Source organism: Astyanax mexicanus, chromosome 13 (assembly GCF_023375975.1).
Source record: "Astyanax mexicanus isolate ESR-SI-001 chromosome 13, AstMex3_surface, whole genome shotgun sequence".
Lineage (NCBI taxonomy): Eukaryota > Metazoa > Chordata > Actinopteri > Characiformes > Acestrorhamphidae > Astyanax > Astyanax mexicanus.
In genome coordinates this window covers 37394913-37514580 of record NC_064420.1, presented here as the reverse complement: position 1 = coordinate 37514580, position 119668 = coordinate 37394913, and the positions used below count along the sequence as shown (strand labels likewise).

At 39.8% G+C, this 119668-nt stretch overlaps 1 protein-coding gene across 3 annotated transcripts; it reads right to left on the bottom strand.

The window, feature by feature from the left end:
* Positions 1 to 5230: 5230 nt before the first annotated feature.
* Positions 5231 to 100111, bottom strand: samd11 (sterile alpha motif domain containing 11). 3 transcript variants are annotated; one of them, XM_007246279.4, is made up of 13 exons: positions 98768 to 100111; positions 96160 to 96251; positions 72460 to 72635; positions 60200 to 60309; positions 42238 to 42330; positions 35111 to 35266; positions 24914 to 25058; positions 14889 to 15004; positions 14153 to 14231; positions 12557 to 13284; positions 10646 to 10776; positions 8931 to 9041; positions 5231 to 7204 (listed from the first exon to the last, which is right to left on the bottom strand). In XM_007246279.4, the coding sequence occupies exons 1-13, from the start codon at positions 99462 to 99464 to the stop codon at positions 6965 to 6967; spliced, it is 2874 nt and encodes a 957-aa protein (XP_007246341.3). In that variant the 5' UTR covers positions 99465 to 100111; the 3' UTR covers positions 5231 to 6964. The 3 variants fall into 3 exon arrangements, with proteins under 3 accessions (XP_007246341.3, XP_007246340.3, XP_015460569.3); XM_007246278.4 differs by having other exon boundaries at positions 60200 to 60312; positions 98768 to 100110; XM_015605083.3 differs by having other exon boundaries at positions 10694 to 10776; positions 60200 to 60312; positions 98768 to 100110.
* Between the last annotated feature and the right edge of the window lie 19557 nt (positions 100112 to 119668).

Here is a 119668-nt window from a genome sequence, read left to right as displayed (position 1 = left end):
CGTGTCTGTGTGCTGTGGAGCTCCTGTGTGTTCCTAATATATCACTTGGTGGATGAGCAGCAGAGGCGCCTTGACTGAACTGCTCGACTCTGTATAAACACACTTTTTTAGAATTATACAGATGTTATTATACTTGGCTGCTGGATCCGACTTCCTCTCATACAGGACTATATAAATCCGGCTAGCAGATGACTGTATTCATCTTTAGGTATTATTTTTTTTCTCGATTCGTTTTCAGTGTTTTGTCTTCGTTTGACAAACTCAGTTCATGGTTATTCAAGCTGTCCCATTCATCACGAGCTCGAGCAGTTCCTGCAAAAACTGCGGGAACTTCACCTTAATGTTGTAAATATTTCAGATAGATGCTTAAAAAGAAAGCAATGTACACAAAGATATCTTGATAGGATTTGCATTTAAATGAAGATGATACAATACTAAAGAATACTACAGTGTTGATTCTAATTTAATATACAACTGTGGGAAAAAAATAAGAGAGCACTTCAGTTTCTGAATCAGTTTCTCTGATTTTGCTATCTATAGATATATGTTGCAGTAAAATGGACATTGTTGTTTTATTTAATTATTCTATAAACTACAGACAACATTTCTCCCAAATTCCAAATAAAAATATTGTAATTTAGAGCATTTATTTGCAGAAAATGAGAAATGGCTAAAATAACAAAAAAGACGCAGAGCTTTCAGACCTCAAATAATGCAAGTTTATATTCATAAAGTTGTAAGAGTTCAGAAATCAATATTTGTTGCAATAACCCTGGTTTTTAATCACAGTTTTCATGCATCTTGGTATGTTGTCCTCCACCAGTCTTACACACTGCTATATGCCACTCCTGATGCAAAATTTACAAGCAGTTCAATTTGGTTTGATGGTTTGTGATCATTCATCTTTCTTTTGATTATATTCCAGAGGTTTTCAAATTTGAAAAAAAATCAAAGAAACTCATCATTTTTAAGTTGTCCCTTATTTTGTTCCAGAGCTGTATAATCTAATGTATAATAAACTATAATATAAAAATGGAGAATAAACTCACTGACTGAAAACAATGCAGCCTGGATTGCTGTGGAGTTTACGTGCAGTTATGTCTCAGGCGATCTGATTAGAAACACTAGGTCTAATCTGGACCACAAGAAAACTTAAAAGCCTCTTTTTGCCTCTGTTGGCCTATGGGATGTGTATCTCTTGGTGAGTTGGAATTTGGGAGGAATGTCATCAGTAGTTTATAGAATAAAACTAAAAAGTGTTCATTTTACTCAAACATAAAACTATGAATAGTTAAATCAAAGAAACTGATCTTTTTGAAGTGGTCTCTTACTTTATTTTCCAGAGCTGTATATCAACATTATATTCACACATATACAGTACAGGCCAAAAGTTTGGACACATTTTTCAATGCGTTTTCTTTATTTTCATGACTATTTACATTGTAGATTCTCACTAAAGGCATCAAAACTATAAATGAACACGTGTGGAGTTATGTACTATGAATAACTAAATAACTAAAAAATACGGTATATTCTAGTTTCTTCAAAATAGTCATCCTTTGCTCTGATTACTGCTTTGCACACTCTTGGCATTATTCTCTCAATGAGCTTCAAGAAGTGGTCTTGAAGGAGTTCCCAGAGGTGTTTAGCACTTGTTGTCCTTCTGCCCCTTTGTCTGCATGACCCTTCTCCTGATTTTGAGAAGGGTGTAGTAATGAGTATATTAGCAAAGTTGTAAGACAATCTAACCAATCAGACTTATGATTTTCACTACGGGGGCGGGGCAATGGCTGTCTAACCCCTTCTCAGCGCTGTGCTGAAGGGGCTACCAGTTGCTTAGTCGTAAAACGGCACACATGCTGGATTAGTTCAATAGATAGCTAGCTATCATTGTGTCGCATCATATTAAAAAGCCTTTTTAAAGGCCTCTATACCTTCACTCTGTGGTCCAGCTCATCCCAAACCACCTGGATTGGGTTCAGGTCCGGTGACTGTGGAGGCCAGGTCATTTTTTATTAAGTACATAAAACTCCACATGTGTTCATTCGTAGTTTTGATGCCTTCAGTGAGAATCTAGAATGTAAATAGTCATGAAAATAAAGAAAACACATTGAAAAGGAGAAGGTGTGTCTAAACTTTTGGCTTGTACTGTAGTTTTATAAAAAAATCATGCTATCTTTAACTTTTTGGTGATTCAGTACTCTAAACCGATCTGCTCATATATTATAAAGAGATCTGGCGTGATTTGATGGGTGCCGGTGGTGAGGTCTGGGTCCTGAGGGAGGAGGAGGTGGTTCTGGGCTCAGGGCTCAGTGCTGGCTAGGTGCTCCAGTCTGCCAGGTTCTTCTCTGATCCGCTGCCAACCTGCAGCACACAGGTGGGAGAGAGCAGGGGGAGATACACAGACCCGGCTGTTCTCTCGCCAAAATGTCTCCCCTCGTCATTACTTTCACAACTCCTCTTACTCCTGGGCTTTTTTCGTATGGCCTTCGTCCTGTTATAGAACGACTGCAGCCAAAACCTTTACTCCTATAGTCTAGATATGATTTTTAAAAATCCATATTAATGTTTTATTCTGTTTTTACCACTCTTACAGTCAAAAGTACCAGTCAAAAAGAAAACCACAGGATAAGTTCATCAGAGTTACCAGCCACAGAAACCCCAAGCTAACAGCTTTGGTTTGTTTAACACTTTTAAGTTACTACATGATTTCGGTAACACTTTATTTTAAGGAACACAAATTAGGTGCTTATTTATGTCTTATTATTTGCTTAATTAAGCCTTAATTAGTCATTTGTAAATGATTCACTCACCACTTAATAAGCTTTATTCTGTGTTATTAAGTGTTATTGGTGCTTAATTAGGGGTCTGTGATTGATTAAATATTTATTCATTCTTTTTAGTGTCTAATTAGTGATGAACAGAACCTCACGTTAGAAGATGGTGCACATCTTGGTCTATTAGAGACTTATCAACCCCTTATAAACTCAATAAACTCCAGCCACAACCATAACTGTGCCAAACTCACATAGATCAAACTGCGGCCAATTACACACTAATAACATGCAGAATTAGCTAATAGTTAATGCTTAATAATGTGCTTAACAGGGTGCTGACATAACTGTTTATTGTGCACTATAATTAAGAACTAATACAGCCATTATTAATCATTCCCACATAATAGACCCCTAAATAAAAACCAATAACACTTACACAGAATAAAGCCTAATAAGTAGTGAATAAATAATTTACAAAAAATTCTCATTAAGGCTTTATTAAGCACATAATAAGACACGAATAAGCGCCTAATTTGTGTTCCTTAAAAAAAAGTTTTACCATGATTTCATATGTGTTTCTTCACATTCTGGATGTCTTCATTATTCATTTACAATTTTTGTTTTATGTAGCCTCCTAGAACCTGATGTCCACATATGTGGACATTTTTTTTGCTCTACAAGGGCCTGGTGTCCTTTTATCAGGCCATTATATATCGTCACCTATTGGTGGCCGAAGAGTTTAACACGTTACAGTTTCGATTTTTTTCAGAAATTTAATTGATCCGTAAATACAGTAAATGTTTATTTTTTTATAATTTGTTATGTCTATGTTTTAAGAAAAAACTTTAAATGAGCCTTATTGCTCAATAGGGCAGAACTGTTGTTTCTAATTAATTTTTTTTTTGCACTCAGGCAAAAAATGCTGCTTTATTCAGGCACAAATAAATGTTTTGCACATCACTACTAATTGCGACTTCAGTGTGTTTTATCCAAATATAAAATTGAAGTCCTCATATGTGGACATCATTTTTCTAAGAAACTACATCATGTAAAAAGATAATTCTTTGTTTTTTAACTAATTAGGTGCCAAATAGCCCAAATAGCAAAGAGAAATAAAAAATGCACGCCATGCAAGAGTTCGGGTCGTAGGAGAGAAGTGTTATATACTTTATAAGATTTTTTTTTTTTTACCTTTAGCTGTAAAGCAATTCAGATACTAGTGACCTATAGAAACAATACCTGACTATACAAAGAAAATGGTTAATTGAAGACAAAGCTCTTTTTAAAGTAAAGCTATTGAGAGAAAAAAAGAGTGAAAATGATTAATTGAGCCCATCCAACAAAACAAAAATACTATTTCTAATTTCTGTACTAAATCATTTTTCTCTTTTATTTCCTTTACTATCGTATTGTACTCTTTTCTTTACTGTTTTAGTTTAAGTGCCTTTATCAATAAGTCCGTTCAAGTCTAAATATAGCACTTTGTAGGGTTACCAATTTTTCTTTCTTTTTTTTACAAATTAAAAAAAGGGAAAAATATAGACATAGTATTTCTTTGCTAGGGCTCTATTATTATTCATTTGAATTTTAATTCTTAATAACAAAAAGGACCCAGAGGCAACATTATTATTATTGAATTGTATTACTGTTTCCCAATACTGATGCTCAACCCTTTAACGCTAAACACTCATCTAAACTTATCATGATCATATAAAAACATTTGTCTTATAGCTGAAAAGAGCTATCCATCAGTCTTATATGAACATTAATTTAGATATATGTACAAACAGTTGATCACGTGATCTGATTGGCTTCTCTGTACATTATGCTGCAATGCTTAACAAATTAAATGTATTACTTTATTAATCTGCTCCCTCTGCTATCCAATCTGGCATTTTACTTTTCTAGTCCTGCATTCCCTGTACTGATTTTAGGCATCCGCCACCTCAGGACACGAGCATTATGTACTTTATATATCGTTCTATAACTATTATATGGCTGCTGCTTTGACTTCCATATTGTCTGTAGTTAGTTTAAAGGGATACAGTAACGTGAGCTGCTCATAAGTACAGACATGAGTTAAAGGACATCAAAACTGATCCTCAGCTTTTTTGTATAGACTGTATATACACATACATATACATATATTACATTAGTGTATATATATATATATATATATATATATATATAAGGCTGGACACTGGGCACTCCTGAAGGTCAGAGGAGCTAGGTGGGATACAAGGGTCCCAGAGGCCTAGGCCTAGAACTGACCTACATGCTATGACAGCAGTCGTTGACCTGATATAACCCTCCCACCACCCCCACCCTACCACCACCGCTCAATTTCTCCCCAATCAGGGAATTTTCCATCAGGCCGAGCGGGACCACCACACCCTCCACTGACCGTATAGGAGGAGGAGGAGTCTGGAAATAAACACATTACTCAGGAGGAATAGAGGGAAAATCATTTGGAAGATTTCCATAGGATTTATTTCACCCAGCGGTGAATAGAAAAATAGGATAAAGACAAAACATTGACTGAAAATCTAGAGACCGTTTTTGTTTTTTAATTCAACGCTTATGTTTAAAAAAACAAAACAGAAAAAGAAAAACAATTTCAAACATTTGCATAAAGAGCTTTGTGCCTTTAATTTTCCCTGCAACAAAGACAAAGAAAAAAAGTATTATTCTTTGGGATCCATTTAGAGGACGATTTATTTTATACATGGTATTTCGTCAATCCAGCTACGACAAAAAAAAAAAAAATCCTATAAATATTTTATTTCCCCTCGTATTTATATGCTTAAGTAGCATCTGAAAATGGGACTCTTCAATAATTTGACTGAGATACATAGCAAACAAACCAACCAAAAAAAAAATATTAATAATAATAATATTAAAATATGTGAACAAAAGTGCCACCAAGTCAGCCAGTCACATTTTTGTTCGGTATTTAAAAAATGCGTGCAACACTTAACAAAAAGTACCACTTATGTAACCTTCACTATATTCTCCTCTAAAGCGTGTTTTTCTTTTGTACAATTCAGCGTAACGCTCTCTCCCAAAGTAATAAATGTGAACTTTGAATGACCTTGATTCCATTTAGAGATCAGATACCCTCAACATCTGAACCTTTGCAGAGCAAAAGATCTGAGGAAACCTCAAAAGTTTATTTTTTCTTATATCTTTTTTACTTCTTATTTATCTTCTGGCTGTTGCTTTGGATGATGGCTTTTGGCTGCGAGAGTGTTAAGTGCTCTACATCTCTTCTCTACGGCTGAGGCCACGTCTCGCCTGCTCCTTTACCCCGCCTGCACCTTGCCTATTCGCCACAGGTAAGGTGAGCTGAGGGGAACGGTGCGAGAACCAATGCTAGGTATCGGCTGATATTCCACACGTCCATTCATCTTTGGTATTGGACCGTGGAATGCATAGTTGCGCTGATGAAGAGAGCAAATGAGTTCCTTTCTGCATTTGTATTCACTCCTTTCTCTCGGAGAGTCAGTTTCTCCGAACCAAAACCGGCTCCAGAGGATTCCAGTTTGGAAATGGCTGGAAGCTGAGGAGAGGAAGAGAGGAGAGAAAACAGGAAAATAAATGGTCTCTTGGAGTTCTGTGTTCTGAAAGGGGTCGGGTACCATGGAGAGTTCATCCCGCCGCTGTCTGTCTCCTTCTGCCACAAAAGAATTCTTTCTTTCTGGCGAAAGGGGTCCGAGCACCACTGTCTGCTTATGATCCTGCTTCCTCCCTTCCTCTCTCCCTCCCTTCTTTCCTCTCTCACACTCATCCTCAGTCCCCTGTTGGATCATCTTTGGATTGGGCTTGTTTCGCGGCCGCTGCGCTGTGTAGAGCTGGGTGGAGCTGGGTGGAGCTGGGTGTTCAAGCTTGCATTGTTTCTTATTGTCAGTCTATGCAGTCTTTTCCACGTTTTACTTTTCCCCTAAACTGATAAGTGCCTCAGTATGAAGGTCCTCCTCAAGTTTGCTTTTAACTTTTTTAAATTTGGTGAGGGGACGGAGGAGGGGAGGCGGGCTGGGAGGTTGAGAGGAAGAAAACAAACAACAGTTCAAAGAGACCCCCTCCTCCAATCCTCCCCGTCTTCCTCCATAGTGCTCCTTCCCGTAGTGCTGCTCCACGCCCCCAGCCCATACGGGGGAAGCAAGCAGTCAGTGCTTTAATGGCCGCCTCTACGAGAGAGCTTTAGTGGAGTCGTAAGACCCCGCCGGGGGTGGATTTCCGTTCTCCTGCTTGGGGGAGGCGCGGCAGGCCGGAGGCGCGCTGAAGGGGGAGGAGGTGCTGCCGGCGGAGGGCGGCCGGGTCTCTGCGGGCAGGGGGTCCCTGTCCGGGGGGCGCAGAGCAGATGGCGGCAGCGGGAGGGCCAGCGGGAAGCTGGTCATGTAGAATATTCTGCCAATGCGCCGGGCCACCTGAGGAAAGCAAGCACATGCCAGTGTTACAGCTTGCAGAAGACACAGGACACAGGACAAAAAAAAGACATGAAAACGTAGTCTAATATAGTGTTATGTAGTGTTATATACTTTATAAGAGAAGCACTGAAATTAGGGACGTCCTAGTGCAAGAAATACCAAACGAGAAGTGTGGAAATCAATGGTATTAGCTAGGAACAACTTTTGCCGGGCAAACAGGCTCTTTATGATTATTTAAAATACATTGCTGACAAAGAATGTCAGGTTATATATCCACTTATATTTAACAAAAACTTTACTGTACATCCTGCACATTTGCACTTCTAGGCACTATGGACTCTTTACGGTACATCCTGTACATTCACACTCCACACCTGCCATCTCTTATACTTATTTCTTTCTGTATTACTGCACTACCGCATATCTATGGCTGGTTACTTTCACACTTTGTATAGTTTTTGTATAATCACCTATTATATTCATGCATATATTCTTCTTTTAGCATTTTATTTTATTTTATTTATACCTTATAAGGTATAGTTAATATTTCAAATCTCAGTTTAGAATCTTCTATAATCGTCTTATATTTTTTACTGCGCTCTCTTTCTGTACCACCCCTTATCAATTTGATTTGTTTCTACTGTTGTGTAACTGCTATCTATCTATTGTTTCTTTTCTGAACTGTGGTTGAGCTTATGATCAGTGTACTTAAAGAACAATAATGGTAGACAGAAAAAAAAAGCTGGTAGACAGAGGTCTAACATGTACCTCCACCAAGGCACATGAAGAGCCATTATATCTTTTCAAACTGCTACTCATTCAACATTACTGGACAGCTCAAAACATTTAAAGAGAACACTAATTCAGTCACACCAGCTGTTACAATAGATGCCTCAATCTATTAACGGGGATAAAATCCCACATGGGCATGGGTACCCATGTACAGTGTACAATGCTGATGGGGCCCATAATTTTCCCCTCCTAGACCCATCCCTGACATCCCCATATAGGGCTAATATGGAACTTAAAGACAAAAACTTGAAGCTGGTCTGAACCTGGGTTACCCATACAGTTCCCACACAGGAGAACATGTTATCTACCGTATATTAATTACACTACTTTCTGTATTCAAGATGAGCTACTCATGCCCAAGAAGCTACAAAATAAAGGTAATAGTGTGCTTCTTCTTCCTTTTGCTATAACTCTTAGAACTTTTGATATTAATAATTTGAATATATTCAATCTTGATTGCTGTTTTATGTTAAACTCTGTCATAATTATCTAAATATTATCTGTCATTATGCCTATTTTTCAGGTCCCACTGTGAGCTAAAACTAGCCCAGTGTTTAGGAAGAACTTTTATTTATTATATGAATTATTAGCTCACAGTACTTAGAAATGATCTTATTGAGCTTTAGAAAACAGTATTTTAAGACAATTTTCATAACTGGGCTTTAACAGTGTTTGTCAACCTGTCCAACCATGTAAACTTCTGCAATTCTGCAAATTTTCAAGCCTTTTTTTTTGCATTATTGTTACTTTTTTGAAAGTAATATCAATTCTGCCCAAGATTTGGCTCTCTGCTTGTTCTTTCCAAGGATGTTCAATTAAATTATGCCTAGATCTTTCATTCAATTGTTTTTTTTTAACCACTTTGTAAAAACTGGCAAAAAAGAACAACACCAAAAGAAACAATAAAGCCCAGAAGCTTTAGGGGCTTCAGTACCTGAGAGCGGATCTTGAGTGCAGGGCCCAGTTTCAGCCCCATGTTGTTGAGCAGGTGCTCTTCAGTCAGGAGCGGCAGTGTCTCGCCGTCGATAGCCTGCTCTCGAAACACCTTTGACAAGAGACGTCCCTTCAGTCAAGTGTTACACACTCTCCCCACAGACAAACGTTTACAATATTCTTTATTCAGCATGCATGTGAGTATATGGAGTGTATGGAGATGGGAGGATGATGTGTTAAATGGATAGTTCTGTAAAAAATCAGATTTATACAAATAATCGCTTCAGTAAATCACAAATTTACTAAACTTCTTTGTAGTGGACCTTTGAGTTTGGCAATGGGGTCTTAAAAGAAAGGGTTCTTTTAAGAACTTTTTAGCTTCTTTAGTTTTAAGTTTGTTTAGTGATGCTAATATTGCTATCAAACCTTAACCCTAAAACATTAAAGGGCAGTTTTTCAGACAGTGATTAAGCCTGTTATGGACTTTCAGTAGAAAGTCTTCATTTAAAATGCTGTGTAGTCCAAGACTAGGCTTAATGCCCTAAAATCTGTACTCAGCAAAATTGGTTTCTAACCCTGTGAGGTCAAAAAATACAAAATAGTTGTTTCTCAATGTTTTTGTTACTATCTTTGTGACAATACTGCACAGTTGAGCAACTTGTCTTCAGCCTCTTGCCATGTCTAACTGGTGGATCTGTGTGTCCATCATCTCCATCTTAGCTGTAATAGGTGGATTCATGCATCCATTTAGGTTTTGTGAGAAACTAACAAATGGAAATAGATAAAAATAGTCCTTAATTAAATTCTATTTGTCTATTGGTCAGTTTTACAAAAAAAAAACATAACCAGACAAAGTCAATCTACCGATTGCAAATCAGAAGCCATTAATAGACACACAAATTCACTATTTAGAATGTTTTGTTACGATAAATCTTTAAGAAACATCTAATAATTTATAGGCAACAGAGTGTTTGTTAACCCATAGGGTCATACATGCTCATACACTCAAACCACACAGAGGTTGTGCAAGCTTGTCACTGTGGTTTACAGCTGAGACCAGCATATGTTTGTGTGTTTAAGATGCTGGTATATAGGTGTGACCAAGCTGGGTGACCAGCTGATCCAGCTTAGACCATGGTCTGGGCTGTGCGTTTTTTTGTCAGGTTGTACAGTAAAGATGTAAACAAGACTGTTTACGATTACTTAACTCACTAGGATAATCTCACCAGGGTTTAAGGCAAGTGTTGGAATGATTTGGCATCATATGTTGAATTACAGAATTACGGTTTTAGCTACATTAATGGGAATTTTGGGCAACAATAAGAATGATAAGAAGGAAAAACGTATAAATCTGATGTTTTGCCAGACTATCCTGTTGAAGCATGCGACAGGGCAGGCCTGTGGGATGTGGGTGGGATGTAATACGTGTGATGGACAGAGCTGTGAGCGAGACAAAGATAAGAGCAGTGCGGAGCGGCCTATGGCCAGCGCTGGAACAGCAGACTTCAAAGCGCGCTAGTCACCACTAATAGCTAACTATGCCACTGTGAGAGCTACTGCAAATTGAATTTGTAGGCCAGGTCTCTCTCCAAGCCCCTCCCCCTCCCCCCTCTCCTCCACCCCCATCCTAAACGCTCTCCGTCTCTCGTGCGGCCCCTGTTGAAGGGGGCCGGGGAGAGGAGGTGTGTGGCGCTCTGCTCCTGCTCTTGTCCTCACCTGGGTGTACTCTCCACAGCCTGCCAGGCTGCTGATGAAGCTGCACACCTCCTCCACACTCCACTTGCTGATGTCCTCTGCCGCTACCGCCGCCGCCTCGTCGCCGTCCACAAACAGACCTCCCATGGCGCCTGGCAGCCCGCCGAGCCGAAAGGAAGCATAAATCATTAGAGAGAAGCCCCGCGTAACAGCCCCTCCCCTCACACACCGTACACTCCCCTCAAACACACACACACAGGCGGCTCTATTAATGACCCCGTCTATTCCAGGGTTCAGTAAGGGTCAGGAACAGGGCCTCTTCCTACGGGAGGTCCCGGCACTGCAGGCTGAATGCGCAGGTAATGTATTTCAGATGGCCGTGACAGCGCCGGGGGGAGAGGGGGGGAGGAACACCAGCTCCAGCAGCTCTTAACCTTTAGCCGCGTTTATTATGGAAACTGAGTAATTTACTATACCATCGCCTTCATAAGAGAAGCCTCCAAAACACTCGCTTGACAGGAGCAGCTGCTGTTTTCCAACAGTGTCCAAAAAATTAAAACCAGGAAAAATGTATTCCTCATTAGAAACAGGTCTCTGTCTCTCTCTCTCTCTCTCTCTCTCTCTTCTTCTACTGTCTCTCTCTCCCTATCTCTTTCATTCTTTCTGTCGTTCTCTGTCCTTATCTCCATCTCTGTTTTTACTGTCACCATCCCCTTCTTTGTCTCAGTCCCTTTCTCTATCTCTTCATCTCTCCCTATTTTCCACTTTTTCTCTTGTTTCCTCTTTTTCTCTCTTTCTGTCTCTCTCTGTCACTTTGTCTATGACTTCTTCTTTTACTCTTTTACGTCTACTTTCTGTCTCTTTCCCTTTCTCTCTCTGTATCCATCTGTGTCTCTCTGTCTATTTGTTCCTGTCTGTTTCTCAGTCTCTATCTCTATTTCTCTAACAGTTTCTCTCAACATTCCCTCTTTTCCTTAAACTACCCTATTGCTCTTCTCTTCATCCCTCTCTTCATTGGTCCCTCTCTCTCTCTCAGCTTTTTTCTCCCGTCCCTTTATCTCTCTTTCCTTCTCTGTCTCTGCCATTCTCCCTCTTTATCTTATTCTGTCTCTCTCTGTCTTTAATTCTCTCTTCCCATACTTTTATCTCCTTCTTTCAATTTCTATTCCTCTGTCTCTCTTCTCTCCACCTTTCTCTTTCATTCCCTCACAATTTCTTCCATTTCTCTGTTAGACTCTCTCTCTCTCTCTCTCCCTCAGTCTCTCTCTCTCTCTCTCTCTCTCAGGATGGATCCTGTTTGGGTTTGGATCTCTTTACAGGTCATAAAAACAGGGGAGCTAGCACATGATCTCAGAGACGCCAGTCTCGCTGTGTGTGTGTGTGTGTGTGTGTTGAGGAGAGACTTGCTGGCATGCGCAGATAGACGGAGAAGTGAAGGCTGGGGCAGTCTGCCCGGGAGAAAATGTGTGATCTCTGATTTCTTATCTTAGTCTGGATGAGAACTTCACCACTCTAACCTCCAAATTACCTCTCAGTAGGTCTAGACTGTTTCTCAATATTTATAATTTAGAACTTCAGCAGTCTGTCCTCTTTCACACCCAAACACACACTTCTTTCCTCAGTGTTAGCCTTCTTCTCAAACAAAACACATACTGACTCACGCAGTCACACACACATTTTTATGTTAAGGCTGGAATTATTAGCAATTATTAGAAAGTATTAGTTTATTAGTGTCTGATGTCAACTTTGGTCATTTCTGATTGTGATTTAGTTGACAATTAGATTTGTTTATAATGTGCACACAGTGCACAGTGCACAAGCCAATTCTGATAAACTGCAATACATGACAGGAAGCATAGGGGGCAATAGAGGGCAACCCATTCAACTCATTCAATTCAATGTTGAATATTTAAAATGCTTAAAATAGCTCACCTGTGTGAAAGTAGGGGTTGGTGTAGGGGAAGCCGAAGGGCAGGGCCTGGCCCGGCAGCGTGGGTAAAGGCGGCAGCGCCCCTGGTGGAAGATACTTGGCTTCGCTCTTGCTCAGTCCTGGTGTGAAGAGATGGTGGCTGGGTGAATCTGGTCCAGCGGAGCTGCAGGGGACGCTGAGTCTGCCCGACCCCTCCCCGAGTTCCTTCAGCCCCTCTCCGTGCTTGCCCCCGTCCTTGCCTTGGCACGCCTCCGAGTTGAGCCCGTGTCCGTCAGCTTTAGACGTCCCCTCCGGCCGGTCGTCCCCAGCCTCCGTGTCACTGTCCGAGTCTTTCATGTCTTCGTCCTGTCCCTCCACCTCCCCGTCCCGCGTCCTCATTTCCCCCTGTGACTCCTTGACCTCGGACGGCCCGCCCCCCTGGTCTCCCTGTAGTGGACCCCCTTTCCTCGAGCTCTTGCGGCTGCTGGACTCCTTAAAGGAGGTGCTTGCTGCCGCCCCCTGGTGGTTAAGCGACAGCAGCGGCGTGTTGTTGTGACGCAAGACTAACATGGCGTTGCGGCGGTTGATCTCCTCCCGCAGCGGGTGGCCCTCGGGGATGTCCTGCAGGCTGCGCAGGGCCGGGTGCTCAGCGGGAAGGCCTGGGTGGAGCCCCAGCGGGTCGGTTAGCAGGCGCTGCCGGTGCAGATTTTCTAGTTCTTTCTGTCTCAGCAGCTCTGCGGACATCTCCAACCTGGGGGAGATACATTGGTTTAGTGCTGGTAAATACAAAACCTTGTATTTCTAATGTGACAACTAGTATGTAACATCTGTAAATGTAAGTATTTATTGTGTATTAATTGTTAAAAAGGCCTCTCTGTAACTTTGGTCTGTAGTACGTGGTTTACAGGCAAATTATATCATGCAAAATACTCAAATTTCAAAATAAAATGGTCACTTTATAGTAGAAGGAAAAAAAACTTTAAATCTTATTGGAAGTTAATGTAGAAAGAAAATTTACCAATGTATTTTTAATAGCCTTTTTAGTAGTATCTTCATGTCATGTTCATAAACAATAAATAATGTATTTATAAAGCAATACGTTTAATATGTTTAATGGAATAGCTTATTCCTGTAATTATCTGTGTTTGTGCGATACTATACTATTCATAAATATTCACACATAGAGCTTTATGAATACATGATTCAGTGCTAAGCATGTGTTATGAAGCCCCTATGTAGTTATCCTTCAAATAAAGTGAAACCTAAGCTTTTATTCCAAGTCATTGTGGAGCATGTCTATTGGACCACTCATCATGAAAAATGGACACAATATAATGGTAAAATGAACAGAAAGTCTGAATGTATTTTAATATTTGTATTTTAAATAACTGTGGCCGCTGTTTTCAAGCTCTTCCTATGACAGCATCCAAACAACTCCCAGTAACAGCACAGAAGCACAGATGTCTACATTTACTTGTATGCTCTACTCTAATCTCAGTGTTGCTGAAATGTGGGAAATGCTACGAATACCCAAAATAGCGCGTACAGTAAAGCACGTTCTTGACACAGTGCGGTGAACAGTGCTGAATGATTCACGTAGTCCACTAATAATGCAATACCTGGCGAGGTTCTGTTTGCGAAGCATCTCCTGCTGACGCGCGAACATCTCAGCCTGGGCTGGCTGCAGGAAACCATATGCTGTGAAGAATAAACAGACAGACCAGCGTCTTTATCCCATGGAACACACAGAGACAACTTCACAGCCAAAATTGCTGATATTTCCGGACTTCATAAAACATATCCGCAGATTTTGTACTTCGGTTTGAGCCTGGTCCAAAAATGATGAAACTATTCAACAAACTATCAATGAAAATTGAAGTAATGGTATAAATCACTGAAGTTCTTAACTTCTTTTAATTATAATTGTTATAAATATATATATATATAACCCCCCCCATATATCATGTATTGTACAGTTACCTCTCCAAAGCCAATTGTTCATACCTTGCAAAAGTATCTCTTGTATGTATTTACAGTATTGCAGGACTTCACCTTCACTCTATTACAGTTAATCTTAAAAAAAAAATTAAACAGATTTCTGCAGTAATCTGTGTTAACACATTACTCTGAACTTAAAGAAAATAAAGATTTAGTACAATATCAGTAAGAATATGATGCACTTTCAGATTACAACAAAAAACAAAAAAATCAATGCACACCTTTATGGCACACTAAACTCCTCCCCTTTATACAGCTTGTCCAATTGTAGCCTATCAACTCTAACTACTCCAAGGTATCTTTAGCAATGAAATACAAGGATTTTCTGCATACTTTGTCCAACTGAGTAAATCTCACCTGGTGTCTGGCAGAGTGCAGAGGGCATTCCCAGGAAGGGGGGTCGTAGATGAGGTCCCAGGGCGATATGAGGAGCGTTCTGAGGGGACAACAATGGCGGAGGGTGGGACATCTCCCTGTGTGAATACAAAAAAACATCCATTCTGATTAATAAAAAAAAATAAAATAAAAAACAGTAACAGTTTCTTCTGTACTTTAGCACAGGAGCTAAGGTAGATGGGGGGAGCACCCAGCATGCTTGGTGGCCACCCTTTTCTGTTTGTTGGAGTTATCAGGGGGAATTATCAGTTGTTTTTTATATATATATATATATGTAGTTGTTGCGATTCAGTTGGTGGGGCGTTATTGATGTTGAGTTGAATGGTGGATAAGGGTCTGAAATTTTATGTGATCATTTCTGCTTATTGGCAGTCATTTACATCCTTTCCTGTTCTAAATAACATTTGCTCAACAGGACTATGGTCTGGCCTCGTCACTCTGCTCACAGTGGTTCTACAATATTATGACTCTGCCGATGGTAACAAAAATTATTGTGAATCGACCAATAGAAATGCTCCAAAATGACTTGGAACCAAATCTTTTTCTATTTTCCATTGATCGTTTTTGTGCTTTTCCAGTGAAGTTGACTTGATTTTGGGTGAATTACACTAACATGTGTAAAATGTGTACAATCATAAAATGTATGTGAACTGAATTTTTGGTAACACTTTACTTCCATTTGATGATGCTCAACTGACATTCAACTAACATTCAACTACATGTCTATTATTCTATTATTATGTAAATTATTCTCTATTGAATGTAACCCTACATCCAACTCTAACCCAAACTCTAATCCTAACATTTTAGCATTGGGTTTAGAGTTAGATTTAAAGTTTAGGTTAGGTTTAAGGTTAGGGTTAAGTGTAGGGTTAGATTTTAGGTTTGATTAAGGGTTACGATTAGGGTTAGGTGTAGGGTTATGTTCTATTTTGAATCATTTATAATCAACATATTGCTAAGTTGCAGTTAACAGACATTCAGTTGAATGTTGGTTGAATGTCATTTGAGCGTCAACGAGGCCATCAAATGGACCATCCAAGTAAAGTGTTACCGAATTTTTGATTTTGCCATCTTAAGTCTTCTGTATATAATGTACTTTTGCTCCATTTTCTGCAGTCATTCAACCTGATTTTGGTTAGTCTGCAACATTTTTGGGGAAAAAAAAAAAACTTTGTAAAAACTTTTTCCAAGTTTGACTTGATTTTGCTGAAGTTTTGCTTCAGAGAACAACGGGAGTAGAGTTAGGACACTCTGGGAGGAATGTTCAAAACTTTAAACGATCCGAGTACACATAATAAAATCACCCATTTCTGCAGTCTGGGGCCTGGTGTGTGTGTGTGTGCAAGCACGCGTGCGTGTGTGTGTGTGTTTCAGTATTATGCTAATGCTGCTGTATACTCGCGCGTTGCCTATTTTTATCACTCCCCCCAGTGCATGCGCGCAGCAATAGCCCCTCATCAGTCCTGTCACGCTGCGGCCAGCGGCACTGTTTGTACCCTGGGCCTTTCCCCCCTCTCTTCCTCCTCCTCCTCCTCCCGCCGTTCCTCCCTCGTCCGCTCCATCCCTCTCTCCCTCCCTCCCTCCCTTCCTCCCTCTCTCTCTCTCTCTCTCTCTCTCTCTCCCTCCCTCGCTCACCCTGCTCGGCGGCCCTGCCACTCTGGTAATGAGGGCTGAATACACAATAAGAGCATGTCATAGTCTGACAGCTGGGGCGGCCCCTATGCCTCGCCTGGGCTACAGGCTGAAGCACCTCCTAATTAACACAGACCTTCCTCTTCTACCCTCTCTCTCTCTCTTTCTCTCTCTCTCTCACACACACACACAAACACACACACACACCAGCCTCCTCTCGCTGCCTCTCCGCCTCATTCAGCCAATAAAAGGCAAAGCAGCCCCCCCCTCCCTCCACTCTCCAAAAGGCCCTCAATTATGTTTTTCTCCTTTTGTGCGGCCAGAGAATACGGGCTGCTCTTATTCAATACTGCATACACCTTTATCGAGCGCTGGCGATGGAAGTGGGGGAGAAAAGGAGGAAGGAAGGGAAGGGAGGGAGAAAAACAGAGAGCGAGAGATAGAAAAAAGGAGAGAGAAATATATTCGAAAGGAGCGAGAAAATATATAAAGATGTACTCTCCAGGCCGTCGTGTAAGGTTGAGGGGACAAACGCTGAAGAGGGGCTGAAGTCACAGTTCTGCCCTAATGCCAATATACTGTTCACTCACTCACACACTCTCTTTCTCTACAGCCAAAACTGCTGCTTTTTAACCACAAGGTATGAGGAAGTTTCATTCATTTAAACCAAAAAGGGTATCAATACCAAAGGGTTTGGTACTATATAGATATAGAACCCATTAAACATTTTACATCAATACAAATAGCCTCCCATTAATCAGGTAAAGAACCATTTAAGTGGTTATTTAATTTAAATTGGCATATTTGGTTGACTTTACTATTTAGGCCTTTTTACACAATCTCAAATTTTGACACATGAAGCATTAGAGGCGACAGAACAGCACATCCTGTTACTAGCAAAAAAAAATACTATCATTTAGATATTTTGAGCGTAAAGAAGGTTCTAACCCTGTCTACAGAAAATAGAAAGCTAGTGTTTCATGTATCGCGATGTGCGTTGTCGGGATTTAGACCACTAGTCTGCTACAGGAAATGTGGTTTTGCTATGTGACATCAACCAAATAATCAATGTCAACTTCCTCTGAGAGATTTAAAGTCAGTCACCACCACTTTTCTACCTGCTTCCAGTGCAGCTTCTTTTCTATGGAGGAAAGCACCAGATCCCCAGCTCTGAAAGACCAGCCAACAGATGCCTGTGCTTATCAACACTACAATGCAATTGATGAGGGAAGAGAGCTCCATTTACCCATCCAGAGAGAGCAAGGCCGTTTGTGCTCTCTCTCAGGGTCCAGCTGCTGATGGGAAAATAGAATTTACTGGGATTCAAACTCTCGATCCTTGGGCCATAGTTTCATCCACGGTTAGTGCTTATTTACTTTTTTAAATTAACATACTGAGGAAAATACAGCATGATCTGTCCATAATTTTGGTTTATGACAAACTAAAATTAACAATTGGCCAAACTTGAATACAGTTAGATAAGAATACAGTACATTCATTGTGCAGCACTAGTACATACATAGTCTTGTGCAAATAAAGGTACCATATATTGTATACACACAGTGCGTGCATGTGAAGTTTGCCTGCATACACACTCACACACACGTACGTATATATGCCTTATGAAGTCTACACACACAGGCGAGAGAGCTGTTGTTGCTTTGTTGTGAGCAGCCCTTGCTCCGGGGGGGAAGAGGAGCGGAGCAGCACGGCTGAAAACAAACACAACAACATCCAAACACAAGGAGGGGAGAAAAACACCATGAAATGAAGAAAGAAGAAGAGGAAGAGGGAAAAAAACTTTTGTTTTGCTCGACACGCGCTCCCATCATGCCTAAACTAAATAGCCCTTGCATGTCATTATCCCTGAAAACAACAAAAAAAAATAAAAGGAGAAAAACCTCGAGAAGATAAACAGGGGGGCGGAAAGGAAGGAGTGAGGGAACTAGGGAGAGGGGGAAGCAAACAGTGGGGGAGGAAATCGAGAGAAAGAAAGAGGGGGGGAGAGGAAAAAAAAAATCATTGATCGATCGGGGGCCAGTGTTGAAATGTTAATGCTAATCGTATAACCGCTTTTCCGCCGGTGCCTTGCGCTTCGGTGGCAGCTCCAATTAATCTCGGGGAAGGCGGCGCGTGACCTTGGGGCGCGGAGCCGGGCGGCCGGCCCAGCCGCGCTTATGTAATTACACTGTGAAGTGTGTAATCACCTGGTCTAATCCCTCAGGCCGCACAATTAGCCCGGGCGGCGCTGGCCGGGGCCTGCCAAGCTCCGCGCCCGCCCCGCGCGGCCCCGCAGATGAATAACGGTCAATTAAAGCTGCATGACTGGGGCCGCGAGGCGTCCGCTCGATCGTAATTAGCTGTAATCATGAGGAGACGTGCCCGGCAGACGTGCTTCTCCTTTTATAGGAAGCAATTTGGGAAAAAGAGGAGGAGGAGGAGGAGGAGGAGGAGGCAGAGCTTTAACCGTTTCACTCTGGGCCTCTAAGCCTGGGGGAAAAGGGGAGGGGTGGGGTGATAAGAGAGAGGGTGGGGCTGTGAGGGGAGGTGTTTTTGTTGCTGAGACTTTACTCCCTTGCACCTACACACACACATATACACACACAAATTTACACACACATGCACACACAAATTTAGAGAGTCTGGCTGCAATTTTGTTTGTGTGCTCGCTCGCAGTTTCCCAGAATGTTCGCAATGTTCGCTGGGAACGCACTCGAGATTTCCTCATTTAACTTTTTTAGGGTGTTTCTCTTACCACAAGTCACATGCTTAAACCCTACAATTCGAAAACTCAAAATTAGACCCTCAGACTTCCCTTCTCACTCATATAAGAACATGTCATATTAAAATGTCTGCTTATATACACATTTATAGAGCTTTTATAATGTGTGAACATCAACGATCTCGATAAAGAAATGGATCAAAATGACATTAAAAAAAATGCTTATGGTTACTCTATAACTCATTTGATCACCAGATTAAAATAAAAGTTGGATTAATTTGCAATTTAAGAGATAAACAGAAAATCCACAGGTCTTTATAAAGGTCTGTTCAGTAGTTTGAACATTCCTCACAAGGGGGAGCTGTTAGCACTCTACTTGCTTTTGTGGTCAACATTAAAAGGGTGGAAACCCATACTAGCACAATTTCATGTAAACTTTATGTTTCATGTAAAAAGTATAAGAATTAAATGTTTGATGTCAGACTCTGTGTATATGAAGAAAAAAGTCTGTCTGTTTAGCTAGGTCTAGATTGAACAGCTTAACGGGCTGAAACCGCATTTTCATCATAGTTAGTGATGAATCCAGCTTCTGTATTGGGATCCAGTAGCTGTTGAGTAGCTGTTGAGTTTGTCGAGTTTGGAGGTCTTGTGGTGAACCTTTCAATCCTGCCTTTGCTTTGAAGTGACATACTGCCCCGTTTTCTGGTGTGAGGATCTTGAAAGCCATTGCATACAATATTCAGTCACTCCTAGTAGTGATACGAGGGACAGCTCAGCGAGAAAATGTTGTCATTTAGAGCATTTATTTGCAGAAAAGAAGAAATAACTAAAAAATGATGCAGAGCTTTCAGACTTCATATAATGCAAAGAAAACAAATTCATATTCATTAACTTTTAAGAGTTCAGAAATGTTCAATATTTGGTGGAATAACCCTGGTTTTTAATCACAGTTTTCATGCATCTTGGCATGTTCTCCTCCACCAGTCTTACATGCTACTTTTGGATAACGTTATGCCTCTGCTGGTGCATTGACGTTTTATTGATTCCAATGACTCCTTCTTGGTGCATTATCTTGTTTATCAATGGTGTCCTAACACGATTCTGTGACTATATTTAGTATATAGCAGAGAATAATGTTTCATTGCCCTACTTTAGCTATTGTTTTTGAGGCGTTGTCACTATGGCGACACTAAAGTCAGATGTAGCAATATGCAAACTAGTCATTGATTAATAACCCTTAATGAGTGGTAATAGGCCTGTAGTTGAAGGGGTTAATAAACTATGCCTAGCGGTGCTGCACTGTCCTACAAAGTAAGCCAAAGCATTTTAGTAGGGCAAGTTTTAGGGCAGCATATCCTGGGCAGTGTGTCCAGTTTCCCTGTTATTTCATTCTACTTCAGAGAGGCTCTCCTTCAGTCTCTCTTTTTCTCTCTCTCTCTCTCTCTCTCTCTCTCTCTCTCTCTCTCTCACTCTAAACCTCAGGCTGTTCCCTCATGTGTGACGACCTGTCAGAGTGGCGGCGCCGTCGCTCCCTGCCTGAGAGCAGCAGCAGTGAGGGAAGTGTGTGTGTGTGTGTGTGCCTGAGCCAAACTGGCCAGGCCGGAGCGAGATGAGAGAGGAGTGGAGCGGAGCTGACAGGACGGCCCTTAATGAGGGGAGCGCAGGGGATTAGCCGCTCTCCGCGCCGCGCCTGCCTCGCCTCGCCTTGCCTCCGCAGGAACACATTTGCACAGGAAGCTCATTAAAATGCATGAGGCTCTCACTCGCTCGCTCGTTCCGCCTACCCCCCCAACACACACACACACACACATACACACATATACGCACACACACACACATATACACACACTAGCACAGCACCCCCCCTTCACCACCACCACCACCACCACCACCCCCAGACCACTGTCTGTTCCTACTGCTGCCCCACATGCCAAACACATTAGGATTTGCCTTGCAGATTCTCTAAATGCGATCAGACAAATGGTTGGCCGGGGCTGTGGAGTATTGATCGCAGTAATGATTTGTTTTTAACAATAGCCACTAATGGGCGTCAGATAATCAATTATGTAGAGTCAATGGAAAGGTGAGCTGGAGGAACGGCTTTCGGCTCACCCTTTCAGCCTGGCTGGCTCCCAGTCGATGCTTTATGGGGGGCCGGGGCGGGCTGGCCCCGTCCTTTTTACAATGTCACTGGCAGTCGATGGCAAAAGCATGTGGCCAACCAGGCCTCTGCCCTCCAGGAAAGGCCCTGATTGGAGGCAGTCTAAAGGAGGGCACAGCATCTATACTTATGCTCATACAGGTCTAGATTACAGCTAAATCACTGGTCAACCCTTAAACCCTTAACTTTAGACTTACTAGAGGTATTAAGCAGTAAATCCCAGGGCTAGAGTGTATTGGCCAGAACCTGATGATACCATACAATACGATACGATACATATCATGATACAGGGGTTACAATGCAATAAACTATCACAAAATACTGCAATACTGAAAGCAAGGTGGGGGAAACTATGATAAGCCATAGAGATTTTCGATTTTAATAGATTTTTTTTCCTACTAAAAATCAAACTACAGATGATAAAGATATGTTTTTATTTATTTAGTTTTCACTTAAATTTCCCCGTTGTGGTTAAAGTGCAACCAGAAACAAGAAAAAAAAGTGGTGGAAAATATAACTCAGAGAAAAACTATTTTCATAAAAACACATCATCCATCATTCAAATGTAAATTTGAATTAATCGATAAAATCAATTAATCGCCCAGCTCTAGTAAGCCATTATATAAAAGCACACAACATAATATGCATAACATCTAAAAAAAAGTTGGAATTGAAAACCAAAGCACTGCCCTCTAGTGGTTGGGGTTTAAACACAACAAAATGAACCACTGTCTCACTTACACCAATCTTTACACGTAAACGATTAATTAAAAATCGATACTGTGTTTGCGTATCAATAAAATATTGAAATCTAAAACAGTTTCATTTTTTTTCTAATAAACACCACAAACTACTATGTAAATCAAGTCAAAATTTTAAGTCAAACACATATCTCCCTGTTAGCACAAATGTGATCATTCAAACAAACACGTTTGGTGTCCAATGTTTGATGTATTGGTTTTGCCCTAGGGTTATGAGACTTCTGTAGCATACACGTCCATGAACATAGAGTTATTATGCAGTGAATACTATTTTTCTATTTATCTACTATCTATTCAGTAACCTCAGCAACACTACTGTATAATAGTGAAAAATGGAAGTCCGGACTGAGCTTTAGGGTGCAGTGATAGTGTTAAGATAGTGTTACTGACCCTGCCTGTTCTTTACATTATGTCAGTGACATCACAGTATATTTCAATATGTTTGAAATATAACCTCTTTATCGCAATACATATCATGTACAATGTTTTTTTCTATGACCTTATGAACACAGTAATTAAAAAAATGGTGGTTTCGGGTTTTTTGCAGCATAGCTTCTATAGATGCACTGTGAGCGGTACCTTTTGAATATTTAACAGTGTTTACATCTCACTTCAAACTGTTATTCTGAAATTTGTTTTTCATGATATAAGCGCTTTAACGACTCGGCGCAGTTCGAGGCGAGTGTGTGATGATTTAGGCACGCAGTTTGCACAGTGCTGATTTACGGTACATTAGGCTTATAGCTCCAGCGCAAAACTAAAGAAGCAAACTTCATACAGTAAACATGTCTTGGCTAATCGACCACATTTAGCCTTGGAGAAAATTGTGAAAATTTGATTTTTTTTTTTTTTTTTTTGCTTTTTTGTTTTTTTTTTGCTCAAGTTTTGCTTGAGAGCCAACGCAAAAGAGAGCAAGAGGAAAAAAAACACAAAAAAAACAAAAACAAAACACAAACCAACCCCCCCTTCTTTTCCACACACACACCCCTCCCATCCTCTTGCCCCCGAACAGGGAAGCATGCAGGCCTAGTTAACATCAGTGGTCCTGTGTGGCTAATTATGGTGGGTAAGCGGAGCTAAGGGCGGCCAGCCGGCCCGAGCTGCACGCTGAGCTGTCGACAGGGCTCAGCGCAGGGCCAGGCGCCGAACAGAACACAAACGCCCACGCTGCTCAACCCCCCACACCCCCCCATCACCACCAAACACCCCCCCCAACACACACCCGTCCCGCTTCCTCCATCCCTCCCCCCCTCCCTCCCTCTTTCCCTCCCGCCTCGCCTCGCTTCGCCAGCCCATTATCGATCCTCCGGCTTCCCGCGCCACATAAATAATCGACAAGCAATTACCCGCCCACTCCCGCTGCCTGGGCTTTGTTTGGAGGCGGAGGGGAGCGCCAGGAGCGCCGGGGTCTCGCTGAGAGGGGGAGCGAGGGGGGGAGGGATGGAGGGTGGTGGTGGGGGGGGGAGCGTGCGGCGCCCGGACGACCAGCTAAGCCCAGAGCCCCATAAATACCTCCTGACAAGATCAAATCGAACAGGGGATGCAAAGGAGTAAAGCCCACTGGCAATCAGATCCCATTAAGGAGATTTTTTTCCCCCTCTATTTTTTCGTTTCGGCTGCCTCGGCCCCAACACATCCACTCTTCGCTCTCTCCTCCTTTTCCCTCCTTCCCTTTCCTTCAGTGCATAATTCAGATTTCTTCCCTTTTTTTCTCCCCGTTCTTCAGCGCATGGTCACCCACTCAAAACGGCCATGCAGTATTCATTAGAGCCGGATGTTGGGTTCATTATTAATGTGAAATATTCATGTTATTTTAAAGCGTAGACCTTCTTTTTTTGCCTCCCCGTTTCCGTGGTCTTAAAGTGTGCCTGGGAGGTTTTCCCTCCATGGAGGGGCATTTTACCCACACACTCACACACACACACACACACACACACACACACACACACACACACACACACTTTCACCCTGCTCCTATCTCCTCTATCCCACAATCTGGAGTTGTGAAAGCACATCCATATGTGTGGTTTGATTCCCCCTGGTGAGAGCCAGATCATGAAAAGGCTCTGGGAAGTTCACCGACCCCTACCTTTTACCTTTTATCTTTTACCTTTTAGCTTTTATCATCAGTAAAACTGATAAAAATCACTTGCATGCTGGACATTAACTGCTGTACATCCTATAAGAATCCAGTAGCAGCGCTTGTTTGCTTTATACTTCTGTATACGTCTGCTTGTGTTGGTATTAATAGAAGCGTGCAATATGCAACTATATGTGTGAGACTGTGGTAGGAAAAAAAACTGATTCTGTCATTGCATGAGGCCAGTAGTGTAATGCTTGGTGCTGAAAAATGTGGATATGTATGTTTGTGTGTAAGTCCAAAATGATTAATATACTAGTAGGCTTAATTAAAGCAGCATTATGTAAGAATTTGCATTTTCTGCTCTTGGACTCCCCCTACTGTTGAGGAGTGAATTTTACTTTTACTCCACTGCAGTAAATGAAGCTATAGATGTGCATTTGCTGATAAGCTAAGAGGTACAAAACTGGCAACCAAAGAGAAAAAAGCACATAGACTCAAACCAAGGCAATACATCCCCGTATTATTTTAAAGTTTTAAAGTTGTTGCCTGTTTTTAGTCTCAAATCCACATGAAAAACACAATTTTTGGTTGTTGTTTTTTTGTGTGTGTGAGTATTTTTTGTACCTCTCTGTGAAGTGAGCGTCTCTGTGTTGGGGCAGGCCTTGTTTCCGCCGCTGGCTGGATGAGCTGCCTGCTGACGGCAGGTGGGCCTCCATGGCTGCTGGGTTCCTCACAGCATTCAAGGCCTCCTGACGCACACGCAGCAACTCTGTGGACAAACACACACACAAACACACAGAATACAGTTTAGAACCAGTATAGAAGCATTCTGCCACAATCTCTCACAGTCTCTCTTATCAATGTATGCAATGGTGTATAAACCTCTCAGAATTGTACACAGCATGTACAATGCATAAAAGAACTATAATATGATAGTTAAAAGATATTTTTACATCTTTGAATGACAATTTTGGCAGAAGATATAAAAAAGGGTCTAGAAGGTTCTATTTAAGAGCCTCCACACTGTTCAGAGTTGAGGATGATCCAGAAATAATCTTTAGAGCACCATCTATTGTATTCAAGGTGCCATTACTGATCATTACCACACAGTCGGAGGCACAGAGGAGAGTTCTCAGAAGGTAAATTAAACAGCTGAGTTAGAGTATGCAGTTTGGAACTATTTTACAATAAAACATAATATCAGAAACTTTATAAATCACCCAAACTTAATTTTTTACTGGCGTCCTTCTTCGTTTTTAAACCAATCCCTGAACAGTTTGTTCCAAACAAAAGTTGAGACTAATGCAGAAGCTAATGAAAATATGTTTATCAAACCCATATCATAGCAAATTCACCTTACTATAAAACAGTTATTTCATACCAGCAATCAAGTTCAGGGGGTTGACCACCATGCAGACAGCTTACAGACAAAAAGTGACTTGACTGCAGTGTTGTAAAGGCACTGGAAGGTGAAAGGTCATGGAGGATTGTAAGATATTAAACACTGCAAAACAGTATAAGTCACTACTAAACTAAATAATCAGTTCAGAATAACACATCATATAAACATCTACCAAAAAGAATTGATTTTATTTTAAATCAGATCAGACTGATATCGGCTGATACTAATCAGAATATCCCTATAGCCCTATCCGGATGGGATTAGTATCTCAGGGGGACTTATTTCACACTTCTACTCAGTAATAAAACTCCTGCATCCGGATTGCAATTGAAAAAACAGGAGGACCAGTGAGTTTTTTTGCTTTATCGGTCATGTGACATCACGTTCAGTAGCTCCTCCATTTCCACTCGCTGTTGTGTTTACGTGGATCTCCGTGAACCCAAAGTCTAATTAAGGTGCATGAAAGTGGACAAACAGCTATTTTATTAAACGTGAGGTGATGAAACTCAGAGATGTGAGTCCGGACAGAACTAAAATTACTGAAGGACCACAGAAGTTCAGTGAAAAATAGTAGGTAATCCTGCCTATAATTTTATCAGTGGACGTCTGAGAAAAACACATAGTATATGGTTGTTCTGGATGGGAATAAAATCACAGAGGGCCCCCATAAAAGGAAAAATTATCCCAAGACCCCCTGAGAACTAATTATACATTCACACTAAGTTAAGTGTGAAATTTAACTCGCTGCTAATAAGTTAATACTAAGATGATGTATTATACTTGTTACACACTGTCTGCATTCAGAGGAAGGGGAGGAGCCAACAGAGGGTGCCACAAGGTCCTAACAGGGATTACAATGACACCATACACACACAGTTATAGAATATGACTAGTTTTATGGGTAACTACTTAGTCTGCACTCTGTAACTGTGCCGCTCTAACCCTTATCATGTCCTCTTACGTCTTTCTCTCTCCCTCTCTCTCTTCCTCTCTCTCTCTCTCTGTCTTTCTCCCTGTCTCCTATAGCAGACTGGCCAAGCCCATCTCCCATCATTACCAAACTAACAGGGTCACAACAGGAAGCACACAATCTAATGAAAGGGTGTTAAATAGAAAATCCATCCTGTGTGCCTCCCTCTCTCCCTCCCTCCTTCTCTCTCTCTCCTCCGGCCCTTTTTTAATTAGACAGTTCCCGTGGGAGCTGGCGGCCATTTCCGAGGCCCGCGTGTGGGGCTGAGCGATCGGGCCGGGGGTGGCGCGACAGATATTAATGTGCACAGGCCCGCTGTATTGATCTGTTTATTGCACTTCCCCGCGGGGGACCGGACCGACGGCAGACAAGCCCTCTAACAGCCAGAGAGACGGCGCGAGAGAGCGAGAGAAAGAGAGGGAGGGATAGAGAGAGAGAGAGAGAGAGAGAAAGTGAGAGTCCAAAATGAGTCCAAGTTTCGGTGTGGAGATAGAGATAGAAAAATATTAGATTGGAACAGCAAACTTGAGAAAAGTTGAGGCCAGCGTTTCTTCACAGCTCTCTTTCTGCTAAAGGAACCGTTTGGTGAAAGATCTAATTTACACTTTCACTCTTGCTTTGAACGGAGGGGTGAGAAGGGCTACAACCTTTTTGGTATTTGCTAAATAATTATAAAAGTATTTGAGAAAGTTTAGAGAATAATTTTGCATGCAAGCAATCAACACATCCATGCTACAAAAAAATATTGTTTTATTTATTGGCTAAGGTTGTTAACATGGGTTTATAGCAAATTGTTCATGAACAAAAATATGACTAAGAAAATTTAGTATGCTTCAAATTTAATCTGTAAATAAAAAACTAAACAATGTTCTGAATCTTCATAAAATATCACAGCATCGCCTGCAGTTGTGAAGCATAGGTCACTGGCAAAACAAGACCACCGAAAGTATGCAAGCTCATAAGCTTATGAAGACACTTTTGGCTTTGGTCAACACTCATGAACTTTGTTCACAGTAGAGGTAAAATCAAAGAGAGAAGCTCAACTGTTGCTGTTGCTTGTGCTGGTCATCTCTTAGTCCTTCATAACTACACACAGGCCACTGTGGCTGGATATTTCAAGTTAGTGGACAATTCTCAGTCCTGCAGTCTAATACATACATGTTTTTGACTAAACCAAACGTCATATGTTGAAAGAGCCAATGGATATGTAGTTACCAACCTAATTTAGCTACCCAGGGTAGCACTGTGCAAACATCAGGCCTAAATTAGCACACACTGGCTTCAAGATGTTGAGTAATCTCAAATATAAGTGCCAATGTGATGAATTAGCAAGGTTACCTGTAACTCTGGTAACAAATCTATTTTGTACTGATAAAAACTTTATTAGCTCTTAGCATTAGCATCTCTGTCACAACTGTGTACATTAGAAATACAGAAACTTTGGATCATGAGGTTCCTAACACTGTAGAACCTCCATGATCACTCTAGACCATCCCCAGTTCACAGCATATCAAGTAAAAAAGTAGCTATTAGCATTAGCATCTTTTTGTTAGTAGTGTGAAAATAGGAACCTTGTGAGCTAAACTTTCTGTTGCTAACACTGTAGAACCTCCATGATAGCTAGTTTATTCCTAATTGTTTAACACGTATATAACACATAAAAATGCTAAAAAAGCTAAATGCTACTGGTTGTTAGCTATTAGCATTTTTCTGTCAATGGTGTAAATTAGAAACAGAAACCTTAGCTCATGAGGTTTCTAATACTGTAGAAACGTCACAATGGCTAGAATATTACAAGTTTCATAACACAGCAAAGTATATTTGGTACAACTAAATGCTACTTGTTATTAGCTATTCGCATCATATTGTCAATGGTGTTAATTAGAAACAGAAACTTTGGATCATGATGCTATTAGCATTAGCATCTTTTTGCCAGTGGTGTAAATTAGAAACTTTATGAACTAAACTTTCCGTTTTGAACACTGTAAAACCTCCTCGATGGCTAGTGTGACATATCATGTAAAAAGGTGTAGTTTGTATAGCTAAATGCTATTGGCTATTAGCATTAGTATCTTTTTTGACAGTTATGTAATCAGTAAATTTATGAGGTAAACATTCTATTTCTAACACTGTAGAACCTCCACGACAAGTGTATTCCCTGTTTTTTTAACATACCATGTAAAAAGGTGTAGTTTGTACAGCTAAATGCTATTGGCTATTAGCATCTTTTTTGACACTTATGTAATAAGTAAACTTATGAGCTAAACATTCCATTTCTAACACTGTATATAGCTGTGTATAGCTAAATGCTATTGGCTATTAGCATCTTTTTGTCAATGGTGTAAATTAGGAAACTTATGAACTAAAGATTCTGCTCCTAACACTGCAGAACCTCCACAATGGTTAGCTAGTAGCATCTATTTGTCAATGGTGTTAATTAGAAATAGAAATAGAAACTCATAAGGTTTCTAATACTGTAGAAACTTCCAAAGGCCAGAATAATCCCAGTTTCATAACGTAGCATGTAAATAAAGTATATTTTGTATAACTAAATGCCACTGGCTGTTAGCTATTAGCCTTTTTTGTCAAATGTTTAAATTAGGGAAACTAGGCTAAATGTTCTGTCCCTAACACTGCAGAACCTCACAGATTGCTAGAATATTCACAGTTTCATAACATACCATGTAAAAAAGTGTATTTTGTAAAGCTAAATGCTACTGGCTATTAGCATTAGCACCTTTTTTGTCAGTTATGTAATAAGTAAACTTATGAGCTAAACTTTCTGTTTCTAACACTGTGTAATCTTTACAATGGTTAAAGTATTCCCAGTTTCATAACATAGCATGTAAAAAAGCTATTAGCTTCTTTTTTTCAATGGTGTAAATTAGAAACAGAAACTTTACCTTATGAGGTTTCTAATACTGTAGAAACTTTACGATGCCTAGAATATTTCAAGTTTCATAACATAGCATGTAAAAAAGTGCATTTAGTATAGCTAAATGCTATTGGATATTAGCTATTAACATTTTTTTTTGTCAATGGTGTAAATTAGGAAACTTATTAGATGTTTCTAACACTGCAGAACCTCCATAATGGCTAGAGTATTCCCAGTGTCATAACACTGCATACAAAAAGTACATTTTGTATAGCTAAATGATACTGGTTGTTAGCATTAGCATCTTTTTGTCAATGATATAAATTAGGAAACTTATGAGCTAAAGTTTTTGTTCTTAGCAATTTATAACCTTCACAATGGCTAGAGTATTCCCAGTTTCATAACATAGCATGTAACAAGTGCATTTAGTATAGCTAAATGCTATTGGTTTTTAGCATTAGCATCTTTTTGTCAATTATATATATTAGGAAACTTATGAGCTAAAGTTTCTGTATCTAACACTGCAGAACCTCAGCGATGGCTGGAGTATTCCCAGTTTCATGGCACGGCCTCTTATAAAACAGTGTGAGTTAAGGGAAAAAAAAGAAAAGCCATGAAATTCAAAGAGGCTCTGACCCGCCTCCCCTCTCCCCTCTCCTCTGCTCTCCCATGGCAGGCCCTGTCCTGCCTGATGCACACATTTACATTATTCTCTTTCATCTGCAGGAGAGCTCTCCGGCGCGGGATCACCTGGGGCTGCGCCCACGAGCAGAGCAGCCGTCCCAACAGCGCACGCCCCATCCCTGCCAAAACCTCCGGCAGCCAGGGTTCGAAAAAAGAGAGAGGGGGAAGGCGAGGGGTAAAAAAGAAAGGCGATACGCTCACCTTTCTTCTTCTTCTTTATTCAACCCCGTAATGTCCACCTCCCATCTGAGGGGATCGGGCTGCGGCATCCTGAAACGCACCCCCCACAAAGCGCCCACCCCCCACCACCATACGCACTCACTCGCACACACACACACACTTCGCCTTTCCTTTGTCGCACCTGCCTGCTTTGTGGTGGTGCCTCGCTCTTTGTTAGCATTGCTGTGGAATTCTAACTCCTAGCCTCGGGTTTCCTCTGGAGCAGGTACACACAGAGCTCCCGCGACAGGATGAGGGATTTGAAAAGTTGTTTTTTTTTTTTTTTGTACACGGCCACGTGTGTTCTTTAAGGCCTGGAGCCGGGGGGGACGCGAGATGTGGGGAGCGCGGGCTTCTGCTTTGACTTGGAGGAATCGCAGAATTCTTGAATTCTTCTTCTCTTCCCTCGTTCCTCCCTTCCTGCTCTTCACATCAAGGCTGGCGCTGAGGCCTCCTGGTGACCTTGCAGCCACAGAGAGGGGACCACAGCAACTTACAAACCCCCCCACCCTTCCCCAACAACCAGCCCACAAACATAAATCTCACACACACATATACTCATACACACACACACACACGCCAATTCGCGTCGGCTTCCCTCGCAGCCTTTCATTTCAGGGCCTACTCTTCAAACAGATGAAAGGACGCTCTGCAGGGACTCTGCAGGCTAAAGGGAGCGAGGGAGAGGGTGGGGAGGGAGGGAGAGGGAAAGATAGAGAGAATGTAAAGGCAAGCGAGTGCTGGGGAAGAGTGGGAGAGGTTTTAGGGAGGCAGCTCGCAGGGGGTCAGCAGGGTACGACCCGTTCCTGTTCCCTGGCACTGTCAAGGGACGCTTAGCAGGCTATTCAAGTTCGCTACAGTATAGAAGCTGCTAGCACTCACCCAGCAACATGCTGCCCCTAAAATGGTACGGGAATAAGGCAGGAAATGCTATATTGCTTGGGCACCCGGCTGCGTGAATTCACAATTCACTAAAGGTCAGCTGTCCTTTCATGCCAGTTTTAGTGCAAAACAGAAGGACACTACTAGTAAAGAAAATATCTTTACTAGATAGTGAAGCTTACAGAGTATAAGCGAGGTAAAGTAGTGCCTGGAAAGTTCCTGGATTGAGACCCAAAACAGGAGAGAAAGAGAGTGTGAGAGGGAGAGAGTAAGAAATTGAGACAAGGAAAGACGTTAAGCTGCTGTAACTTTGGGATTCTCTGTTCCTAAGAAGTTTCCCCTCGAAAAAAAAATCAACAAAAAACCGCCACCACTGCATGAGCTATGGAGCAGCAGAGAAAGCAAACAAAATCATAAATTAAACGTCGCTAGCGTAGCAGACCGAGCAACACAGAGCGAGAGGGAAAAAAAAAATCTGCAGAAGACAGACTAGAGATTAAACTTGCGTCACCGAAAGTGAAAATCTTCAAAGCCTGGAAATGTGAGAATTTTAGGCCTTAAAGTGCATGACCATGGATTTTTTTTTTTTTGAGCTGAAGGTATGTGCAGAAATACTCACAGGCAGTAATGCGAGAGCAGAAAGTCAGAGAGGAAAAGGAGGTAAAGAAAAGGAAAAAGTTAAAAAAAAAGTTCTCTAGGTACGGTGGAGCGCTGGATGTAAAAAAGTGAGGTAGAGTATCTCTCCCATCAAAGAGTTGGCAGGCAGAGGTGTTGGCAGCGGCTGACTGGCACGGCCTTATCGCGGGGCTTATGAGCTCAGCGTGCACGGGCAAGCCATCGCGCTCGCATTCCTCCGGGGGGGACGGCTGCTTGGCCCGGAAAGCCTGTTTTCAATGGCGCGGCTTATGAAACCGTACACCTGACTTTACCGGCCAAACTGTCCGGGGAGGAACCGGCGGCGACGCTGCAAATCGCTTGAGTGCTGCCAGTGGCCGACTCTATCTCGTTCCCCGCGTCTGCCTGTCTTTTACAGCAGCATTTACTGCATTTACTATAGGATTCCTGCAGAAGTGAGGCTGTAGAAATTTGGCAAAATTAAATAAAAATGTTTAAAGCTAAGTTATGTAACAAATTGTCTTTGAAATATCGGCTTTAAAATCATATTAATGCTCTAACGACTGTAAAAGAGAGAACGGCATCTGAACAGTCACTGTCATTTCAGGTCGAAAACGCTGCTACTGCTCTATGGAACTTCTATGGGTCTTTTTGACTTCTCTCTTAACTGTATAGTGCAGAAAAAAACCCTTTTGTCATATTTATATAGAATCCTATAGAATATTATTCTACCACCTCAGGCCACATGCTTCTTTCACTTCAGATGCTGCCTCTGTTTCTCTCAGCTTGTCCAGAAATGCATGTGTGCGGTTGTTCATTTGAAGGAGTTTAAAGTCTAATTTGTATTTACAGCTGCAGTAAATGTTGTACATAAACATTTATGCTGCTCAAAACTTCATCCACAATCGCCCATGCTCACTTTTAAAAGTCTTGAATTTGCTGAGTTTGCAAGAACTAAACAAAAATATCAGCAGAAAAGTACACAAGGAGAGGAAAGAGAGGGGCTTTTGCTTTATGTACTTATAAAATCTAATCGATAGGCATTTGTTAGCTTATTTCATTAGACTATATATTGGGAATTTATATGTTGTTGCTGTGCAGAAAAGCTTTGTCTCTCTGTATTACATCATTTAAATCTAGCAGTTGTTCTTTAGGGCCTAAATACAGAAATGATTTAATTGAATAAAAATACACTTTACAACAGTTCACGACATAAAAAATACTACAATTTGTCTAATAACTTTACCTCAAAATTAAAAATCACATCAAAACTGGGAACAAATGTACCATTACACCTCTCTGAGAGCATTTCAGGCTCAGAGAGCGAGAAACTGAGGAGGTGGTGGGTGGTACGAGTAGAAAAGGAGATTTAACAGAATTGGGAACGGAATCAACTGCCTGTGTGTATGTGTGTGTGTGTGTATGTGTGTGAGTCTGCAATGCGCCATGGTGCACCAACACAAACCTGCAAACTTCTGGGGGCAAAAAAAGTATGCCTGTGCAACGCTGTTATAAAACACACACTTACACACACACACACACACACACACACTTAGACTAATACACACACACACATATACAGAAACACAGACACACACACACACACACTCAGACAGGGGCACTAATTCTTTACAGATGCAGGAGGAGAGCAATTAAAACATTTATACAGCGCGGCTCTCGGATCGGCAGCCTGCAATTAAAAAGCATTCCTGATCAAATAAAAATGACAGTAATACGCTCCCATTCCGCACGGAGGCCGGCCTGATTAAATTTGCGCCGCTGCGAATAGCCGTAAAAGCCGGCGCCAATTACAGACACATTCTTTACAGACAAAAGTCAACAAGGTTAATGATGAATACCCCGAGTTTAAAAGCATAATTAAGATGTAACCCGCTAATAAAAAACAAGTCGGGGCAGGATTTGTGTTTATGCTTTTGTTTAACATCCTCCAACCTCCAGCAGCTCCTGTGCGACCCTGGGCCTGTAAATCCGAGGGGCTCGGAAAGGAAAGGAAAAGGAGCGGGGAAAAAAAAAACGGACCCACTTGTCGTTTCCATGGTATTGGTAATTTAGAGGGTTGGCTTGCAGCCAATCAAAGAGAACAAATCAATATACAGCAAACCTCAGGGCCCAATGGCAGCGTTATTTACTACAGTGAGCAGCGGCGGCCGCAGATCACTCACTCTGACATTCTGACATTGGGTGGGCTGGGGGGCTGGAAATAGAATTGTCAGCAATCTCCACCATGGAGCTCAGCTGGGTGAGCGAAGGTCTGTCAGTGTCCGAGCCAAGGTTAGCCAGGGTATGGTCAGCCTTTAGCTTTATAGATATTAGTGCTGTTTAATATGGACGAGAAATGCGATGTGCGATAATGCTGATGGATATCTTGATATCTGTGTTGAACAAGGTCAACAGTTTCATCAATTTCTACATTTCTGAAAGGTTTTTGATGCTTGGCTGGAGTCATTTTTTTCATGCAAAGAAGTAGTCTGGTGTTTGTTTTTACTGTGAACCTCTACCTCACTCTACCAAGCTCTACCTCGCTCTACCTCCAGCCTAGTTATGTCACATGAGTGACACAGTCTGCAGTGTGAAGGGTACCCTCTGTTGAGTAATGCAATTTGAGTTTTTTGTTATTCAAAATATTTATTGCACAGCCCTAATAGATATAATATTGCAGTGTTTTATATGATATTGAGGCTGTTTATGTATGGGTCTTGCAGTTGAGGACACACGAACAGACACAAATGAATACTCAAGGTAATACTAAGATATACCTAACTCAATAAACCAATTATTTAGTATATATATATTTTAACTCATTTCCATTACTCACAAATCTACATATAATCACTTATGATAGACTATACACCAAAAAAGTATCAAAAAAGTAATGGGACATGAACTATCATTGTTTATAGTATATATAGTTTACAATGGGAAAGACTAGGCTGATGTTCCTAGCAAACTCTAGGATTAGACCGTCACCAATCTTTAGCAAGGTTAGCCTAGCATTTACCCATATACGCTAAACAAGTTCACATTAGATCCAAATCACCTCTTAGCAACTCTACTGCATCTGGGGTCAAATTTAACCCATGTCAATTTGAAAGTATTCCTTTTAAAAGTTATACGAGTGAGGAAGTGGTGTCAGAGTGGTGGGCACACACTCACCGTGGGTTGGGACGCCCATGTTGCTGGCGAGCTGGTAGAGGCGCTGCTGCTGCTCTTCGTAAGAGCCGTGTTCGTTCAGCGCTGACATCATGCGCCTGTAGTGTTCTTCGGGGGTCATGTGAATGCCTGGCTCCAGTGTAGGAGTGTGAGAGTTTTCTGCAGAGGGGAGGACGAGAGAAGACACAAATACTAGGTCAAAATACATCATTATTTGAAGATTATTCCCAAGATATTAAGTCAAAAAGTTGAAAAAAAGAAATGATTATATAAAGATCTGAGAAATCTGAGAAACTCTGACCTTACAAAATCCTTAATTTACAGTCATACATTTTAGTATATCAAGATATTAATCAAATAAACCTAGTTAGTCAATTCTAAATCCCCAGAAAGGTCAAGAATCTGAGTAGTTATTTTAATTATTTTAATATTCTAAATAAAAATGTCATTATGTCATTACATTCAGATATGAGAAAATAGGTAAAAGTCAAAATAAGACCTAAAGTGATTATTTCAAGATATTATTTCAAGTTGAAAAAAAAGTTGATGATAATAATAATTGACCCGATCACTTATTTTAGGTCATAAATTTCAAAATATGTGCCTTCAGTCATTATTACTTTCATTAAACCAAGATATTAATTATCACAGAGATTTAAGTCATAATTTCAAAATATTTAACCAGACATGTAAGAAAAGGCCTATTTTGACATACTAAGACAAAACTGCTGCTAGAAACAGAAAAGCACAAAAAACAGGGGAAAAAGGTCATTTTAACTTTATTAATGTTAAATGTTATATAATTTGATATTGTAATACCATGATATGTTTTAAAAATATATATTTTTTAATTATATTGCACAAATATACAAATATATGTTTTATATGATGTTGAGGCAGTATATGTATTAATCATGCAGTTGAGGGCACACACAAACGAATACACACAATCTGATTTAGGAGAATCCTAAACTTTAGCATTATTAAATAGTAATTTATCTTAAAGGAATACTCCTCAGTTTATAAACTAAACTCCATTAATTACAAATCTGCACATGTTTAAAATAAAATAAAAAATATATATATATATAAAATTAACATTCTCCATACTGCCTGGCACTAGCATTACCAATCCTAAGCCAAAAGCTGGACATGGCTGGTAAAGAGGCTGTCAGAAAAGCAGGTGAGTGTCATGCAGAGATAGAGATGATGTAGACAGACGTGAACTTGTGTCCTACTGAAGATAGAGGGAAGAAGAGGAGTTTTAGGACAGGAGGATGGCTGGAAGCGCGTGAGCGGATGACAGAGAGCCGGCGCTATCTGCTCTGTGAAGGGGTGAACGGAGGGATGGGTGAGTGAATTATTAGGTGTGGGTCTGGCGGCAGTCTGCTTCAGAGATGGTAACCCGAGACTGAGACGGGGACGGGTGGAGGAGGGAGGGAGTGAGGGAGAGGGAGGAAGAGGAAAAGAAGAGGAGAGGAAAAGAGAGAGAGAGAGAGAGAGAGAGAGGGGTGAGAAGTAGGAAAAAGGAGGGGGATATTTTTACCCTCGCTCATTGAAAGCTGAGTCTGGCCCCAGGCTGGCGAGAGGGAGAGGGGGGACTGGGCCAAACACCGGATAATCCAGCCAAAGGCCTTCAGGTGTGTGTGTGTGTGTGTGTGTGTGTGTGTGAGTGTGTGTGTGAGAGAGAGAGAGAGAGAGAGAGAGAGCGAGAGAGAGGCGGAGATTGAAACCCATATCTATTACTCAAATATAAGCATCTATATTTAAAAAGAAAGGTTTCTATTATTTCATCCTTATAAAAAAAACAGGAACTAGAATACTGTGCCATGACTTTTGCCAAGAACGCTGCACTGACCTACTGCACATGCATGTGACCTGCAGCCTCCTGCATGGCTAGCCAGTGCTCAGACTCACTCACAAGATAACACCTTATCACAACTTTTCACTACAGGTGTGGGTGATCCCAAAGTGTCCCCTGGAGTAACGATCAAGATTTCACAATCAAATTATGTTTTCTCCTTTCCCATGACTTTTGGCATGTGAGTGTAAGTTATAAAGAGGTTGCTTAGACCTGGTACTTTTCACACTTTTTTTTCACAGTTTTTTTTTTTACTTTTGATATTTACTGCTGTTGAGAAGGCAGAAATGGCTATATACCAGCATTTACCATGGTGTCCCACAGGGTTCTACTGTAGGGTCTATGAAACTGATGTTAATAGGTGACGAAATGAAGTGTAGGCCTGTATACGTTCTTTTAGGTTTAGGCTTTTGAGGGATTTAAATATTGTCTCTCCAAAAAATTATCTCATCTATCAAGGATAGTATAACTATACAGAAGAAGGTAAAAAAAAACTTTTAATGAAAGTCAAGATAAAAATAATTATTTCCGTTATTTTGCAGCACTTCTATTAATTCATTCATCGTAAAATTTGGACACAAGGTGAAGGACATCTGCTGTGTTCAAACGATGTACTAAACTAAAAATGTACAAAAATGTAGATACGTGTTTTTCTTTGGACGGCGACAATATGGTACTTTTTTCTATAACATCGTCCCAAAAACTTTTTTGGCACCTTTATTTTTAAAAGTGTAAACACACGCTTTTTGACATTCTGAGAAAGTATGAGTGTGAATAATAGCAGTAAGTGGTTTAGATGTTTGTGTGTGTATCATATACATTTGCATTCATTTGTCTAAGGAGCACAAACTGAGGCTGTGGAGCGAGGAGATGTTTTTTTTTTTAAGCGTCTCGTTTTAGCAATGCGTACGCTAAGAGTGTCTGTTATGTCTGCGGCGATGAGCGTGTGAAATGCATTCGCAGTTGCCTTTTGTGTGTGGGCCTAGTGTGGGTTTCTGAGTCTTCCGGCTCCACAGGGGGTCTCGCCGAAGCCACGGGATGACTGGAGTCTGGATCCGCAGTTAAAAATCTGTTTGTATCGCTGCATCTCTCTGCGCTAAGCCTGCTGTAAGCCTGGCTCATTACAGCTTTTCTGTCTGCTTTACTCATTAAAGGTAATGCCTGATGAGCCAAGGCCTGCTAGCCTACCAGGTGTGAGGAGTGCGTTTGCGGCTGTATGTGTGGTTGGTTAGTGTAGGGCGGGGCCTAAGACTGGGGCAGCTGCTGGGTCCCTCATATATATACACACCCACCCACTCAAAATTTAAGTTGTTTGGGTGGAGCAGCAGATCACAGACACAAGACGTTAGATCAGCAGTGTCCTAAAGCCATCCTAATCCACCAGCGGGTGACCACTGCGGGCCCACTGTAATTCACTATAGCACCAGCGTGCCAGTAACGACCGTGCCTGCCCCCGTCGCCTCGCTGCAGTAAACACCCACAGAGCGATGAGTTTGCAGGTAAAGGCCTAAAAATAACGCTGTGAGTAACGACAGTGAGGTCTAAAAGCAGACCTGACAACATCCTAATTCTCGGGTGTGGACGTGGCGTCTTAAATACAGTTATTCTGTTCCAGGGCCCGCAATCCAAACAGCAGGACCTCTCAGCGTAGGAGTATAATGTTTAATGTTAAAATAAATGAGGCGCTGCATATAATAGAATTATAACATTTGAGTCCACACAGCTCAGTCAGAAGCTGGACTAAGAATCAGAGACGCATTTTACCACCATTGCACAGGAGTACTACAGTATTTAATCCTCACATTTGAACCCATACGTCACATTTAACCCTGGAGTAGAGTACCACAGCTGTGAACCTTTTTTCTGCCAGTCAAGGGAATTGAACTGGCAATTCTCTAGGCCCAAGCCGACTTCCAAAAAAAAAAGTATTGCTTAGTATTGTCGGAAATATGCAGATCTGTATCTCTGTATCGCCCACAATTTATAGATTAATGCCAAATACTGCACACACTATGCATGATACTTTTTAGTCCTGCCCAAAAAAGCATTACTCAAAAATATTTCTATAAATATTTCTTAAAATTACAGTCTATTGCTCAGCACCTCCAGCAATATACAGAATGCAAAACTTTTGCCCAGACTATACATATGAATGTTTAATATTGACAAATAATATACATATTATTGCTCAGTGCTGCCCAACATATGCAAATTGCTGCTTTAAATATACAGCCTTCTGCTCAGTATTGCCCAAAATATGCAAGAATGCTTAGTGCTGCAGTAAAAAATATTGGCACTGTAATGCCAAAACCTCATTTTTCCATTCAATTTTAACATTCAATGAAAGTCAATGTATTTCTTTTTTTTATTTTATAAGTCGTTATAGTCCATTTATTAAAGAATTTTGACACAAGGTATAGAACAGATCTGAACTATGACTAAAGCGATGAACCAGACAATTGCTCAGTACTGCGAAATACTTAATAATAGTTTAGTACTTCCAAAAAGTATCAATATCCAAAAATAATCAATAACAGTAATATATTGTGTATATTGTGTATTATTGAATACGCTTAAAAATGAATTTGAATTGTAGTGGAATCAGAACTGAATCTGTAGTGAATCACTGTTAACCAGATACAAACTACAGAAGAACACTGGTAATCAAGTACAGGAAGTCATGCATGTGGAGTATGGTCCCACCCCTCCCCACCTCCCACACACACACACACACACACACACACACCGCTCTATGTTCACAGCCTGAAGAGCAGCTGACCTAATCTGGGTGGCGGGCGGTAAATCTAGCATGGGCTGCTGGGGCATCGCCCTCCCTCTCACCTACCAGTTGTGCCGTCTTGGCTGTCGGCATGGGCACACATGCATGTGATTTGTGCCACCCAAGAGAGATAAAGAGCGAGAGAGAGGGAAAGAGCAAGAGACTGAGAGAGAAAAAGAGAGAGAGAAAGAGGGAGAGAGAGACTAGACACTAGAGATCAGGCTCTCCCCTGAATCCTACCTCATCTCTGCAGGGAGAGGCTGGGGACACAGTAAATAACAAGTAGGAGGTGAAAGGAGCCGTTCTAAATCTGAACCTAAATACTGCTCAGGGATGTGGGAGTGTGTCAGGTCTAACACACCAAACAAGTCAGATCTAATCAAGCAATAAAAAAACCCAACGCTCCGGCACCTCACGCTCCAATCACAGCGGACTCAAACCCAGCCCAGGTGCGGCAGTGACCTCACCAGCTCCTGACCGGGGCAATGACCATGACAAGCCAAATGGCAAAACCTGAAAAGCTACAGATGTCGGACCTCAAAGAGCCAAGGAAGGAGTGGTCCTTTCAAATAAATCTTGAGGTCCCAGAAGTCCATGTGCTTCCAGCAGCCCCGACCACAGGCCTTTCTCTGGCCTCAGCTCTACTTCCCGTTAATGACTTCCTCCTATCACAACAGCCCTCCTGCCTAACCCCGCCCTCCCTGCCTGCTCCCTAAACCAAGGGGTCAGTACTCCAAAAAGTATACACATGCATACATTTCTACAGCAACTGTATAAGGATCCTGCTTCAAATTCTACTACAACAACTTAAAAAATTAACAAGAAATTAAATGAATCCATTGAATTGTAGGAATTTGAATCAATGAAATCTGAGATAAACTGATTCCCTTCCAAAATAATCATTACAGAATTGCACAAAGTCAAATCAAATCTAAAATGCACTGAATCACTTCCCAAAGAGCTGTAAACTAAAACAATTGTAATAGAATAGAATTGAACTGCTTTCTAACATACTGTAAAATAATTCAAGCATTGAACAGCTGAATGAATTACTTTCTAGTGAATCATTATAGAACTGGATCACAGTGAAATAAGAAATGCACTTAAATCATTTACTTAAGAACTGTAATAGAACTGAATCACTGTGAAATCTGAAATCCACTGAATTACTTCCCAAATAATCTTTACAGAATTCAATCATGGTGAAATTTTAGATCTAACTGTAGCGAATTCAAAATCATTAAGAAACTGAATCAAACTGAAATTTGAAATCTACTGAATTGCTTCCGTACATTAGACATGAATTAACTTATGATAAGTTTTGAGATACACTGAATCAATCCTAAAGTACTGCAACTAGGGCTGGGTATCAAATTTAATACCAAAAACATACTGACCAAAATGTCTCAGTACTACCAAGTACCGAAAAGTCTAAAAACAATTTGATGCCATTTTCGATACTTTGCATGAAACGCGCATAAACAAATTGTTTTTGTTCCAACAGGATCCAAAAGTATGGTAGCCTCTCATAGTGACTGCATGAAAATACTCAATTATTGAGGTTACTCAATAATTATCACTTTTTGTATTTGTTGGTAAGAATTTAGAAAAAGATACTGGAAACATGTATCGTTTTGGTATCTGTACCGAATTCAAAGCATCGAACCTGTACTGGTATAGAAAAATTTGAAACGGTACCCAGTCCTAATCGCAACAGAATTTATCATGGTGAGATTTGAGACATCCTTAATCGTTGTAATAGAACTAAATCATGATGGATTTAATACCAAACTTTACTCAAGAGAATCATTATAGAATGGAATTACAGTAAAATCTGTGATGCACTGAATTGCTTCCCAAAGAATCCAAACAGAAATAAATCCCAATGAAATCTGAAACCTACTGAATCATTTTCTATTAAACTGCACTGTAATTCTATTCACTTTTAAAGCATTATAATAGAATTGACTCACTGAATTGCTTTCAAAAATGTCTTAATAGAATTGAATCTCTTTGTTTTAACACAGTATTGTAACAGAACAGATCTAAAAAAGATGAACAGTGCACAAAATCATTTAGTAAAGAATGGAAACTGAATCTTTGCGAGGTCAGAAGTTTACACCCGTAGTATTCTCTGAAGCACACAGTCAGTGTTTACATACAAGCATGGTGCAGTCCGTGTGTGTGTGTGTGTAAGTGTGTGTGTGTGTGTGTGTGAAAGTGGGTTATGTACATGAGGGTGGAGACGTCTCTCTGAGAGTGGCTCTTCTACCCCTCCTCTCCTCACCCGTCCTCCTCCCATCCCGACTGTCATTCTATCCCACCCTTTCCCCCACCCACTCCATCTTCCAATCTAAGGTTAAACGGCTCTGATTGCATCGCGTTTGTCCTTCTCACTCTCTCTCTCTCTCTCACACATACACACATACACACACACACACACACACACAGAGAGAGACACACACGTGCGCGCCTGGTCCTCTTTCTTACCTTTGGGGGAGGCGCTGCGGGGCTTCTTGCTGTCGGAGGGGCACTCGCTGCTGCTGTTGGGGGAGTATGCTCTCTTCTTGCCTAGAATGTCATCTGGAAAAAAAAAGACAAGGAGAGAGAAGAGTTGAGAGGAGGTGAGCGGAGGTGGACCGAGGTAGAGGGTACTCCTCCGAGCCTGTGGGAGGCGTGAGCAAGCGCTTCCTGAGCTCACTGTAGCTACCTGAGTACATGCTGGAGGCTGTGGAGAAGTGCGGATGAGGAGAGCTGATCTGGTGGAGTGGAGAGGGCCCTGAGCTGCCTCTGACCAAAATGCGCAGAGATTGAATGTCTCTCTCCCTCTCTCTCCCTCTCTCTCTCACTTTCTCTCTCTCTCTCTCTCTCTCACTTTCTCTCTCTCTCTCTCTCTCTCTCTCTCTCACACAACACTCACTTTCCCTCTCTCTCAATTCTCAAGACCTTCCTTCTTGCTGGCTCATTCCCTCCCTCTTTCTCTTGATCGCCCTCTCTTACTGTCTCCCACACAAAACACAATTTCTCTCTCTCTCTCTGTCTATGGTTCTTTTCTATGTATATCCAATAAGCACAATATTCCTCTCTCTCTCTCTTTCTCTCTCTCTCTCTCTCACCACTACTTTCCTTATGTCTCTCTCTTTCTCTCTCTCTCTCTCTCTCTCTCTCTCTCTCTCTCTCTCTCTCACTGACTCTATATCTCTCCTGATCTCCCTCTCTTACTATTTGTCTCCCACACAACACACTACCTCTCTCTCTGTCTCTCACTCTTTTCTAGGTATAGCCAATAAGCACAATAATAAACACACTACTTTCCTTAAGTCTCTCTCTCTCTCTCTCACTGACTATCTCTCCTGATCTCCCTCTCTTACTATTTGTCTCCCACACAACACACTACCTCTCTCTCTCTCTGTTTCTCAACCTTTTCTAGTTATATCCAATAAGCACAATAATAAACACACTACTTTCCTTAAGTCTCTCTCTCTCTCTCTCTCTCTCTCTCTCTCTCTCTCACTGACTATATTTCTCGCTCTTCCTCTCTTACAATTTGTCTCCCACACAATACACAATCTCTCTCTTTCTCTCTCTCTCTCTCTTTCTCAAGCTCTCTCACCCACAAGACACAATATCCCGCTCTCTCCCCTCACTTCTTTCCTTAGGTCTCTCTCTCTCTTTCTCTCTATCTCTTTCTGTCCTGCTCTCTCTGGTTATCCCATATAACACACACTCTGACTCTCTCTCTCTTTCTATTCCATCTCTTCTCTGTTTACACAGCCCCCTTGTTCTTTAGCCCGGCCTAATGCTCCAAAAAGCCCCTAAAACGGCAGCTCAGAGCAGAGCAAACAGGATCGAGCTCTCTCTCACTACACAACTTCTTTATTCTCTCTCTATCTCTCTCGCCCTTTCCTTAGACTGAGCTTCCCTCACTCTGTTTACATATTAAAGCCCACACCTTTAGCTATCTTAATCTTCCTTCTTCTATCGCGCCTTCTCACTCTCTATTCCTCTCTCTATCTCTATCTATCTCTATCTCTCTCTAACCCTCTATCTATCTATCATCTATCTCTCTGTCTCTCTTTCTCTCTCTCGCCCTTCGTGCTGGAGTCCTCAGGCTGTCTGCTGGAGCCCAGCGCAAACGCTAGGAACTAGTGTCTAGTGTACGATTACAGCACCCTCCTCCCCACAAACACACACACACACACACACATACACACGCGCCCGCACACACACTTACACACTCACACACACACACATCTCAAATCAATATCCTGCTAATCACGCTGGCAGGGCTGCTGAGAGCACGGTGCTGCATGCACGCAGGAAGGAAGAGACAGTTTGTCATTGCACTCTTTCTCTCTCTCTCTCTCTCCTTCTCACTCTCTCTCCATATCTCTCTATCTTTTTCTACTCTCTCTGCTCGTTTGCCGCAGCTGAAGCCGCAGATACCTCTTCCTCTCTTTCTCTTTGTTCTTTGATCGTCTTGTGTCTCACCAGAGCGCACAATAGGAGCAATAATAAATAAGAATAAGAATATACGTAAAGTGATTAATGCACATTGTTTGCTAAGTAGCTAAACTAAGAAAAAATACTATAACTCCATAACATCCTAGTTTTAACTGCAGAATCACAGTATCATGATGTCATCGTGGGCAATGTTGAAATGCCCTTCGACTACCACCCCTAGTTCTGATTGGCTGCCCCATGCAGCAAAAAGCAGTCAGATGATGCTACTAGGCATTTGTTTTTCGTATATACAGCTCTGGAACAAAAATAAGAGATCACTTAAAAATGACAAGTTTCTTTAATATTATTTAATTGAAAACCTCTGGAATATAATCAAGAGGAAGATGGAAGATCACAAGACATCAAACAAAGCTGAAGTGCTTGAATTTTTGCTTCAGAAGTGGCATAAAGTTATCCAAAAGCAGTGTGTAAGACTGGTGGAGGAGATCATGCCAAGGTGCATGAAAACTGATTAAAAAACAGGGGTATTCCACCAAATATTGATTTCTGAACTCTTAAAACCTTAAGAATATGAACTTGTTTTTTTGCATTATTTGAGGTCTGAAAGCTTTGCATCTTTTTTGTCATTTCAGCCATTTTTCATTTTCTGCAAACAAATGCTTTAAATGACAATATTTTCATTTGGAATTTAGGAGAAATGTTGTATGTAGTTTATAGAATGAAACAACAATGTTCATTTTACTCAAACATATACCTATAAAAAGCAAAATTAGAGAAACTGATTCAGAAACTGAAGTGGTGCTAGGTGGCTGCTAAGGTGCCTCAGATCATTGCTATGGTGTTGCTAATTGCTTGGTAAATAGGTATTATTTTATTGTAAGTTACTTGAGTATTGATAGGTGGCAGCTATCTAGGCAGCTACTATTGGTATCCTAGGTGGTTGCCATCTTTGCTCAGGTGTTATCAAGTGGTTGCTCTGGTACTCCATGTTAACACTTTAGTGCATGTGTTGCATGCATACATTTAAAGGGTGCCAAAAGTAAAATCCTTAGTACATTCTTCTAATAATAAGCAGAATACATATTAGATACAGTTACCATAATAATACATATTTGTTCATAAAAATACAGCAATGGCTAGACTACTAGTGTAAAATACTGGAAATGTGTTGTCTCATGTATCCCACAAACTATGAGCTGATAGTTTTAATACGTTAAGCTCCTATACCTTACATGCAACAATTTCTCTCTCTCTCTCATATTATTTACTGAAAACTTGTCAAACTTAATGGCTACAAAATAAGTAAGAGAATAAAGGGTTAAAACTGAACCACAGTATGGAACCACACAGAATCTGGACTTTAACAAGTCTGTACTACAAAAGCCAAATCACACACATGGCGCTCTGCCTCGTCCGCCTCTCAACGCCAAGCTCTCCGCTCACCCCTCTCTCAGATAAGAGCGATTGAGCGCGAGGTATAAAGGAGAGAAAGAGCAGCAAGCCCGTGCATGAAAGGACGTTTGGAGTGGAGAAGCGAGGTCCGGGGGGCTTTGTGGGCCGTGCGCCGCTCTAATGACGGCCGTTTGATGTGTTTTCTGAGGGGGACGGCAGCCTGTCCTGCTCCAGAGAGAAGAAGGGGCCTCTCTAATAGGCCCCCATCCTTTGTCCTCCATCCGAGGAAAAACAGCCACTTTTCCACCTCCCTGCCTGGACTGTCACTCCACTTCCCCTCCCTTCATCACTATTCAAGGTGACGATTTCGACTCGCTAGCTTTACTACACCCATTTTTCACTTTATATTTTGCTTATGGAACCAAAAATGTTTTGTATACGGCACGGGTTATTTCGAGTAAAGCGTAAATTATATGTTTCAACTAAATAAAAGAGCATTTTCGAGAGGAAAACACAGAATGGTTGCATAAATAGCGTGATTTGTACTCTTTCTGGCTATGATACCAAGGTGGTTGATATGGGGTTGCAAAGTGGTTGTTGGGTGGTTGCTATGCTGTTACTGTTACTAATTGTTTTGTTGCTATGGTGTTGGTAAGTCACTGTCAGGTGATTCCAAAGTGGTTGCTAGCTGGTTGCCTTTACATCCCAGATTCCGAGATGAGCATTATTGTATTGCAAGGTGATTCATGTGGTATTCTAGGTGGTTTCCATGATGTTTCCTTGTCTTTCCTGTTGTTTGTTAGGGTGTTGCTAGACTTTTGCTATGGTACCATAGCTGCAATGATATCAAGCTGCTATCATTTACTATCAGGTGGTTGCTCAGGTGTTGCTTAGTGGTTGCTGTGGTACCCCATGTTAATGGTTGGTGTACAATTATCATTGCTACTTTCAAAGGGTGGCAAACCTTTACATAGAAACCATATCTCCTGTCACAAAGCTGTACAAAACTCACATTGCACAATTAAATGGAACATTCTGGAGTTAGAATGGTGTCAATATCTTACAGCTCTGGAAAAAATTAAGAGACCACTTAATTGATGTTTCTAAACAGTTTCTCTGATTTTGCTATTTAAAGGTATATGTTTGAGTAAAATGAATAAAATGTAAAATGAAATTGTTTTTTTCTATAAACTACAGACAACATTTCTCCCAAATTCCAAATAAAAATATTGCGTTTAGAGCATTATTTGCAGAAAATGAGAAATGGCTAAAATAACAAAAAAGATGCAGAGCTTTCAGACCTCAGATAATGCAAAGAAAATAACTTCACATTCATAAAGGTTTAAGAGTTCAGAAAGCAATATTTGGTGGAATAACCCTGGTTTTTAATCACAGTTGTCATGCATCTTGGCATGTTCTCCTCCACCAGTCTTACACACTGCTTTTGGATAACTTTATGCCTTTACTCCTGGTGCAAACATTCAAGCAGTTCAGCTTGGTTTGATGGCTTGTGATCATTCATCTTCCTCTTGATTATGTTCCTTTTAATTTGGTAAAATAAAAAAAACATCGTTTTTAAATGGTCTCTTATTTTTTTCTAGACCTGTACTAATAATAACAAGAAGTCAACAGAATAATAATAAGAAGAAGAAGAAGAAAAAGAAGAAGAAGAAGAAGAAGAGAAACTGTATAACAATATAGTTTCCATTATAATATGTTTTGAATAATAATACTGCAACTGGTCATGAATAGTTCTGGAAATATGATACTTATTTTAATTCACAAAACTAAAAGCTTCGGGTTAAAATATATTATTCGGGCTAATAAATATTAACCAATATAGTTGTAAGAAATTGGAATCAGAATAGTCCATAAAAAAAAACATACATAAACTATTTCGCCCCCTTTTGTTTTTTTATATTATTTTTTCACAATAAAATTTAACAGATGCTTTAATAAACTTATTATATTGAAGCATCATATTATTATATTATATAGTCTTACATTTATATTTTGGCACCCAAAATAAAATAACTGATTTCTCCCAAAATTGAGCAATGGCTGTTAGAAGGGCTCAATTATTGCCACAAATTGTACAGTTTATGTTGATTTAAAATAACGTGTTCAAATTGACTCGATTTGCTGCATCACTTCCCTACACTGTCACTGTAGCTGTAGAAGTGAGTGAGCATATAGAGAAGTCAAGGCTATACATGGCAGCCAATTAATTTGCATTATAGTGATATTACCATAAACCACTATACATGCTGCTTCTTCACAGTGGGCTTCTATTACAATGGATGTCTATGATGACAGTTCTCTCTCTCTCTCTCTCTCTCTCTCTCTCTCTCTCTCTCTCTCTCTCTCTCTGACCCTAATCTCTCGGCTCTGTCTTTCCCACAGGGCTCAGCAGTGCTATCTGCAGTCCTGTCGCTCCACTCCTTATCAGGCCCTTCTCCACCCAGCCAAGCCCTGTGCCCCGACCATCTCTCCGCCTGCCAAGCGACGCCAGCGCCCTGGGCCACGCTCGGCCCCGTCCTCCTTTCACTCCATCTCCCTCTGTCTCTTCATCTCCATCTCCTCCACATCCACCCCTCGCATCCACCAAATATAATCATTCAGCCAAGACATGTGGGAGGGGTTTGCTGAAGGTATGAAACTAATGTTCGCTGGAGCTTATGAAGCTTATGATAGCTAATTAGCATCAAGCTAACTGTACTTAAGTAAACTGAAATAGACATGCTTATGTAGTTTCTGACACTTTATAATGGCACTGAACTTATTTATAAAAGTTAAAAAGCATGAATGAAATTCAGATTTCAGCTGGGTCGCTATTAATGTTTAAGCTCTATCATCTACCATCGTCTCTTCTATTTAGATAATAATGTGTCATAAACTGTCAGAAACCAAGATAAAAAGCCATATTTAAGACTCTGTGTTAAACTGACATTATTTTTATCGTTTATTTAAGCTGCAATACTTTGATTTTGCAAGCAAAATTACTCTCGTTTTAATAGGATTCACTATGATTAGCATGTTTGCCACAGAGAATTCTGTCAAAAACAAGTTTTGAGTGTGAAACTTTGCATCAAGCTGAACTGTGCTGAACTTTGACATTCATATTGACGTTTACGGCCAATAACCTGCTTCTGTTCTGGCTGAACTGAAGGGGTTACTAAGCTCTGAAAATCCAAAAGTGAGGAAATGCTAATATTAGCAAAGTCTAACCCTGACCGTTTAATTCCCACTGGTTCTAAATAAACTAAACTTAGAGAGAGAGAGAGAGAGAGACTGTAAGCACAGTCAGTTAGGAGACTATCATATCATTTCTTTATGCAAGTTTACTGAGGTGAGTTAGCTTGCATGCTAATTGCAAAGTTATCTCCTTACCTAAGGGAAGCTTTTACACTAAACCTCATAGCGCAGCAATGTACTGTAGCCAGTGTGTTACTTTCTGGAGATATTATGCTCATTTTTTGTGTTTAATTATTTGTGTTATCTAGCATGCTAGTTATTAAATAGAGTGAAAACAAACCTACTGGCCCAACTATGAATGATTTATAATGTAAATAACAGCTTGGTTAACAGCTAGGTTTAGGGTTTTTCTGCTATCCTTTATGGTAGCTGCTTTAAAAACTCTAAACAATACAGACTATTTGTACTGGACGATATGCTAAAGTTGATATCTACACATGTGGAAGTATATTATTAAGATATTCAGCTCTGGAAAAAAAGAGACCACCAAAAAATGATGAGTTTCTTTGATTTTACCAAATTAAAAACCTCTGCAATATAATCAAGAGAAAGATGGATGATCACAAGCCATCAAACCAAACTCAACTGCTTGAATTTTGCACCAGGAGTGCAGGCATAAAGTTATCCAAAAGCAGTGTGTAAGACTGGTGGAGGAGAACATGCCAAGATGCATGAAAACTGTCATTAGAATTCAGGGTTATTCCACCAAATATTGATTTCTGAACTCCTAAAACTTTATGAATATGAACTTGTTTTCTTTGCATTATTTAAGGTATTTTTGTGATTTCAGCCATTTCTCTTTTTCTGCAAATAAATGCTGTAAATATACAGCATTTATATAAAAACAATATTTTTTTTTGGAAATTTGGGAGAAATGTCATTTTACTCAAACATATACCTATAAATAGCAAAATCAGAGAAACTGATTCTGAAACTGAAGTGGTCTCTTAACTTTTTTCAGAGCTGTATATGAACACCCACAGTAAAGTATTAACATATTTTTTTTAAATATAATTTTTAGTCCTACAGACTAGCACAGAATGACGACTAGAACTCCTCACAGATAAACTGATTCAGGCTGAAATAGAGGAAAACGTTCTTCTGCATTCGCGGAGCTGCTTCTCCAGCTCTGGTCGGCTTCAGGATGGGCTGGAGCCAAAGGTTGGAGGAGGGCAGCGCGCCCATGGCACTAACACACGGCGGAGTGGAGGAAGCCTGGCTCCACAGCACGCTCCGTCTGCTTTTAGCGCTTAGACCTCACGCACATAATGCACTCAACAAAAGCACTGAGTGGAGGCCTAGTGTGGAGAAGAAGGCCTCATTCTGAACGGAGAATTGGAGGGGGCAGCGGCGGTGACTCATTCACACACACACACATACACACACACTTTATTACTGCTGCATAAACTTCCCACAACTTCATGTAGTTGTCAGATTTTAACTTTTGTGTGATTTATGAGGTTTTGAGAAAATAATACACTAAAAAAGTATTTTTTTCCTAGTAAGATTTCTTTAAAAAAAAGCTTAATATATTCGAAGTAGGAATTAAATTAAGTAAAATACCTGATTTTATATCTTAAATTTGTACACAAGAATCAGAAAAACTTCAGTGGTGACTTTTTGTGCTTATTTTGGATTTAAATGACTTAAAACAAGGCAAAATAATATTTTTTGATAATTTTGCTTGCTAAGATTTTATTTAAGCAGTTTTCTGGACAAAAAGCTACAATAATTAATATATAGCAAAACATCTTGCAAAACGTTTTATAAAAATACGAAATCGTGACTTTGAATCGGAGCTATACCTTATTTATATTTATATAATATATAAACAAAGTAACTGTAACTGTAATATAGATTGGAAGTAGAGGTATCCTAACGTGTATTACAACATATTCAAATATAGATTCCATTCTAAACTCCTATATCCAACATTTCTCTTGAATCTTGAATAATTCAAGGAATATTTTATCGGAAATTAATATAAAATGATTTATCACCTGGCTTAGATGCACTTAATCAATCTAATCTTAATCAAAGTACTGTAGGTTTGAAATTTGATGTGTGTTTCTTTATTCCTTTACTGGAACAGGGGATGCTAAGCTAATGTTGCTAGCAACCACCAGACCCAAAATGTAGACAAATTAAATCTCAGTAAATAGACACACAAATTTTAAATCTTCATTTATTAAATATTTATATAGAAATAATTATATAGTTTAATTGTTCCTAACGTATATCAAAAGATTAATAGGTTTAAGAAGTTTTATAGATTAAAGTAATTCACAGCATAGTATTTACTGCAATAACTACATTAAATACAATGAAGACCTGGAAGCATTTTAAACTTGTAAAATGGTTAAGAGACATTTTTATATGTTTATTTATAGAGATGAGATTAGCGACACCCTAAGTTCTAACCTGTTCTAAATTAAAAAACAAACTTCGAATATTAAACCTGACAACTTCTCTTTATCTATTGAAACTAAACAGGAACTACTGCGTCTTTAAAACAGATATATGCAATATGCTCTGTTCTGATTGGCTGTCCAATTGAAAGCCCAGGTTCAGCTTAATGGAACATTTATAAATATACTGCTTTTTATAACATCTGATAAAAATAAACATAGAAATTAGCTTGGCTTAGGTTTTATATATGTACTGCAGAGGTAAAGGTAGGCATTTCAATTCCTCATCCTTCCATTTTTGCACTACAGCTATAGGGGACTATAAACAGTGCTAAACAACAGCAGGAATAAATAAAGCTACAAATCTATAAGCTGAGAAACAGCAGCAGAGATGGTGCAGTGAGTCCCCCGTTCCGTCAGCCTGCAGAGGGGTGAATATAGGCAGGAATCCAGTAGCGCCCGCCTGCCTGCCTGCCTGCCTGCCGTTGCCTGAGGGCCAGAGATTTGAAGGCGGAAAGCCTTTAATACCAATTAAATGTTGCCTCTTAAAGCGCTGATGCTTCCATTTAGCACCAAACCGAGAGCGCTCTAGTCGCCTCGTGCCTCAGCCCCGCCAGCTCAGACTCCTAGGTTGTGCTGCTTTTCTAAGTCTCTCCCTCAATCCCTCTCTCTCTGTCTCTCTCTCTCTCTTTCTCTCTTTCTCTCCCTGAGAAAATCCCCCAGTCCTTCCTGTTTACAACCAGCATGCTGCTCCAGAACCCATTGCTCTGACTGCTATCAACCAATCTGAACCCTCAGAATCCAGGGCCGATTCTTGCCATATTACACTTAATATTTAATTACACTTATCCACAAAATGACAAAATTAGTATATTTACAGTCAGTACCAATGATTCCATCAGCACAACTAACAGAGATTTTATCGCTGTCATGGAAAGAACTTAGATATCCAAAATGGCAGATTCTGAACAATGAAAGTTGAAGAAAATTGTATTTAGAATCATTTCAAAGCATTAACATTGGTCCAATCATCATGACATTTTAAGATACAGTGTAAAACAACTGTGCCAGGTTAAAGCAGCAGTGCGTATTATTTTGTTTTTAAAAAGTAGAAGCATTTCTGAGTGGAGAAGGGACAAAATATTGTGTTTAATGGTACCAGTGTTCTGGAAAGGCCATTCCTGATCGGCCTAGTATATTCATTCTAAAAACTGGGGTGTCGGGTTGCTTTTCGCAGAAGTGCTTCTGGCCACATCAAGCATCTTTACGTACTTAAGTCACACGTACAGCCTCTAAAAGAGGATCCGGCTCAGTTTTACTGAACGCGAGCACCTGGTGCAGCAATGGAGACTTCAGAAGAGGAAACTCAGAGCTCAGTAGCTCATTCACCCATAGTGAAAAACAAAGAAATGAAGGAGTGAAGTTTCTGACATAGCTCTCTCTCTCTGTCTCTGACTGAACATAACCTGGAATCGGATTCATCCGCTCTAAAGGGAGACCGCACACCCACCTAGTTTAAAATAATTCTTCCCCATGCTCTGTGCTTTTACTAAATCCCCCAAATCCCAAAGCTTACAGACATCAGCTTTAAAATAATAACAAAATGTGAAAATTGTCAAAAATGGCAAAGATATAGCGGTACATTGGCATGCCAAAAGTCATGGGATAGTAGTATATAAAATCACAATCAAGTGTTAACTATGGGAATGATTTAGGCATTCCCACACCTGTATAAGTTATAAGGTGTTATCTTGTGAGTGCAGGCGAGGACTAATTAATTGTAGGTGCACAACAGGAGGTAATGATCATGACTGGTGGTGTCTGGCTAGAATTATCCATGTGAACAGACAAGCGACTTCAAGTCAAGTCAGGTCAAGTGCAGCATTCATTAGCCTCCATGGGATGTGACAAAAGTCAAGGGACATGACACTAGTTTCTGTCCCATTACTTCTGGCATGCCCCTGCACATGTAGCTCCATTCATAAAGCACCATTCATGTTTCTTCAAGTGGCACCAGACTAATGCAGACTACAGAGTGTGATCTTGTAATGTTTCAACTTTGTCATAACTAATATCATATTAATCACTGCTGAATGAACTGTGACAACACATTTTAAGACACCTGTTATAAATTCAAGCTTGATATTCTGTTCATTATTACCTTACCGAGGGAAGTGCACAAACCGTTCTGTTTTTATGCCTCTAGCTATGAGTGAAAAATAATTCATACAAAATTACAAAACATTATTTTCTTATCAAATGGGAATAGCAGTCACAATAACTCAAGCCCCCAGTTTTAACTAACAATGCAGTCCACAATTTTTTACTGAACAACTACTGAATAATACACAATTGGATACTGCTTAACACCCTTTAGGATTAATAATCATTAAGTAATAAGCCTAGAAAGAAGGGGTTGATTTAGGCTGGATGAGAGAGGGAGGGAGGAAAAAGAGAACTGGAAGAGAGAGAGGCACTCTTGTTTTATTCCTCTCTCTCCTTTTCTACCCTCTCTCCTTCCTCCGTCTCCCTCTCTCTCTCTCTCTGGCCACTGACAGGTCGGACAGGCCAGACTCCTTAATTCCCTTTCCTTATTCCCTTAATCTGTCATCTTTATCAGGCAGGGGAAGTGGCGGGCGGCGCGGCGGCCTCCGATCAATCTCCACATTACAGCTGACAGAATGGTGCTAATAACTTATTGATCCCCCTGTTTGCGGGCCCAGGCCGAGGCTGAAAGGCTGCCATTGATTGGCTGCGGGGGGGCAGAGAGCCGCGCGGCGCTTCCGCCGACCCCGAGGATACGGCTCCGCCTCCCTCTACTGCCGCTCGCCCACTTAGAGCCTCAGGGGAGAGAGAGAGAGAGAGAGAGAGAGAGGGTGGGGGTTGGAAAGAGAGAAAGAGAGAGGGGGAAAGGAGAGAAAGAGAGAGAGAAAAAGAGAGAGAGAGAAGATGGGGTTCAGAAAAGAGAGAAAGGAGAAAACAGTAAGGCAGAGAGAAATGAGTGAGTTGAGAAGAAAAGAAAGCGAGAGAGAGCAACACAGAGAGAAAGACAGAAAGAGGGTCACAAGGCGAGAGGAAATAACAGAAAGATAGAAAGCGTAAAAGAGGGAAAGACAGATGGTCAGAAAAAGTGGAAGAGATGGAGAAAAAGGTCAGAAAGAGAGTTAGAGGGCAAATAGAGAGATGGAAGGACAGATAAAAAGGAGTCAGAAAGAAAGTGAATGAATAAGAGAGAGAAAAGAGAGAAAGAGGGGAGATACAGATAGAAAGAGAGAGAGAGAGAGAGGAATAAAGAAATTGATCAGAAGTAGCAATAAAAAAGGAAAAAAAGGAGGAGAAAAACAGGAAAAAAAGAAAGCCAGGGAAAGGCAAATGGAGAGAGGATAAGAAAGACAAGTAGAGAGTCAGAAAGATAGAAGGAGAGAGAGAAGGAGGAGAGACAGAAGGAGAGAGAGAACATACAGAGAGGAAAAAAAACTGATTGAGATAGTGATAGTGAAAAGAGAGAATCTAAAAGATAAAAAGAGATGAGGGACAGAGTAGGAGAGAAAGATGGAGTGAGACAGAGGAGTGAGACAGAGAAAAGAAAAAGAGAAATAGTAAAGCTGCAATAAAGATGCACACACATGAAAATGGAAATATAATCAATCTAACCAATGGTGTCCGCTTCTCGAATCATGATAATGATAAGCACCTTGTTGTGGTTGACATTATTATCAATATTTCATATTAGAGCACTTTAGAGCACCACTCTCATAACTTCATAACTTCATATCTTCATATCTTACCTCACGCTTTCATAGTCGATACTGAATAACTCCAATCAGCCTATTAACTATCCTATAATCACTTTTTACACTAATATCTGAGTAGTATCCTTACACTTACAGTTTAAGGTGTAGAGGTGAGAGATAGTGAGGAAGACAGGATGTGAGGAAGGATGAGACGTAGAGTCTTGCTAGCTGTAGAGGTTGAATCATGGGAAAACACACATTCGCCGCTAATGATTCATTTTCTACTCAGATAACTCTCCAGCCTGCACACGTCCTCGTCTACAGCCGACTGCAGGCTTCTCCATATACACCTCCTGCAGCGGGGACAGGCCCAGATACAGGCAGCAGCAGCAGCAGCAGCAGCACATACAAACTCACTTACTCTACTCTATCTCTATCTCTACACACACACACACACACACACACACACACACCCTTGCACAAATTCCATCAGGATTCTCCCGTGGGGAGGGAAGGGGAAAAAAAAGCTAAAACACCTTATATGCCTATTACGAGTCTCTGGGCCGACCGCAAAAGCCACGGTTTCGGAGTCGAACACGAGGAGCCAGACGATCCGCCGGCGCCCGTGTCCTCCTCCCTTCCTCCCCTCCTCCCTCTCCACTATCCCTCCTTCACTCCCCCTCCTCTTGCCCCGGGGCCAGAGTGGCCGGCCGGCCAGCCGGGCAGACAGAGAGTGCAGGAGAGAGAGAGAGAGAGAAGCAGAGAGAGCGAGAGAGAGAGAGAGAGAAGCAGAAAGAGCGAGAGAGAGAGAGAAACAGAGAAACAGAGAGAGAGAGAGAGGCTGACTGGCTCTGACGCCTGGCTGGGCCGGCTCTTCTGTCTGTCCCTCAGATTTAATTAACGGCCCTCTCTGGCGGCCCGGTGGCCCGCCCCCCCTCTCTCCCTCTCCCTCCGCCCCGTCCCGAGTGGCTCGGCTGTCTGCTCTCCCCCGATACCGCGCACCACTCCTCTCTACTCCACTCCTTCATTTCTCCTCCACTTTTCCAACTCGTCTCTTCTTTTTTCCCCTCCCTCACTCCCTCACTCCCTCGCTCGCTCCCTCCCTTTCCCTTGCTGTCTCCCTGGCTCCGTAACCACATACCCACGGCAGAAAGTCAGACTTGAAAGGAAGTGAGAGAGACTGTGTGACGGAAACCGAGAAAAAAAAAAGAAAAAAGAAAAAGGCAGCGGAGTCTCGCAGTTTAACATGGAAAAATGAACGACGGGGTCTGCTTTGATCTGCTCTATTAGTAGCACATTCTCCAACCTTTTGCTTCAACGTGGCAATGCTGTTTTAAAAACACCGTTCAAAAAATGACAAAAAAATGCCCTGATGCGCGGCGACGCATCAACCTGGTGGCTGGTGATACAATCATATTGTTTAGGGTTGCCAGGAGTTCAGAATTTAGATTTTGATACTGATATCATATCATACCCCTTTTTTATACCCACTTTAATTTCCCCCTACAACTGTGAGCTTTTAAGAACTTTACGCATTCACTCATTCACTTTACCTTAAGCCACTTAAGCTATTATACACTATATTTGCACTAATGTTTATACAGGTTCTGTTTATACTTGTACTGTAATGTCATTCCCTCTTAATCAACCCCCCCATCACTTTTGCACTATTGTCTTGTGTCTCTTGTCTTATGTATGTCTATCTGTGTTCCTGTTGTATCGTACATATAGTGCCTCCCATTGTTTTATATTTAAATGATTTATAATATTTATAATTGTCTGTACTTGCTGTAATTTTTGAGAGGAGAGTAACCTCATTTCAGTTCTCTGTATGTCCTGTACATATGCAGTATTGACAATAAAACTATTTCACTTGACTTGATATTATATCATATTATTACAATATACTACAGTATAGTCCTAGACGATATTATACAATCACTGTTTCGATTGATTGCTTTCCTGGACACTAATAAGACCTAGTCTTGGTCTTAATTGCAGTGGCAGGGGTGAATCGTTGCTAAAAAGTTAATAAAACTAAATTTGTGTGTGGTATATCTTAATCTATTCTCATGTATTAAAAGCTAAAGCTAGTAGTAGTACTAAAGTTATGATATACTGTATTGCTAAACTCTAAATTTGCTAAAAATCTAAAACTAAATCTAAACAATGATGATTAATTATACCACAGTTGGTCCCAGACCTCATTGTACCGTTATTGACTGAGAGCCACTCTAGAGTGCCATTACTGCATGATAATGGCACTCTGACTAAAGCTTTTCAAGCCTTACTTTTTCACATTCACATAACCTAGCAACAACAACAATAGCACTTACAGCAACATTATTACTGTACAAGTAAAATGCAGCCTAATATAATTATATGTGACTACAATTCTTAATGCAGCCGATATTCATTCGTTTATTTTAAAACTATTACAAAACGAAGGCTAAATATTGGAGATTTGGATTGGAGAGCTGTTACTCTCATGGAATCCCAAACCAAACTAAGTTGCTTGGTAGGCAGGTAGCTTTCTAAGTAGTGTACATTGTCTGGTTTAAGACATGGGAGAAACAGACCATTCTACTGTAATATAGAGCGGACGAATATAAAAACAGTATATACAGAATATAAAGCTCAGTCTCACACAAATGTAAGTTCTTATCCTGCCACCTGTACTGCCCTTTAAATCCCTCTCGCCTAATGCCCCTCTGTGCCCTTGTCTGACCTCCGACCCGGCCTTCAGACCAAAGCTCTCTAATTTCACTGGCAGACAGAATTAGACCAACGAGTGATCGGATTGGACTTGTTTACAGACACGGAGCGAGCCGCTTAAAGAGCCTCTTAAATCGCCCTTTAATGCTCAAACTGACAGATTTCGGTCTTCAGCCCCAGCAAGGGCAGCTCATCCCATTGTGTCCTCCGCAATTAAGATACCCGTTAATTGAGATTTCTCAATTAAGCTTATGGGAGATTACACTAGTCTTCAGGAAAATCCATCCCGTCCAGTCCAAACACTCCAAAAGACCAAAAGATGATTCTATCTACCCTCTGAAACTTTGGGGCAATTAGCTACAGAGAGGGGAGATGCATGGGCATGACCTGTGGACTACCATCATGTGGGGCTTTTTGAGTATAATAGGATTTATATATAAGTGTTATTGATGCACATCCATATGGTTATCAATACAGAAACTAACAGAATTTTAGTCTACTGAGAACACCCCTCAATATGTTGTGATTCACTCTGTTTCTTATACTTTGTTCATTGTTTCTGCTTCCAACACTACCTGTTCCTGCAATTAACTTCAATAGCTGATTGATTAGTTGCTGCTTAATATGTATATTCTTTGGCAAGTGCCTTTATAACTATGTAATGAATCAATTAATGAAGTTCAACTCATATAGCGCCTTTCTAGAAATCCAAGGATGCTTCACAGTTTACACGTTTTACACACAACCATTTATACTCAGCACTCATCCACACACCAGTGAGAAGTGTCAGCCAATAGCGTACAGCGTACTCTCAACCAGAAACAACCATCCACCTGGAGGAGGACTGCATCGGGCACTACAGCATTTACCCAGGATGGAGCGCCAATCCATATCTGGGCACAGTCATACATACATTTACACACACACAAACTTACATATATACCACATACTTTTACACATACACACCAGATCAATTTAGAGTATCAATTTTTCTGGGCAATTTAGAGTATCCAATTCATCTGATCAGTGTTATAATCAGTTTTATTCTCTTTATTTGACAGTAGCCCTGTCACGCTAAGAATATTTTGTGGACGATATATTGTCCCACAAATTATTGCGATACACAATATTCTTGTCATTTTAAGACTATTAAACGCCACTGACATAATGATAACAGGATAACATAAAAAAGCGATTATACACTTTTTAAAGACAACAATTTTGAATTAATCATTTATTATAATTAGTTTGGGAATGATATACTTATTTCCTCACCTACTGCACTCCACACACTGTTTTTATGGAGACACAGGTTTTGAAGCATGACTGGCTAAACTACTGTTCACTGTTATATATGTGACCAAACATACAAATAAACACAATAGACACAATATCACGATTATCAAATATTATTGAGGTCATAATCAGTTATTTTGTACGATAAATCGATAGTGCAATTATTTTGACAGGCCTAATTGACAGTTGTTTCAATGTTTAATTAATTGCTTTATTAATGTATATTGTCAGGCCACTGTTTGACATATTTTGATTCTGTTTGACACTGTGTCAAAATATAAAAGAATGGACCAAAAGAAATACTCAAAATTTCCACAAAAAGTTAAATAGGCTATTTTCCTTCCTCTGTTTTTTTTTCTGTTTAAAAGAGGAAAAACAGTAAAATATACTAAATTTAGACTTTAAAAACATCTATTTTATTCAAACTTCAGCAGGAAAACAAAGAGTGGATGTTTGGGAGGAGGAACACACCTGAAGCCCCTCCTCAAACCAGATACCAGTTTACAAAAAGCAAGCATTGGAAAAAACACTATTACAATTATAGTCTTCTCAAATAATTATTAAACGCTGATGACATGGTCCAAATCTATATTAATAGTTTGCTTAAGTTAAAATGACGAGAATTTATTAGTACTTACATGTATGTAAAAAAGGGAAAACAAAATTACATACATTTTAAAGGAGGTATGTTTTATCATTATAACAATATGTTTTTCATAGTAATTTTTCACAGTAAGGAAACAAGAAAGCAAGCACAGCTTATTTTTGATTAGTTTAAAAGTCACCAACATCTCAGATCTCAGTCTAATTAAACATTAAGACTAATGCATAATAAAGTATACTGTATTGCCTTGCCCTACTGTGGATCTGGATTAACAGTAAATAAAGCTATTTAGCGCGCTTTATAGTTTAAGAGCGGGTTTCTATAGGAGTGTGCTAAAGGAAAGGAGGAGAGAGCATTAAAGGAATGGACTAAAGACGGACACAATGGGTTGAGTTGAGTAATGAGCTTATAGAGTGCAATCAAGCAAATTACACCAAATTAACGTCCTAACACTAAGGAGGTTTAATCACCACGAGAGCAAGAAAAAAAAAAAAAAAGGTTGAGACCAACAGAAGGGGGAGGAGCACCAGCAGCAAGCTAAGAATTATAAGGTGGCTATGGAGTCTGAAGCTCGGTTATCCTACCTGAGTGTGCGGAGGCGAGGGTGATGTCAGAGCAGGGCTGGCCCTCAGGCATGCCGTGCTGTCGGGTGTGGTGCAGGTTTGAGATGATCGTTGAGAGGTCACTGTCACGACTACTGAGAAAGAGAATAAGAAAGAGAGAGAAAGAAAGAGAGAGAAGGTGAGTGCCTACAGGGAATTGTAATCTCATGCACAACAAGCATAACAAAGCAAACATCACCTCACTAACACCCTATGCACACACAGCTCTTAAAGAAAGTAAGTCTAAAAAAACACCTTAATGCAGCAATCTCAATGATTTTTTTCTTTAAAATCAATAGTACAAAAACAGAATTCCTACTTTGGAAGGCAGCCAAATAATTATTAATTAATGGTTTCAGGGTCTTGGCACTTGGAACCATCCCTGTATTGTCTAATATCTCCATTCTAAAAACAGAGTGGTCTGGTAGGTTTGTTGCATGAAGCATTTCAGAAATGAATAAAAACATTTACATCAATCTACATTTAAATGTACTATACCAAATGTTACATGCAATTACCCATCCTCACCAGAGAGGTCTCTAAATCCCCAAAACGCCAAACAGACGCACTGTCACTTTAAACTCCCATAACTTTATGTAAAACTGCAAAATGTAAAATGAATGAATTAATCAGCTTATGAAGTCAATAAAATATTTAAACACACAAATAACATTTGATCAAGAGAGAGAATCTCAGAGAAGAAAAACACTTCACAAGAATCACACAATGTACCGTACCATGTGCAAAAATGAAATACATAAAGACAATATTACAACAAGCCCACGGCCAATCCCTTCGCAAACAGAACAAACAGTATACATACACACCACAGACCAGACGCCTCAAGACCTCTTCAAGCCCTCCTGCCTGTCCTGCAGGGTGCCGAGGTTCTTCCTAACAGGCTTCTGCTTCTAGCTGCTTCTCCTCCCGCAGAAACCTTCCGCATTTCGCCCTCTCCCCGCCACCGTGCCCATTGGATTTAAAGCGTGTAATAGGCAATGACAGATTCCTGCATCAAGCAATTTTGAGTCTCATCCTGTCTCATCTTCAACCTTAAGATGTTCTAATCAACACATTCAGGACTCCTAAGCAGGTTAGGAGCTTAAATGAAGTGATTACGGTTTTTAGCATCACCCCGCTGAAATCAATTGGAAGACCCAGACGGTGAGCCGGGGATAAACCATCGGCGGTGGCTGTCATTGCACAAAGGCGAACTGATAAGGGGCATGCCGAAGCGCTAGAAACATCTGCTGAACATGGCTTTGGGAATTATAGGCGAGGCCACCGTCAGACCTCCCGACTGCGGCCAACTCTAGCGCCTGGCACGCTCACAAATCTGTGGTTTAGATGGAAAATTGGCGCCGTGAATTTAACCAACAGCAACTCATCACTAGAGCTCGGTTTATCACTCTTTATCACACATTTGGCTTCCTTAAAAACTTTGCAAAGAATAGTTTTAGAGTTGTCCCACAACTGACCCTGGATCAGATGCACTGCCTTCGCCTCATTCTGTCACCCATGGCACATCTCTACCCAGTGCATTCTTCAAGGCCAAAGCGTACGGGGTGTACAGATTAGTACCGGACACGTCCATCCTTCCATTCATCTGCCCTCCCCCTCCCCCCACTTATCCCCATCATTAACCCAGGGCATCATTAGCCGTGCCTGGGCCACTGATGGACCTGTGGATGGCGGCTCTGTGTGTGTGTGTGTGTGTGTGTGTGTGTGTGTGTATGTGTGTGTTGGTGGGAAGAAGTATGTCATGAACGCATTTCAAAACAAGCTGATTAAAGCCCTGATCTCCTTATGCAGCATAACGATGTGGAATACCCGATTAGAATTCAGCAGGCATCAGATGCGTACCCCTCTTGGCGGCTGCCAGGCTTGCGGCCCACGCTCGCTATGAGGGAGGTCTGGGCGGCGTTTTTCTAAGGGCCTGTCGCCGGCTACGGCAGCCCGTCTCGCCCGCCACCATTTTGCCGTGGCAGGCCAGTGGCCCCGCTGTTTGTGGCAGCTGAAATGCTGGTTTTACAGCGCTCAGATTACAGGCTGCGCCTCCGTAATGTCAGCCTGTCACACTTTCAGCGCCGCTGCAGACAGTACGGCACAGGCACAGGAATTTCTGCTCCCTCACCAAGCCGGCCTGACAATTCGTCTTTCAGTTAATGCTCACAGCCCTGGCATGAGGGTCCTATTGGTCATTCCTGCCACATTCAGTGAGGCTTTGAAATCCCCATTGGCATGATACAAAACACCTGTAACACCTGTAATGGTGAATATTTAGTGATGATGACTTCTGATACTTCTGATACTTCTGATAAAAAGCGCTAAAACTGGTTGATTGTACCAGTATTGTATCAGTATTTGTATACTGGGAAATCTGGGTATAAGAAGTTTCAAACTTCACTTTAATTATTTTCACTTAAATTATTTTTTTTTTACCTTTTTGGACTATTTATAGATTAATTTGCACATATTTCTAATCTGTTTTTTTATTAGATTTTAAAGACTTTTTAAAGATTAATTGGAGTATATTTGTAACCACCATTGTTTGAGCTGTTTTAGACTATTATTTTAGATTTTAAACATTTAGACTCATTTTAGACTATTTTTTAAGTGATAGAAGTTTTTGTTTAGATTGTCTTACTATGGTGATAAATCATGTCACATTACAACCATTTCTTTTGTTTACCAATTTTTACAGTGAAGAAATGCAGTAAAGATTCTAAAGCTATATAAAAAGCATTTTTTATTACAGTAGTTCAGCATCACTATGCACATTTTTGAAAATATAGGTGCGTTTATTGGTAATTTAAATCATGAATTTGAAGAACCAATTCTCCAAACTTCCCTAAAGAGCCATGTTTGTAATAGAGATTACTTCTAATAGTTCAGTAATATATCTAAGAGTACTATTTTTCAGCACAGTGTGCCTCTGTTTAAACTGTAACTTTACACAAATGTAGTTCAAAAGGTTACAAATTTAATCACTATTAAAACAATAATTCCAATTAATAGATTTATAGTTATGATCCCGCAAGGGTTGTTTCCACATCTAGAAACTTCATGGTGAAAGTGCAAGGTTTTGAGAGCCTGGCAAGCTCCCAGGTCATTATTATGATGGCTGAGGCAAGAATTGCCTATAAAGGAAAAACAAATCCAATCCTTCAATATATCTCCTGACTACTGCATTGATTTCAACCCAATATGCTGACTGGAAAAACCTCATTAGAAAACAGAAACAAGAGACCATTTAAAACGAATGAGAACATCAATGAGCTACTTTTGCATCAGCAACTTGAAATTCTAGATTCGCCATGTAAAAAGTACTTCGCTGTTTTCACCTTTTATTACCAGAGTTAACTGTGAGCGAAACTATGACATTCTGCCTCGTAAAAAATGACTGGCGTGTGCTCTTAACCTTTACATTAAAGGGCTTCCACGGCTCTAGCCACATAAGTCTCCTCGGCCCCCGTATCCCCTCGGCCTTCAGCGGTGCGTTAATCCGCCCCGAAGATCCGTGCTGTAGCCCTCGCCCTGGCAGTTCAGGCAGGTTATTATCCTCGGGCAGAGGCTCTGCTGTAAGCCCACTGAGCAAGGACATTGTTAGCGAGGTAATTAGCACACTTTTTCCTGGGCTGTCCCAATGAGGGCCGCTAATGAGGCCTCCCCCGACTGCCGGCCAAGGTCATAATCTACGTCAGGGCTCAAGCTAACACCCGGCCGCCTGAGTCAGCTATCCCGAGCAGAGGTGCACAGGTTGAACCTGACAGCTCCGCTAAGGACATCAGTGGCTGCTTATCGCGCAGAGGAGACTATCAGCATAATCTCGCTTTAAACCACTCGATACTTCTCATCCCTCTCACCAACACAATGACCCAGATATGTGGGCCACATGCCCACACCAATCCAGTGCTGACACTCCTTTACCACCTGCGTGTGCGTCTGAGAGACCTGCACAGCCAACAAGTGGTTCAACCCTAAACTCGGTGAACCTGTTGACAGTCAATACATTCCAAACTTGCTTCGTAAACACAAAGGAAATACAGATTTCCAGTCTTCCCAAATAAGTATGTGTTGTTCCATATTGACCCCTTGTGTTTTCCATGCTTTATTATCCTTATGTTGGCTCCTAAAAGGCTTGGCTTCATTACTGTCTGATGGGATATGTTACGGCATGGGATCTCAAGGACTCTACAAGCCATTAGACTAGCCATATTTCTAGATCTATGTAAATCCAACTCATGTGATTGTTATAAACTGTAAGCTGTTTAAAAAGGGAAAATCTGACATACAGTGCTCTGATTATGCTAACTCGAACTCAGCAATCCAAAGGCAGTTCAATGGAAAAGCCCAGGAATAACCTCCCAGAAAGTGGGTGCGGTATAAAGCAATGGGCGGCACTTCCTCCAGAACCAGTGCCTGCCAAATTGGTGATGCAACACACCCAGTAGTGCTGCTCGGCGCTCACCGCCCTCCTGCATCCAGTATCAGGGACAATGTTCAACGTGGTGACAAACGAATGTGCCCGTTTTAGTCGGGATTCTTGGAATATCTGCCGGGTAGAGAGGCGACATATTTGCGGGCTCCTGTAGGTGACCACGAAAACAACCCAAAGCTATTAGGCCTGATCGAATCACTGAAAAGGAAAACTGAAACATCGCAGAAAGCAGTCCATCATGTCTTTCGCTGCCAACAAGATATGGTTTCTTGCATTAACAGTGCTGTTACCAGAAGCAGACATATTTCCTCCCCACAGCACTTGTGTGTGTGCAGCTGCAAGCAGCAGACCCAGCTGTGCCTCACGTGTGACGGAGGGTGGAGTGTGCTCCTTTGAGGCTGGATGGGAGGGAAACCTGCAGCCCACCTGTGCAGAGCTTCGTCTGGCTCAGCCTGGCCCTGGAGATTCAAATACTGCTGGCAAGACTTAGGCCTTCAGGCCGTCTGGAACTGCAGCCAAGAGGCTTGCGGAGGAGCAAGCGCCGGAACTGGTGCTGGAGGGGGGTGGGGAGGTTTAAAGGAGTAGATTGTTTAGTCAAAACAGATATAGACTATAACAAATAGTATATGATCAGTTAGATTAATTGTTGTCGATTGTTCAACTCGTCTCTAATTCAATGTTAGCATGTTAGCCTAGCATTAGCATGTCTGACCAATGTACAGTATTTCCTTAAGAAAGATTCAACAAGGACACAGATAAAGATGTCTCAAGACAGGGGTATCAGGGGTGTGCTGGCGCCACCGTCGGTGGAGGACATACTGGCCTTTTGGCTGACGCTGTCACCTAGTCTGACAGTTTTTGAGAACATCTCCGACAATCCCACGTATGCGCATGCGTATAAACACAAGCATATGCACCCTGCAGGAGGTAGGAGCGGTGTGGAGAGGCTGCCGCCTGCTTACAGACAGGAGCGAAACACTCCACGTACAATAAATATAAAGAGAGTCACATGACGTGACACAATAATGTACAATAGGTATGTCATAATGTTTTTAATTTACAATCATACAATATATGGACATGATCTTGATATTGTCCATAGTCCATAGTTTCCTTACATATTCCATGTTTGTTCACAATTTAATAAACGTTCATATCACCAATATTTGATCCAGTTGCACAATGACCAATGCACCAATAACATCGCCTCCATACACACAGAGTGGGCAGTGACATGGGATTATTAACTAAAAGTTCTTTGTTCTTTAAATGTATGTAGTTTAACTATCATGCTATTACATTATCATTATATTATTGGCATTAAAGTGTCTTAAAAGGACAAAAATATATAGTTTATCACAATTATTTCTGGGATAAAAACAAAACATTATGTTATAACAGGCCTAATGTGTACAAAAGCTATGTATTATTATGGTTTTTTTTTTAATCTCTGGAAAAACACTAAAGCGAAGAAACTGCCATGTTTGAAACATAGCATCTACTTCCTTTTCTTTTCGTTTAAAACAAAAGAACGTGTTGTTATGCAGCTCACGTTCAGATGCAATGGCGGCAAAGTAAGGCAGGCCCACGTTAGCAAGGGGAGTAATAAATAAATACAGAAATAAATACATAAATAAAAAAGAGCATAGCTCATCCTCTTGGGCTTTCCTGTTCTTCGTGCCTTGCAAAAGCTGATGGGAGGTCGATGAGCCTGCAGCGCCGCAGGATAAAAGTAAAAGTGAAATAATGGAAAGTACGTTTCACCGTGTTGAGCGATGCTACGCGTTGCCGTGCTGGATAATGAAGGAAAATGCACAGAGAAGTAAAGTCTGGAGCGAGAGTTGGAGGCCCAACTGAGGATTTTTGGTTTGAGTGAGTGAGTGAGACATTAATGACATTGATTACCTGCTGAAGTTGATGCAAGGGGAATCAAAGGCGTACAGTATCTACAGTGTTAATACGCGTCTTGTGGAGTGGATCTATAGAGCCCTATTAGAGGCTCTATACACCTATGTATACATATTTGACATCTAGAGAAGGTTTGTGACAAAATTAGTTTTTTTTTCAACAAAGATATACTAATTAACAGCAAATAAATGTCTGATTTATGGTAATTACCCCACTACCTAGATACCGGTGCTAAACTGCTAAAGAGTAGATGTTCTGCAGAGATGTGTGCCGAAACAAATCTCCTGTTTGCTGGAGCGAGATAAGAGGACTTGTGCACCATTACCTTTTCGCAGCCAGTAAATGAGTACATTGTGCAGTCAGTCCTTGGGTAGAGCCGTGGACACTATAAAAGTTCCAAAGGAACTGTGGCCACTAATTACCGCTCTAAAGGGAAGATCTTTCCAGGAATCCTACAGCACCATTCCTCCTTCCCAGCAGTGCACTGTTAAATTCTCTGAAATTACACACGGAATTGCCTTGACCAAACAAAAATGAATGGCGTGAACACATGGTTGCATCATCTGCAGTAAACCTTTACAACAGGTACATAAATTCTCCTTAGTACAGCAAGAAGCGTATATCACACCCCCGCAGGAGGTTCACCAAGGAGACTCTAAACTAATGAAAACTATAGTTGGATGAAAATGAACCAAAAACACAAAACAAAAGTCCAATAAATACAAATATAATTTGTTTGGAATCCCTTTTTCTAGCTTGTGTTAGCTTTCTGAGAGGTTTTATCACTCGTAGCCAATGGAAAGTATGATTCACAATTGGGCGATCAGCGGCACCTGCCCAAAAGTAGCACCTAAGTGCCTGCAGCAGATTTCACTCAAACGAAGAATACATACACTGTAAATAACTGTGTACACTTCATTAGCAGCATTTCATTTAGACTACTTGTGTGTCACTCTACATGCCACACAAGTAGTTCAGCAGTTCTAAAAGCAAAGCTACATGTAGCATGACAAATGCTTTTGCCTGGGTACATACCAGCTTTCTAAAGGCCTGCCCAGACGCTGCCTTCTCAACTGGTAATGGTTCCCTGGCTTGGCCTCTCCTCACTGGCTGACCACTTTTGGTCAGGTCCAGACAGCCACCAGAGGAGACGATGGCACGCCTTGCTGGCCAAACCCTTCTGATGCTAAACGCAGGCGGGCCCTGGTTTCCCTCGAGAGAGCCGTGCACGAGAAGCCACCCAAAAAGGGAAGACAGGCAGTCTGTGTGCCCAGACTGTAGCAGCACAGGTCTGTTTAATTTCCTTTACCTCTCCCTCTTCCTCAATGGGAGGGTCCATGAGGCTGCAGTCAACCTCCCTCCTCCCTTGTCAGCGCTCTAATCCACTTACGCTCCATTGCCTGGAAATAATGTAACTGCCGGAAAAAATGTCAAGAAATCCAAACTTAAACATTAAAGGGCAGACACCGCGTTTGCCTCAAAAGATTGCGACAGTCGCACAATAAATTAAGGTAATTGCACCAAGGCGCATAAGATAGGAGCTGATTTTAGAAGCTTTTCTGAGTCAGAGATATGTCTTCCAGGTATAGAGTCTTATATAATCCATGGTGGTTAGTCAGTAATTACCCAGACAACCAGTCAGCACTTCTCAATCAGCCCTGGTGTTGACACTTGTGACAGAGCGTACAGGAAGGCTTGAGGAAATGATTGGCATGACGTTAAGCATGATTGACCAGGGCCAAGAGGTGACTGCAGGTGATCAGGAGCTCAATGCAGGTGACTTAGCTAAACTTGGCAACGTGATACCTTTACTAAGTTCCCTGTGCTAAGTTTATTCTTTTTTCCGAAGTGCAGACAACTCTCCGTTCATGTGCTGCACGAATGCAAGATTTCCAGACACAACAATTTCCTCCCCAGACACAACATTTGACGGTAGAGCGACAGAACTCTACAGAGCGCACCCAAACATTTTTCGTGACAAGCCACGGATACGCCGTGCTCCACGACGGCGCTTTATGTCTCCACACTCTGGTCTGGAGTATCTGCGTTAATCGCCTGCAAAGCCGCTGGCCATTTCCATTAAGCTGGTTAAAAGATATAGGGGGGTCTTTTTTACAGATGACAAGATGACAGGAATCCCTTGCTGAAAAACTGCTAGGAAATACTTTAACGCAAAAATCTGTTTATTTTTTCAGCCAGGACTGATATGCCTCGGACATATGAATAAAACGCAGTGCATACTGTCACCCAACACAACTACCACAACAACCTCAATTGCGTGTTGATGGGGCGTAAATACACTCGCACATAAAAACGAATTCTCCATTTTTCACCCATTGCCCAAATCCAATTTGTTAGGACCCCTCCACAACTCACTTACCCAGGCCTCGTTCAATAGAAATCGAATTGCACAGATTGAACATCCCATTATCTGTTTGGGTCAGATCCTCGTCTGAGCAAAGTGGGAGAGGAGGGTGAGGTGAGGAGGCCCCGGAACGGAGGAGAGACGCGGCTCCGCGCAGTCCGCCGCCTTTAACAGGGTAAAAGCCCTCCATATTCGTCATAAGTGTTCTTTAAATTCATTAGCATCTCCAGGCGCTGGCGGAAGAAGTGCTAGTGGGGGAGGATTTCTTTAACAAGGTTAGACGGAACCCCGTAATGCGGTATTGTTCCAGCGCTGTCCTCGGCGTCGCAGACAGACTGCAAGCTGGAACTCACCAGGGGAGGGAGGCGCGGCGAAGGAGTGAGACAATAAAGCTTATCTTCAGCGTGAGGGCATTTTTTCCCCACTTAGCTTGACGCAGATGAGAACTGTATCCTTCACATATTCCACACACAACACCCGTCATGCTTGAGGGCTGCGCAACATACCGCTGTGGTGCTGCTGTGGTTCAGAAGGTCACACTGCCACACTTTGCCTGGCACAGTGCCTGCGAAGCTTTGATTACTTTGGGAAACATTTAATTCCATTCTAGAAATTCTACAAATTAAAGCTTGCTTTTTTATAGGCTGTATATTTGCATGTCTGTTGTCTAAACTTAAAATCACACTCAATAATACATCATATCAGGAACATTTACAAGTACTTTTAGAGTTCATCTAGAGCAGATAAAGTATAGTGAAATACAACTCACACATTTTCCAAGATCATTGCAAGATTTTCAACAAGAGCAAAGCTGTCAATTAGAGACAGAGCCTTCCAGCAGAACTAACCAGCACCAGCAGCTTCAATAAGCACTCGAGCCGCAACCAGCGCTATCCGACAAGCCGCTGACATGTCATGTCAAACGCTGGATGAAGATACACCTAAAATCAGAGAATTCACACCAGAATCCATCATTACCAAGACTAGTTGCAGCCTTAAACCAGCAGCGTCGGCCTTGGAAGCTGTGCTCCAGTGATTAGAATCATTTCAATAATAGATCATAACCTCAAGGCCGGGCCTTTCGGCATGTTTTTTCAGGTTCCGAGATAAGACAATTTGACAAAAGCATGGTTCCCCAGACTCACCTGCCACGGCTGACATCTGCTGGCTGGTCATCACCTGTAATGCGTTTAGGCAGACTGAAATCGCCGGCGGGGAAACCAGAGCGTTTTAGCCGTGGCTCTTAAACCACCGCAGCCCCAACCACGCCGTAATAGACTTCCTTCAGCTCCCGTGTCCGAGAGGAAGGGAAGCAAACTCTCATGGAAATTTAATGAGCGCACAAATCTTTAATTTCCCTCGCCCCGATTAGAGGGGCTGAGGAGATAATAATAACAGATACGGATACTAAATGAATACTAGATGCTGAATTTAAGTGCCGCAGCAGAGATGATTCTTTAATCTTGCAAAATGAATGTTTTGCACTGAAACTTTGCAAAAGTGCGCAGTGTCCTCAAGTTGTGCATAATTACAAAGCGGAAGAAAACTGGCTTACATTTTGTTATAAAACATATATATGATCATAAAGCAATTCATAACCATGAATTATACATGCTCCACCCACCACACAAATGTGTGAGGTTTTTGGGCAAAATTGTTGCAAAATTAGCTTAGGAAGAGCATTATCAGAAATCTTTTTCACCCTAATAAGACAAAAATGTAGCTACTAATAAAGATGAGATGTAGCCAGTTGCATATGGTAGCTTGGGTAGCCTGGGAACCAGCATTAACCGCTGATGTACCACTGACTAAAAAACTTAACATCTGATTGTTCCTCAGTGCCACAAAACGATTAAAAATGTTTTAGCAATGACAAAAAAGCTAAAAAAAACCTCTAAACAATGGCTAATTACCTTAAACCAGCCACTCGGTTATTTTCAAGCAGCCCCTAATGAAGCTTCATTGGAAAATTCAACACGCTTGCAGGAGAACACTAGTTATCTTTAACTCAGAGAAAGATGCTAATGACCTGTAGCTTTGGATTACCCTGCTGTTTTCCCTTACAAAATGATAGATACCTTTTTTTAATACTATGGCCAGATACACCAAAGCAAATCAATCAAATATTGATAATTCAAAATTTCAAATTATCAAAATTCAAAACTCTCCAACTCCAACTAGTTCTCAACTTTACTCACTATATATTTTTTTATTTCTAGCTTGCCTTGTCTTGCCTCCTTTCCTAGAGCTTTTGAGAAACCCCCCAAAACACTACTACCTTGTTCCTCTATGTGTAGTTTAAGGAAAGCAACAGTCTTGCTGCTACAACCATATATTCTCCACTCTTCACACATGAGGTGAGAAGCCCACAGGTTTGTTTCTATGTCTGGTCGCCACGGCTCATATCCATTCCTATTTAAAGTGTGTCTGTGTGTGTGTGCGTGTGGGTCTGAGGGAGACTGTAAGAATATTGCATTACTCTGTAGAAACTTTATTAAAAATCTAAAGGTTAGATCAACTTAAAATATATAAAAAATATATAAAAATAAATATATAGAGTATTATAGAGTGTTTTTTTTAAGGTTTTAAGCTTAACTTACTCTTAACACAATTTTTTTTGTATTTCAGTTTTGCTAACAATACAGATTCAAGACTTTTATGTTGTTTTTTTTTATGATCTCTTCACATTTGTTGAGTCAGGACTCTAGAACTATGAAATAACACCACATTTACTTACATGCAACAAGTCATGGGACAGGAACTGGTCTTGTGTCCCATGACTTTTCTTATTCCCACACTCACACTGACATGCGGGATGTGATCCACACTAAATGTGGATGTGATTTGTGCCAGAATTGCTTTTTTTTTTTTGTAAGCACGGACAGTTCAGGCCAGACAGTGCTGGTCACGATCATTACCGCACACTGTGCTGTCCACTGGGAGTGGTAATGCTTTCTTTGATGTATTTCTGTTCCTGCTCTAGAGTGGCACAACTGTCTAACTGCCTGCTTCTTAAGTGATTTTTCAACTACAGCTAATTTGCTAAAACCCAAAACTTAAATTATGCTGTTTAATTAGTTACTTTCTCATATAATGTTGGTCTGACTTTTTCTTACTTTTTTTTTTTTTTTACAGTGCATTCGTTTTGAGGTGTTCACATATTGTAAAGCTACAGCTGGAGTTTTCCAATGCTATTAAAGTAGAATAAAAACTGAGAAAATGGAATTACAAGGTTTTCCTATGACCCTGTGACAATGTGTAGGTCTTGTCTATGTGTCTAAATGTGTGTGAATGGGGTTGTGTGAATGGAATGTATGCACACAGCGAGGGCTGCGAGGGTAGAAGCCAGAGGGGCCTATAACTCCTCTTTAACAACCCTCTGATGTGTGGTGGGGCAGGACCCAGCTGGACTAGCTGACCCTTTACTGCAGGCCAGGTGTGGCCAAGAGGCCTCATTCACAAAGAACACTGAACTTCCACATCCTCACACCAGCTATGGATTTTAATAAAAGCAAGAGAACCGCTCACCTCCTTCTCATCATCGTGTAGTGGAGATCCTCTTCTTGCTTAATGTCAGCATGGTCACCGTTGACCCTCTCGCTTCCCTCGCTGTCGTCGCTGCTGAAAACAGAGGCCAGCTCCTTCTTGGGCACACGGGTTGGAGGCAACGGGATGGTGCGCTTCTCCGCCAAACGCCCACGGTTCTGCAGGAGCACAGAGGAGACAAACACATGCTCAGAGGCTGAGGACAGGCCCAGACACTCACATGCACTGCATTTAGCCAAAAGCCCCCCCAAAAAAGCTACCTAACCAGTATGGGGTAGCACCGTGCTTTCATCACGCTTTCGCCCAGAGTCTTCTGAGCAGCCAATTTCAGATTCTGCCCTCAGGTCACAATGTTCAAAACAGTCGTGAGAGCTCCCAGCCAACAAAATAGGAAACAAACCTGTGCAGAGCGGGAGTTCCCATTTTTTTTACACCTGGAGTATCCCTGAACTGTCTTTTTAGTGCTTTTTTTTTACAGACACTCTAAATACTCTAAACAAACCAAATATACAGGACATAGGTATTTCAGGACACAAATCCAACACTCTAAAGTCCTCATAACAAACTTTTAATACAATCAATTTGTCTACAAATTCAAAAAAACTCACAACAACAAAATTAAAATTAAAATTAAAGTTAAAACATCTTAAGCCCTATCCGGACGCGATTAGTTTCTCAGAGGGACGTCTGTGTAAAATATTTTACACTTCTACTCAGTGATAAAACTCTTGCATCTGGCCTGCAATTGAAAAAAAACAGGAGGACCAGGGAGTTTTTAGGCTTTTAGGCTTTCTCAGTCACATGACATCGCCTTCAGTAGCTCCTCCATTTCCACTCACTGTTGTGTTTACATGGATCTCCATGGAAACGTGTGCCCAAAGTGTAATTACCGCACATGGCAGTGGACAAATAGCTATTTTATTATTAAACGCAAGGTGAAGAAAATCAGCGATGACAGTCTGGACGGGACTAAAATTACTGGAGGACTACAGCGTTCAGCAAAAAACAGTAGGTAATTCAGCCAGTAATTTTACAGAAAAACACATACATGATCGTTCCGTATAATAATAAAATCACAGAAGGCCCCCCATAAAAGAGAAAATACCCCAGGACCCCCTGAGAAAATAATCCTGTCGAGGTAGGGCTTTATATGGTTTAGCCAATAATGCAAAAAAGTTGAGCAATCCTTATAGAACTTGGACATAGGCCAAGTCCCATTTATCCTCATGACTCTACTTAAAACTGTACTACACAAAATTTTGATTATTGGTTATTGATAAGGGCTGAACACTGCAATTAAATCTATTTTCACATCTAATATTATTATGTGTTATCTGTTTCTACATTAACAAATGCACACTCACACTTTTTACACCCACCATCAACATGGGATACCACAGAGCCTACATGACAACACCTGAGCAACCACCTGAGACACCATATGAACCACCTGGGATACCATAGCAACTGCTTAGCAACCACTAAGTATTATCATGGCAAGAGTTTCAAATACAATGCTAATCACCTTGCATCGCTGCAGCAACCACCTAGCCTACACTTAGCAACACCATAGCAAGCACATCAGTTAGCTTTAGAAACTAGTTGGAAACCATTTATCAACACCACAACAACCCTCATGGGGTACCACAGCAGCCACACAGCAGCAACCGATCAACCTAACCTATTAGTTTGTGCATTACAGTCATGCTAGCAGCTCTCTGTGAAGTGGACCTTATAGGGTGTGGGGTCCAAACCACAAAATGTAAAAAAAAAAGTTCAGTTGGAGGGGAACTTCAAGCTGTTTTGGGAGTAGTGAACAACAGTTTATCGCGGGAAGTTGCAGCACAGCATACGCATCAGTTACAGCATGTGTATTGAAGCGCATGTGAGGTTTTGTGTTTGATGATGATAACGCTGCAGGACGTTCTGTCCAATTGTGTTCTGAAGGTGTTCAATCATCTGCACTTCTCTTAGCCCACACCTCGTGTACAGTGTGAGCAGAATATAAGAGCACTGCTTAGATCACTACTACTACTGTATTAGTTAGCTATGTGACCAACTGTGTATGATGCTACTCACACAGAAACGCACAGAAACAAATCCTGTATTCAACAGTTCCTCTTTCTTCAGGGGGATGTTGAGAAATAACTGGAAAAAGTAGGTACGCGTGAATTTGACGCCTGTATTTACAGTAAACATGAAGCAGCAAAGGCGGTTGCTTGATTTGAGCGCTGAGTTGTGATGATTGTGTTTATACAATCAGCGGTCTGTGTTGTATCTCTCTGCATCTACACACTAGGGGTGTTAAAAAACATCAATATATGGGCGTATTGTCATATCATTTTTTGCAATGCTGTATAAACTCTCTTTTAATGAATATAGACAGTTCTGTGGTTCACTTTGTGTTGCGTTTAAACCCCACCCACTAGATAGCAGTGTTGTAAAAACTTAACTATATTAAACATAGATTTTATGCAAATAATAGTGTGTTTTTTATACTATAACAGTGCTCCTGAAATTTGATTTGAAAAAATATATATATAAAAAAACGAGTATACCCTTGAGCTGCCCAATATATGATTGATACATTTTCTACTGTCATAAATAATACACATCTCAGATATTTGTGATATAATGTGTATTCCTGCCCATTTAATTACAGAATGTGTAATTATGAGTATGTGAATAATAATAAATATTATGTATTAGAAAAATGGTTTATAGTAATTTAAATATATTTTCCAACCATGTTGTTGATAGCCCAGTGCTTAGTATCACAATATATGGCAATATGTTGTAACTGAGAACTTTAACATGATACATATACATGATATATACAGCTCTGAAAAAAATAAAGAGACCATTTCAGTTTCTGAATCAGTTTCTCTGATTTTGCTATTTATAAGTTTATGTTAAAAAAGGTACAGTGCTTTTAATCCTTAAATCCTTAAGTAATGCAAAGAAAACAAGATATAAGAGTTCAGAAATTGTTTAATATCTGGTGGAATAATCCTGTTTTTTACTCACAGTTTTCATTGCATCTTGGCATGTTCTCCTGCACCAGTCTTACACACTGCTTTTGGATAACTTTATGCCGCCACTCCTGGTGCAAAAATTCAAGCAGTTCAGTTTGGTTTGATGGCTTGTGATCATCCATCTTCCTCTTGATTATATTCCAGAGGTTTTCAATTTGATAAAATCAAAGAAACTCCTTTTTTGTAGATGTGCCATGCTGTGCACCCCACCCCACCCCACCCCTGCGCAAAAGTGCCAAAAAGGACCCTGTCACTGATAGGGCAGCAGAGGCTACGACTATTGATCCTAAGAGAAAGAGAGAAAGAAAGAGAGAAGAGAGCGAGGGAGAGAGAGAGACGATACTGATTCCATCTCTTCCGCTCTCTCTCTCTCACTTTCTTTCTCTCTCTCTCTCTCTCTCTCTCTCTCTCTGTCTCACACATCTAAAGAGATGGGAGGGATAAAGCAGAAGAGTGGCCCTGGGGGTTTACTGTGTGAAGCTGAGTGACCTTTAATGTGACCTGAAGGGGTCAGTGCAGATTATTGCGCCTCCGCGTCTCTCGCTGTGTGAAAAGAGGGGGTCGAGGAAGGAAGGAAGAAGTGAAGGAGGGAAGGAGGGAAGGAAGGAAGGAAGGATGAGAGAAGGGACTGTCCGGGGTTATAATGTATGGACGGACGTGCCTTTGAAATTTCAGCTCCGACTGGAAAAGCTATGTATGTGTGAGAGAAAGAGGAGTGTGTGTGTGTGTGTGTGTGTGTGAGGCACGCCTGTGTCTCGGCTCTGTCAAACTCTGCCGAGCCCTGCAGCTATCCTTACATCCACACGCGAGGCCAACGCGCATGCACACACACACACACACTCACTCTCTCTCTCTCTCTCACACACACACACACACACTCACACACAGCATCCCACAAGGACAGCAGTGTGAGTGGCAGGCCGGGGCAGGGGGGTGGGGAGAGTAGCCAAGAGGCAAACAGGTGCAGGCCCTCTGGATTCTCTCAAGTGGCATACATTAAAAGAAGGGGGAGAAAAAAGAGAGAAAGATGAAAACATCCCTGAGGATGAGCAGACTGCATAGTTCTACACATTTTTTTTGGTGTGTGTGTGTGTCTGTGTGTGCGCGCGCGAGAGTGTCTTTTTTCCTTTTGCAGAGGAAGCACATTTGCCTGTGTTTTCAGAGACTAAGATGCGTGTGAAAGCGCCAGAGGAACATGGAGCCGGAGCAAGTTTAGGCACACGCATTCCGACTTTTCTGATTGAGGAAAAGTCTTCGGAGAATACACACCGCTCTCACAGAGCCCAAAACACAGAGAAGTACAGTGCGGTACACTCGCAGACGTACGTACGCTTAGTGCTCCTCGTGTTGTCAAACTTTATTTTATTTTAACTGTAACGAACAGAACGTACTGTTATCTGAAAGTACGGAAGATTTGAGCAGATTTGAAAGTTTTACAGTATTATTCTGTGCTTATGTAACACAAATCAGTTTTAAAAAGACAAAGTACTGATGAGGTACTAACTAATAAACATACACACATGTATTTAATACAGTAGTATTTAATACAGTAATACTTAAGAAAGTACAGTATTGTGTTAATGCTTTAGGCTCAAGACTTTACTTTTTTCTTTCTTCACACAGGAATGCAGGCATTGGTGGTTTGAGTTATGCAGACTGGGTTTTTCACATAGTTACTGGGAGTGTAAGAGATGTTTAAGACAGTGGTTCATTTTGTGTAGTGTTAAAAAAACCCACAGGGTAGATAAATAGTTGTTGCACTCTGTCATTATATCCCTAGATCGCTGATATAACTACATAAAAAGTAAAGTTTTCTTTCACACATATTTTATAAATATGATTAGTTTTTATACTAAGACAGTTGTCCTAAAATTGTATTTAAGTAAATCGCAGTATATATATATATATATATATATATATATATATATATATCCTAATTATTACATTAAAAAGGATTAGTGCAATACTGCTACAAATTAACGATTAGTCGACAATGAAATTTGTAATCGATAAATTTAATGAACCGACTTTGTCAATTATATCGACTAATCGTTGCAGCCCTAGTCACAATGTATTTCATAACGCAATGCAACTGAAAACTGCAGTCTGCAACAAGGGTTTCAACTGCCACATTAATGTAAGGGCACCCTTTACATTTGTACAACATTTTTTTTTTCCACATAAAATTATTAATTTGGTAAATATTTGTTTGGTACAATATTATTTCTTTATTTTAATTTGTGTTGAAACTGGCTCTGACAGAAGGTGGGATGTATGTCAACCAGCGTAAATTTGGCTAATTAACACTTAATTGGCTGGTAATGATTGTGACCAGCAGTGTCTGGCTAGAATTGTCCATGCAAACAAGCGTATCCCACAGGCCACTGCAGTTTTTCAAGAAGACATACAAAATTCAAGGGACAATAGTACTAGTTTCGAAAATATACTATATAAAAAGTTGGCAACTTTCACTCAATTAAGAATAAGGGTGCAAATAGAACCAATAAGGGTGGGGAGTGATGCAATAGAACTACGTAGGTTTCCCTTTTAGTCGATTCTTAAAATTGAGATGCATGTAAAGATACACCTTTTTAAAAGTTTATCCTCAAGAAATGATTGTTATGTGTGTGTCTGATTAGAGTCATATTCAATCAATGAATCAATTTCATAATTTAAAAGTAAGTTTATACTTTAGTTTCTAGTAGACTTATAAAACGTGCACAAGAGCTTCCTATGAGATACTGAGTAATTCATTGTAGCTTCAGAATAATACGTATTAAGATTAATACCTGAATAATAAGCCTAGGGTTCAAGGGAGTAACACCTTAAGCTTCTTTGTATGTACATATCCTACAGCTTATTATAGTAACTGCAGTAACAGGTTTCAATAAAATCCAATGCAATACAACAGACATATACTGTAATATACTGTTTCAATATGTACAACTCCTAAAAATGATGGTTTTCTCTGATTTTACCAAATTGAAAATCTCTGGAATATAATCAAGAGAAAGATGGTTCAATCACAATCCATCAAAACAAACTAAACTGCTTGATTTTTTCACCAGGAGTGGCATAAATTTATCCAAAAGCAATGTGTAAGACTGGTGGAGGAGGACTAATATTGATTTCTGAACTCTTGAACTTAATAAATATGAGCTTGTTTTATTTGCATTATTTGAGGTCTGAAAGTTCTGCATCTTTTTTGTTAATTCAGCCATTTCTCATTTTCTGCAAATAAATGTTCTAAATGACAATATTTTGGGGAGAAATGTTGTCTGTAGTTTGTAGAATAAAACAACAATGTTCATTTTACTCAAACATATACCTATAAATAGCAAAATCAGAGAAACTGATTCAGAAACTCTCTTTAATTTTTTCCAGAGCGGTATATTGCTTTAAATGTTTTATACTACTGCCTACTACTCCCCACAAGTGTTATCAAGTAGGCAGGAATGAAAGTTCTACTAACCACATGGCCAACGCACACCAGGTCCCAGGAGGCATCTCCTGGCTCACTCGCCCCCTCCCTCCACACCCCCGCCCCCCTAGCTTGTGCTGCATCCTGGTGGAAAGCCCCAGCCCAGCCTCCAGCTTCTATTCAACGTGACTGACGCAGAACCGGGGGCGGCACGCTCAGTTTCCGGCAACACTTCCTTATAACGCAGGGTGTTCCAAAACACAAACATCAAATGCTGGGCTAAAGCTCATACACACACACAGACATAGACACACTGGCACACATTCACACACACACACACGCACACACACACGCACATACATACACACCTGTGGTCAGGTGGTTCTAAGGGATGGAAAATGTACTGAGCTAAATTTCCTATAAGCAGCATTTCTATGAACGAGCCCGCCCACATTAAATGTCTCTGTGGGCTGAGCTATATTTACACTGCCCATCAAGGAACAAACACACACACACACACTCGCATACTCAGACACACACACACACGCAAAAGTTTTGGTTATAATTGGAACAAACAGACAGACAGACAGAAAGGAAACCAGACCTATAGATGGATAGATAGATAAATAGACAGAAAGACATGAAGCCTGGAGCTTTACTTCTTTGAATGTCCATATTATAAAGCTTGTAGCTCAATAATGTTACATAGAAAACAATGAAACATAAAAAAATGTCAAAGTAAGTGCTTAAATATTGATTTTTTCCAAAATGACATCAGTGCTATATATATATATATATATATATATAGTCAGTAGTGTAGCCTCTTACTCTCAGGGTCATTCATACAGTTTGTGTATTCTTGTTATAGTGAATGTGAATGCTTCAGCATGGAAATTGATGGATTTTTTTCATTTTTAATTAATCCCAATCACAAGCACTGTCTAGAGTAGTCTGTTGGTCTGAGGTGATGATATTATCTCTGTAGAAGTTACTGAAAGGCCTTACTATGAGGAAAAGGCAATTATAGCTATTATATTTTACCAGATACATAACATAACTGAATTGGCAGATAAGGCAAGAAAAAAATGTTAAAATGCAGTTAAAGTCATAGGGAACTCAAAGAGTTTATACAAAAAACTCAAAATATATACAATAAATCTATATATTTTTTTGGTCAATAATACTGATGGCAGCAATGTGGCTGAAGCAGCAGTGACAACAGCAGCAGTGACAACAGCATGACATAGAGAACTTGAAGGAAGCTGTAGTTTAGTAAAGAAAAGTTATGTGGGCAGAGTTGCTAGTTTACCATTTGGACACAAGTTTGGGTCTGATTAGCACAAGCTGGCTTACCTGGAATAAGCTACATGATGTTGAAAAACCCCTGATAAATTCAGGAACATCACTAAAAATACGTCCAATTTTAAAATATGCCAAAACATCAACATTTGTGATAAGTTTGCAGTCAGACTGTCCATAAGAGATGTTCTAAGTGAACATGTCTCTTGAGTAGAGGCATATATGCCAATATTCAGCTCTGGAAAAAATTAAGAGAATACTTCAGTTTCTGAATCAGTTTCTCTGATTTTGCTATTTATAGGTATATGTTTGAGTAAAATGAACATTGTTGTTTTATTCTGTAAACTACAGACAACATTTATCGCAGATTTCATATAAAATATTGTCATTTAGAGCATTTATTTGCAGAAAATGAGAAATGGCTGAAATAACAAAAAATATGCAGAGCTTTCAGATCTCAAAACAAGTTCATATTCATAAAGTTTTAAGAGTTCAGAAATCAATATTTGGTGGAATAATCCTGTTTTTTAATCAGTTTTCCTGCATTTTGGCATTTTCTCCTCCACCAGTCTTACTCACTGCTTTTGGATAGCTTTATGCCACTCCTGGTGCAATAATTCAATCAGTTCAGCTTGGTTTTATGGCCTGTGATCATCCATCTTTCTCACAATTATATTACAGAGGTTTTCAATTTGGTAAAATTTAGAGAAACGCATCATTTTTAAGTGGTCTCTTATTTTTTTCCAGAGCTGTATGTGAACAATGTTGCCTTATCACCAAACAAGAAACTCAAAATCCTCACCCAAAATCCACAGCTTTACACTGGGCCAGTGTGAAGCAGAATGTACACAGTATAGGCAGTATAAACACTGGTCAGTTTTCAGAACACCCTGAAAAACTGCTTTCTTTTATCAGATGGAGAACTGAGAGTGATATTTTATTCTAAAATAAAATCAGAATATTATGGAAAAGCTAATGCTTCTATTCGTTTGGGACAGGTGTGCTTCCCTGGTGCTGGGGGACACACAGACACACACACACACACATATATACAGTATGTGTGTGTGTGAGTGTGTATACAGTATACATACTGTGTATACACACATAAACTTCCTCTATTTCTCTCTCTCACACACTTTCACAACACACACACACACATCGCAGTATCAGCCTGTGACATTCCTGCAGCTGCGCCACTCTTACACACACACACATTAATATACACACACACACACTTTCTCACACTCACATACACACTCACACACACACAAACACACACACACACACACTCTTACACACACACACACCCCATCCCCTAACTCCCCCCTCCGTGTTCTCCCCGGGGGAAGAATGCCTAATGAGTCACGCGTCTGTCTGCCGTAACCTCCGCCTGTGTGTGTGTGTGCGCTGTAACGCCGCTGTGTGTGTGTGCGGAGGCGGGATGGCGGGCAGACTTGGCGCGAGCTTTGCCGCTGCGGGGAGAGGGATGGAGGGGGGGAGCGGGGGAGACTGGGAGAGGGAGGGAGGGAGGGAGGGAGGGAGGGAGGGAGGGAGGGAGGAGTAGAGGACTGTGGCGGGCTGGAGGCAGTTACTGCACCTAGATTCAACTACTGGAACATACTGGAAAGAGAGAGCGAGAGAGAGATAGAAAGAGAGAAAAAGAGAGAAAATAAAATGAGAGAGCAATCACACTTTTACTGTTTTATGTTAAAGGTGGAGTGATATAAACTTTAAACAGCAATATTTACAAACACATTAATTTTCTGAGTCGAGAAAAAGGGTACTACTGTTGTTTAGCTATACATCTGTTATATATATATATATATATATATATATATATATATTTTTTTTTTTTTTTTTTTTTTACATACAATTTACATTATGTATTGACAGGACGTTTTGAAGTGATTAAGTGAGAAAAAGGTGAAAACAATTTAATTATTTATATTTTTCTCATAATAAATGTTCTAATTCAAATTACAGTAAAATTTATCTACTTATTAATGAAAAAACTTCTAATTATGGACCTCAGGACATTGACAATAAAATAAAAAATACAAGATTTGATTTAATACTTTATGGTAGTGTCTTAATATGATTTGATTTTTAATGATATCACTGTCATGCCAAAAGTCATGGGACAGGAACTTGTATCTTGTCCCATTAAAAAGTTCCACTTATGTTGCACTGAAGTTGGATGTGTGGTATTATGAGTAAAATGTTCATGTGATTTCTGCCAGTCACTTCCAAACAGTCACAGCTGATCACAATCATTACCACTCACTGTGCTGTCCACTGTGGGTTGTAATGCCTTTTATGAGGTATTTCAAGTATATATATATTTACTATAACAGAAAGAACAGAAGAGAAATCCAGACACTTGTGCTTGGCGGTGTGCATCACTATATATATATATATATATATATATATATATATACCCTAAAACCCACTTTGGTACGTTGCACATCTAGATCTCTATACAATTTGATATTTTTAATATACTTTTTAGGGGGGATTTCTCACGACATACTGTTCATAAGTTTTTACCCCATTATCACATTTTTTAAAAAGTTCTACAACTTATTTTAATGAACTACATAAGGAGGAAACAAACACGCATTTGCAACCAGCTTTGCTAAATTTCTTCCTAGTTGCTACAGGACAATGTACTATTTGGTTATAGACGTCAAAGGTCCAAACTCACTACCTACGCAGTTCTGAGCCATTTTAAATAAAGCACAACAAAAAAAAACTATTTTCCATCTCGTCATATGCTTGGATGCTGATTCTATGTTGTTACATTTTATATTCGAAATGCTTCCCCTTAAATCAACTATGCATTCTGAGAAAAAGTCCTAATCAGCCACTATAACTGTAGCTATAATAACTAGTGTGTTCTAACTCTGCTGTTTATATGAACTCAATACAAAGCCGTGCTTTTCTGCCACAACCCAAATGAAAATACAGTATAAGAGTGTATTATCCGAGCTGGGCCTTGATATAGCCTCCAACCACTAACCCACCCCCATGCCCCCCTTCGCTCGCCCGTCCCACGCGCTGAGCGGCCTGTTTCGGCCCACTGGAGCGCTTCCCCGCGCTGGGAGGTCAGTGGCAGTGCAGCCATGCGTGCAAGACGCTCGCTCTGCCTGTGTTTGGATAGCCCCGCCAAGACAGCCCCGGGAGAGCTTTATGGACAGGTAACGACTCCACAACGGCCTCCAGAGAGAAAGAGAGAGAGAGAGAGAGAGAGAAATAGAGAGAGAGAGAGAGTCTACAAACCTACAAACCCAGCCATTCAACAGCACATACACTATACCTCCAAAATTAGCTAATTTAAATTGCACCCATTTCTACTGATTACAGACATGTGCAAATGCACACACACAGATTGTCTAATCCCTATAGTGAAATATTGCCAATAAAATAGGTATAACCCCTCCCCTAGACCTCAATAAGCCTCAATAAGCTGTGAATCAGTAGAACCGTGTTCTCTGGAATGATGATGATGATGCTCCATCTAATACTTTTTAGATGCATTGGGGAATTGGGGATGATGAGGCTGGATTGCATGTCAATCTCACTATGCCTCTGTAAAATTGAATAGCAAGCCTTATTTCCTGGACAGTACAAAAAATGACTCCAACTCCAAAACCAACAATGAACAAGCAGGTGTTCCAAAACTTTTGTCCGTCAGTGCTTCACTGTATGCTCTAGAGCCGCTGTAGAGGTGATGGTAGAAATGGGTCTGATGTCTCTAAAAAGTTTGTACACTCAGACGATTCTATATTTGGGCCCAGTCATGTGATAATGATGTAAAAGGAAGCCAAGCACTTTTGCCACAAACAGCTACACAGATCAACCATTCAGGTCACTGGCGGCGCACACACACACATATACATACGCATGTCTATATATACATATACGTAATACACTAGCTGGTTCTTTTTACATGCTGCATAATTTTTGGGCTATTTGGTTTTACAATGCTCACATACCTATATACTATATACCTATATACAATAATTATATTGTATTGACATGTATTAGCTACTTGTAGTAGATTACTTTTAGCTACATTAGAATTAAAACTTAATTTAATAATGTACACAATAGCCACAGGATTTCTTGTTAGTTAGCTACATTAGCTACTGACAGTAGCCTCCTATTAGCTAAAGTACCATTGAAACAAAAAAGAAAATAAATAGCTGTTGAAGTTTATATGATTCTTGTAATTAGCTTTTTACAGTAGATTCCTATTAGCGACATAAGCCTTTAGCTCTAGTGCTAAAAAAAAAACAGCACAAATAGGAATTGGTAAAATCTGTAATGTAAAAAGATTTTAATTTCACCAAGAAAAAAAAAATACATATTATTTAGCACAATCATAAAACCAAATTGTGTGTTTTAATAAATATTCAAGTCTATAAAAAAACCCTGAAACTATATAGTTTGTGCTGAGAATTAGTTGTTCAGCAGTGAAAATCATTATTTATAGATGAGAAGCAAAAATTAATACTACTGAAAGTTACTACTGTAACTTCTAATGAATTTTATTGGCTAACACACCTCTGCCTCTTATTAGTAAAGATGCCACAATCAGGTTGAGTTAAGCTATCGTATTTTTCTCACTATAAGGTGAACTTAAATCCTTTAATTTTACCAAAAATCATCAGTACGCCTTATAATCCAGTGCATTTTATGTATGAATTTTACAGGTCAGGTTGTAAGGAGCAGTAAAGCACTCTGCCAAATTGCAGTGTTATTCAGGAGTTTAGTTCTCCAGTACTGGAGCTGGAGTAGCATTAGCATTAGCCGCTAACCACTATTTCTCCGTTCAGAGGTGAGTATTACCAGTTTGTAGCCTGCTACTAACCTCAGCTAGCACTGCTGGAGTGATTAGCTGCTAATGCTAATGCTTCAGTCTAGTGCTGGAGAAATTTGGTAATCTAAGCTTACTGTAAATAAACGAAAGTGCTTTACTCACCCAAATAAACAGTTTTCAGGAGATAAATCTGTGTAGATTTACACACAGTGCTCGTTTGACTTTAAAATGTTTTGTTTACTTAGCTTAGCTCTACTTAACTAAGTTAGCTACCCCCCTCCACCTAGCAGTGAGACCTGCTGAATTAGAAGTTCCTTATAGTGTCTCGTAAAATATGCCTTATAATCTAGTGCACCTTATGTATAAAATAGACCAGAAAATAGCTGTTTATAGATAGTGCGCCTTATAATATGGTGCGCCTTATAGTGAGAAAATACGGTAAGTTAATAGTTCTTCAGTGAGACACAGTGACTCAAATGTGCTCTACCAAACAAATAACTGAAAAATTTAATTACTTATATTAAAATTGGAATAATATAATTTTGACCTCAATTAAGAGATATATTATGCAAAAAAAAAATCATAATATATATCACCCCATATACAACACATGTTTTTAGTATGATGTTGGTTAGCATGCACACAATAGCCATCATTCAACCATACAGAACTGTACTGTAATAACAAGCATAGCTCTAAATGAGACGAGCGGATAGAGCCGCTGCTGAGTTTCGTTCTTTTTTTTCTGGCCTGTTCGGAGACGCTTTAATTCACAAACGTAACAGACTGCAGGGCAGACTCGCTCACTGGCGGCCTGAGGAGGGATCCTGCCGTTGCCATAGCAGCATAGCCTCAGCTCCATGTGGGGGATACAAACACAGCCACACAGGCGTACGTAGAGCGTGCGCACACACACACATACACATTTTCTTTAACCCCCCGCAGTGAGGGAGCTGTTGTGAGACTGAGTGGCGTCAGCCGCCATTCCTGCCCATACCCAGCCCCGCAGCGCCTCTCTGCCAAACAAGAGTCAGTCTGCCTACACCACCAGCTCACCTAATACCACATTCTCCAACACTGAAATAAAGCCACCTCGTTAGCCTCCTCTCACTGTACTGCTGCGAGTTATAATCGCGCCATAACCGCCATCTCACAGCTATTATACTTTACTGTGAGCGAAGAGCCTATAAACTGACAGCCTTTACACGCCATTTACAGCCAACTGTTGCACTAAATCCTGCGTGAGGCAAGAGGAACAGACAAACGTTCACCTGACACTGTTTTACCAAGCATGATTTAGCACAAGTTTAGCTAGCTACTTAGATACATGTTAGCTAATGCTATATTAGCCTTGTATCATCAGTGCTAAATTATAGAAACAGTTTTAAAGTTAGTCCTAATTCAGTGCTAAATTGAAGAAACAAAATATTTGCACGACTTAAGGCAAAAAAGGATTAGCTATATGGTATAGAATGTCTAGCAAGTCAAGGATTAACAGTTCTACAAAGTTTTAAGCAAATGTTTCACTATTTAGCCATGAAGTTTACATATGTTACGTAGTTACGTAGGGTAGATTCCTTAAAGCTATATTAGCCTTCAATGCTAAACAAAATAAACAAAACTTTTTATTGTTTAAGGCAGAAAAGAGACAGCTGAAGAACATAAAGTGTCAGAAATGACAAAATATACACAATTTTATCAAGTTTACACAAAAACTACTGACTACAGACTAGCTTCAGGTACACTGTTTTTTAGCTAAGCTTTTTTAAGATAAACTTTAGTCAGTTTATTGATAAAAGAGTTAAACAGCCTCAAAAATCATATAAGAAAGTCTATTACTCTATTACTTACTCTATGCCAAAAGTCATGGGACAGCATCAGTATGTAAACTGATCATGAAGAGTTACCTCAGAGGACAGCTTGGGAATGCCAACACTTGTATAAGTTATGAGATGTTATCTTGTGATTGAGGTTGAACCGTGACCAGTGTGCTCATGGCAAGGCACTGTGAATTATGAGGCAAAGTTCCCATTTTGGGTACACATATAAATTTCTATGAATAATGTATGAACTGGAAATACAGCATGGGAGGCATTACTACCCGTGACCGGCAGAAATGAAATTTACCTTCAGTGCATAAGGGCCCACATTTTTTTGCTTCCATGGCACATGACGAAAGTTATGGGACATGATACTAGTGTAGCATTGCAAGTCCAAGTTAATTTATACAGTGATTGGTGTGGTACAGTGGATAACACTACTCCCTGCCAGTGAGCTACCATGTAGGATACTTGGGTTCAATTCCAGGTCTGGGTAACTATGCAGTGCTACACCAATAAGAGTCCTTGGGCAAGACTCCTAACACTACACTGGCCCACCTACATGCTGTAATAGGAGCACAATTGTAAGTCGCTCTGGATAAGAGCATCAGCTAAATGCCGTAAATGAAAATGTAAATATGTAAATATGATTAGATAAATGCACTGCTCACCATTACTAATAATGGTGTCAGGTTATTACACCTATAATAGCTATAATATATAATAGGTATAACAGACTAACACCATCAAAACACGTCAATATCAGTATCTATGCTTGCTTATAACAAGGAGTGCAAGTATGGTAGTGAACAGAACAAGCAAGTAACAAATCCAAAAGTCCTGTTTTTACGGGAATGATGCAGAAACCGCAAAATGCACACCCCCTCCTCTCACCGGCCCCCCAAGTCAACCTTATCCCTTACCCCCAAGATGACAACTTTTTTTTCGACCCAGGATGCAGTGGGGGGGAAGCCCTGATTCGAAGAGATATTTACGAGCCGGAGGAGAGTGTAATTTCCTGCCGGCCTCCGCTAGTTCCGCTGAAAAAACACAGCAGAGGAAGCACATTTCTCCTGGGAGACAACAGCCAGCGAGGCTCGCCGGCTCAGGCTCTTAAAGGGATAGGCGCGAGCAGCTTCATTCAGACCATGGTGAAAAACAAACCCCAGTGTGGAGGCTGTAGAAAGCTTTAAGCTTAAGCGAGGATTTAAGTCCAATGATGCAATGAATCCAGACTCTATTGTAAAGTATCTTTAATGAAATTCTTTAAAGATGCTAGCATCTATTTAGTCGTTAAAAATGTAACTATTTGAAGATATATTTATACATTGATTCACTCAGTTATTTTTAAGAGTAAAAGCTGAAAAAGAGGAGAAATAGAGACAAAAAGGAACACAGGTTTTAAATATATATACCATCTGAGATGGTAAACAAAGCTTCCTATTAAATACACTCACACATAGGCTTAATTACACAAAAGCAGAGTGGGCCTTAAGGGTCTCGCAAAAAAAAAATCTAAACAAGCTCATACCAATTAGAAAGAATCAACATCAACAACATTCTTTGTTGTTCGTTAGCCTTCTACACTTAGAGTAAGTGTTTTTTTTTGTAAAATCTAAAACACTGTTGAACTTTCTAAATGTGATAATCGTCTTCCTACTTCACATATGGAAGCTTATATTTTATTTTGTATGTCTTAAAGTGCTACAGTAATGCAGTAATGGAACAGGAGTGAGTTTCATGTCCCATGACTTTTGTCATGCTCTATAAAAGCCAAAGAATGCTGCACTGACCTGTGGAATATGTGTGTGGGGTGTCCTGCAATAAATGTGGATATGACTGTCTGTTCACATGGACAATTCTAACCAGATGCAGCCGGTCACGATCATTACCACCACTTTAGAAATGGAACCTCCCATCCACCTGGAACCCACTATTAGTCCTTGTTTAAACTTTGATCATTGACTCCGCCTTGCGACGTTAGCCAGTCACATGATAACACCTCAAAACTTATAAAGGTGTAGTTCTCAAGTTCCCAAGCTAGCTGTTGCATGAGGTAACACTTGATTGATTTATTTTGATGATCAATTTATTTAGCTTGCAATAATAATTTAGCTTGACAAATTCAAACTGAAGTTCAAAGCAGTGTTTGAATATCAGCCAATAAGAACAGAGACATTTACAATACATGTAGCAGTTTTAAAGTTAGATAAGCACTGAGAGCTGTAAAGCAGCGGAACTGTATTCTGTAATGATGATGATGGTTCTCCATATGATACTTTTGAACTGAATCAGTTGGGGAAATGGGGTTGATGAAACCAACATGAGGTGGTGATCAACCAACATCCTGAGCAAACTAATGCTTATGTCACTAAATGCAATGAGATCCTCACAGCAATTCTTCATAACAGTGTAACAAAAAAAAAACTTCCCTGGCTTTAAAAGAGAAAATTACTCCAACAAAAGCAGGGTAAAGTCCTTTTAATACTCCTGATATGAAAAGAAACAATCAATAAGTAGGTTTCCCAGTAATGTTGCCCATACATCTCTGGAAAAAAAAATAAGAGACGACTTAAAAATTATGAGTTTCTTTGATTTTACCAAATCGAAAACCTCTGGAATATAATCAAGAGGAAGATGGATGATCACAGTCCATCAAAGCAAGCTGAACTGCTTGAATTATTGCACCAGGAGTGACATAAAGTTTTCCAAAAGCAGTGTGTAAGACTGGTGGAGGAGAACATGCCAGTAACTATATTTTTATTTAGAATTTGGAAGGAATGTTGTCTGTAGTTTATAGAATAAAACAATGTTCATTTTACTCAGACATATACCTATAAATAGTAAAATCAGAGAAACTGATTCAGAAACTGAAATGGTCTCTTAATTTTTTTCTAGAGCTGTATAGTGTATGAATTATGACTGATTCTGTACTATATGCAGCAGTGAAAATGTGATAAATGTTGTTTTTAACATTTTAGTTCAAAATGAAGAAGTATGAGTGATAGAGTAGTTTGATAGCTTTACTGTGAGAGAGAGAGAGAGAGAGAAAGACAGAGAGAGAAAAAGAGAGAAAGAGAGAGAGTATTAAGGAGGGAAATTATTAGTTTATGGGAGGGTGCGCTGTTATCTCACTGAGCGTGCCTGTGTTTATATGTGTGTGTGTGTGTGTGTGTGCCTTGCCCTTAAGGGGGGTGGGAGGGTGTGCAGGTGTGTGTGCTTGCGTGTGGAGCGAGGCGAGGCGAGGCGAGCTCGGCACCCTGCCCTCCGCATCCACACCTCTCCCTCACTCAACCTGGCGTCACGCTTACAGGAATAAGGACTGGGTGGGGGAGGAATGGGGGGGGGGAGGCAAGCGCTCTGAGGGGCCTTCCACAGCTCCACTAGCAGCAAAGCAGATCAGACCTGTACTCATATATGTATAATACACTGTACACATCAAAATCACTGTATGAAAAGAACTGAGAAGCTTTTTAGTTAATTAATTAGTAATTAAGTTTACTAATAAAAGTGTTCAAATACATTTAACAGACTATTTCTGAACAAAAAACTCATACCTACAAAAAAGTAATATGCAAAAAAACATGCTCACCTTTTAATGTAAGTTAATGTAATACATTTTTTGTAAGTCATTTTAGACCGTTCTATTTATCCAGTCATAATAAAACTTATGATAGTATGAAAGAAAGTAAAATAATACAAAATGTACGAGACTGTGTTGTTCCTACAAAGACAATTTACACATGGACGATATGTTTTTTTTACAAAAAATGAGTAGTAGTAGCAGTAGTAAGCTCTGGAATATAATCAAAAGAAAGATGGATGATCACAAGCCATCAAACCAAGAATTTTGCCAAGAGTGGCAAAAAGTTATCCAAAAGCAGTGTGTAAGACTGGTGGAGGAGAACTTGCCAAGATGCATGAAAACTGTGATCAAAAACCAGGGGTATTCCACCAAATATTGATTTCTAAACTCTTAAAATTTTATGAATATGAACTTGTTTTCTTTGCATTATTTGAGGTCTGAAAGCTCATCATCTTGTTTGTTATTTCAGCTGTTTCTCATTTTCTGCAAATAAATGCTCTAAATGACAATATTTTTATTTGGAATTTGGAAGAAATGTTGTCCATAGTTTATAGAACAAAACAAAAATGTTAATTTTACTTGGTTTGTTGACAGAATGCACCAGTAGAAGCAGATTTTACTTCTTACAGTAATTTTAACTTAAAATTGCCTGTATTTCATCCACTTAAACTGGACTAACTACACTCTTTATAATGAAACATGCAGTTGGTCAAAGTTCTTTAAGCCCAGACGATTTCTACAACCTTATATGATCAAAAAAACATATTGTTTATCATAAAAAGAATCATCATATTGCCCTCAGCTTTCGTGGGGTTTATGAAGACATGAGTCATACATCATGCATTGAGCATACAAGCATAGATAACAGTCATACAAAGGGAGGGGGCCCAAGTTCAGCTTCACTGCGGGTACATTTCAGTCTGAAACTATCACCCATGCTTCAGTGTACACTCTGTATGCCATATGACTCAGAATGTGTGATTTGGTGTGATTTCCATGTTGATCATTAGATTTCGTATCTTCTCTCGCCATACCACCAGATGATAGGTTTTTAGATTTTAGATTTAGAAAAAAAGTCCTAAGCTAAAAGGTTTTATTACTTTTTTTAAAGAATTGTGTTATGAAAAACAGAACTTTTCACACTTTTAAAAGCAAAATGTTAAATTTACTTTGTAAATATTGTTATATTGCATACATATTAGAACAAAAAACTAAGTAAAAAATAAGTAATGTTACAGGAAACACCAAAAATATTCTTAACTTTCAATGAACGTCAGGGTAAGGAGATTTAATTAAAGTCATCTGTGGCATTCCTTTTGATCTGTTGTTCATGAACTGTTGACACAATCTAAAAAAAAAAGCATCTGCTGTGTTTAAATAATAGTAAAATCTATTTTAAAACATCTGTTTTAATACATAAAGTAACCAATCTTATTAAATAACAATATATAACATATCTACCTATTCACAATGTAAAGAAGTTTAGTTCCAGTCATTCACACTAATGTTGTAAAAAGTGTTTAATTATTGCTTTTAGTTTTTTGTTTTTTTTTTCTAATTGACTAGCCAATCAGAACAGAGGTCATTCATATACAGTGTCTTAAAGGTACAGTAAGACAAATAGCAGTAGAGTCATGTACAAATAAATTACAGCTATTTTTGGCACATTGACATAAGTCAAATTTTAAATTCAGTAAAGAATATCTAGATTATATATACAGCTCTAAAAAAAAAAATAAGAGACCACTTCAGTTTCTGAATCAGTTTCTCTGATTTTGCTATTTGTATGTTTGAGTACAATGAACTATGCTGTTTAATTAAAGCATTTATTTGCAGAAAATGAGAAATGGCTAAAATAACAAAAAAATGACGCAGAGCTATCAGACTTCATATTCATAAAGTAAACATTTAAGAGTTTATAAATCAATATTTAATATGAAATAACCCTGGCTTTTATTCACAGTTTTTAAGCATCTTGGCATGTTCTCCTCCACCAGTCTTACACACTGCTTTTGGATAACTTTATGCCACTCCTAGTGAAAAAAGTCTTCCTTTTGATTATATTCCAGGGGTTTTCTGGATTTTTTTTTGTTTGTTTTATGTTCTGCAAAGACTTGATTTGAACATCATTTACTTATGAATGTATAGCAGAATTAGATCAGGGTTTTGTTTTTTTCTAAGAGGGGGAGACTGATCAGACAGTGATCAGACCAAAAAACTACCAGAAAGCTTCTTCAGTGTCCCTTCTAAAATCACTATCTATGAGCCAGATAATATCCAGGCTCCACACAACTAAGCCATAGGTGTTTATCTCCAGTTCTGGCTGTAGCGCTCATCACAAGTTTACCTGTATCACTCAAACACCTCCAGCTTATCTAAACCGCCTTTGCCTTGCGTGCCGCACACCCAGTAATCACCAGTAGCCACGCTCAGTAGCTCAGTAAGCCTCTTACACCCTTCCCTCCAGATTAACCGTTAGAGGCGACGACAGATGCGCTCACTTCAGATAAAAACACAGCACCTGTGCGTACAGATTCAGCCGCCTTAGACCCAGGCAGACGCCTGTGTGCCCACACTTCCAGACACACCCACACTCTTCCATACACACACACACAAACACACACACACGCTAGCATGGAAAATGCTGACACCCACTCACACAGAGGTAGAGGGGATGGCTAGTTTCTAGTTTCTAAAGAAGCTAGTCAGTATTAGCAGATGACAACAAAGAGATACGGAAGATATGCCTCAAAGCTAATAGCTTAGCCATTCATATTACTGATTAACTCCAGGATATGATCTGTGATCAGTAACTCACCCCTAAAAAAAAAAAAATAATGTAGTTTCTAGTCAGTGTGATACTTTAGCTGCTGCCTCCTCTTTCTCTGTGTCCCTCAGTGACTCTGAGTCTGAGTTCTCAGACTAAAAACTTGTTCCCAAACCCTGTTTCAAGTTTAATCTCTTAACTGTGCAATTTCAAAGAAGGTTACATCACGTGTAGCACTTCTCTCGGCTTACTGACTCAGTATTTAGCAGATGAGATCATTAGCAAGTTGGCTATCTAGAATCAGATCAAGCTGTTCTCTCAACTCAGGTTAGGAAAACTAAGAATGTTTCACAGTAAATCAGTATTTATCTGGTTAGCTCATGAGCAAGTTGGCTAACTTGCTAACTATTTAGCATAACTTCTAGGCTATTCGCTCAGTTGAAGTTAGGATAGCAAAACTTTTTCACAGTGATTGTATCTGGCTCTAAATAGCAGTGTTACTGCTAACTCAGAATAAAAAGGTGACAGGTTCATCACTCAGTCACACATTGTGGTATTTAATTTTGAGTTAAGCTTTTTGTTAATCCTGATGGAGTAAACTCTGGTGAGTGAGTTTAACTGAATTATTGGTTTATTTCGAACAGGAAGTAGTCTCAGCCACTTATTAGAACACGAACGGAAATCACTTAACTCCGCTAATTATGCTTCTGCATTAAAGTACACGGAAATGTGATAAAAATCTATTAGCTAAATAACATGATTATATTTTCTGTAACTCAGTATTTACCTGGTTATCACATTAGCAAATGTGCACTTCACTTGCTTACTAGCATAACACCTAGCTAATCTATCAGCTATCCTTTGTAAGGAGGGGTTTATAAAAGACTGATAACTGTATTTTAAATTGATTATGTGTAAGTTATTGAGCAGCACTACACACACTTTTTTCATTTTCTTGATACTTTTTTAAAATAAAATATAATTTGCCAAATGCTCATACTTTGCTCTTTGTTGGTTGTCCTGTTTGCAGTAATTACAAATGCACTTTGACAGAAAACAGAAGTTTACTCTGGGTGCTGGTGTTATTTCCAACCAAAATGATAAAAAATGGCATAATTACGAGCTCCATATTTATAACTATGAATTTCAATGGTGGATTTTCAAGGTATATTTAAGTATTTTTTTCTGGACATTATCTTTTGTATAAATATGAAAAATGCCTGCATTCCCATCCCCACTATTGCCTACTTGTGCCTGAATCAACTATTGTTCAAATTGCTTTCCACAAAAGCTGACTGGCCACAGCCTAAAATGCCTTTTTTTACTTTTTAATTTTATTTATATTCTTATTAAATTTTTTACAGGGGCATACAATTTGAGATAAAACATGTAAAATTGTTTTTTTTTTTTTTTTTACATTAATTTACATTCGAAATGATATAAGATAATTTAACTATAAATGCTATTAAGGCTAATTTTTAGTTTTGGTAAATTAGTAAATATTTATTTATTAATGCTCAGTGACATTCATTATTACCAGCTGCATGACTTTAAAGATTTTAAACATTTATACACACACAGTCCTATAACCAACCAGAAGAAAAACATACCCAATGTTGGCCAAGAGCCAGTTAAAAAACTAGCCAACCAGCAGGTCTTGAGCTAGATTTGTCTGTGTGTCATCAGTATCCTCTTTAAAAAAAGGCCACCCTAAGTTAGCTCACTAGTACACTGACTTTCTGACCTGTTAACAAGAGCAATATCTGCATTCGCTAACTCTCATCACATCTGACATCTAACCCATCTCTCTGCTGACTGACTTTAAAATGACAGAGAATCTGAAAGAATTCAACTAAATATTCCACCAAAAATCAGCATTAATGTGGTTAGCTCATTAGAAAGTTAGCTTTAAAACTATTAAGCTACAGAAATGCTTTAGCTTAGCTTCCTGACTAAAAGTCACAAATAGGCAACCATTCAAGTAAAGTAAAAAAATAGCATAAAGAGTTGCACTAACTATGTTCAAGACACAAAAAACTGTTCTTTGGCTGCTCTGAGTACTGCTAGCAACACAAACGAAACTAAAACTAGCCTCGATACACATTAGCAATTAGCTTTTAAACTGTTCCTACATTCCTAAATTGCAGCATTGCTTTAGCCTAGCTTCCTGACTTATACTCTTAATAAGCAAACACTCAAGGACTGTGACAAAAAGAGTTTTTCTGACAAAAACTGTCATTTGACTGCTTAGCATCCGGCTAGCAACATGACTGTGAAACCTAACCTCACTACACATTAGCAATTAGCAGCTTTAAACTCTTCCTACTAAGTTGTAGCATTGCTTTAGCCTAGCTTCCTGACTTACAGTCTTAATAAGTCAAGGTAACAAAAAGAAAGTAACGAAAAGTGTTTAGCTGACACGAATTCGAGACAAAACTGTTCAGTGGCAGCAACAGGGGCCTGCTAGCAACACGTATCTAAAATCTAGCTTTACTACACAACAACTCACTAACATCGTGCCACTGCTGTGTGATACAGAGCTCATGCAAGAACCATGGACCTAGATGTGCTTAGATTTATTGTAGTTTTGCTGTTTTCCACTGCACAAATCCTCACCACTGGCAGCAACTCTGAGCTTAGCGACTACTTCAGTACTTTTTTAACTGTGAAAGTGCTTTTTCTTCAAATCAGCCTGTAGAAAGCACATGCCAAACCCTAGAACTTCCTGTGGTTTATTCATTCTGACAATATTTCTGTTCTTATCTGCTTTCTTGAAATGTATATTTATATAAATCACCAATTTGACCAATTTAAAGCTTCAACTATACAGACTGCATTTTCAATAGCGCAGTTCAATACAAAACCAATTTATTACAAAACAACACATAGATAAATGGGTCATAAAACTCATTAGAGAGAATCAGAGCCTTACCACAGGAGATGAAATTCGACACCCAGGGCAGTCGCAGATCGGAGGATGCACCTGTAAGATTCCTTTAGACATAAGTGTCTTCAGACTTTTCCCTGCGACAAACACAAAAACAGAGCATTTTAGAACTTTTGGAGACATTCTTACAGGTGCTTCTACCCTCAAGAGTACATATTCAGTACCTTTAGAGAGGGAATATTATTTTCCTATGGCTTCCACTGCTCTTTTTAAGAGTGTAGAATTGTGTTTTATATCTTTTTAATCCTATATTGATGTCAGGCTTTTTAGTTTATTTATCTAATTAAAAACTGAATCTATGTTCAGTATAAACATAATATATATAGCAAAGTAAGCGTAGAGTACCGTATTTTAGTTGAAAGTCATTTAAAGCACACAGTTGGACTTTCTGAGCCATGATGTAGCACAGAAAGTGCATTTACAATACATCACCACTGTATGGAATGAAAAGGAGGTGAAAAATATACTTATGTGGTAACATTTTACAATAAGGTTCACAAATATTAGTATTTACGACAGTAATGATTAATAAAAGTAATTAATAACATTTATTAACTTTAAGTGATTTAGAATGTTGTACATAACAATTCATTGAGACATCAGAGAAAAAAATATGATAATAATATATTAACTAGTGTCAAGTTATAATTAGTTAAGACAGTAACCTTGTTCTTACATAATGTAAATTATGTAATTGTTCTTTATGTTGTGTCAAAATGCCATTATTAATTGACAAATACAAATAATTAATAAAGTTCCCAATATTGACTTTCACTGAACGTCAGGAAGTTATAAGTTTAGGAGATGTGTTTTTATTTATATATATATTTATATATTTGACCTCTTCAGAAAGATACTAATTCATACACATTTCTGAATTCTTTATAGAATTGCTTTCATAATACATACAGTACACTTCTGAACTGGTCAAAAACAGCCATCCCATCCCAATACAATCTAATATACAAGAGGGGCTTTTAAATAAACTACTATAACATATATGGGAGCAACACATTTTAACTCCTTCAAAAGTTTAATAAAAATGTTAATGTCCACTTTAATATCTGAATATAACCCACCTGTCTTAAAACTGTTCACAAATACAACAAAAAATGCACTTGTTCAGTTTATATCACATATATTCACATAAGCGTTTGAGCCCTTCCAATAATTAACCATGCATCATCCATATCTGCCTTTTCTTTTTTAATTTTAACTTTTTTACAGTACAATACTACTGATTACTTTATATACTTGAAATATCATCTTTCTTTATTCATAAAAGCATTTTAAAAAATAACTCACAATAATAAAGAAAAAAAATCTTTCTTTGCCCAAAAAAAGAACATTTGTTGATATATGGTTATTCGTTGGAAGGACTCCAACCTATTATGTATTAAAATAATTAAACTATGAATAAAACAGTGCAGGATGTCCTGTAATAAGACATGCACAACTCCATTAATCACATTCTGAGAGCAAACACAACCCTACCAAATTCCCATTTCCACTAAAAACCTAATGGTCTTTTCCAGCATTTAACTGCCCTACCAAACATATTTCAGACAGAAAAACCTTAAACCACCCTAAATCAGGACAACAACAATACCAACACCAACAAATCTTAACTAAATCTAACTGTTATTCTTAATACTGAGGTAATTATTAATTAACTACAGATTATATGAGCTCCAGGTCGTCCTACCTGCTGCTTGCTGTTCTTGCTTGATTAGCTGTGCTGCGCAGCTGTGCCTTAAGACCCTGCTCACACCTACTATATCCCTCTCCACTCCTCTCATCACCAACTTTTCAAGCCCCTATGATTCGGTTTCCACGCGCGCCTCCTCCAAGCCACCCAAGCACCAACCATGCTCTCCATGCACATGCCTCACCAAACGCAGCGTTCTCCAAATTACGCAGTAGAGTTCAGCTTCAGCTTCCTCCCCAGCCCGCACACACACACCGTGCTCTGCCTCTGCGCTCCGGTGGATGAATGGGGCAGAATGTGCTTTTCTCTTTTACGCAGCTTTGAGCAACAAAAAAAACACCACCACCCTCCCCAGTGCAGTGCAGTGCAGCTGCGGCGATGCCCAGTAACCCTTTTATGGCCAAATAACGCGCCCTCCAGCTCGGTTTCAAAGAGATCGAGGCTCGTTTCCAAAGTTTGCAGGGTTTCAAGGGTTTGACATATAAAAGAGCCCTGTTAAGCGCGGCGCGTAAAAGTCTACTACAGCCGTCAGCGCGTCGTTTTAAAGTCGTTGGCTGGAAACAATCCAAAAAGAGAGATTACGGCGTTTTAAAGTGCATATACGAAGCAAACTAAACTAACCCTAGCACTTAGCCTAGTGGAAAAAAGTCTAGGTTAAGACTGGGATTTGCTGATTGCTAGATTTAGGGGGTTTAAACTGGTCTATGGTGGTCAACCAGCATGGTCTTGCTGGGATGCTGGTCATCAAATCCAAACACAAACATAAACATACCATGTTTGGAATCTACAAATGTAAGCAGTTTGCATAGTTTACAATAGTTTACAATAGTTTTACGCCCCAAAACTACGACAAATTACGCGCGTTTCCATTCCCCTTCTCCATACCTTTGTGCCGGATGCTCCTCTTCCAGTCCTTGGCTGTCTCCCTGCCGCTGACGAACTGGAACTCGTTGGGGGTGAGCCACTCGCCCCGGTACTTGATGGAGGGTCCCTTGCTGCCCTGGCACAGTTTGCTGATATACAGCAGCGCCTTGTTCTCGCCGCACTCCACCTCGATGCACGGCTCGCCGCTGTCGAAGAAGGGCTGGAAGTCCGGCACCGACGAGAACCTCTCCAGCATGAGGTCGTCGGCGTGCGGCGGGCGGTGCAGCGAGGCGGCTGCCGCGGCGGCGTGTGCTGCGGCCACGGCGTGAGCGGCGGCAGCAGCGGCGGCGGTGGCGTCGTGCAGTCCTAAGTAGGTGCGAGGCGCCAGGACGCGGTCATAGGGCGGCGGGTGCGGGGTGACCACCGGCAGCGCGGCGGCGGTTGGGGGCGCAGCGTAGACAGACTGCCGGTGGAAGGCGGCCAGGGCCATGTCGTCTCCGTCGGCGCGCTCCCTCTTCACGGCGGGCATGCTGTCCCAGTGTCCCTCGTCGGTGGTAGTGGTGGAATAGGTGGTGGTAGAGCTGATGTTGCTGTCGATGCTGTCGGAGTCAGTGTCGTCGGTGCTGGTGGTCGCGGCGGCGGCGGCGCTCGGGCTCAGAGGTGCAGTGGGCGCAACGGCGGGAGCAGCGCCCTCCGAGTTGGGGCTAGTACCGGCCATCCCGTCCACAACAGCGGCACGAGCAGAGGCGGCGCGGACATTGCTGGAGGTTCATTGGATGGATCCCTCTCGCGTGCTCTGTGCTCCGTGCTCGTATACTCCGCTCTTATCTTATCCACACTGTGTACTTACTATACGCTGCCGGCTGGTGATCTCCGCGCGCGCCCTGGATGAATGGATGGCTGGCAGACAACTTTCATCCACAGCTGCTCCAGAACTTCTCTTAGCTACTCCTCCTCCTCATCATCACCAACATCCTCATCATTAGAAGTACCACAACAAGCAGCAGGTGGTGGTGGTCCAGCCCGCGCGTAACGCAGCCAGCCCCCCTGCTGGGTTCACACTCTTGCAAAAACACACATGCTGCCGACCAATCCAAAAAAAGTAATGAATAATAAAATTTTCTTAAGAAAAAGTTCTTATTTTTGACAAAACCAACCCAGAACAGCAGCGCGGTTCCTCTCCAGCCGGTTATAATAAAGTATCAGAGTGCAGGAGAGAGTGTAGAGTTAACGGGACGTTCCCCCGCTCCGTTCCCCCGCTCTGTTAACCCTGTGCACTCCGGTAAAGTCACGCTTTAGTTAGACCCAGACCAAACAAGATCTGCGCTCTCCGCCGCCGCTTCTCCAACTTGGCCCATTTAAACAGCGGAGGCAGCGCGAGCGCGGAAAGGCGAGGGGGGCTCGCGACGGACGGAGTTGCGTAACAATTTCCAGCCGCCAGAGCAGAACAGAGCAGAACAGAGCTGAGCAGAGCTGAACATCCTGTCTACAGTATTACATCCATACAGACCTATACACTGAACCTCACATTCACTCTAAACCCCCTAATAAAGAGAGAAATACTTTATTACACTTATAGCACAGTACTAATTACATTAGCTGAATAGTGGGATGTGTATAAAAGCAAGTAAAGACAGATAAGACAGAGTATGTAGTTTAAGAGTTACAAGCAAATACGTTTGTTTTGTTTGTTTAAAAAGATGGCATTGGGTACATCAGTTAAATGCATACAAGACTTATGCTAAGAATTATTTTTACTATTAGTATTTTTTATTATAAACCATATTTTTTGTTTGTTTGACATGCCATATTTTATGTTTGTTTGTTTATTTTTTTATTATTTAATTGAGAGAAATTAGGTGTGTCAGTTAAATGCAAACAACAACGCTTAGACTTTGTTAGTTTTTTGTTTGTTTGTTTGTTTGTTTGTTTGATATGCCATATTTTATGTTTGTTTATTTATTTAATCTTTTAGTTGAGAGTGCATTAGGTGTATCAGTTAAATGCAAACAATAAGGCTAAGACTTTATTTTATTTTGTTTATTTGATATACCTTATATTTTGTCTGTATGTTTGTTTGATATTCCATATTTTATGTTTGTTTGTTTATTTCTTTAATCATTTAATTGAGAATGCATTAGGTGTGCCAGTTAAATGCAAACAACAATGCTAAGACTTTATTAGATTTTTTTGTTTGTTTGTTTGGTATGCCATATTTTATGTTTGTTTGTTTTTTTGTTTGATTATTTAATTAAGAGGCTATTAGGTGTGTCAGTTAAATTTAAACAACAAAGCTAAGACTTTATTAGTTAAGTAGTTAGCTTGATGGTCTGTTTGTTATGCAATATACATTTTTTATTATTATTTAATCGAGAGGGTGTTTTTTGTGTCATAAGACTTTGGTTACAATTTTTTTTGTTTGTTTGACATGTCATATTTTAAGAGTTTGCTTATTTGTTTGATTTTGTGAGAGGGCATGTAGGTGTGTGAGTAAAATTATTATTTTTTTGTTTGTTTATTTATTTTATTGTATTTTACTGTAGGTTTTTCAGTTACATTCTCATATAACTTCTTGCACATATTTATTTATGATTTATATAATTGAGAGCCTGTTCATGTGTCAATTACATGCATATAATTATGCTAAGACTTTGTTCACATTTTTGCTTTTTACTTTGTGTTTTTATCTGTTTATTGAATTGTTAGGTTACGTATGTCAAACAAAGAAAACATAATTTACATTTACAATATTGTACAATGAGGGCATATAAGTGTGCCCATTACAAGTTACATTAATAACACAAAGCATTCTTTTACACTCTTGTTTGTTTGTTTAATTGAAAGGGCATGTAGGTTTCTGACGTACAAACAGTCAGAAGTGTGGATACACACTTCCTGTGCAAGTGAGTTACATTTTGGTCTTCCTTTTCTGAGGCAGGCCTGATGAGAGCAAGTTTTATCATAATGTTTTTGATGGTCTTTGCGACTGCACTTGAGGATACTTTCAAAGTTCTTGAAAAGTATTTTTTTCCTTACTTAGTTGAGTAGTTCTTGCCATAATATGGATTAAAACTTTATTCAAATAGAGCTATTCACTGTATACCACCTCTACCTCTTCACAACTTTACAACTGATGCTCTTAAACACATTAAGTAATTAACTCTTGACAGGTTTAGCACAGCTGTTAACTAAAAGTCATTCCAGGTGCCTGCTTTAAAGAATCTAAATTATAAAACATATTCAGGTTTGTTCATTTTTTTTTGTTTACTAATTCATTCCAAATGTATTTTTTTCCATAGTTTGAATTAGTATTAATTAACAATGCAGAAAATTTTAAAATAATGAACAAAAAAAAACAGAATTTAAGGTGGGTCCAAACTTTTGATTGGTACTGTATTTATTTGTTTATTTCCTTGAGAGGACGTATATTTCCACTGCATATTTTATTTTATTTTGTTTCCTTTATTTTGTTCACTTATACGTTTATTTAATTATTTATTTCAAACAATTGATGCATTTTTGAACTGTCACCTTTGTTAACGATGTTAAGGATGACCCCTTAGGTTTGTATCTAAGCCTTTTTGGTTTTGTAGAGTCTGCCGTCAACTAGCGCAGTGTACACAACCATTATCATGGACAAAAGAAGGTAAACACATGACCCAATAAGTATTTTTTTTATGACTGTATTTTATGAGGGTTTCTGGTATTCCTGTGAACACAAAGTATGCACCCAAGCACCCCCTATCGGACTTAGCGTCATGTAGTAGCCAAATTAGAGTCAAATGCTAAGCATTTTTAAATGGGTAAAAATAGGGGGGCACTCGTCCAAATACCAGGATGGCTCTACGATGTATGTCTGTCAGTAGCTAATTATCTTTATAAGCTACAGCTTTCATAAAATGTTCAAACGAATGCAGACACCACTTATTATTAATTGATATAGCTACTTTAAGGAACACTGATTGCAGGCACTAATCTTTCTACCAAGGCGCTGCCAACAAAACTGAACACTCTGTTACAGCCATTCACGAGTCCAAGGTCACCATGCCCAGTGCCAAGCGTTGAATAAAGAAGCATGCCCCAGTGTCTGTTTGGAGGACCAACATTTACCAGCTATATCTAGACCCAACAAAAATCGCAGGTGCAAACTTAAAAAAAAATTTTAAAAGAACCCCTCCCTTCGTCCATTGTCTGTGCAGGTTTACTCCAGGTACTTCCCAGATTTCTCCCACCTCACAAGAAATTAGGTGGTACTAGCTGTTAGTGTGCACCCTGTCCAGAGGGTATTCTTACCTTGCTATCAATGGTTCCTGGGTAAAACAAGGCAATAATGTCTTGTCTTGACAGGCACCCCGTTTGAGGGTATTCCTGTCTTGTACTCAATGATTCCAGGTAAGACAAGACAATAATGTTCAAGGGATATTCCTGCCTTGCATCCAACGATTCCGGGTAAAACAATGTCTTGTCTTCTTGTCTTGTCTTGACAGGCACCCTGTTTGAGGGGTATTCCTGCCTTGCACCCAATGATTCCAGGTAAGACAAGACAACAATGTCCTGTCTTTTTTTCTTGACAGATGCCTTGTGCCCAGTGATTCAGGGTAAGAAAGACAACAATATCTTGTCTTGTCTTTTCTTCATGTATTGTACTGACAGATGCCCTGTACAAGGGATATTCCTGCCTTGCATCCAATGATTCCAATGATTCCAAGAGAACAATGTCTTTTCTTTTCATCTTGTCTTGATAGACACCTTGTCCAGGGGGAATTCATGTCTTGCATCCAAAGATTCCAGGTAGAAGATGACAACAATGTCTTGTCTTCTCGTCTTAACAGGTGCCCTGTCCAAGGAGTATATCTTCCTCGTGCCCAGTGATTCCGGGTAAGACAAGACAACAATGTCCTGCCTTGTCTTGACAGGTAACCTGTCCGGAGGGGTTTCCTGTCTTGTGCTTGATGATTCTGAGTAAGACAAGATGACAGTGTCTTGTCTTGCCCTGTCTTCTTGATTTGTCTTGACAGGTGCCCTATATAGGTAATATTGCTGCATTCTGCTTAATGATTTCATTTGCTACCATAATCAGAAGGAAATGGGTGTGAAGATTGATGAATTGATCTTCAGTTATCTTCAACTATTCAGTTGTGTCCAAGCTTTAGGAGTGGAAAGATAGAAGAGGGAAAAAGCCAGGAACCACTGGTGATTCCAAGGTGATTAAGAGGTTAATGCATGTATGCCACCCCTTGACAGATGCCACAGGAACCAGATCATCAATGTTATTCACTTCACCTTCCATGTTTTTGATGTGATGGCTGCCGTTTGTGATGATAATAGTGACACTTGCCAAACATACCAAAAGAAAAGCTAGCTGTCCCTCATACTATTCTGAAATCTAAAATCAGCCTTCTGAACACAAACACACAGCAGTCTGGGGCATCCCTGCAGATACACCTCAAGGTATGACTAAAACCTATAGTCTATTTGCATATCCACAGTGTTTCGGCACAAAAGGTCAGGGTCCCTCAGGCTTTATTTCTCATACTGAACTCATAGACCATGTTGTACAGTAAATACACAGTACTTTTGGCTACTCTCAGAGTTACTTCAGCACAATACGGGGGACATAGGGGTCTTTTGTTCCAGCTTCAATAGATGCATCGGCTGCTCCACCAACGCTTTACACGAATCAAGCATATTAAAGCATCTCTAAGATTCTAATCTGACGAAACTCAGCGAAATTCAGGAAGTCAACATTGCCTCCACAATCACACATCAATCAGACGACTGGAACAAATGTAAAGGTCAGGAGGTTCGGAGAGATTATTGTGCATCTGTAGGAGATCCCTGAAACCTAAAGTGTGAGGATCCCCCTATGGGGCTTACCCCTCGCCCACTCACACCCACAGGCTTCATCAGAATCATGAGGGAGTGTGAGTCACAGTTTCCTCTGCACACTCAGAGTGCAACGTTTACGAAAGAGGGGTTCCCCTTAACTCACAGATGATAGCAGTGCTCATCCCACGGACTGGGTTCAGGAAAGGGTTCCCCTGAACTTTTTGGTCTCGAAAAACACTGCACTTCTGCACATTCATCCTTTATCGCTCTTGCATTTAGATATGAGAGTGGCAGCCGCCCACTCGGCATAAGCAACACATTCGCTTTTCATTTTATCGCAGTTTTTGCAGGAAATCTGAACTGCTGTCACAGTCTAGCCTTTATCTAAGTCTGTAATCTTTTAGATATGTTTTAGTAAACTAAACCTTTTTTAATGGAATATTTTATTAGCAGTGGGGAATTATTAAATTTATTAGGGCCTTGTAGGCCTTCAGAAAATATCTAATGATTTCTGTGGATTAGAAAATACACATCTGTTATTGTTAATTCAGCAGAACAAGGCTTTTATTTAAACTCAGAAAATGTATTTATTCATATATCCATTAAATTATCAGTTCCTCTTCATCTAGATGAGCCAGTCCATCACAAGGCTAGGCTACGGTTAGTTGAATGGTTGGTTGGCAACAATAGTTTTTGAACAGTTTTAAAACTCCAATTGAAACATTTTCCAATCAAAGTTTTGTTTCTTGTGGCATCTGTAAGTACATACAGTCAAGCAAGCTCTCCCATTGGTTGGGACTTCACAAGCAGAACTGAAGACCGAATGTAAGCTTACTTATTAACATACATGAATATGGAACAACAAGTTCTAACTATAGGCCTTCAGGAAATGCTACCTATCTCACTGATAGTGGCTAAAAATTGCATCTTAACCAGGAGTCTGTGACAAGGCTATTTACTACAAAACACTCTTCACCAAAATATTCATAAACATAAAACATATACTGTCCTTAAAATGTATTTAACAAACTTTTAATGCCCATGTTTAATCTACAACAGACCAAGCTGGCCAACCAGCCTGGTGACAAGTTGTTTAAACAGCTTGCTCACCAGTGCAGGGTATGTTTTTTGCATTGATGAACAGATTTTTTAAAGATCTTGACCAAAAATAACCATCTTAGACCATCTAAAACCAGCTCCCAGCAAAAGGTTGTTTTAAATTGGATTTTTTTTGCAGGGAATTAGAATTAAAAACCAAATATAAACGCTGTATTTTTTGAATGAATTTAACTATGATATAAACCATAGATTATGATTTATTATACATAATTAAAGTCATTTATTACAGGTTTAACATAAGGTTTGATGAATGTGACAATCAACCAACCTTTCTAGAACTCTGTAGCTCTATTTTATAGCTAGGGTTACACTTCAATGCACATACCTCTGTTATACAGCAGTTCTTCCTTCCAATGTAAACACTATAAAACACTTTCATTCATTACCCATCATTCATTCAACACTCTATAAATTGTAATGTATTTAAGTATACCAGATTTAAGTAGACCAGCGGGATTTAATGTTTGTTTTGGATGTATTTTTCCCAAGTTTAGTGTTTTCCTATTGCCACCCAGTAGCTGGAACTCCCCATTAACACAATGCAACCAAAGCTAGAATGCATCTTTTTAGACTGCTGCTGGTGCAACTAAAATCGTTAACTGCTTAATTTGTTGCGTCAGCTAACAGACACTTACACTGGTTAGCATTGGGCTGAGTAATGGGGGAGTTTAGGGGGAGAGGGAGGGCCATTTTACCCATTCAGCAAGAGTGAAACCTAAATGCTCTGTTCTCTGTGGCTCCTGGACACTCCCAACCATTAGCACATCAACCATTAGAGAGTTGCACCACCCGAGAGCTTATGACTTTGTGAATTTGACTTAAGTATATTAATATACCCTACGTATAATCTCCAGCTATTTTTCATTGTTTTGGTAAATATACATTGTGGTGTTCCACAGGGTTCTATTTTAGGGTATATAAAGCTTATAGCTAGGGTTGCAACGATTAGTTGATATAATTAACAATGTCGAATATTTAAATTTGTTGACTACAAATTTCATTGTGAACTATTTGTTAATTTGTAACAGTACAGCATTACACAAAGTGCTGGGGACAGAAGTACAATGGGAGATGGGTCTCCAAAAGTGCCCAAACACAACAGATTACATATTTAATCACTAAATATACGTATGTTCCATGTAAACAAAATCTAGACATTTAAATGGCTTTTAAATCTCATGTTCAGTTGTTTCTATCATTTTTAGAGATGGAGAACATGTCAGAAATAATCGTTAACTAATTGACTAATCGGAAAAAATAATTTGACTAACAAAATAATCATTAGTTGAAGCCCTACTTATAGCATATAAATTATGATAGTAATGCCATTATGAGAATCAAGAACTGACTGTGGGCTTACATATAGAGTCTGATAGATTAAAGTAAAATAAAAGTAAAATAATGAATTTACCACTTTAATTATTGAAAAGAAAAACCCATATATCAATAAATTCACCTCAAAAGCTCAAGAAGCCATCACACTCTTATCCTTTTCATTGAGTTACATAAAAAATTGGGCCTTTCCAAAAAAAATGACCATGTACTGAACCATGTACTGAACAGTTCTCATTTATGGAAAAAATATCTTATTTACTATTGCAGGTTAATTTATGTAGAATACATTTATATATGAAGCAATATAAGTTTAAAACAGGAAAGAATAACTGATTGTTATTGAGTGTGTGAGTGTATGATAGGGAATGCGTATTAAAAACCAGTGGCCAACCGAATGGACAGAAATCAACCTCCTACAACAATCTCAGTCTTCATTACTCAGTAGTTTCTATTAGGCATTAGTTCCCCTGTAGATGTCTTAGTCAGATCAGTGTGTAATGAGGCGATTCAGATAATTACAGCACCGAGAGGCAGATAAAAAAACGAAAAATTAGTTGCAAGATATGATGATATGATGATGGTAAAGTAATGGTACAATGTACCAAATTGAATAACAACATCAACCTCTCTCTACGCTCACCAGGCCTACATGGTTCGATGGTTAAGTAGGCGTAATCTACACTCCTTCACAGAAAAACATTAAGTATCGTCTCAACCTTGAAAATGTTTCTTTTCCAGGAAATACAGACTTTAAAAAATCAGTCTTTTATCTCTTGCAATATTAAAAATTAAATCTTCAGCCCACAGAAAAAGTGCTTTAGTTCAGATTCTACTTTTTAGTGCAGTGCTTTAAAAGTACATAAAACTCGAAGGTGTTCTATCTGCTTTGAAGTACACTGGCCTACAGACAACTGTAGATCAATATTTTCCAGCTAACAATTGTCACTAAAGCACATCATTCTACTGTTCACCAAAAATGTAATGAGGCCTAAAAAAAGATCACAGTACCTACAGTCAAATATGTTTTGGGGTTGTTGTGCTGCCTCTGGCACTGGTGCCTTGACTGTTCCTTGACTGATTACCAAAGGATTGTGTGTCGCAACGTAGGGGCCCGGTGTCAGAAAGCCGGTTTGTGTAGGTTTGTGTCCTAGGTCATGGGTCTTCCAGCAAGACAATGACCTCAAACATACCCCCTACACAGCATTACAGTGTACCTGTGCTGAGCACATCATAACTGTACGTAGTAGGACTTAAATGATTAATGTAAATGTGGAAGTTGATTGAAGTTTGCACACATATTGTTATGTCTAGTTATTTCAAAATTATATTTAAAGTATATTTAATTATATTTTTATCATTAAGAGGAGTCAAACAAGGGGCAGGTGTTGATGCAGTCTCATTTCTAAGACTTGTAGAGCTGTAGTTTTCCAGACTTTTCTCTGTCCTGGCGCCAAGGTGGTGAAAGAAACTTCCACTGGGTGTCTGAACAGAGTTCCTAAATTAGCATTTATCTTGTAGGTGTTTCTACTGGCTTGTGTATTTATCAGTATCTAAGCTGATGTATCTTTTAATATTACCTTCTACAAATGTAGAATGTATTTACCTTCTGTAAATGTCTATTTGCAATTGAAATATATAACTAGTAAATCTTGTATTGTATTAACTATGTTTTAGTTTAAGGAGTCGTATGGCTTGCCAGTTAACTATTTTAATATGATTTTCAGTTTAAAGTGTAGCATTAATTCAACAGCCATGTTCATGAAGTTTAAAAAGCATGGCCCGCTGTGATTACCATTAATTAGCTTAAATTCTAAAATGAAATTTGTGGAGGTATTCCGCTGACATTACTTTGATTATTGCAACCCAAGGAATGTAAATACATTCAATTCCAGTAATGGATAAAGGAAATAAACCTTTCAATGATGCGGGACGTCTGTGACAAAACACTTTAAGATTAAGTACATGAGTGTCAAAGTTATGATCTCTGAAACATGTGACTGTGTTCTCTTAAGATGTACTCACACTAGGGAGTTGGCATGGTGACCTCCCAAAGCACGACTCGATTGGCTTGTGTGATTGGACCAAACCGTGCACTAACATGGCGGTGTTGTGCTAAATTCAGATCGGGCGCATGCGCTGTGTCACTATGTATGTAACCATGACTGAGATAACCGCGACTTTTGGGGCGTATCTCCGCTTTATCTCTTAAAGCGCATTATCTTCGCTTTTATCAAGAAGACGCGCTCCAGAGAGAGGGTGCTTTTCATGGCGGGGGTGTGCTAGTCGCACAATACCAACTAGCACGGGCACGGATTGTTTAAACGCAGTGTGAGTGTAGGACAAAGTGGGTAGGGGGCAGAACTGTGTTCCAGCATGATTCAACCGAATAAATATGTAATATAGAAATGTATAATAAAATCTCGTAATATCATGACTTTAATATCAAAGTCATTTGCTTTAATTTATTTAAAAGTGCCGCTAAAATGCTGTTGTATAAATCCCATAATAACCATAGAACAAACCGATCCTGCGTCCAGAAGAGCTCAGTAATCCTGTTGTTTACAGGGCTGGTTCTGACTGGAGGCTGAGCAGCTGAAAGGACTCAGGCCGCGTCGCTGCTCGAGTTCCCCCTTAGAGTGGGTCCCCGCTCCTCTGAGCCGTTGTTGGCAGCGGCCCCGCAGCCGCAGCGCTGCCGCCGGGGGAGAGAGGTAATAAATAACCCGGGGAGAGAGGAGCGGAGACCGGCGGGCGGTGCACAGTCTGACCTGACAAATACCCGCTGGAAAACCATCAGAGAGAGAGAGCCCACCCCCAGCGCTCCGAGCCAGCCTTTCAGACAGCAGCAGCGCCTAAATAGATGGAAGTAGCCGTGCTGGGAAAAGCGGCGTCTTTCCACACACACACACACACTAGACACGCAGCAGGAGCCATTAAGTCCGTTGTGAAATGCTGTAATTTCACTATGAAAAAATAAAAATTGAAAACTTAAAATAGCAGACTTTTACCAAACTAACTAAAAAAAAATCATAATATGAACAAGATTATATCAGTTTTTGCCACTGAAAAAAATAATAAAAAATAGTTTTCAACTGAAAAACAAAAATGAACTGATACCATGAAGTACCAGTCAAAAGTTTGGAAACACCTAAAATTTTTTTTGCAGAATTTTTAGCATTTGTAGATTAATATTAAAGACTTTAAAACTATGAAAAAAAAAAACATATAAAATTATTTATCTTGCATAAGCCCTATCTGGAAGGAATTATTTTCTCAGGGGGTCCTTGGGTAATTTTCTCTTTTATAAAGCGGGGTCCTCTGTGATTTTATTCCTGTCTGGAACAACCATGTAAGTGTTTTTCTCAGATGTCCCCTGAAAAAATTACAGGCTGAATTACCTTATGTTTTTCATTGAACTCCGTGGTCATAAGGTAATTTTAGTCCCGTACAGAAACACATCTCTGAGTTTCGTCACCTCGCGCTTAATAAAATAGCTTTTTGTCCACTGCCACGCACCATAATTACACTTTGGGCACGTGTTTCCACTGAGATCCATGTAAACACAACAGCGAGTGGAAATGGAGGAGCTACTGAACGTGATGTCATGTGACCGAGTAGAAGTGTGAAATATTTTTTTTACTATTTCTTTTAAATTCATCGTCTTTAACTTTTTCTGTGTTAATATTTTCCTGTCCTTAAAGACAAACATGACAGCAAATAGACACACATTATAGGGCCACACTAAGCTACAGGAATAAAGCAAAATCAAGGTTAGTCAGACATGCCTATGGCCTCTCATATAGCCAAACAAATAATGTCCTCTTGATTTTACTGAATGTCCATTTGCAGTGCCCATTCCCCAGTCCTATTTTCACACTCCGGGTTGCCAGATATGGAATACAAAAGCAGGCAAACACAGCATGTTGCAGCCTCTGCATCGTTCTTAAAAGCTCCATGAACGGAGACTAAATAATATCCAAATAAATATTGACGTTTGCTATAGAAAAAGACGGCTTAAAGCCCAGAAGGACTACAAGACGGATACTGAGATGGCCAGCTGTCTTCTGAACAAGTAAACATGAGCTTCAGCTAAGGTTAGCTAACCTACAGATAACCTAATTTATTTGTCACAACCACTAGTAAAGGTTATAATCGTTTAGAATTTTTCATAATAGTTTCATTTTATTTCGTTTTTAACTTTTTTTTTCTCCAATTCAGTTAGTTTGATTTTGATAGAGTGGGTTTGCTAGTTTTTAGTATTTTTTTTTATTCATACTTTGCTTTATTTGTGAGGTGCAGGATTTAAATATGTTTTGTGTAATAAAAACTCAACAAAATAAACCATTAAAAAATATTCAGTTACTGTTAAACAACCAGCTGTCCACAAAAACTGTAACAGTCCACAGAATGGCAGCTGTAAGCATACAATTTATGTAATATTGCTGCTTAAAATAGCCATTAGACTATAACACACATAGAAAAAAACATAAACTCATAAACCCAATAAACAGGTTTCACTCATTATAACCATAATTACCAAAAAACGCTTATAAATAAATAAACAAACATGGAACGAAGCATATTCTACCTATAATTTCAGTTAGTTTTAGTTAGTTTTATAAACTCTCAAACGTTTTTACCTTTTAATAACTGTTTTTATTAGTTTCAGTTAATAAAAAATGTTTATTTCACTCAGTTTTTGTTATTTCGTTCGTTTTCATTAAAGATAATAACCTTGGTGTGCTGCTGGGTTATTATCAGGCAGCGTGTATTTGAGATAAGTAAAGTGATCCAGACTAGTGCTCACTAACGCCACTGTCTGTCACACCAGCAGAGATGTTTATTAGACCTTTAATATGTGCCTGTGGTCTCTCAAATAGCCCAACAAATAATGCGTTCCTGATGTTCTTGAACGTCCGTTCGAAGGTTAATGCGTTTATAAGAGCCAGGCTTGCTTATAAATGGACTTTATCGGGATCGGTTTTAGCTCAGGCCCAAAGAGCTGGAGCTGGAGTCTCTGCTGTGTAAGTTAAAACCAGCAGCTCACAGGGTGGAAGGAGGGGGGGTGCTGCTGTCGGGCCGGCGCCCTCCGCCTCGCCCGGGAGATCTAGGGGTCAGGCGGCTGTCTGTGATCCCGAACGACGGCTCTTCCACGTGGGATTTATTTCCTCTGCCGGACGGGCGGCCAGGCGGCCCAAGAGGATCCTGAGTTTAGGCCAGCAGCGTCTGGAGCTGTCAGCGCCGGCTGAAACGATCGAAGACCGGACACCTGACCCCTCTCTGTCCTCCCCAAACACTTTTTTTTTTCCTTTCCAGCACGGACACACACACACACACACACGCACGCTGTTGATAAATAGGCTAGTTTAGAATGACCCAATGGAACGAGTTTAAAAGCTGTGTTTAATTTAATTAATACCTTCATTTGAGCAGGCGGAAAATATTACAGCATATCTTTGCTGTCATGCAAAACTAAACTAAAAACTTGTATCACCAAAATGGTAACTTCAAAGGAAAAGAAAAAACCTTAAATTTAACGGAACCTTAAAAGTCGAAGGAAATGTTATTTTATTAATTTAAGTAATTTGCGAATGACTCTTGACATAAAACAAAAAACGACTAGATTTAAATTATGTAAAAATCTAAACAGCAGCACAGTTCCACTGATCCAGAGCTCAATGCTAAGAGCTTTATACCCCCGTTACTATTCTATTGGCAGTACTTCTCTTTAACGTGTAGATGAGCTTCTGGTGTGCTTTTGCACATCTGTGTCAGCAATAGGTGCAGTTTTAAGTAACTGTATGCATCAATTACCCCTTTTGGAGTAATTTCGGTCGGCCAGCCACTCCTGGGAAGGTTCACCACTGTTCCATGTCATCTCAATTTGTAAATAATAGTTATCACTGTGGTTTAGCTCTACCAAAGCTTTAAAAATGACTTTTTTTGTTTTGACTTTTCCCAGACTGATCATCTGTCCTTGAATTTCTTCGGATTGTGGCATAATCTGTTGGTTTTGGAGATTTTTTTATCTGCTTTATGTTGTCAGACAGGTTCTTTTTTGATTCTACAGGTCTGGCAGTAATCAGGCTTGGTTGTGGATAGTAGTGGAATTAAACTTTTTTCGAAAAGTGTGATTAATCGTCATAGTCTTTCCCCTTAATAAATGAAAATCATAATTTTAAAGCACAAAAAGTGCTTTTATTATTTACTCAGTTTATATTTGTCCGATATTAAATTTTGTTTGATTATCTGAAAAATGTAAGAATGACAACAATGCAAAAATGAAAGAAATCTGTAAGGGCTTTATTGGAAATCCTTTTATACACAAACGGTTGATTAGTAAAATATTTTTGAAGAATTCACTAAAATGAAATGTCCATTTCCAGTGTGATCTCAGACTTTTGGTCTCAAGTGTTTGTATAAATATATAATTTTTTGTGACATTTACAAATTATTCAATTTCAAAATGTGCTGTTTATGCAGTGTAGTTTTTATACATTGTATACATTGAACAACTGTGTTCACATGGCCACATAAACAAACCAGTATTAATACAACAGACCTTCATATGAATAACCAAATTTATTAACTATTTGTCCCTTTGGGAGATTGAGAGGTTATTTCCTTAACTACTGTAAATTATTCTAATTTGAATGGTAGGAATGGTTGATACATGGTTATTCGTTGACAGGCTTTCATTGTAAAAAGTGAAAAAATGTGGATTCTCGTGGGATTGGCCATTTAATCTTACTTAAACAATGGCTTTATGTGGGAACAAGCTATTACACAGGGTTTATTCAACTCAAATAAACAATGTGAATGAATCATTATTTCATTATAAATGTTTATTTGAGTTGAAATAAGTCAGTTAACCGCTAAATCACTTCCACAGTGTAGATTTCAGACACCGGTAGCTTCTAATACCCAGCCCTGGTCTTCCAAGGACTTCACAGTTATTGCACACTTATACGTTTCATCAGGCCTGTATTGATGAAACGATGTGGAATTTAGTGTTTGGGTTAGTGTCCAGACAGAACTGGCTCATGGGTAGTGAGCCAACAGGTGGTCAAACTAGGGCGGTCTTCATTTAACAAGGGGCTTTTAAACCATGAGGAATTCAGAACAAAGAAATGAGGAGGTGAAGAGTGTTCATCTGTTCAATCTTCAACAATAGGATAAACAAGGACAACACTACAGAGACACTGCATGTCCAAATGTTTGAGGACACCCTTTCTCATTAATGCATTCAGCTACTTTAAGTTTGTCTAGTCCCTGTAGAGATGTACTGCCAATAGAATAGGACTCTCTGGATTACATTAACATCAACCTGTTGGTGTTAGCCTAAAGCTAAACATAGCATAAAGGGGTATAACTTTGGTGACCATCATAAAATCCTGCATTGCTGTGAGAATGTGATTGCACTCACATTACAAGAGCATTACAAGAGCATTACAAGAGCATTTGTTAGGTCAGAATACTGGATGATCAGCACCACACTCCCCAACTCATCTCAAAATAGATACTACATAGAGCTTCATCATTTCAAAGAACACAGTCTATCCAGCATCCTGACCTCATTAATGCAGTTGTGGCTGAATGCAATCAAATCCTCACAGCAATTCTCCAAAATGTAGTAGATATCCTTCTTTCTTAAACAGTAGAAAAGTTATTCTGACATATTTTTTATGAATGCTGTTATTAAAATGTCATTCTTGCGCCTTTTTGGCTCTTGACTGCTTGACCTTGACTGCTTAACTAGAAGGATCTTATACCTCTCTTCCACCAACAAAGTCCTGGTGCCGGAGCCTTTTAAGAACCGGTGTTTTGCCAAATTCAGCACCCCCGCCAGGAAAAGCACCCCCTCTCTAGAGCGCGCACGTACGTCTTCTTGGCTTTAACCCAAAATACTGTTCTAAGCTACAGTGACTCCTAAGAAATAACGAAAAAAAGTCATGTCACCTGCAGCCTCTCCTGTGAGGGGGTGCTTTTTCTGGCGGGGGTGCTGAATTCAGCAACATAGTAGTGCCGAAATCTGCCATGAAAAGCACCCCCTCTTTGCACTGCATACGCACTGTCTTCTTGATAAAATCGCTTTAACTTTACTTAGAAATACGCTGCAAGAGGAGGTGCTTTTACTGGTGGGGACGCTGAAATCGACCCAACACATGCCCGTGTTTCCACTGCTTTAGGAGTCACTCACTATGTATGTAAATGTGGGCGTGTTCCACAAACCAGAAACCAATATCAGTACCATGCCAGTGGAAAAGTGCCCTCAGTTGACTGATGGAGTCACCACCCCCGCACCCCCCCCCACCCCCCGGTCAACAGGTGGGACAATCCCTGAGGCGGTGAAACGGAAAGAGGGGAATAAAACGAAAAGCAGCAAAGAGGGCATGCAACTCAACATGTCAACTTTTACATGCAGGAGAAAGCTGATAATTGGTCAGATCATGAAGGGACATAACATAAGAGTCTCCTAGTAGAACTTTCTCTAAAGTTTTAATTTCTGGAATAACAAAAACACTCCATCCAGTACTTTTAGGAATAGTGGAGGTGCTGGAACTGTTGAGGTACCACCATTGTTCCAGTTTCTCTGAGACATTGCTGTGCACTACATGGTGTGGACTATACCACTTGTGTTTTTTATTTAATAACAGCTTTTTTTAGCCTCGCTATAATTGTAAATTTAATTTTTGTGCATTTTTTTCTACCATTTACCATTTTACCACTTACAAAAAAGCCTCAACTTGTCCACTTTCTTAGAGGGAAGCCCTAATGACCTCCGTGTATCGAAGGGTTAAAGAGTAGAGATCTATTGTTGCAAGGCCTAAATGGCCTTCAGTAAGTTCATGATTTCCACAGGGCTGCATATGTGGCTTGGGCACACCCCTGACATTAATAATTTGTGCACTATAGGGCCGAGCCTCTCTGAGCTTGTGGAAGTTATTGGCACCCGTTTTCAACTATGTTTGTGTGAGGTTGTGATGGAATTATAAATTATTTCTTATCTCTCCAGTAATCAATTTTTCAAAAGGTTTACAATATATGACGGATATCTGAGCAAGCCTACAGTAGAACCTGCCACAGGGCTGCTTTTACAGACCGTTTTTTTAGGCTACGCCAACGGTTAAAAACGAGCTGACCTACTATGAGATAACCAGCGGGGCAGCGCTTATTATGCTGTCTGTTACTATTTTCACCATCACTAACCCAGAGCGAGATTAAAAAATGATGCATTGGATAATCTGATTACAATTAATAATTTGGTGTGGACAGATAAAAAAAATAACAATATAGATACTCTATAATATGGTGTTATTTATATATTACTAATATATATATACAGCACTGGAAAAAAAAGGTTTTTTTAGAGTTTTATATATAAATCTATGTATTTTAATTCCAAATAAAAATATTGTTATTTAGAGTGTTTATTTGCAGAAAATGAGAAATGGCTGAAATAACAAAAAAGATGCAGAGCTTTCAGACCTCAAATAATTCAAAGAAAACAAGTTCATATTTATAAAGTTTTAAGAGTTCAGAAATCAATATTAGATTGGTAGAATAACCCTGTTTTTTAATCACAGTTTTCATGCACTTTGACATGTTCTCCTCCACCAGTCTTACACACTACTTTGTGCCACTCCTGGTGCAAAATTTCAAGCAGTTCAGCTTAGTTTGATGGCTTGTGATCATCCATCTTCCTCTTGATTATATTTCAGAGGTTTTTAATTTGGTAAAATCAAAGAAACTCATCATTTTTGAGTGTTGTCAGGGATGATCCCAGAGCTGTATATAACATTTATTTTATATGTAGTATTAAAACCTAGCTTTATATAAGTTTAAACACTGATCTCGTTTAAACATATATGCGTGTTATTGTGTTCTGTAAGTGTTTAAGTTTCCAGAAAGTACATCTAAATGACTACATTTGAGTGGACCATTCCTAAGCCCTATATTACTACCTTATCTTCCACCTATCACTTTCTAGAAAACATTGATATCCATTCAGTTCACTTGGTCATTGGAAATACAGTATTAAATGTCAAGGTATTGTTAGCTACAAATATGCACTGCATGATCAGCGATTAGAAATTAATTGTCCTTATTTTTAATGGCTTGACTTTTTATTTAACATTTTTGGAATTAAAGAAGACATAATATACCTGTAGTTAAAGAAGTTAGAATAGGTTTACGGGCTACACAAAACATGATAATGAAGAGATCTCACCAGCTCTAACCAGTTTCAGTCCCTTTCAAAATGAGTCATTATAGGGTTCGAAAAATGTAGATTTTTTTTTTTTGCGCTTGGAGTGTTTATAGAGGCAGTCAAGACTGAAGTGAAAACACTGTATTTACTGTTTATTCCCATCTATGTATTTAAACTCCACCTATAACATGGAGGAGTTCCACCTATTCACAGACTCCTGTCTGCTACATAAAACAGCAGTTAGACAGGTGCATCACACTAGAGGTAAATAACCATGTACACATACTCTATGTGTCTTTAAAAAAAACTAAAAGTAGTTTTATCAGAACTGTAGTGTAGTGGTATAGTTCTAGGGTGGCACAACAGTCTATCTGCTTATTACTGTGAGGATATCATTGGTCCAAAGCCCACCAAAAACTCAGAGCTCCAATTAGATTAAATCAAACCCCATCAATATGCTGCCAAGAGGAGTCTCTATATGTCCTTAACTGCTAACCAACTTCTCTTCTTTGCACCCTGTAATGTAGGTGGCACTATTTTGGGGACTGGCAATATTAATGACACTATCGGACACTATTAGATAGCTACTGTTTGCTGTGGCTTTAACAACCACAAAGGACAAAACAGCCCAATATTTCAACACTGAAAGCAGCAATAAATCACTCTCTGCCATAAAGATGGACCACTGTTTGCCCAGTAAGCATTTAATCATAGAGGGATACAGATGCATTACTACTATGTCAACGTCAATGTTCTCTCTAATCTTAGCTAGGTGGCTAGTTTATGGCATAGCGCCGGTTTTAGGGCATTTGGTGTTTTCCAAAAGCCTAAAAACCTAAAAAAAAACATTTTTTATTAAACAGGAAGTGTCAGTTAGTATGTATATGCAAACATGGCATGCCCATGTGCTGTATTTTAAATATTAGTCATTTTTGTACTCCTTAAACCTCTTAAAACCAAAATAGGGTCAGTATGAGGGACCACACTTGAATAATGTACACTCATAACTATTGATATGTTAATGATATTGGTGGTATTGATATGTAGCCCAACTGGGAAAAAACAAAGTTTTGTCCATATGAATAAGGGTTAAACATATACTGTAGGTCCCATTTGAGATGTTTACTGTACACAGGGCCTATATTGGACCCATGTGAGATTAAGGTGGACTGTAAAAATGGGGTCCATTTGCAAAGTCCAACTGGGTCCCACAAACAACACAAGTGCCATATAAACCCAATCAAAGCCCATGCCCACCTGAAACCCACCTTATCCATACTCTACCCATGTGTGCCCTACATGAGTAAGTTGGCTGGTATGTCTTTATTCATGATTTTAATTTACATTCAATCTTTATTTTGATATTACCAACCATTAAAGGGTGAGAGATCTATTAGTTAGCTGCCAGTGTTGCTAACTTTAAGTTTAAGAGTATGCAGCTTCAACGTGTCACTCACGGTTTAGGAGTTACAGACACATTTACACAAACCACCACTCTCTTAATCTTAAAAGTAATTGGACAACTGAGTGATAAGCAGTTTCATGTCCAGGTTTGGCCAGATCATTCTTTATTTTATTGTAAAAAATTGAGATAAAAGGCCTGGAAGTGATTTCACACACTGTATTATTAGGTATTATTAATATCTCTGTTTGAAATTTACCTAAAGACTAGCTTTTGTTGGTTATGGATGTTTTAAGCTTAGCTTTAATTGTAAAGGACAATTGGATCATTAAATGGACCATTAAATGGTGCTTTAATTTTGGTCAAGCTTTGTCATACTGGTTGTTTAGGTTGGTCTGGTTGAGCATGATTTAGACCAGCTAAACCATCAAACAAAAACACACCCTACGCTGGTCAACAGCTAAGCTGGTTAAGTGCTAATCCGCCCAAACAGTTTATCCAGCTTGACTGGCTTGAGCTGGACAGGATATGTTTGTCATTCAATGTTTATTCATTATTGTATTTTAACATAAGTTTTATTAGAACCATTGGTTTTGATTATTAGATGTATTATTTGTCTACATTGGCAACCAAAGTGGCACCTAACATATGTAATTAATGAGCTTAATAACACATTAATGTTTAAAAAAAAAATTTATGGACTTTTACCAAGGTCACATGTAAAAGTTTCCTAAACCTGGCCCACTGTGTTGTGAATGAGTCACTGGGGGAACATAATTTTTTAAACGGGTAAATAAAGAAAATGATGCCATCATAAAACTAAATGACACACAACAAAGAACACAGAACAACTAATTAACAGTTAAGAGTTTAACCCTTTTCTTAGTAGTGGAACATGTGGACATGCCATGACTGGTAGAGGGAGACAGTTTATGTCCAAAACTACACTGTAATGGTACGTAACTATAATCTGACATGGGACTAGTATTGTATCCCATTACTTTTGCCACGTTCTATGGAAGCTAAAAAA

What these genes read in the sequence shown, in the direction of transcription:
- samd11 (XM_007246278.4), bottom strand. Translation starts at nt 99,464, where the DNA reads ATGGCCGGTACTAGCCCCAACTCGGAGGGCGCTGCTCCCGCCGTTGCG. An exon ending in GTCGAATTTCATCTCCTGTG is followed by an intron (nt 72,636 to 96,159) that starts GTAAGGCTCTGA and finishes GTGCTCCTGCAG; the next exon opens with AACCGTGGGCGTTTGGCGGA. An exon ending in GCTGTGGAGAGTACACCCAG is followed by an intron (nt 9,042 to 10,645) that starts GTGAGGACAAGA and finishes CTCTTGTCAAAG; the next exon opens with GTGTTTCGAGAGCAGGCTAT.